The 144,179-nt window shown below is 42.0% G+C and overlaps 7 protein-coding genes across 8 annotated transcripts; 3 read left to right on the top strand and 4 right to left on the bottom strand.

Moving 5' to 3' along the window:
• Window positions 1-31,665: 31,665 nt before the first annotated feature.
• Window positions 31,666-54,864, top strand: LOC128736186 (cadherin-89D-like). Its single transcript, XM_053830670.1, has 9 exons — window positions 31,666-31,729; window positions 31,856-32,163; window positions 32,428-32,877; window positions 32,944-33,197; window positions 43,028-47,305; window positions 47,366-47,434; window positions 47,491-47,694; window positions 54,407-54,739; window positions 54,810-54,864. The coding sequence occupies exons 1-9, from the start codon at window positions 31,666-31,668 to the stop codon at window positions 54,862-54,864; spliced, it is 6,015 nt and encodes a 2,004-aa protein (XP_053686645.1).
• A 274-nt stretch (window positions 54,865-55,138) lies between these two features.
• On the bottom strand, window positions 55,139-56,216 carry LOC128740548 (glutathione S-transferase 1-like). Its single transcript, XM_053836099.1, has one exon. It carries the CDS (start codon window positions 55,821-55,823, stop codon window positions 55,197-55,199), a length of 627 nt encoding a protein of 208 aa, XP_053692074.1. The 5' UTR covers window positions 55,824-56,216; the 3' UTR covers window positions 55,139-55,196.
• A 10,212-nt stretch (window positions 56,217-66,428) lies between these two features.
• LOC128733414 (glutathione S-transferase 1) lies at window positions 66,429-69,334 on the bottom strand. 2 transcript variants are annotated; one of them, XM_053827110.1, is made up of 3 exons: window positions 69,253-69,334; window positions 69,039-69,180; window positions 66,429-66,992 (listed from the first exon to the last, which is right to left on the bottom strand). In XM_053827110.1, the coding sequence occupies exons 2-3, from the start codon at window positions 69,171-69,173 to the stop codon at window positions 66,498-66,500; spliced, it is 630 nt and encodes a 209-aa protein (XP_053683085.1). In that variant the 5' UTR covers window positions 69,174-69,180; window positions 69,253-69,334; the 3' UTR covers window positions 66,429-66,497. The 2 variants fall into 2 exon arrangements, with proteins under 2 accessions (XP_053683085.1, XP_053683000.1); XM_053827025.1 differs by lacking the exon at window positions 66,429-66,992 and adding an exon at window positions 67,770-68,320.
• A 10,451-nt stretch (window positions 69,335-79,785) lies between these two features.
• On the bottom strand, window positions 79,786-80,487 carry LOC128736147 (uncharacterized). Its single transcript, XM_053830630.1, has one exon. It carries the CDS (start codon window positions 80,485-80,487, stop codon window positions 79,786-79,788), a length of 702 nt encoding a protein of 233 aa, XP_053686605.1.
• Window positions 80,488-90,873: 10,386 nt separating this feature from the next.
• LOC128733115 (glutathione S-transferase D7) lies at window positions 90,874-92,231 on the top strand. The gene is made up of 4 exons (XM_053826732.1): window positions 90,874-91,073; window positions 91,636-91,777; window positions 91,843-92,094; window positions 92,169-92,231. The coding sequence occupies exons 1-4, from the start codon at window positions 90,874-90,876 to the stop codon at window positions 92,229-92,231; spliced, it is 657 nt and encodes a 218-aa protein (XP_053682707.1).
• Window positions 92,232-100,355: 8,124 nt separating this feature from the next.
• Window positions 100,356-119,236, bottom strand: LOC128736137 (uncharacterized). The gene is made up of 13 exons (XM_053830620.1): window positions 118,552-119,236; window positions 118,276-118,494; window positions 117,791-118,217; window positions 117,542-117,738; window positions 117,045-117,488; window positions 116,504-116,652; window positions 116,235-116,435; window positions 116,004-116,189; window positions 102,103-102,826; window positions 101,829-102,044; window positions 101,346-101,769; window positions 101,070-101,284; window positions 100,356-101,010 (listed from the first exon to the last, which is right to left on the bottom strand). The coding sequence occupies exons 1-13, from the start codon at window positions 119,234-119,236 to the stop codon at window positions 100,601-100,603; spliced, it is 4,497 nt and encodes a 1,498-aa protein (XP_053686595.1). The 3' UTR covers window positions 100,356-100,600.
• An 8,441-nt stretch (window positions 119,237-127,677) lies between these two features.
• On the top strand, window positions 127,678-128,760 carry LOC128736106 (myosin regulatory light chain, striated adductor muscle). The gene is made up of 3 exons (XM_053830590.1): window positions 127,678-127,857; window positions 128,366-128,502; window positions 128,568-128,760. Exons 1-3 carry the CDS (start codon window positions 127,687-127,689, stop codon window positions 128,758-128,760), a joined length of 501 nt encoding a protein of 166 aa, XP_053686565.1. The 5' UTR covers window positions 127,678-127,686.
• The last annotated feature ends 15,419 nt before the right edge of the window (window positions 128,761-144,179 follow it).

Below are 144,179 nucleotides of genomic sequence, written 5' to 3'. Positions count from 1 at the left end.
CATGTGCCAAGTTTTTCAGCAGAATTGATTTTTAGGCGCTCTTTTCACACAAATTGTTTTATTTCGTCACTAACTGGTGTAGTGATTAGCATTCACACTTCTCATGCCGAGCACACGGGTTCAAATACCAAACCTGCAGAAGTCGCGAATGACCCAAGCTGTGTGTGAAGTAACTATAAACTAACAAAAAATAGTGGTAAAATATAGTGTAAAAACTTCTCCAAAGAAACCACTCTTGATGACTTACACATTTTTTAAGCATTAGCAACTAATCATGTTTTTGTGATTTGATACCACTGTGTCTTGGAATCTTGGACTCTTAAAATCTTGGAAGCATGAACCTTTGAACTCTTGACCCCTGGAACTCTTTGAACCTTTCACCCTTGAAATCTTAGACCATATGACTCTAAGACTATTGGACTCTAAGACTCTTGAGCCGACGCTTCGACTCTGGACTTCTGGACTATTGAACTCTTATACTCTTGGAAACTTGGACTCTTGAACCCTTGACTCTTTGAACCTTCGAGCCTTAAAATCTTAGAATCTTGGACTATTGAGCTTTTGGACTGACTATAGGACTGTTTGAATCTTGGATTCTTTGACTCCAAAATCTTGGACTCTTGAACCCTTTGATCCTTAAAATCTTAGACCTACAGACTTTTAGATACTTAGACTGGCTCATGGACTCTTGGAAACTTAGACTATTCGACTTTAGATTCATGGAATCTTGGACTTCCAGACTTCCAAGGGTTTACTTTGGGACTTGAACCCTTAAACCTTGGTAAATGACCAAATAGTTAAAACAACATTAAAACTAAAATAAAAAAAACCTTGAACCTTTGATCGCTAAAATCTTAGACCTTTGGACTCTTATGTATTTCTCTTAGACTCTTGAACTCTTTGAATCCTTGAAATCTTAGACTCTTACACTCTTAGATCATTGGACTCGTAGACTTTTGGACTGTCAATTGGGCTAATTAATTCTTGGACTATTCGATTTTCGGAATCTTGAACTCTTGAGCTGTTTTACTCTTTGAACCTTTGACTCTTGAAATCTTAGACCCGTAGACTCTTAGATTATTGGACTCTTATACTTTTGGACTGACTATTGGACTATTAGGCTCTTGACTTGACTTGACTTAGACTTGACTAGACTCTAGACACTTGCACTATAGACTCTTTGACTCTTGTAATCTTGGACTATTGGGCTCTTAGACTGTTGGACTCTTGGAATCTTATTATATAAGATAGAAGATATACAGTAATATTCCGATTTTGTCAGCCCCATGCTGAATTTCGGCCTGACCAAATGAGGAAACTGACGAAATCGGGAAATTTCTTTTCGAACATATTTTTTTAATTCAAGACCTTGTAATTTCGAAGACTTTCACTAAAAATTAAATTTTAACCCTCAATTGATTAACCGATTGCTCAACGCATTCTAATCAACCGGGCACAGCACACTGGTTCAGAACATTTTGCGGGTGCATTAGAGTTTTGAGCGGGAAAACTTGGTTTTAGGTTCATGGAATCTTCTTAAAAGAGTTTCTTAAAATTAAAAGTTCTTTCGTTCAGCGAAATTCAAATTTTGATTAATCTCCCGAAAAGTACAATATTTTTCTTCAGTTTCAATATTGACTCTTTTTCATATATGAAAAATCGTTAGAATCAGTTTTTCTATTTTAGCTGTTTTTATAGTCGTTGTATGGCTTTTTAGTGTTTTACAAAATTGTACAAATAGTAAAAATACGCATCATTGCTGAATCCAGTATACCTCTATCCTTGCTTGTTTGGGAACTGTAGAACTTTTAATATAAAAATACCCTAATTTTGACCTCGAATTACTCACAACAAGGCATTATTTTATTCAAAAACTCTCCCCAGGAAATCAGAATAGCTTCAAGCAGACTGAAAAATTTTATAAATCATGTTTAAAAGTACAAAAGTTAAATAAAATTTTTAGGCTGACAAGATCGTGATAAAAAGCTGATAATATCGGGGGTTTTAATCGATGGCCCTTTTTGTAAATAGGGCTTTTGAGACCATTCAACAATTTCGTAGGTAGTTCCTACTCAGTTCATACCTTTGGTATAACCTGATGGACTGCACAATACAGCCGTTCGCTTCCGACTTTCGTAAGTTGGTGAATCCACAGCTTGACCATAATCTTTAATAGTTACCGTATCTCTGTCGACAACTCCATCTTATTCACCATTCAACAGTACATTGAAATGTTGTTTCTAACATCTGGCCACCTCCAATCTTTCGGTGGTCAGGTTCCCCCTCCCAGAAATTGAACGATGCGTTAGCAGAGCTTCCGTCTTGTTTCTCGTCTATTCTCAACACGCCGACTCGTTGTGAGTCGATGGACGACGAAAGAGAAACCATGCTCAAGCATAATCCGCCACAGCTCATTTCGTTTAACTGAATAGTACTCCGCCTTGAAGTATATACACAAATGGCGAGTCAGCAAGCTGGATTCTTGAAATATATCGAGGATCTTCTGCAGAGTGAACATTTGGTCCGTCATGGAGCATCCCTCTCGAAAACCGCACTGCAACGGCCTCGGTCATGAAACAGGTTACGTGAGAGAATTAAAAAAAGTACCGGCCATCAACTAGAACTTGAGGCTTTTTCCCCCAGTACCGGGGCGAAAGAGCTCTTCGCATCCGACCTGTGAGTTCGTGTCCCCAATGACTATCGTTTTATGTCATGTCCTGAACTCTCACCAAATATTCTTTCGAGAAGATCGCAGAACGCCGCTTCCATGTCATCAAGAATGTGCCATACAGCCGTCGACCAAGTGGGGTTAATTCACTGAAGATTTCTTGAGTGCCGATGTATTGAAAGTGCAACATTGCGTCAGAACGAGTTAAGGCCCAGACACAATGCATTACTACGTAAAAGGCCTTTAGACCTATGCCCCGCAGGGAGGGCAAATAAAAAAACAAAACGTACATTCATGCTAAGACAGCGCTTACCTAACAACACATTTAAACATTTTACGATAATTTCCAGCATTACCGAACTTTCCAATTGATTCCACCATTTAACGCTGATTGTTCATTGATTAATTTTTCTCCCAATTAGTGCGCGGGCCGCGGTACTTTACATATCGGCGGCGGCTTCTCTGGTCAGTCAGTTCCTATCCTAAGATGATGAAGATGATGATGACGACGACGCTGAAGTTGCTGATGATGTAAAACGCAAATTGCGGCGTGGTTTGTGGCCTCAGAAATCTTTTGGAAAACGAAGTGGAAAACAAAAGTGCGAATTATAATTTAAACAAATTTTGATCGATCGTGCTGTGCGCTCTGATGGAAACCGTCAGAGCTATTCAGTTTTTTTTTTCGACGAAACGCATGCTAAAGATTGATCCGTTTGTTTAGCCTGCTTTTTCCACCTAAGCCGTCTTGTTAGTAGCTATTGACCTGTGAGTCGTTAATTCTTCTGCATCTACTCACCTGTGCTGCTCCGGACGGACCCCGGACCGGGCAGCAACGGCGGCGGCAGCCCGCATCGATGATTTTTGTTTGGTTTCATTTTCATCACTATTTATCGGCCCCCCTTCTTCGCGGAGTGTGTGTGTTGTTGTTGATCGATCCTCTTGCGAGTGCGACCGAGCTCTCGTGAGGCACGCAAAGCGTGATGAATGAATGAATGAATGACAACACGGAACGGGCAGGGGAACTGGCCGACACACGCGACGGTCGGGTCGGTTTTTGGAAAAATTATTACCCAATGCACTTGAACAGCAATTCGGGCATGTTTGTTGTTTTCCGCAGCGCTGCTGCTGCGGCTGTGCGCGGTGCATCATGCAATTCGCTGCAATACGCGCTCCGGGTTGTGTTCATAGCCCAGTCACCTATAAATCGAGTTTGTTTATGTTATTGCTTGTTTTCGACGGGAACATAGAGCAACCACGGTCCACTGTTGCATATGGTTTTTTGAATAACACGGCCCCAACTCGACTTGATGGAATTTTCTACGGCAGGAAAATCGCGTTTCACGATTTTTTTTTTTGGATTGTTGAATCACATAAGCTGACAATTTCAATCGAAAGAAACAACGCCCAACATTCAAATCTGTTGTTGACTGTTATTAAGTTTTCTCGATAGTCCAAAACATTCACTTTTTTGGGTAAGCCAAAATCGATTTCGGCGGAAATCGATATGTTAGCTGGAAGAGCAGCACCAAACGGGATGTGACTTTCCGTTTTGTTTCGTAATTTCCCGCAGGGTCAACTGATTACTCAATCCGATCTTCACTGGAGGAAAATGCAAATCTTTCTATCGTTTGCTGGTGGGAATCCGCTTAATTTCTGTTCAGCAATTCGGCCCCCGCTGCAGAAAACTCATATCCTGTGGCTGCTTTATCGTATGGCTTTAGATTTAGATAGCTATAGTATAGCTTTAGGTCGTCAGCGTATGACAGTTTCGCGCATTTCAAAATGGAATTAACGTCGTTCATATACAGCAGGAATAAAAACGGTCCTAGGTAGCTTCCTTGCGGAGCACCAGAACAAACAGGAAATGGCGAAGAAATGTGATCACCAATTTTCACAGACATGCTACGACCACCTAGGTAAGATTGAAGCCAGAGTAGCAAATGTTCGTTCATGCCAAATCGATCAAATTTGGCAATTGCAATTTGATGATTCATTTTATCAAATGCTGCAGATAAGTCTGTGTATATCGCGTCCACTTGATGACCATCCTCAATTTGGCGTGTTACAAACGAAGTGAAGGAAGTCAAGTTGGTTGTTGTAGATCGTTTAGGCATAAATCCGTGCTGATCCGACGAGATGTAGTGTTTATATCAAGCTCCTGGAGAATAATCAACTCAAACAGTTTAGAAGTGGCACCTAATGCAGCTATATCCCAATAGTTCGAGACTACTCGTTTACAACCTTTTTTTTAAGACAGGAAAAACATATGGCTGTTTCCAGCAGTTTGGAAAAATACCTGTAGCCAAAGATAGGTTGAATACCGCTGCAAGCGGTGCCGCTAGCGTCTCCATACAGCGTTTTAGAGTGATTGACGGGATACCGCCAGGGCCATATCCCGTGGAGGATTTTAGTCTTTTTCCAGCTGACGTAACCATGTCAATGGAGATAACAAACTGCGACAAAGTCGGTGGAGTCGGCTTCGAACAGACGATTCGACCATTCGTAGAGGGTAATCCCGATTCTTTACGTTGCTCATTCCCGTAGCGCCAAAAACTTTTTGGGTTTGCCTTGAGACGGCGTTGCATACTGTTCTGATGGGCATTGTACAGGTGATCATTGAGTTGTTTATAGGTAGTATTTATTCCTACGTATCTTATTCTCGTGGCATCAGTGCGATACTTGCTGGGTCGTCTAAGGGCTGCACGTTTAATCGTTTTAAAGCGCTTGAGATCAGCGTTCGTCCAGGCTGGTTTAGGCGGTACGCGCTTAGACTTGACGGGCACAAACTGGTCGATAGCATATGCCAGTATGCTAGAAATGGTCGATGCAGCGAGACTAGCTGCTCGTAATTGCGGAGAACCTCCTCCCAATCAACGTGACCCAGAAAATCGTTCATACCGTTGAGATTGGTTTTATTAAACTCATATGAGAGGCTTTCGGAAGTATCCCGGAAACTGCGTTAGTACCTTTAATTGCGTTAGTAAAGGAGGATGATGCCTGCTGATCTTTACGAGTGGTACCAGAGCTTCTGTAACCGTACAGTCTACGCACAGCTCGTCACTAACGAAGCACAGATCAAGGGTGCGATGATTCTCGTTTACAATCCCATTCATCTGTTTAAGTCCAGCGGTGCTATATGTATCAAGCAGTTTTCGCGGGGATGGACGCCTATGGACGATCGAGAGGCGATCGAGAATAGAGAACCATGGGAACTACGCTGCCAAGAGATCGCGCTTAAATTAAAATCACCCAAAACAACAATTTTATCTCTAGGCTCCCTCTGGATCTCTAGGAAACCATTGTTGGCGAATACCAGTGCGGTTTTTGAGAGGGACGCTCCACGGTGGACCAAATGTTCACCTTGCGACAGATCCTCGATAAATTCCGGGAATTCAACTTACAGACTCATCATCTGCTTATAGACTTCAAGGCGGCGTACGATTCAGCTAAACGAAACGAGCTGTGGCAGATTATGCTTGAACATGGTTTTCCAACAAAACTGATTAGGCTGATACGTGCTACCCTTGATGGCTCAAAATCAAACGTCAGGATAGCGGGTGAGGCTTCGGACTCGTTTGTGACGTTAGATAGTTTGAAGCAAGGTGACGGACTATCGAACTTGCTGTTCAACATTGCATTGGAAGGTGCTATTCGCAGGACCGGCTAACAGAGAAGCGGTACCATCATCACGAAATCTCATATGCTCCTAGGGTTTGCAGACGACATCGATATCATCGGTGTTAACCATAGAGCTGTGGAAGAAGCGTACACGCATCTTAAGGAGAAAGCTGCGAGGATAAGGCTTATCATAAATTCTACCAAAACAAAGTATATGGTGGCTGGTAGAGAGCGTGGTAGCCCCTCGGGTGTTGGAACTGCGGTGGTGATAGATGGAGATACTTTTGAAGTGGTCGACGAATTTGTTTACCTTGGTACGTTAGTGACATGTGACAACGACGTGAGCCGTGAAGTAAAAAGGCGGATAGCGGCTGCCAACAGGGCCTTCTACGGATTACGTAGCCAGCTGAGGTCCGTAGCCTACAACTCCGTACAAAACTCGCGCTCTATAAGACGCTGATTCTCCCGGTGGTACTCTACGGCCACGAAGCGTGGACGTTGAAAGAGAGCGACCGACGAGCTCTTGGCGTTTTCAAGCGTAAGATCCTGCGATCAATTCTTGGCGGCATATTAGACGAAGGAGTGTAGCGCAGGCGCATGAATCATGAAATATACCAAGTGTACAAAGATGCGGATATTGTGAAGCGACTAAAATACGGCAGGCTACAGTGGGCTGGCCACGTAGCAAGGATGCCGGATGGGAGACCAGCGAAAACAATATTTAGCAGAGAACCCGACAGAGGCCGACGACTTCGAGGCAGACCCCGTACCCCTTGGATGAGCGCTGTTGACGAAGATGCTAGAACAGCGGGTGTTAGAGGCGACTGGAGAGTGGCAGCCCAAGACCGAGTAATGTGAAGACGGCTCCTGAATTCGGCATGGATTCGATAAGCGGATTGTCGCCGAAAAAGTAAAGTAAGTAAGTATCTCTAGGCTTTAATTGCGACACAACCCAATTGATAGCTTCAAGATGGTTGCCCATCAAGTTTTCGTCGTTGACTCGATCGGGAGGGATGTAAACTACGCAGAGAAGGAGTATTCCGTCAACAGTGGTAATCGCGACCCATAATTGTTCAACTGTTGGGAGGATTAACTGTGTAGGACTTGAATCCTGAGCCAACAGCTAACAAAACGCCACCTCCAGTACTTTTACAACTATTTGAACGCGACCGATCCTATCGGTAAATGGAGTAAGTCGTTAAACAGCTGGCTTGTCGTCGTATATTGATTCAACCAGGTTTCGATGAGGGCGTATACGTCATAACAGCAATCGCTGAAGGCTAACTGCTACTCAGCGAGAGAGCTGTTCATTCCTCCAACGTTTTGATAGTATACCAGATGCAGCAATACTTGTTACGGTTGATGTCCTGGGAATTGAGGATGCGTCAGAGCGATGGATACCGTTACTGATAGGATACTTGCCATGGAAGGTGGCTTGGAAGACCCCTTCACCAGCACTAGACTCAGGGCCGGGACGACTTGGACGGCAGGAACGAGTCAATTGCGATTCTGATTCGGTGTCTACGGCGGGCTCGACTGAGCTAGGCGGATCAGCGATTTCCAACTTGCCTCACCGGCAATTTAGGAAGCCCCACTCCCTGCACCTGCACCGGCAAAGCGCGCAGCAGGCGGAGGGAGTGGATTTCGGATGAAACTTGGAGGAAGATGGACGTGCGGAGAAAGGCGAAAGCCGGCATTGAGCGAGCGCGGACCAGATCGGCTAATACAGCTGCCCGTCAACGAAACGCCGAACTGGAGAGGGCTGTTAAACGTGCTTGTAGGCGGGACAAGAGAGCCTGGACTAACTCCCTAGCCGAACAAGGAGAAACCGCCGCGCCAATGGTGATACCCGTTTGTTGTTCGAAATTTCTCGCCGCCTTAGTGGTGCTAGGATGAATACAAAGATGCCGCTAAAGGACAGAGCTGGTCAGCTATTGACTGACCGTACAGAACAGCTTAAGCGATGGACTGAACATTTTGAAGAACTCTTCCGAGTTTCAAATGTCAGAGACCAACAAAACCAGCAGCGTACGACGCCTACAGTTCGTCGAATCAATCGCGTGAACTCGGAGGCGCCATCGCTGGATGAAATTGTAGCAGCCATCAAGAGCGCCAGGGATAGATCGTATTTCAGCCGATATGCTCAAAGCTGACCCATCTTTGTCAGCCCAGATGATGCATCAGCTTTTCAGCAATATTTGGGAAACCGCAACTTTTCCGGTGGACTGGATGCAGGGCATATAGGTCAAAGTCCCTAAGAAAGGAGACCTAACGGAATGCGGTAACTGGCGTGGCATCACGTTGCTCTGTATTACTCTCAAAGTACTCTGTAAGGTAATCCTCAACCGGATCCAGGAGAAGATCGACGCTACTCTCCGGTGGCAGCAAGCTGGATTCCGTGCTAGCCGATCATGTGTAGACCATATCACAACGCTCCGCATTATATTGGAGCAGATCAACGAATTCCAGGACTCTCTTCTGCTGGTGTTCGTTGACTTCGAAAAGGCGTTCGACCGACTCTATCACGAAAACATCTGGGGCGCACTTAGGCATAGAGGAGTTCCAGATAAGCTAGTCCATCGTACGGCTCAGTACGAGGCGTTCTCGTGAAAGGTTTTGCACGACGGCGTCTTGTCCGACCCCATAAGGGTTACTGCTGGCGTGAGACAGGGCTGCATTTTATCACCGCTTCTGTTTCTCATCGTTATGGATGAGATATTAGTTGGAGCAATTGACAGTAGACCAAATCGAGGATTGCCTTGGAATCCTCTAACGATGGAGCAGCTAAATTACCTCGACCTGGTCGACGACATTGTCTTGCTCGCACAACGCCGAAACGATATACAGAGCAAGTTAGACGACCTCTCCGAGAGCTCCTCGGCAGCAGGTCTCACAGTCAATGTAGCGAAAACTAAGTCAATGGTAGTGAACACTGACAATTCCACCAACTTCACAGTAGTGGGACAACAAGTTGAGCAGGTAGACGCCTTTCAATATCTTGATAGCCAAACAACACCCGATGGTGGTACCAAGACTGATATAGCCACACGGATCAGGAAGGCCAGGGGTGCCTTTGCAGGTCTGCGAAACATTTGGCGCTCAAACCAGATCACTCTACGTACGAAAACCCGAATCTTTTATTCAAACGTTAAATCCGTACTGCTGTATGCCTGCGAAACGTGGTGCGTCTCAGCGGAGACAACGCAAAAACTGCAGGTATTCATTAACCGGTGCCTGCGATACATCATTCGTGCCTGGTGGCCTGATAACTGGATATCTAATGAGGAACTCTATCGTCGGTGTCATCAACGGCCGATAGCCACAAAAATTCGTGAACGTAAGTGGAAGTGGACCGGACACACCTTGAGGAAAGGAGAGAACGAGGTTTGCAGAGAAGCACTCGACTGGAATCCACAAGTACAGCGTAGAAGAGGCAGACCCAGAGGCTCATGGTGACGGAGCTTAGCCAACGACATCCGGGCTGTAGACGATAACCTGTCCTGGCGACAGGTAAAAGCCATGGCGGGTAACCGTCAGCAGTGGAGTGGATCTCTGATTTCATCCCTTTGTTCCACCGGACCAGCGGACATGGACACATAAGTAAGTAAGTAAATTCCCTGCACCCGCCAGAAGGACCGGGACGACTGCTGGCCGCTGGCTGGAAAGGCTCGACTGCGGCGGGGAGGTCGGCGGCGTCCATAATTCCATCTACAGTGCGTCCCGATATCACGTTGGGCGATGAGACATGCGATTGTCTGAACTGAAGTCACGGTCGTTCTGATGGAATATCCGAAGTCCAGCAGTCGGAGTGTCGTCAGCAAAGTTTCGTTCAGTAAGTACCGCTGACGGATCATGCAAGTGCGTAGTACTGGAAACACGGTACGGGTCAGTGGATGAAAAGGTATTTACAGATGTGTACTTGCCGTGAAGAGAGTTTTGGAAGCCCCTTTCCCCACGCTCACACGTAGGACCGGGACGACTGATGAGCGCTGGCATCCATGATACCAACAACAGAGCGTCCCAGTGTCATGCTATTTGATGAAATAAGCGGTCGTCTGAAGATGACAGTTACGTCGGGTTGACAAAAGTCGGCTGGTGGGAACTTGGTGCAATCTAATATCGTCGGCGTGACGGAAACTATGGTCCGTCTACTGCAGGAGTCTGCGGTAGATCTGCAGTCGAAGGGAATCCTAAAGGGACTGGAGTTAGCGCCATTGGAGTGACAGACGATGAACCAGCACCGGAGTTATCGTAGGGTCCAGCTAATGGAGTAGCGGAAGGAGCGGGGGCGATAGGGGGCAGCCATACCGCTGAATTCGGTCGAGCATCGTCAAATTCCCTGTGACCAAGTATCAGGGTTCAAGGCCGCATTTTTGTACGTCAGAGGAATGCCTACTTTGAAGGAAATGAAGTTGAGCGATTGAAGGTCGGCCCCTTTTTTCACCAGTGAAACAACACGAATTGGATCCTGGTTTAGTAGACCATCTCGAACACGTCGCTCGACGAAACGTGAGAGATACACCCAGAATAACTTGGGTGGGGAGCTGACCGCAAGCTTTTCGGGGTTCTCAACGAGTCTGATACCAGTAGTCGGTTTATTCGGAGTTTCCAAGTCACCGCGACGACGTTTAGCGGGACGATCGCGAGCTGGTATTCGCATCGGGACTGCCGCATTGACCTTATCGGCGAGTTTGGCTACCTCGTTGTTGTTCCGCACGATTTCGTCTTTCAACTCCGAGATTCCGTTCATTTGCCCTTCTACGACGGACGATATCACGTTTCCCAAGGACGAAAAGGTGCTTTTAAAACGTACGAATTTCATCATCCTGACGCGCTTGTCACACATCCAGAACAAATTGCTATTTGACCGGACGAATTTCATAACATTAGCTTGTTAGAAAGTGAATCATTTAATTGCTGGATCAACTCCCTATTAACAGATCCGGTTCCTCTTTCGCCACCATCTTTGCTTACGTCCGGGCTCTGCCGACTGGCTGTTGGCTCTATTAGTGGAGAATTGCCGTAGGCGGGCAAAAAAGCAGCCTTTTTTACACATCCAAAATTAATTCACTTGCGCAAACGAGGAAGCCACTGACTGACTGCTGTGGGAGAGACCCCCGCGATTAGCGATTCAATTTCACATCTCAAGATTAGGTCAGTGGTTAAACGGCGTAAAATGAAAACGTTTTCAAGCAGAGTTAACACGAGAGACCCATTCATCGGTTTTAATTTTTTTTCTTCGATGCTATTAGGTAGTGGAAGAGGTTTTTTTCTGCTGCACTCAATTGATTTTTTCAATAGAATTAATAGTAACGGAAAAAAACCAATCCGCAGATGATAAACTCGCACGAAGGATCTTACCTAGTTTAAATCGATTTCGGCACTCGACAGCAACTGAAAGCTTCACTTTTCCCGATCAGTTACGGTCATTAATTCCCCAATTTCAGCGCTGCACAGTCATTAAGCTTCCGGGCGAGAGGAGAACGGCAAGCAACGTCACGGCAACTGTCTTTCGGCGGTAGTTTCCCAACACATGGTCGATCGGTTCTGACGCGGGCTTCTTCTCGAGATGTTCCGCATACAACTGTGCACTTTGCAACGCCTCCACAGTTTGAGCCTACTGGCATGGCACAGCCACAGTTCCTCCAAATCCAAACGGAGAGGCCGCACCCGCAACAAGATTGAATAGGAAAGCTCCTGATGCAATGCCTTTGCTGGTTGGTAACATTGGTAACGGCGCTTCCGCCCGATTATGCAACCGATCGATGTCGGCAGCGGCCAAGGCCTACTGGGTTTGTTTTGAAATTCGCTGGTTTGCTGTTTGCCTTTAATTTCCCATCGCGATGATGATCATCGTTCCGCAAGCTGCACCGGACCAGGTAATCAATTCGGGCTTTTTAATTCGCGATCGTTCAGTGAAAGGAAAATAGAAGCAATGGAAGAAATGTGTCACAGCTGCTACATGAACGGGGGAAGTGTTGTTGAGTAAACAAAAAAAACAGCGCTAAATTTTCTTCTGTTAGCTGCCAATACCCGCACCAGTCTGAGGCTTCGATTGTTAGGTATTCGAAACACTTACCATCAATAGGTAAGCAATTTGGGAAGTTCACTCGCACGCTTTTTGAACTTGAAATGAAAATCGTACAGTTTTACCCCCTATCCATAGCATCATATTAACACATTACTTTCGATAGTAGAAAAGTTGTTGAACTTGGTTTCAGCTCGCGCCATGGAAAGGAAACCTACAATTTACCTTGTGATACCGACGATTTAGCGGATGGTGGTAGGACGCGGCCCGGTGCGACGGCGGTGAGGTGGGAATCCTCTTCGGGGAAAGCGAAACTTTTTCCGCCTACCCTGTGTATGGCACTGACTGGTGCTTCGATTGATTGGGTCGGAGGGAAGCATGCGAGGGAACACCCAGAGAAGGTGGAAATGAAACAAAAAAAACAATAGCACTGAATTATGGATAAATATAACTGTTTGAGTTGAAAATTGCCCGTTAAAAAGGGTGATAAGAGAATGGTGGTGCGGTGGCAATTTCCCATGGTTCCAAGGGATTCCAAGCGTTTGGGTTGTGAATCGTTTTAAGTTGAAACAGTTTTTCTTCGAATCGTTCATTTAAATTGTTAATCACTACTCGTAATTACAGATACAGTGTGTAATTCTGGAACTTCTATGGCCAAAAATGATTTTTCTGAATGAATGAGAACTTACTGATCTTGTTTTATATCCTGATTTCCATCAGCGAGAATGGCAGACAGTACCTGCTGTATGCTGTCAACCTATTTTGACATTTTATGCAAGTGAAATTCATTCGAGTTTGACATTTCATGCAGGTCAAAAGCGGCTGAAAGCATATTGATACTGTCGGCCATTCCCGCTTATGAGCAGTTCCACGCCAAATCGTTCAAAAAAAGCTGAAATCTGAAATGACGAACCTCTTTGATTTCGATGAAACTTTACAAGTGTGTTTAATAGGAGGAAATATATACATTCCACAGGGTTTGGCGCCATTTTGATTCAAGGCTCATTTTTAAAAAGGGCTTATTTATTGTATCTCGAAAACTATCGATTTTACAAAAATTATGTCTAAGCAAAAATCGTAAAAAATTGATTTCTGAACATAAAAAAAACATTTTACTAAGTTTTCAAAAATTTGAAAATAAAACTTAAAATCAAGATATCAAAAAAATACCATTTTTGAAAATTTTTAAATTTATTTTGGAAAAATAGAAGTAATTTGCAACCTTTTAAAAGTAATTCTCTGATGGAGCAACTTTCATGGACGGACTTCGTAGAACAACGACCTTCATGATTTTTTTTCCAACTTGGTATTTTTCAAATAATATAATAATTTGTAATACTAAAAACAATTCTTTATGTCATTTACAACAAAATTGGTCATAATAATTATTTATCTAAACGCAGCCGTTTTCGAGATATTCGGAGAAAAAGTTGGATTTATTTTATTTTTTTTTATGTTAACCACGTCTTTTCCATATGTTACTCCAGTTGCCCCACTGTTTTTATAACATTTCTAACAACTACATTTAATTTCCTACAACTTGTCCGAAAACACCTGATTGATTCAACCTTTCGCTTTTGAGTTGTGGGTATTTTAAAAACTCTATTCGAAAAAACTGGACACACTGGTTAGTTACTCAGACTGTTACAGTTACAGTATACTTGGACTATCCGATTCTTCAAATTTTCTTTTTTTTCGATTTTTTGATTCTTTTTTTTTTTGACTTCTTGATTTTCCGATTTTGCGATGTCCACTTCTCGACCTTTATGATTTTCAACACTTCGACTCTGACTTTCCGATTTCTCAATATTTCAAAACTTAGATTTCTGACTTCTTAATTTTTAAATTTTCCAACTTTTCGCTTTTTCTGCACTTTTGACTTTCGACAATTTGACTTTCGACTATGCATATTTCCATTTTTCGTTCTTTCTATTTTTTAACTTTTCGATTATACGATTTTTCGAACCCTTCACTATTTTACCTTTGGACTATTTTACTTTTTGATATTTCAACTTTCCGTCTTTTGTACTTTTCGATTTTTTAACTTTCCTAATTTTCGACCTTCAACTTTTTTTACTTTTCGATTGTCTTAATACCTTCTATTTTTCAACTTTGCGACTTATGATTTAGCGACTGTACGAATTTTCCGCTTTTCGATCTTTGTATTTTTCGATTTTTAGATTTTCCGAATCCTCTATTGTTTGGCCTATCAACTACAGATACTACAGTGGACTCTCGGAAAAGTTAATCGATTGGGGATTGGGACAATTAACGTTTGCGTTTTCTCAGTAGTCCTAAAAATTATTACAAAATAATAAAGACAAAAGCGAAAATAGATTTGCGGTTATGGGATACTTATTGTAATACAGTAATGTTCCGATTTTGTCAGCCCCATGTTGAATTTTGGGCTGACAAAATGGGGAAACTGACAAAATCGGGAAATATTTTTTTCAAAATTCAAGACTTAAGACCTTGCAATATTGAAGACTTCTTCTAAAAATTAAATTTTAACCCTCAGTTGGTCAACCGAAAGCTCAATGAACCGGGCACAGCACACTGGTCCAGAACCTTTTTTGGTGCGCATTAGCTTTGAGCGGGTAAACTTGCTTTTAGGTTTATGGAACCTTTGAAAGAGTTTCTTAAAATTAAAATTTCTATCGTCCAGCGGAATTCAAATTTTGATTATTCCTCCTAAAAGTGCAATAAATAATTCATTTTTCTTCAGTTTCAATATAACACATTGATGTGTCCTGCAAAGTTTTACAGCATATTATTACAAGAAATTTTGCTGAAGACAGTAACCTTCTATCTCTTCAGCAAAGATAGAAAAATCCTATTTCTCATAAATGAAAAATCGTTAAAATCAGCTTTTCTATTTTAGCTGTTTTTGTAGTTGTATGACTTTTTCCTGTTTTACAAAGTTGTACAAATAATAAAAATACACAACATTGCTGAATATAGTACACCTCTATCTTTGCTTGTTTAGGAACTATAGAACTTTTACTAAAAAATACCCCAATTTTGACCACGAATTACTCACAAGATGACATAATTTTATTTAAAAAGTCTCCCCAGAGAATCGGAATGGTTTCAAGCAGGCTGAACTTTTATAAATCATGTCTAAAAGCACAAAAGTTGAACCAAATTTATAGGCTGACCAAATCGGGATAAAAAGCTAATAAAATCGGGGGTAGACCAAATCAGAACATCTATATCTATAAAAAAGGATTTCTGTCTGTCTGTTTGTCCCTATATTCCTTTTAGAATCGAAAACTACTGAACCGATCGGAGCGAAAATTTGCATGTAGGGGTTTTTGGTGCCAGGAAAGGTTCTTATGATGGTTAGAGACCCCTCCTCCCACTAAGAGGGGGGGCTCCCATACAAATGAAACACAAATTTCTGCATAACTCGAGAATTAACCAAGCAAATGGAACAAAATTTTACGTGTGGGTGTTTTTGGAGACAAGAATTTTTTCTATGGTGAATTAGGACCTCTCCCCACTTTAAGAGGGGGGGCTCCCATACAAATGAAATACAAATTTCCTCATAACTCGAAAACTAATTAATCAAATGGAACCATATTTGGCATGTAGGTGTTTTTGGAGGCATTAAATTTTTCTATGATGAATTGAGACCCCTTACCTTTTTAGGAGGGGGGCTCCCATATAAATGAAATGTAAATTTCCTTATACCTGGAAAACTAATCAAGGAAACGGAACCAAATTTAGCATGTGGGTGTTTTTGTAGGCATTTTTTTTCTATTGTGAATCTAGACCCCTCCCCTCTTTAGGAGGGGAATAATGACCTCTCTCTTTTAAGAGGGGAGGGGCTTCCATACACATGAAATACAAATTTCCTCATAACTCGAGAACTAATCAAGCAAATGGAACAAAATTTGACATGTGGGTGTTTTTGGAGACAAGAATTTTTCATATGGTGAATTGAAACCTCTCCCCACTTTAGGAGAGGGGCTCCCATACAAATAAAATACAAATTTCCTCATAACTCGAAAAGTAATCAAGCAAATGGAACCAAATTTGGCAGGTGGGGAGCTTTGGGGGCAGGAATTTTTTTAATGATGGGTTGAGACCCCTCACCCCTGTGGTAGAAGGATAAGGACTATCATACAAATAAAACAGAAATTTTTGCGTAACTCAAAAACTAATCGAACTCGAGAAATTTTAGGCTCTTTCATAAAACATTACTCAATAACAAGACCACCAAAAACTATCAATGGTAACATTAGATAATTCAGCGCGAGACGGCCACAGGCCGCGAGTGTTGCCGGCAACCTGTCATCGGATTCGCCGGCCACTGCGGGGAGACAGCCCCCTATAGAGATCACCTCTATCTAGGTTTATTTATTTTCCTAGATCTACTGACCTCTATTACTTTCCTTCAGTTGGGTCACCCCTGCGAAATGGTACTTTCTACCTAAGAGATTTTCCGTAAAATGGTACATCCCGCGAAAGGCTTTTCGCGAAATGGTATTCTACGAAACTCTATATTCCGCGTTATGGTCAACCGAGAATGGGTGTTCCGCAAAATGGTATTCGGCGAAATGGTTTGTAATGATGGCGAATATTTAAATGCTATCCGCTTTATTTTATCAGGCTAAACAACGGGGGGAGTTGTTTTCTACTTTACTGTGAGGAAAATTTGTATATTAAAACACCCATGAACTCCCCAGAAACTTGCAAAACTCAAGATTGTGACAAAGGTCATCCGAGATTCACGATTTATGTACAACACAGTTTAATTTGTGGCAATACGAAGTTTGTCGGGTCAGCTAGTTACTGTATATGTGTAAGTCGTAATCGAACTTACACATTAGTGCAAATTGTTGTTGTTTGTTGAGTTATATTTTTGTTACCTAACATTTCAACTTTTGAATTTTTCCATTGGTTAGATGTTTTGTCTTTCGACGTTAAGGCCATCAATGTTTTTAAATGTCTCGACTTTTCTATGTTTCATATTTTATTCTAGACCAACCTCGTGTTTTGTCTTGACTTTTAATGAGGCAAGGCAAATCAATAATTTTCATAAGGGCACTTAGAAGAAAGTAATAAAACAAAAGTGTTGACAGTGTCCAAACAGAGTGGGACAAGGTGTGAAGTGGAAAAAGCGGAAAATTAGGTAAGGGAGGGTAATTAAATATATTGAATTTCGAATCTCGTATGTATGTTCGAATCTCGGTCGAGACAGGTTACTAGAGTCAGTAGGTCGTAGCACCAGCGCCGCAGTTGCCCCGTACTCTAACAGCTAACTGCAACGCCTGTTGAATAAAAATAAGAAAAAGAAATCCCAGTTTGAAAGCGGAACGTTAGTAACCAAGGTTTTGTCGTGTCAGCGATTGTCCGACTTTTCGTGCTGTCCAGTTCTGCCTTTTATCGATTTGGCCACAAAATATTAAGGAATATTTACATGTTTAACCAATTGGGTAGTTGCAAAATCCTTTTTGATTTTAAAAGTAAAAAATTAGGTTATCTCTCGCTTTCTTTCTTCTACTCATAACCACGATTCATGTTAATTCGCAGGCAGCAGGCAGCTAGGCATTTATAATTGCACAGCACGGGCTTCCGGCTTCACACCGTCACAGCACGGTAATGATATGCGACCCCGGGGCTGGGGCCATGCAGCGACCTCGAGGCGCGACCAACCTTCAAAAGGAAGGCCGCTTCTGAGGCGAACGTTTCCAACGACAGCAGAAAATCGTTGCGAATAGAGGTTGGTTGCCTGTGTAGGTTTTTCCTTTGCCACGGTCGGGATCTGGGTCGGCAGGAAGAAATGTTGCCGCTTTTGCAACCAAGAATGAACGAGCGCTAAATTGAAATAGGTCAATGGGTAAATGATTTCAGAGGGATGTGATGGAATAATAATTATAGTAGTTGGTCTCTCTGGTCTCGCTAATGGGCTGGTTCTCGCACCAGCGAGCCTGACTGAAACTGAAAGTACCCACCCGTAATCAGTGAAGATAAATCTGCTCGGGGTTGATTTAGCTGAAACGTTAAATAACTATCACGAATTCAAGATCAACAAAATGTGATTTCTGGCAGGCTCTGCCTCCCATTAATATTTGTAAAATTACATGTTATTAATTGAGAGCGTTTTTATCTGCCCATTTTCCGGAGCAGTAGTCGTCTAAAAACCATAACTAATTGGATAATTTCTTGTCTTTGTTTATCTTCCGGACTGCTGACAGGGGGTATTTAATGTGCCCTAGCTTGGGTGCAACCAAAGCATGATATTGTCTTGAGGTTTGTTCCAATAAAAGTGAAAACTCCCCTTGTTTTAAGGCACGATTTATGGCTCTTCTCGACCTTAACCTGCCAGTGTTCAGCACATTTTGCGTGAGCGAAGTCGAGCCGCAGTAGGGTTTTCCACCTTCCATCCAAAAATAATTATTCCTAGCGAGAAAAGATTTCGGAGATAAACGTCATTTCACTAAACTAAACCCCAAGTAGATGGAGCGCGCGCACGCCAAGATGACTATCAGTCGTTCACCCACCGTTGGGGTCCCACCTCACGAGGACGGCAAACAATCGCCTCCGCCGCCGGTTTCCCATCATAAATCATAAATATTCACTACCAGAGAGGAGGCTTTTGCTTTCTTTTGTTTTTCTTCTGGCACTTTTCCAACCTCAAAGTGTTCGTTGTTTTCCCGTCCACCCACTACTGCTTCACTGTTATGATGTGCAAGTTCAAACCCTAGCGGATCTGGGCTTCGGCAGTATTTCTAATGCATGGGTGGGTCAAACAATGGTACATTAAGAAAATTTCTTAGCGAACTTCTCCTTTCGGTTCGGAAACGAAAATATACAACAGTGTTTGCCCGCTTAGTGTTTATACTTCTCTCTTAGTAGCTCAACATTCCACTGGCGATGGATAAAATCAGAAGAAAGTGGTTTGAGAAAGAAAACCAATTTTTAGATTTTGGATCACACCAGAATTGGACTGACTCCCGAAGTTTGAAACTGTAGTTCACAAACAAGCCATTAAAGCATTGATTCATTGAAATATGATTAATTGATTAATTTTAACGGTCACTTCTTATCTCTTTTGAAATCCAAAACATCATTTCCGTAAGCTGCAAACAGCAATTCAATTCACCAATTATAGTCGCAGCAGAGAGGTGCGCTAAATAGAAGCAGCTAAATTGCATTTAAAGCGTGACCCGAAAGATGGAAGCAGACGGCAACCTACGGGAAACGTACGCGAAAATGTATGGTCGTCGGAAAGTGGGAAAACCGGCTTGACTTGGCTGGCTGGTAGGCAGGTAAGGCGGAACTGGGTCGACCGCCCGCCCGGCCGGAGCGAGGGGTGCGAAAATGGCGATAATGGATGAGTTTTGAAGAGGTCCGGTGTAAACTAAATTGTAATTAATTTTCGCTTCGAGCGCTTCGAGAGGCGCTAAACAGGTGTGTGAATGGCTGGCTTTGGCCGTTCTTCTGCTTTCAGTGCCTCTCCGGCTGGAATTGATGCGATTTGTGCGGCTCTCGGATGCGCCGAGCCGCACGATGGGAAGTGGGTTTAATTAGTATTATCGATAATGATTTATGGTTTTCTATTTCATTGAAACTATTTTGGCGAATCAAAGTCATTATATTCACTTTGCTCCAGATTGTTTGCCCTAAAATTGATTATGTTTCACTGAATTCTACGAGAGTTGAATTTCCCAGACTGCAGTCACAATTACACTTCCGGAACCGATCTACCGTTTGTGTTTTCCATAAAGCAAATTACATCCCACTGGCTGGCTCCAAAAAGGCTAGTCGAAACTCCGCTCCACTCCATTCGAAATCTGACGTAACTTTAAAATTGCCGCTGCATTAGGCAAAGATTATTAAGCCCCCCCAGTGAAAACAGCAAACCGTCGCAACTCATTATGCAAAGAAGGTGCGGAAAACAATGTAGTTAATCAAAAACGCCTACTTTGCCTTTCCACCGCAGCGCAGCGCACCGGGAGGAAACAAATGATCGTTACAGTTGTAGTAGGAAGATAAGATCGCTTTCACTCGGCGGTGCAACAACCTTCGTCCGTCGCAGTCACCGCTTGTTGTCACCGTTTTTTAATTCACTGGAGCTGTCAAACGAGTAAACAACCGAAAACTTTTTTCTTTATTTATTGTTTTTTCCTCTCTCAAGTGTCAACACTACGGAGTGTATCCACCGTTAGTCGCACTCGCCCAAACCCAGTGACCCACAGTTAGCAGTTGCTTTTAAAAGTGATAAAACCTACTAGGTAGGTAGGTAGGTATGCACGAAAGGCGGTGCAAGAAAAATTGTTTCCGCGTAAAATGGGGAACCCTCCGTCGCGTCGGTCGTCGTTACACCCGCCAAAGGAGAGAACCAGTAACAACGGTAGCGGGAGCTGCCGGTCACCCTGGAGGTCGTGTGAGCTGCACCACAGTGCTGACGGTGGAGATGATTATCGTATGATGAACGATGTGACAACGAGTGAACCCGACGGAGTTTTCGGTGCTCGCTGGACGGTTCTGACGCGACACTACCCCTGGTTGGATTGTTTTTAGATGGTGACTTTTTCCGCACATAGTTCTACTAATCGTTTTGGGTTGTCAGAGAATGATGGAAAGAATACAGTAAAACATGGGCTCTAACAACGCACTTTGTTAGTATTAGTGCAACATACGTTATTCATTGGTTGCTGGGATCGTGTGCTCGTGTCATATATCAAAATTACTTGTTTACAATAAATCAGATAAGCCGATAATTTTGAAGTTCTCAATATCTAGTTGGTTTTGGTTGAAGTGAAATGCAAAGCAAACAAAGGTGCTACATTCCGTTATCGAAACTTGACCTTCTGTTTTTATACGACTTCGCAGCCAGCTGTTAGAGTGCAGGACAATTGCAGCGCCAGTTGCTACGATCCTATTGACTCTAACAGCCTCTCCCAGTCGGGATTCGAACTGCATCTGCAACCAGTGAAATGCATCGATACAAAAAAAATCGTTTTCCAGCAAGATTATGTTAGTATTCACACCAGATTAGATCTGGATCTAGAACTTGATTTTTTTGAAATGGACATTTCAAAGAACATTCTTGGGAACATAGATACGGCGACGAGAAGAAAGCGTTCTATGCGCAGCTGAAGGTTACGGAGGACAGCTGCTCGCCACGGGACATCAAGATCGTCATCGGGCATCTGGACGGCAGGGAAGCAATGTATAGACCGGTGATCGGACCCCACAGTCAGCACACCGACACGAACGATAATGGTTAACGAGGGCTGGTACCGAATGGCCGAAACACAAATGGCTAAATCACGAAAATTTTTATCTTCGTATTATAGTAATTTTTGTCGTGTTGATTTAGAATTGGGTTGATTATGTCATAGTTACTTTTTCTAATTTGAAGTAACATAATAGAAAACCTTTGCTTAGGGAGTAAAACCACAGCTTTTGTGACCAGGCAAAAGTACACTGTTAATTGCGCTTTTGAATGCCACGCAAAGTTCCAACTTTAACAGTTTTAGCAAGTCTACTTATCTGTTTCATTAACCAATTTTACTCTTTCGATCAAACATGATGTGATACAATGGGTAGTCTAACAAACTGTCCCAACAGGCTTAGAAATGACGAACAAGGCAATGTATTGTTGAGCATCCTATCCAAAAAGTAATTCAACCGGTTTTTGTTGTTTCTCTGCATCAGTTAACTCAAAATTCTAAAAATTTAAAATAAATAATTTGACAACCATGCATGAAGGCGAATATAAAACGCATTCAGCGCATACTGTTTTATCCCTAGTAGTGTTCTTTTATCTGTCAGCCCATGAGCATGACTACTGAACTGCTGACAGTGTTTGTCTTTCTCAGTTTTCTACTCTTCAAAACAATTCATTCATAAATTGCAGTGCAGAGTGGTTACTCGACTAACTGGTCAGTCAATTTTTCTTGCTGTTGACTGATATTTTAGATTTAAAAGTTTAGCTTTTTGAACTGCCTGCTTTTTAAAATCAATTGAAACCTGGCTTTGAAGCAACGTTTACCATCTGTCGTCGTCGGCAGATCAAAATGAATGAATGATTCGCATTTGATTTCATTCACTATTGTCGAGAATGAATGAATGTAGAGAACAATACCAACATGAACGCAAGTGATTCGCTCGAATCGTTGGTTTCAGCTTGGCAATTGGTTGAGTTCATTTTATCTGTACTAGAAGCAGTAAAGAATTTTGTATAAATTCAAGTGTATTGCATAAATTAAATATGAGATTATTGATTATTGCATGATTATTGATGCAGGGACCTGATAATGTTGCACAATGAAGAATAGCGTGCTGTCATAAGTATGCTTTTTCCAGCCATCATTTTGCAATTTTCATCCGTCCTGGTCAATAACGAAGTAGCAGGACACGGGCGGTATCCTATGCTTATGCTTATGCTAACTTTTTAACGAGATCCCATATCAAAAAATCCTTTTGGAATGACATTTCTAAAGGTGTAAGCCTCTCGAAAATGCTAAAAAATAAAATTCGATTTTTCCGATTTTCTATAGTAAGGTCCCCCTTAAACAACAAACTAGGAACAAGATCACTTAATATCCTGTCAGAAATGTTGAATATCTACGTTTTCTCCTGTTTTCGAATGCATCCTAGAGAACAGATCTGTCTCATCCAAAGCAGTTTCTTTGACCAATTTCAAGTTGAAATTATCTTTACAACAATCAAATTCACTTTAGCTGCTGTGATTCACTACAGTTGCTCTATCTCTCTTACCATCTTTGCAGTAAAAATAAGCACAAACGGTGCCAACGATATTCACCTTTCGCCAAATTGTGTGCACTTGCTGCGGAGTAATTTCCATGTGGCGCGGCACTTTCCCGAGTTCAGGGTGAAAGAAAACAGATCCCTCCTTGTAGGTACCTACAACGTTCGTGCACTCATTTTCTACACGCCCGCTGCCCGTGTTTTGCATTCAACTTCCTTGCTCTTTCGCACTCTCTATTTCGCCAGCAACCTGCCGGCCGCCTATGACTAATCATTCGCCGCACTGCAAGTGAGTAATTATGCTTGCCGAGCTCCAACCTTTCAAACTTAACTCACAGTACTTAAAATGTGAAGCACTTGCTTCTTGCCTACTTATACCGTGGAAAACCAGACCCGTAGCAAGGGACCTGCCGGAATTGCACCTAACGACAACCAGTTAGCGGTCCGGAATGGCATAAATTGCCGTTTTCCGTATACAACCCCGAGCCAACCATCAATTTCGGCGGTTGGTAAAACCATGCGCCCATCGCACATCAGTTCGTAAATATTAAAACTCATAAACCACCACGTGGCCTGACGCTACTGCCCCTGTTGCTGCTGTTGTTATTGCTAGTGGCGTGACGGCGAGGGGGAAAGTCAACAACCATCCATGCTAGTAACCAAAACTGCTAAAATTTATCGCTGGGAAAATTTATCAGACACAATACGGCAAAGCTGAATAACAAACGACGACGAAAGGCGCTGGCTACTTAATATACCCGACTATGTCTCGTTTGTTGCGTCCCCTTCGAACCAGATGGGATACTCTTCCTCGGATTTCACCCTTCCTTCACCGCCAAGTACCGGCGGCGACTGTAGCCAACTTAAAGCGGACCGATGATAAATGAAAATTCGAGCTGTCGGTTTATCTATACAGCGGCGGCAGCACCACGTTGAGCACAAAGCTCTTGAAACGAGCCGGGTAAAGATTGCATCTTAATTTTTCCTAGATTGATCATCAATCAGATCTGTGCGGATGCGGACCGGTGGACAGCAGGACGGTGTGTCTGCCGCGCCGCGGTCGTTCTTTCGCGCTCGTGACGACACTCAGTGAATGTCATTGACCGCAGGCGGCGGCAGACAGCGAGAATTTTCCGCCACTCGCCCGCGGTTTAGAGTATGGTGGGTAAAACAATAGACCAATTGCCCGGCGGACGCGACTGTGAACTTTTCCTCTCGAAACTACTCTGGTCCGGATTATCGTGATTCCTCCGAGTGGCACAGGTCTGCTTCCGATGTGATTATAATTTTCTCCTGTGTTATTGATAAAAAAACGGATGGATTTGCTAGCGTGAAAACGATGCATCTTCAAGCAGGACGCTGTATTGAAGGCTTGCGTTGCCGTCGTCGTTCATCATCGATGGACGACCGACGAGGGTGAACATCATTCCGTAGCAGCAAATATGTGTCTCGTTGTTTGTTTATTCTTTGATTTGAGTGCTTATTTTTACGTTACGTTTCCGTAAACAAATAGTGACCCGGTGTCACTTATAGTAACAGTCTTGCTATCGTTGTGATTAAATTAATTTGTCGATTGCGTTTGCATGTTATAACTTCGATTTTAATCTAGAGTTCTTAGTTGTGGTATCGATTTATCAGCTTCTGGACTTTTTCATTTCTCGACTTTTCCTTTTTCTGTCCGCAGTTTCCTTAATCTGTTCCTTTTTTCCGTTTTCCTTTCTTCCTGTTCGTTTCCCGTTCTTCCTGTTCCGTTTGTTGCCCTTTTCCTCTGTTCTGTTTTTGTCTCACTTCTGAGTTTTTTTTTGTTTTTCAGGCCCGTTTCTGCTCTTTTTATGTCACGTGTTTTGTTATTTTCTGTTCTGTTTGGACTTATTTTGGTTCTAGTTTTCGCTTTTTTTCTCTTTTTAATTCCATTTTTCGTTCGTTCATCGTTCGGCTGTTCCGTTCTCTCTCTTATTATTGCAGACTTTTCGTTTTTTCTGTCCCGTTCTGTACTTGTTTTCTGTTTCATTTGTTTCGTTTAATTTTTTCGTCGCATTTTGTTTTCTGTCCCAATTTTTTTCGCTCTATTTCGCTCGCTCACGTTTTTCTATTCTCCTGTTTCCGTATTTTCTTCTTCTTTTTTGACGTCTTGTTTTTCTTTATTTAGCGTTTTGTTTTTCTATTTGTCTCATTTTTCATCATTTCTCTTCCATCCTTCAACAATTTCTGTTCTTTCTTTTTTTATACCAATTTTGCATTTTTTTTCCTCGCGTTTTTCTTCCTTTTTCAACTCATTTCTACTTCTGTCTCATTTTTTACTTCTTTTTCCAGAGAGCAACAGGGGCCTCTCTAGTTTTTTTGTTGATTTCTGTCCCGTTTTAACTGTTTCCTTTTTTTTTGTTTCCGGTTTTCGTCTTTTTTTTCTTTTCAATTCCGCTTTTCATTGATTTGTCATTTATTGTTTGCGTTGGGTCCGTTCCGTTCTTTCTCTGATGATGTTCTACTTTTTTCCTTTTCTCTTGCGTTCTGTTTTTCTTTTCTGTTTTATTCGTTTTGTTTTTCGAATTCAGTTTTTCTCATCATTTTTTTTCTGTCCAAGTTTTCTTCTTTTGCTGTTCTAATATCTTCATTCTTCTTCTGCCGTACTATATGTTTTCCTTTCTTCCCTCTCTATACCGTTTTTTCTTTTTTTTTTGTCCCGTTTTTTTCTTTTTCTCTCCCGTTTTCAGTCCCATTCTGTCCCATTTCTAAACGACTATTTATTTACAATGGTGATCACGAAAAGTTGAGCTGAAATGTAATCGCTGACGCGTTGTTTTGTTGGATCATATAATCTACCTAGATGACCCTGGTCTGTACCTTCCCCTACTAACATAAATCATATCCCGTGATACTTGTGGAGATGCAGTAGTACCAGCGGTCTCTAGCAACAACAAGTATCGAACTAATATTCCTTCCTGTTCCCATGTAGTACAGCCTTTTGGTCGTGGCCGGCGTCGTTATTGATCACCCAGCTAGCATTTTCATATGTATAAAAAAGCATTACGTACAGATATACATGCTGAATAAATCGTATTTCATGCGCAAAATTGGCATATCCGTACTGTTTTGGAGGCGATATACGTGATTACGAATAATTTTGAGCGTTACGACTATATAAGTATTTATATACGATAATATCCGATTAAGCGCGAGTCGCTCCATACTACTCTACGATTTTGTGCTGAAAATCGTATGTATGTCAGTCAATATAATTATATACGACAGAAAATCAACTTGATCCCACTTTATCCAGCTTTAGTTACGATTTCGAGTTTGTTAGGAGATATTTACGATAGTTTTCGTACATTGATATACACGTTGGTGCTAGCTGGGCAATTTTCAAAGTATTGAATCAGTAGAAGCTGCACAACGCGAATGTCATGCTACTCCCAAGCAGGGACGTACTATAAAAAGTACTAGTGGTGACCAAAATCTGAAGACATTTGACATTATTTCTTGCGACCAGTCATGCGATAGATTTCTAGTACAAACACACCGAGAAGAAATACCAGAAAAACGAAAACATCGCTTGTTCGTCGTGTCGTACACACTTCCGAGCGGCAGAGACTCGCTCCAACATTTTAGCACCATGCATGACAAAAGGTGTAGTGGTTTTTGGTATTCTCGTTTGCTGCTTCATTCGTATGCCACCAGCTTTTCCCCCAAATAATGCGGATTCAAAGAAGAACGTTCCCAAAATTGAAAACAAACTCTACTGCATCATTCTGCACAAGATCTTTAAAGTAGTGATCAACCACAAAACCGTGCAAAAATTTAACAATTTTCATTACATAAATTTCAAGAGAAAAATGCATCAATAATTACACCTTATTCTAAGTCGCTTGCCCATACTATTCCAGCTAGAACTGTAAGCAAAAAGCGGCGAATGCCTGTTACTTTTATACTGTGACATTTTTTTCGACTGGTCACAGTGAAATAAGAATGTTTGCTTATTATCATGTACGTATTCCAGCTAGTTTACTCGATACAGAAACAATACGAAGCGACGGTATTGGTTCAGGTTATGATATGGCACTGCATACAGGCAAATGTAGAGAAAAAATGTAACCATTTCGGTCCCTGCTCCCAAGCACCACCATTCAATTGGTTCTTTGTGCAATCTTACTGGTTCGGCCAATCACGGAGTGCAACTACGGGCAGTCTAGCTAAGCTAAGCTTAGCTTTTGACTTTGTGGTTTTTTGTCTTTTTGACCATTTAATTTTGCTTTTCGATTTTTTAACTGGGACTTTTTGATATTTTGAATTTTTGATTTCGGGTTTTTTTACTTATCGATTTTTCGACTTATCTGTTTATTAATTTTTGGACTTTTAGACTTTTCGCGTTATGGATTTTCGACTATTCAACTTTTCATTTTTCTTACTTTTTGACTGTTCAACTTGTCCATTTTTCGTCTTTTTGGCTGTTTAATTTTGCAGTTTGTCGATATTTTGACTTTTCAATTTTTCCTCTTTTTGCCTTTTAGACTATTCGGCTTTTTGCCTCTGCCATTTTGCAATTGTCCATAATTGTTCTTTTGTCGCAGTTTTTGACTTATCGACATTACGAATTTTTCGGCTTTGCTAATTTACCGCTTCTTCGTTTTTCGACTTATTGACTTTTGACATTCAATTTTTTGACTCGACTTTTTGGCTTTTTGATTTTTGAAATTTTCGACTTTTTTCGGATTCTCGATTCCACGTACTCTCGACATTTTGATTTTATAGTTTTTAGCTCTTTTCGACTTTTTGTTTTTATTTTACTTTATAATATATAGCATTTAGGTCTTAATGACTTTTTGACTTTTTAACTTTTCACCATTTTGAATTTTTATCTTTTCGACTTTAAGACTCGATTGACCGATTTTCGACTTTTCTATGTTTCGACTATTCCAATATTCGACTTTTCGTCTTTTTGGTTTTTCGATTTTACATTCTTTCGATATTTTGACTTATCAGTTCTTCCTTCTTCCGACTTTTCGTCATTTTAACTATTCGGCTTTGCAACTTTGCAATCGTTTGGAATTTCCTCTTTTAGACCAACCTCGTGTTTTTAGTCATGACCTTGAAATGCGGTCAAGCATATAATTAATATTTTTTCAAATGGTGGTTCTACAATTTGCGAAGGGACGGTAGGGGAAAGTAATGAATTTTTTTTGGAATGAAGGGGAAAGAGTGGAAAGGTGAGCGGGGACCTCGCTGAGAATCGCGACTAACACGCTGACAGGCGTCACGGAGCGTCACGCGCAGCACCTTTTAAGTCGCAAGGGCCTGCATAGTATCGTCATCCTGACAGTAAAAACAAATAAGATTAAAACTTCTCGGTCGATGGATTCTACAGTAGACGGAGGAAGAGGCACAATTTGTGTCTGAAAATAACCCAACCAGATACGTCGCTACCTTGCTAAGTGGGTTGTGCAGTCTCCTTTTGTCCAGCGCCTCTGCGGTTAAAAGGTACACGGGTACCAGCGAATCACATGCTCTGGCGGGTGTTGTGGGTTCGAATCCAGTTATAATCTCAGATTATAGCTTGGTTCGACCTATGCACCTTCCAGCATTGGACAAAAGGTAGGAATCACAACGACTGCTTGTTAAGCGTAGCTGCCAATAGCCCCCCCCCCCCTCACCTTTCCGCTCTTTCCTTTCCATTCCAACAAACCACCGTTTCAAAAAATATTTCCTCTTTTGTTCTTTTGTAGCAATTTTTCTCCTTTCGCCTTTTCAACATTTCGAATTATCAATTTTCTGCTTATTTCTGCTTATTAATTTTTTGACTTTTAGAATTTTCGACTATTCGACTTTTCTTTTATCTAATTTTTTGACCATCAACTTTTCGATTTTTCTACTTTTCCACTTTTCGACTTAATGACTTTTTCTTTTTGATATTTAATTTTTCGACTCGCCGACTTTTTGACATTGCTTTTTTGACTTATCGACTCATGGATTTTCGATTATTCGACTTTTCAGTTTTCTGACTTCGATTTTTCGAGTGTTTCACTACTGAACTTTTCGACTTTTTGGCTTTTCGATTTTACAACTTTTCGGCATGACTTTTCAATTTTTCCTATTTTTGACTTTTTGTCTTTTATCTTTTTGACTATTCGACTTTTTCACTTTGTAATCGTTCGGAATTGCAACATTTCTTCTTTTATAGCAATTTTTTTTCGATTAAACGACTTTTCTACATTACGACGTTCCGAGTTGTAAATTTTCCGGATTTTCGACTTTTTGACATCTTGATTTTTTGACTTTTTACCTTTTTGACTTTGTTTTTTATTGCTTTTTGACTTTTTGCCTCTCTGACTATTTGGTTTTTTTGGCTTATTGTCTTTTTGACTTATCGATCTATTAATTTTACAGACTTTTGACATTTCGACTATTCGGTTTTTCGACTTTCCGGTTTTTTCGACTCCTTGAGTTTCCGTTTCTAGACTATACGAGCTTTGGACTGTTCGATTTTCGAATTTTTGAGTTTTCGAATTTCCAACTTTTCGATTCTATTCTGCGTTTCAACTTTTCTCTTTTCCTCCTTGAGACTATTTGGCTTTTCAACTTTAAACTTTTCGATTTTTCCAGTTTCTGACTTTTCGATTTTCCGGCTTTACTTTTGTGTTTTTTCGGCTTGTTGACTTTTTAATTTGTCAACTTTTTGGATTTATCGTCCTATTCGATCTTTGGCTTTTCGGCTTTCCAACGTTAGGTGCGACCTTTTGATTTTTTAACTTCTTGCATTTGTATGTTACGATTATTAGAATTTCGGCTTTCAAATTTTTTGATGTTTCATTGATTGGCCTGTTTCTCGACTTAACTTTTCGGTTTGTCGACTTTTTAAATTTTCGATCTTGTGAATTTCCGGCTGTTGTTCGACTTATCGATTTTAGAACTTTTCGACTCTCCCCTACGTATTCCCTGCGACTGTTCGACATTTTGACTTTTCGGCTCCAACGGCACTTAGAATTTTAGATTTTTGAGCTCTCGATTTTAGAACTTTTCATTTTTTGACTGCTCCTCTTTTTAAGGTTTTTTTAGGCGAACCAACCACCGGTCGAAAGCCGCATTAAAAAGTAAATAAATAAAATTTTTAAGGTATGGAGTGCAGGGCTTGAAAAAGGATCGCAAGTTGAATGTGACTGCGCGAAAGCGCACGCTTTCCGCATTCAAGTTGCGCTTTTGAACGATCATTTGACTGTTTTTTGAATCCAATCAATCGCCGCTTGCGCTGCTGCCGTCTTATAATTCATGCGGGCTCTCAGGAAAAACCAACCGTCGATCTCCCGCTTTGCGCGTTCAGTCGAAGAATCTTAACTGCAAACTGACTGGAAGTATAAGATGACGTATTTTTTCGTTTCTCTTTTTGTCTCCAAATCGGCTGCTCAGAGTAATATTTTGTCACTTTTTGACTTTTTATCTGCTCAATTTTTTAGCTTTTTATCCGTCGTTTCGAGTTTTCGAATTATTGCTTATTGGATTTATCGAATTCTTGGCTTTTCAGTTTTGCGAATTTCGGACGTTTCGGCAGTTTAATTTTTTGAACTTTAGGACTTGGCGACTTTTTGGATTTTCGATAGCTGGAATGTCGACTTCCTACCATTCGAATTTTCCAGTTTTTTTAAAGATTCGCTGATTAACTTTTTAGTATTCTACACTCCGATTTTATCTCAGACTTCTCGATTCTTTGGCTTTCTGCGTGTCACATAAACATTTACAATTAAGCAATTTTTACCATAAGAGTTTCGTCAAATCTCTTCACTTCCTTGTTTAACAAGCATATCATCGATATGTCTGTTTAAAAGGGATAGTTAATATTCAAATATGAATTTGTGTAGGTAAAATTGTTGCAATGTTTGATGACATTTAATTTGCCTCTCTTTTACGACTTTTCAATCTTACCGCTTTTCCAGTGTGCAATTCTAACAGCTAACCAAATACCCACCTCTTTGTGAAAATTAAAGTTGAATTATTGTTATAACAATCACTGGTAAATGGTAATGCTAGAAAAGTTTAAGTCAGTTCAAATAAAAACCCTATTTGATACATATTAGTCTGTAAATGGCAAGTCGACAAGAGGACATAACATAAAATCATACTTAACTACACTAATTGGGATATACATAAATTTTCGATTTATTTTAATGGTCTAAATAGAAGTCATGACAATCACGTTGATCTTTCTCTAGATTAGAATTCCATTTCAGCATCAATAATCATTCCATAACGATTAGTCGTCACAAATACATTCGAACGCAATCATCGTAAATCAACGTCTCTGATAGCTAATTCCAACGCTAGATTGCTCCACATTCCTCTAGAATTCTAGCCCGTTCTATTACCCTATTACAAACCAAGCAATAGACCAATGTGTTGAGTGACTTGATAAATGGTTTAGGCTTAATTAATATTAATTCTTCCCATCACGCGGCACAGTCAATCGTTTCCCGCTCTCCGGTCGCCCCGCCCGGCCCGTTGGGTTTCCAACTGAATCTGCGGGACGGGCGCATTAAGACATTTCGATTAGCTACGCTTCACTTCACGTGCAGCATGACACAGCAGCACAGAGCTTTACCTGATCCTGACAATACAGGCGAAATAAAAAAAAGCCGGCATGATAAAAAACCATGATGAATGGTTCGAGTTTCTCTACCGGCAGCAAATGAGCAGCTCAATCGGTTGGTTCAATTGATCGCTTCAATTTACATATTGAAAACGAAATCCACTTGTTAGTAATTCCGGCTCAACCCCAGCCAGTGGTGTCTAATCTATATCTTTAATTTTCCTTTCGCTTTCGCTTTCAGCCTGTAAACTATACTCCAAGAGCAATCTGCGCACGAAATCGGACGGCGTTCAGTTCCTTCGGCTGAAGGAGGACTTTCCGGTGGGCGGTGAAATCGTTTCACTTTACGCCTACCCTCGAAATTCGATACTGATCGCTCGGACAGAGAACTCCAGCGATTCGGAGTACTTCCGGCTGAAGGAAGTCAACAGCACCGTAGTCAGCGTCATTCTGAACCGCAGCCTGGACGATCTGGTCGACAGCGACAACCCGCAAAGCATACTGAAGTTCAGCGTTTTCTGCAGCGGGACAGCGATCAAGCAGGACAATGTAAGCTCTATTCAATGATTCAACTACTACTTGTCGTTCACTGATTTATGATCCCCTTGACTTCCTTCCTTGGGCGGCCATCGCTGCCACCGCACCCCAACAGCCGCCTGTTCATTTCTGAATTAATCTAATTTTATTTCCCTATTCACGCTCACCAAACCGGCTCGAATGTGACTGATGAAAACCGACACCGTAAATACTGAACACCGCCAAACGACGGACCAACCGACCGACCAACCGCGGCGACCGTTGGCGGCGAAGCAGCAGTCCTCGTTTTTCACCATCACTGTTTACATAGAAGACATCAACGATAATGATCCCGAATTTATCAATCTACCGTACGCGATAACGCTGGACGAATCAACGCCAATTGAGACGGTGGTGTTTAATAGAATTAAGGCAATTGATCGTGATAAGCCAAACACGCCGAATTCCGACATCGAGTACGCGATCGCACCGAAGCAGCTAAAGAGCGGCGACTTTCCGTTTCGGCTCGAGAGCTCCAAGCGGCCGAAGTTGATCTTGCAGCGGCCGCTGGATTTCGACTCCGGGCAGCGCTCGCTCAGTGTGCTGGTGATCGCGAACGATCGTGGGAATCCACCGCGCTCCGCAAACGCCACCATTCGCGTAACGATTCGCGATGTCGACGATCTGGGGCCGATGTTTACGCGGCCGGTTTATCACACCACGCTGAAGGAATCCTTCCCGATGACGGTAAGTGATCAGTCCGGTTCCGGTGGGAATTGAAAAATTGATTTTGTATTGATTTTTTTTGTTTAGGGTAAACCGATTCATCAACCGATCTACTTCGATCCTCCGATCGCAGCGTTCGATCAGGACTCGCTAAATGCGACGCTGATCTACAACATCGTCGATGGCAACGAACATAAACTATTCTGGATGGCACCGGAAACCGGTGTCATTTTCCTACAGGAGGAGATCGATCTGGAAGCGGAAAGCTTGCCGGATAACACGATAGTGTTACAAATTGAAGCCAGGCAGAAGAATAACCCGTCGAAAATGGCCCTCGCCAGGTAAGCTTCGATTCTGTAATCTGTAATATTACCTACAGTCAGTCCACAATCATGGGTCACACACAATTGTGGGTCATTTTAGCTTTAGCTACTAAACCCATGATTGTGGACTGATTGTGATTCTAATTATTCTCTTCCGTCTTATTTCGAAGTAATGAATGATCCCTTAAATTATAATACTTAGAGCGTAATGTGCTCGAATTAAATTAAATTAAATTAAAAAAAAAACAAAAACTTCAATTGAATTTATTATAATACATATAATGAAAAAGAATGTCAATAACGAATGCAATTTAAATTTTTACACGTAACATAATTCGACCTTTAACCGTTATCACCTCATTCGGAAGTATTTGGAGTTCTGTGAATAGAGAGTCGTCTTTCGGAGCGGAGATTCTTTTTATCACAGTAAACTATACTAGATATTGCTGAACGTTATAAATATTTCTTCACACTAGGCTGCCCAGATATAAACTAAAGGGTGGGACACCCGACCTTTCGGAACGCTTGGACTGAAAAAATGGAATAATTTTCAGAATTTGAACAAATTTCAACTTGATGTTTTACTCCAAACCGGACATGGACACGATATTAGAGACACAGTTTTACTTGCAATTCCACTTATTATTCTCTCACTAGTTTGACCTCTTTTCGTTCAGTATTTTTCCCTTTTGTCAACCGTTTTATGATTTTTACTCTCACTTTCCTCCCTTTATCTCTCGTTTTCCTTTTTTTTTTTGTCCCGTGTTTCCTGTTTCGTTGTGTCGTTATTTTTCTTTTCCTGTCCCATTTTTTCTTATTTTCAGTTTTGTTTTTCTTTCCAGTTTTCAGTCCTTTTTCTTCTCTTTTTCCCTTTTATTCATGTCTAGTTTTCGTATTTTTCTAGTTCTTTTCATCTCTTTTTTCGTTTTTAACCTTCGTCTGTTCCGTTTTTTCTCTTTGTGATATCCCGTGATTTTCTCGTCTTTTCTGTTATGTCCATTTTGTTTTTGAGTCTTTTTTTTCTTCCCTCTCCAATTTTCATATTATATTTCCCGTTTTTTGTTTTACCTTTTAGCCCGTTTTCTCTGCTTTTATTTTCTTTTTTTTTCGATTTTTTGTAACATCTTTCTTCTTTTATATCCCGTTTCACCTATTTTTCCCGTTTTTCTCATTTCCTCTATCGGTTTTGTTTCATCTCTCGCTGCATTTCCCTTTGGTTTCTATTGTTTTCTGTTCCGTATTTCCTTACTTGCCTCATTTTCCATGTTTTTCTTTCTCGTTTTTCCTTTTTTCTGCCCGCTGCTTACCCATTCTCTGTTCCTTTTCTCTTTTTTTCTTGTTCCGTTTTTTGCCCTTTCCGAAAGTCCTAATTTTTCTTCGTTATTAGACTCATTTTCCTTTATTTTCTATCTCGTTTTTGTTTTTTATTTCGGTTCCGTTTCGTGTTTATTCTTCATTCGGTTCTGATCTTCGTCACTTATCACTTTTTATCTTTTTTTCATCCCGTTTTTCAACTCCATCTCCTCCGTTCTTCCTTTTATTGTGACACTCTTACACTCTTTTTTTGTTTTTCTTTTTCGTTTTATCTTCGATTTCCATCTTTTTCTCCATTTTTTTCATTTCGATTATCCGGGATTTTAGACTCGATTATCCGGGAGAAAAAAAATACATTTTTTTAATAATTTATTTTAAACAAAAATGTCATATTTTTCACGTTAGATAATGATTCTAGCATGACACCTACTGATTCACCACCCCAGATGTATAAAATTCCTTTCCTGTATATTTTCGTCAGGGAGTAATGCAGATAATGGTATTAATTTAATTTTTAAATTGTTTCGTGGTATGATTCATAATTCATCATCATCATCATCATCATCAGCATCATCATCATCATCCAAATAATCATCCTCGACAAAATCATCATCATCAAACTCATCATCATGATCATGATCATCAAGATCATCATCATCAAAATCATCATCACCATAATCAACATCATCATCAGCAAAATCATGCAGCCGCGAATCAGGGTGGATCTTGCCGTATCAAGAATTCCTCTCTATTGTGCTCGGTCCTGGGCTACTCGTCCCCAATTCGTTGCGCGTCTCGATACGCGCAAGTCGGCTTCAACCTGATCGAACCGTCTGGCACGTTGGGCCCCTTTATTCCTAGTGTCGGTGGGGTTCTTGAAGAGAACGGATTTCACTGCACAGTTACAACGTGGCCGGCCCCCCGTAGTCTCCCAACTTTCGCCAGGTGTACGATGGAAATCTTTCCAACCAGTGCCTGTAGCTCGTGATTCATACGCCTCCGCCACTCTTCGTTTTCCGTTTGTACTCCGCCAAAAATAGTCCGCTACGCTTTTCGGTCAAATATGGCTTGGACATACGTGTCCTCCGTAAGCAAAGTTACTGTCTCAAGTCCGTAGAGGACTACCGGTCCGATTAGCGTTTTGTACATCGTCAGCTTTGTGCGGCGGCGCGTGCTCCCAGATCTAAGCGTCCTGCGGAGGGAAAAGTCGGCTCGATTTCCAGCTTGAACGCGTCGTTGGATCTCCTTACTCGTACTATTGTCGGTGGTGACCAGAGATCCCAAACATACGAACTCATCAACCACTTTCAGCTCATCATCAATAGTCACTGTCCGTGGGAGGCAAACGTTGCTTTCTCTGGAGCCTTTTCCTACCATATATTTGGTGTTCGACGCATTGATTTGTAACCCTATCCTCCTAGCCTCCGTTTGTAGTCTGGCTTGGATGCCTCCGCCGTCCCAAGGTTTCTAGGAATGATGTCGAGGTCGTCTGCGAAGGCTACGAGTTGGCTGCTCTTGCTGAAAATCGTTCCTTTCGTTTCGATGCCCGCTGTCCGGATCACACCTTCAATAGCGATATTCAATAACATACAGGACAGTCCATCTCATTGCCGCAACCCTCTGCGTGATTCGAAAGGACTCGAGAGTGTCCCCGAAACGCGCACGTAGCACATCACTCGCTCCAGAGTAGCTTTGATCAGCCGCGTCAGTTTGTTCGGAGAACCGTACTCGTGCATTATCTTCCATAGCTGTTCTCGTTCAATTGTATCATATGCTGCCCTGAAATCCACGAAAGTACGATGCGTGGGCACGTTTTACTCCCGACATTTTCCGAATGAAAATTTAATCCATTGTAGCACGGGCCCCATAAAGCCCGCCTGATACTGCCCTATGAATTCTCTTGCTATTGGGGATAGACGACGCAACAAAATCTGGGAGAGCACCTTGTAGGCGGTGTTGACCAACGTGATGCCGCGGTAATTACAGCCATCTAGCCGGTCGCCTTTTTTATAGATGGGACCGACTACACTTTCCAATCACCAGCATAATCAATATCATTATTGTCAAAATCATCATCACCACCATCACGATCACCATCATCATCAGTGAAAAAAAAATCAAAGAAAGGAATTTTCTAACTTTAGGGTAAATTATCCAATAGAAAACATTTATGATACCTAAAAGTAAAAGAATTTGGCATACAAAAAAATGTACCAAAAATAAATTTCTTCAGTGAAAAATATCGTAAGAAAAGAATTTTCTAACTTTGGGGGAGATTATTCAACACTAGCAATAGTTTTATGACACCTACAAGTCAAAAAACATGACACTCAAAAACAAATTTAGTACAGCAGGATTTCGAATTTCATTTGGCAACAAAAGCGCGTCGCCGATTTGTTACTTTTTATCAAAATACTTTTAATCCACGATTGCAACCATTAGATGATTAAAAAGTGTGCCAAGAGCCATCCATCCGGTGCAAATATGTTTTTGGCAACGTACGGTAAGACGCGTAGGTCTACGGCAATAAAAAGATTGTTCAAAACCTTCAAAACATTCTATAACTGCAAACTTTTTTTCATGAACACACTGAGGGCATCATTTTTTTCGTCATTTAAAGCTTGTCTGCGAAAACTGACCGATATTTAAGCATATTTTTGGAAGTGAAATATTAATATACTTTTCTTATGTTGTTATTAAGACAGCTAAAACCATTGTTGGTCCACTTTGTCAAAAATTAATATGTAAAAATTGATATAAATTGTCTTACCTTCGCAAATTATCCATCCAATGCATTCAAGAGTATCTTTTTCTGCTTACCGGTCGAGTGGTTTGTTAAAATTCCAAAATTAGGCATCAGGAGACCACCAACCAAAAAACACCATTATATCTTCTCAACTTTCACAAATTTTTATCACTAAGCTCAGGACTGAATGAAACAAGCATAACCTACACCTGTTGCATTTATCTACTCAGCGGAGCTTTTGAAAATGGCTCCTCGACACTTCTGTGCGCCGCACTAGCAAACGAAATTTCCAATAGGAAATCTTACCACCCTAGCAATATGATTTTCTCACTTCACGCTTTCAATGATTTTTATTTTACCAATTTCACACTTCTGGCTAAACCGCTAACGGTGCTTGCAAAATTTCACTCATACACTGATAGCAAAAGACTTCCATTTACCATCCATAATTTTACTTCCATTTCACACTGGCCGACGGGAAATGCACGCGCAAACTGAGACATTTACGGTTATAACGGTTTATTGAGACATCGCACTCAATGATATTTTGATTTTCTTCACTGTGGAGTTGAACCAGTATGCTCGTTATTTTTTCCAATCTTCAAATCGGTTAATATGTATTTGTAGTCTGCACAGAGCGAACAAACCAACCGATCTGATGTTCACTAACACTTATGAAAGATATGCGGTTTCCATTTTTGTGAAGAAGCGCTACGCCACCGATAAAATGGCTACCGCAATTCACACGATTTATTTCATTGAAGAAAACTATACTTCAATGGGACTCTATATTACAACTGCACCCAATGCAATCCAATTACCTACATATGGATAAGAAAACTGGAATCCGTGTTAACCGAGATTTTAATAATATTCATTCACACAGCACATAATTTCGAGAAAAACTGTTTGCGAACGTATTTTTTCTCTGTTCTGAATAGTTTCCTGCACGTGTTACACAACATAAACCTGCTTAATATACAAGTAAAACGGTTGATATAGTTTATTCTAAATAAACTTTCCCTAATGTGTAAAATAATTTACAACCAACGCGCGAATAAACTCTCATTCTTACGAGATATCAGATTTAATAACGTTCGCCCACTAAACAACGCCCGACGCCGACGATTCGCGAGTAACTGGTGTTTGTTCATGTTATTCGCGATCGGGATCGGGATCGCTAAAAGTGATGTCCGGTAATCGCTCGTTTAATCGAGTAATCGATTAGAGCATGGAATAATCGAATAACTTGTAATCGAATATTGCCGACACGAGTAATTCATTAATCGAATAGTTCAAATGGGATAAAAAATGCGAATAATTCCCATTAATCGTTCATAATCGCACGATTAATCGAATTATTAAACGAAATATTCGAATATTTATAATCGAATACAACTAGCACGAATACTGAACTAATCGATTAGTTCATACAACGCTAACCGATTAATCGGTAATCGAATTGAAAATTTCGGACATCACTAGCCTTGCCGCCTCTGTAATCTATAGTCTCTGTAGTAGTAACTGGTGGGCCTCCATGTTTTCGATGCCGACATCCGACATGTGCCGTTAGACTAAACGAGATCATATAATCGCTACGCTTCATACAGGTCAGTTCTTCAGCTATCAATGGGATCCACGCACAACCACCACAACCGTGCGTGAGCCTGCAGTGGTATTCATTAATGAGATGGCTATTGTAATTGAAGACAGTAAGTGATGCCAGCTTTTGCTGAAGAAAAATCCGTAGTATTACCATCTGTGTTTTAATCACAGAGTGAAGAGTTATAAATTATGAAGCTTTATCAAAATTTATATTAAAGTTTTGATTCAAATGGACGTTTGACCGACATTTGTTCTTCATATGAAGTGTTTTTCAGTTTTGTTAAAAAGTGACAGGCATTGACATTGATTGCATTTGAAACAAATTAATACTTTTTTGAATCGAATCAGAACGCATAATCATGACTTTCGTCATTCGCCTTTAGCCTTTATTTTTCAGAATTCTTTCATTTTTCGTCGTATGTTTATTTTCTATTTTGTCTTTAATTTTTCATTTTTTTCTACTTTGTATTAGTGTACTCCGACAACTTTTCCGCCATTATTGTCATCTTCTTGTCGTTTTTTGTTTGTTTTAATGTGATAATAGTCACTCTAAGAGCTTGGATCATTCATGGTTTCTGTGGGACTGGAATTTGAGCTCGAGTTATCGGCGTCAGAGATGTGAATGCTAACCACTACACACCGTGTTGACCCTCGTTTTTTTGTTGTCTTTAAACGTTTGTTGGTCGTTTTTCGTTATTTTCAACATCTGGTATTCTATCATCGTCTTTTTGTCTCTTTTCTGTGATTTGTTTGTCATTTTTTATTGCTTTTTGTGGCATTTTTGGTTTGATGGTATCGTCATTAGCGTTTTTTTTGGCATAGCCTGTCTCTGTTTTGCTGACTTTTGTTTCTTTAATACCTTTAGCCAAAGGCTACATCTATTGACAGTCTTTTCGTCGTTTTGTATGGCTTTTTTGGCTTTTTTTTTTGGCGTCTTTCAACTATATTTTTGTCGTCTTTCACTTTTCGCCTACCTGTCTTCACTTCTTTTCTCCGTATTCGTCATCTCATTGTGATTTCTCTATTATATTTTTATCGTCTTTTCATGATCTTTTGGCCATCTTTTTATGGTATTTTCGTTTTACGACATTTTGCCGCATTTTCTTCATTTTCGTTGTCATCTATCATCTTTCATCCTGTTTGATGCCAAGACAACAAAATTATTGTATGTTGCTTGTCTTTTCGTTGTTCTTTCGGTGTCTTTTGACGTAGGACTACGTCTTTGTTTACTATACTGGAACTGGGTAGCACTTTGTAAAAACGAAAATAGAAGTGTAACGTTTGAATGAAAGATTTCAAATGCTAATAACTACTAAACTATTGAACGAAATTCAACAATTTATATGTCGTTGGAAAGATAAAACGATCAGCAATTGTATGGAGGAGGCGAGAGAGTAATTTTAAGGACGGGGGGCTCCTATACAAATGAAACACAAATTTCCTCAAAACTCGAGAACTAATCAAGCAAATGGAACCAAATTCGGCATGTGGGGGTTTCAGAAGGCAAGAATTTTTTCAGAATGCCTGTAACTAAAGGAGAGCTACAGAATTAATAAAAATCGGAGCTGGTAGAAGCCCAAGCTTCGGCGATACTCTAGCTGTCGAAGCGAATGTGTAACGTTTCGTGCGCTTAGATCTTCCGAAGTCTGGGATGTCCGGGATCTGGAGGAGTACCAGGCGGACCCAAGTACCGTCCAATTAGCTTCGAGGTTCGATGTTGGTGTAACAAACTAGTTATCGTAGATTCGAATCTCGGCTGGGTGATGTTGCTAGAGTCAGTAGGATCGTTACACTAGCCTGGTGACTGTTATATACTCTAATAATTAGCCGCGATGTCAAAGAAGGGTAATGTCTAAAGACGGTTAAACCCAAGGCTTTCCTTTGGTTTTGCTGGTGAACCCAAAAGGAAGAGATCCTCTTCAAGCTGCGAAAGGAGCTATCGATCAGGAGATCACGAGAGATGAAGCGAACGTAAAAGTGCTCTCCTAAGAAACCGCTCGAGTGCAGAATTCGGATACGTTGGTAAGGACATGTGAAACTGGAGACGAGAAACAACCGGCCTCCAGCTTGCTAGCGGAACGAGATAGTTAGCGATCTTCGCGTCAGTTGTCACATACTCAGAAGACACTTCCAGAGAACTAAAGCTGTAACAGTCCGAGGAGAGCATAGCGTGGTGGTTTAAGCGACAAAATGTTATAAGAGCGGTGGCCAGAAGATAACGCCAACCTTTACGGTGACGCCACAGAACAGAAGTGGAAGTTAAAATCCAAACACGATCCATGCTCGAGCGAGTGATCGAAAAAGATTCCACTTGCAACTTTTTGGTCGTCACATTGATGACGGTGCCCTGAAAAGCTAAAAACTACCGAGGCGGGGTGGGATATCAGCATTTGAGACTCAAGCAGCACGTTTCCCACAATCGCCTAGACTAGAAGATTTGTACCGGAGGTCGGGACCAGGGACCGAAACGGTTACACTTTTTCTACACATTTACCAGCATGCAATGCCATGTCAGACTCTTAACCAATACCATCGCTCTGTACGGTTTCTGTATCGGCAGTGTCTATCTCTTGTAAGTGTCGAGACTAGCCCGAATACGCCTACTTGATAATAAGCAAACATTTGCGTACGTGAGCTGACCATTCATCAAAATGTCGTGTAGAAATGACATGCATTTGCCGCTTTTGGCTTATAGGTGAGTTGGGATCCCGTAAAAAAATTTACATTAAATTTGGCAGTAGAAACAATGCCTCTACAGCAGTTATTATTGTGAACATTGAAACTTATGGTAAATTGATTGTAAAAGTGCATCAAATTCAAATTTTATTCATATTTTTGTTTCTTGTTTCATGCTACAGAATTGGCCATATTTCATCATAAATTTGCTGCCTTTTTCATTTATATCTTGTTTTTTCGCCTAAAAACAATTACCATAAAAGTACGATAACTTTTACTGAAAATGAAAATTTTTGTTCGCGACAAACTAAATTTTTTATTGTTAAGATACTTAACAACCCGTCATTTTTATGGTAGAATCTGTTATCTTTTCGGACGATAAAATTTATTGTTTTTACTGCATTTTGTATCCTACTGTTACCATAATTTTTATCTTCGTGTTATGGTAATTTTATCTGGGGTAACAAGTCGTAATACTGGTTTAACGTCCCTGGTCGGAACTCTTTTCACCGGCCGAACGTACAACACAGAACAGACGGACTACTTAGTGCCAGTAGTCCCTCGACTAAAGGCTAAAAAGGCGCCCTTTTCGGACGAAATCTCAAACGTGGTCCTGAAGGCGATGATTTAAGAATTTGTTCATGAAGAACATGTTCAAGATGGTTTTGCAGAAATGGCTGGAAGAATGTAGCTTCCCGGACAGGTGAAAAGATTCAGAAGTTAGTGTTTACTGAAGCCAGGAAAACATCCGGCGATTCAAGCATCATTTTAATTTTAGTCTGCTGAAAATAAGTAGAGAACTCTTGGAGAAAATTACCCTTAGTAGGCTCACGATATAAGCGAAGCATGGGTATAAACGATTTCAAGACTTGCCCCTTCTGTATCGACAGACTACGCAGCCGGAAGATAGGACAATTACGGAGCTAGTGCAACGATTCTACTGACTCTAGCGGCACACCCCAGCCGATATTAAAACATACGACTCCTTAGGTGAGCATTGAACTTCAAAACTAATTGGACAACTGGACTGACGATGTACCTGGGAGGTCAATACCGTCTGTTGAACATGCAATTCGGATTTCGGAATGCTATTCGGTTGGGCGAGCCGAGAAGTCGTTCAAATAGAAGCGAATAAAAGAGCGTTTTTGGGGCCATTATGACGATCATCGTTAGAAACAATGCCAGATGGGAGGTGATCGGTGAACTCTTGCATAGAATGCAAGTCCCGGGATATCTTTACTGGATTCTGAGGAGTTACCTTTACTCCCGGGTGCTTGCCTACGAATCCGTCGTGGGACGGAAAACGCAGTCCACAGTAACGCACGAGATCACCGCTACCACCAAGAAACAGTGTTAAGGCAACTCTTCTTTTCACTAATATGCGACTTATTTTTCCATCATTTTTTAACTCTTCTTTAAAAGACAGCATAAGTTAATTAGTCTCAAAGTTTCATCAAGTTCAAATTTCCTAGCTAAATTCTTATCTTCTATTTTTTACGCATTTCAGAGTCGAGTTGGAGATCATCGACCTGAACGACAACCTGCCGGAGTTCGAAGTCGATCTGTACAACATTTCGATCATCGAAAACCTACCGAAGGGTTTCAGCATCCTGCAGGTGAATGCGATCGACCGCGATCAAGGTGAGAATGCCGAATTCTACTACTATCTGGCCAGCGAGGAACCGAAGGGTGCCTTCGTGATCGATCCCATGTCCGGCTGGATTGTGGTGAACGACGAGAGCTTCCTGGACAAGGAAACCCGGGGTTCGCTGCACATGCGGGTGAATGCCATGGAACGGGCGGAACATGTCGATCGGGGTCGTAACTACGGGAAGGTGCAGGTAGAGATTACGCTGCTGGATACGAACGATAATACACCGGAATTCGAGCAGGGAACTTTGTATGAGTTTAAAACCAACTGTAGTTCGGGTGTGGGGACCAAAATTGGTGCGATCAAAGCGATTGATCCGGATGATCTGGGTAATGGTCGAGTGCAGTATCACATCAAAAATGTACGGCCGAATCTGGCGATTCCGTTCAAGGTCGATCCCGATACGGGTGATATCAAGGTTTCCGAACCCCTTACCTACGGTAAGGTTGCTTTCTTTGTGGAAGCTCGCGATCAGCCGCAAAATCCTTCGGAATCGAGGTTCAATGTTGCGCTAGTAACTATCGATATCGTTTGTCAATCGATTGAGGAAATTGAATTTATTGGAGCTCCTTACGAGTTTTGGGTGGGTGCTGATGCACCGATCGGTTCTTCGGTGGGTCAAATTCGTACGACGTTTGATATGAACGCAGATGAGGAGATATTTTTTGATCTTCTGCACTCCTATCCCGAAGGAGTACCGTTCGCGATCGAAGAACGGTCCGGTATCGTCACAGTTATCGAGTCTCTCGATAAGTTTGAGCGACGTTGTTACGAGTTTGAAACGGTCGTATCGTATCTTCCGAATGCGGAAGGTAAAGTCGCTGATCAGCTGACGCCAGAGGCGTACAACAATCTCGAAAAGATCATCGTCACCAACGTTACCATTCACGTGATCAAGCACAACTTTATGTTACTGCGAGGTACCAACTCGACCCCGATTGAGTTTAAAATTAAGGAAAACAAAGCGAATGCCATCATTGGTCAGCTGAAATTCCAAGACTTCCAGGAGCAATGTGACGCTGAGGAAAAAGGTCTTCCTCCACTGATTTCGGTGCGAGGCGAGCGCAACAGAAACGACCGTCAGGTATTTACCTTGAATACCAAAAACCGAACACGCTACGGTCGAAGATTCATTCGTGAAACCAAACCGGACTTTGTTCATCTGTATCCACTGGTAAGCTTCGATGCTCTGTACACGACCACCAATAGCACCCGAAAAACGCGTAACTCTCGCCACTCGAGGATCCCCACCAGTGGCGTTCAGTACTCCCTGATCAACAGCTACGATATGGCCGACCAGATCCGGCTTACCAACGACGGTAAACTGATGACCGTCAAAGGTCTCGATCGGGAAAAGCAAGACACCATCAAGGTCACCATCATTGCGGAGTACTTCTACAAGCACCGTACCTTCGCCGGTATCTATCAGGTGGTGATTCTGGTGGAGGATGAAAACGATAATCCACCACGGTTCAACCTGCCCTACTACCTGGGTGTGATCGCGGAAAACTCCCCCATCGGTACGGAAATCGTTCTGAACAATCCAATCATCATCACCGATCCGGACGTCGGTAGCAACTCCGAGTACGAACTAGTCCTTTCCGGTGAATCAAATTCCTTCGCCGCTCAGTTCTCGAACGCTACACTTTCCAACTACAACAAAACCGTTGCTCACATCTTCAAGAACCTACAAATCGCAAATATCGATTCTGCGAGCAGCAGTAGTAGTGAACTGTTCAACCGAAGGTTGGACTTCCGCGCGAAGCCATACGAACTGAGCAACGGATCAACGCCGCATTTCAACATCCTCTTTATGGGCCCAAATAAACTGGATCGCGAAGAGATCGACAGTTTAAGTCTGAAGATGTTGGCCACCGATAACGACAGCCTCACGTCGGAGGTCGAACTGAGGATTCTGATTCTGGACGTGAACGACAACCCACCGATCTTCGATAAGGTTGCAATCTTCCGCAAAAGTCGATGCGAAATGGTGGAGAACTCCAGCGATCTGGAACTGTTCTATCTGGACGAACTGGAGTCGGAGATTCTTCCGCAGTTCACGGGGGAAGCGGAACGCGAGGCGGCTCGGGTAAACTACGGAGTGGAAAGTTTGTTTGAGATGGTCCAATCGGCACCGTACGTTGGAATGCCTCGGTTGTTTGACGCTGCACTAGTCGCTGGGAACCGATCGAGCGAGACAAGGCGGAAAATGTATATACCGAAGAGCCGACGGCGTTCAGGAGTTCGAAATACCCGCGCCGTAGGTCGGAAGTCGGCACTGAGATTTGCTTTGCCCGAAAATGTGGAGGTTGGTAAGGTGATTTTGAAACTGACCGCCAGCGATGATGACTTCGATAAGAATTCTAAGGTTTTCTATGAAATTGTGAATCAAGAGGAAGTGCTGCCAACGCAGAATAGGAGTAGCTACTTCAAGATCGATCGCAATTCGGGTGAGCTAAAGGCAGTTAAGCGACTACCGCCGGAGAGCGAAATTCGGTTGAACGTTTCGGCGAAGGATGTCGGCGGGTTGGCCGATGTTATTGGTTTGGAGTTTAAAATATACGACGTCAATGACAATGCACCGGTGTTCGAGAAGCAGTGGTACACATTCAAAGTGGACGAGGGAAATTATCCGATCACGGGGTCGAGGATCGGACAAGTGCGAGCAACGGATGAAGATCTTGGTATGAATGGAAATGTTTCCTACCTGTTGCTGGCGGAAGATGACATGAAGATTCCCTTTTCGATTTCTCCCTACGACGGAATGATTCGGGTTTCCGGTGAGATCGATAGGGAAACTGTGTCTTCCTATCAGTTCAAAGTACTCGCATCGGACAACAATTTCGATCTGAAACTATCGGCCATGGTAGACGTGGAAGTAATAGTTCAGGACAAAAACGACAACAGTCCGGAGTTTACAGCCTACGACGACCTACAGTATGATCGCAACAGCATCAAACGACTTCCGGTGTACGTTTCCTACATCAACGTCAACTCGAAACCCGGTACATTCGTCAAACAGGTTCAAGCCAGAGATAGTGACTACAAGGAAAACGGCAACGGCTTGGTGATCTTCTCCCTATCCGGTCAAAATGATCTGCTTCACTTCAACATCGATCCGAAGGATGGTGTGATTGTGACGGCATCAAAATTCACTCCTCCGCCCCAAAGGAAGAGCTATCAGCACGTTAACATTACGGTGGTGGCTTCCGATTTCGGTACACCTCCCCGATCGAGTGTTGCACTGTTGATTGTCAACCTTCAAGGCGATCCAGAACGCTCGGGTCACCTAGAAGACAAAATTCCCCTGTTTCCGTACAAATACTACGAACTGGAGCTACGGGAAAACGATCACGCCCCGAAGATTGTTCTGAACGTCACGTTGAACAAAAAGTACACCGGTGAAGCCTTCCGTTGGCAGATTCTGAACGAAGATTACGGCGAGAAGTTCAAAATCGACGAGAAAAATGGCTCGCTGTGGATGCTGGAACCACTGGATCGCGAGGATCAGGATTCGTACGAAATCAAAATTAAGGTGGAAAGGTTAAAGGTTCGCGAGAGCCGCAACATTCCGAGTGTGTTGTACGCGTTGGAAAATCCTATCAGGCGCAAGACGCAAAAGCTCTTCGACAACGAAGTGGAAATTCTGATCAAGGTTATGGACGTTAACGATAATGCACCGGTTTTTAAGGAAAATGACGGTCCGATCATTGCGGTGGTTCCTGATCGTGCCAACTACGGCTATCCGGTGCTGAAGGTAGAAGCTTACGATGCCGACATTGGTAGCAATGGGGAAATTCGGTATTCATTGCTAAACGAACCGGCCCGGCTGTTCGATATCGACGCTATGAGTGGACAGATACGTCTGCTGAGCTCGCTGATGGCATTCCAGGATCGGGTATTTGGATTCGACGTCAAGGCAACGGACCGAACGGGGGCAGACGATGGCAAATCGACGATTGCGAACGTTTTCGTGTATGTACTGAACGCCCATCAGGAAGTTTGTATGATACTGTCCGGTGCGCCGGTTGAGGTCGAGAAGCAAATGGGAATGATCATTGCCAGCTTAAGTATGGCTACCGGGTATGACGTCCGGATACGAGCGTTGGAAAGTAACGACAAAGTGGAGGACGCGTAAGTTGAAACACCAATTGGAATAATCAATGGGTAATTTTTTCCGTATTTTATTTTCAGTACGAATCTGTATCTATATGCCATAGATCGAGGGTCCAACTCGTTGGTGGACATGTCCGAGTTGCAGAGGTAATACCGGTTATTTCCACAGACAAGTAAATGAACTGACAGTGCAATTCCCGTAGGTCCCTCGCCGCCCTTGACATGTCAAACTTGAAGCCAAATTTGCCCATCATCGAGCTGACAGATCTGGCGACGAATGCGCTGGAACCGCACTCGTACGATGCGGGTATGAAGGGCATCGAACTGGCCACCGTTGTCATCGGCGGGCTAATATTTGCGGGCGGAACGGCTACAGCTTTGTGCATAGCCTGCGCTCGCTATCGGCGGTGAGTATGGAAGGGCGCTCAATCTTTTTGTTCCATAAGGCATGCTTATACACTTGAATTGACCTAAGTCAGAGTAGCGTGTAGCATTTGTGTTCATTCAGAATTCATCGGCAATGTCATTTGACAGTTTCGTTGCTAACCTAGCAGGCTGTGGAAAGATTAGTCCACAGAACAGAAGTGGAAGTTCAAATCAGATGCTAACGAATCTAGCGGCAGAGAAAACACACGAACGCTCACGAAAGCAATGATCCCTTTCTTTGCAAAAACGTTTCAAAAGAAAGACAAAATCGAAAAAGATCTTGTTACTCCATTCTGATCGTCGCGTTGCTCGAACTTCCAGTCCTATTTTGTGATTAATCGCTACGGAATAATGCACGCTTAGTTTGTAGAAGAAAAATCTCTAAATTATTAGAATTAATTATTAGACGTATCTTTACTAATACAGTTGTTTTCTTTCTTCTCATTCTCATTCTGGTATACAGGCATTTATATCGTTATTGATCACATTTTATGATACATAAAAACTTCACCTTCTGCATGCTAAGTCAATACATAGTAGTAGAAACTAGAAAACAATAACATTATAGTGTTATTAGTAAAATAGAAAAACCATAATTTGGATAATTTCGGCGAACTAACTAACAATTTGGCTGACTGTTAAATCATTCTGGCCATCGTTCTTCTTCGATCATCATATAAACAGCGTCATACAACAGAAGCTTTCTAACAGATAAAGAGATTTAAACATCGAATGAAATTAATCATTAAGGTTCGTATTAGAGTAATTTATTCACCAAAAAGACACCGCACTAGCTGTAAAATGAAACTAAAAACTTCCTTTTTCATTGTTTTTATCAATGGGCAAAAAGAATTAGAAGCTGCTGGTTTGGAATATGGAAGTGCAGGAAATCGATTGGTGATGGTTTCATCCTGCGCAGACTTCGGGAAGTGGTTCATTTTGCCCTATTATCCCCAAAAATCTTGATAAAAACTAATTAAAAAGTATAAAAACTTATTTGCCGTTGAAATGAACTCAAATAGCTTCCGTTGTCGTTGTCGTTCCTAACGTTGTCAAAACATCAGAAGAAACAATCCTCATTCATTCCATACTGTGCGGAATGCAAGAATAGTCCATTTTGCCCAATTCACACCTAAATACATGTTAAAACCTACACTCAAAAAAATCGACACGTCGCATCCACGTGAAAATTCATGTAAACTTCTGTACAGCAACTTACGTGAACTTCATGTACTAGTTAATGGGAAAATTGATAAAATTTACCGGGATCGCACGTAAACTGGTTAGTATGAGTGCGAGTTACCAATAATTGACGTGAAAATTACATGAAAAGTGTGATGGATGAGAATTACGTATGTTTTCACGTAAACTTGACGTGCTGACTTTTGAGTGTAATTAAAAGCATTAAAACTAGTTCAAAGACAGGGGAATGAACTCGAACAGCACCAGTATATTTGAAAGACATCAGAAAAGTTGAATGTCATCGATTTAGTACCGTGATGAAGGCACAATCGGTCCGTTTTGCCTGATTCTCTCCTAGATCTACAAAAACACGTGTATTTTCAATTGCGTAAAACATTCGTGATTTTTCTACGACGGTGTCTTTAGAGAAGTTTATCAATAAAATACAGCGCATCTTTTTAAATAATTTGGGCGATCTTATATTCATCTGTCAGGGTGATACAAACTTTTGTTTTTTTAATTTGTCCACAAAAAAAACTTTTTTCTTCAGAAAAATTGTAGGACACACTAAAATGAGCAACGTTTCTGAATACAGTAACTATATACCTTTTACTAGTTGCGAGATATAATGATTTGCTTAAAAAGTACACTTAAAAATCAATTCTGCACAATAACTTTGCATCCAATTTATTTATTGCTTTCAACTGTTCTCCAAAGATATTCAGTGTGATAAAATAAACATTTTTTCTGAAGACTGTTTTTGCATTTGAGTTAGTTTTAATCGCTTTAATTAGGTTATCTATATATATGAGGGTGGATTGGGCAGACTTCGGCGCAGGATGAAACTATCACCAATCGATTTCTTGCACTTTTATACATAACCAGCTTTTGTAATATTCCAAACCAGCGGCTCTAATTCTTGGGATTACGAGCTCGTTTTTGCCCATTGCAATGTTTTTAAAATGATATCTACTCGAACAGTGCCCAGTTACTAGGCCAGTGTATGTACAAAGATACATTGAGATACTATTGAGCTCTATGAACTTTTTGGTGGTTGCTGCATTTGGAGTTATAAATCTTTTGGATTGGTTACATCCTCTGACTGCCATCCAATTGGCAGTCACTTTTTGTTCTTCCCAGCGTCTAAGTTCCATTTTTATAGTGCAATTTGATATTCCGCAAAAAGGCCTCGGACCAATAAATTCAATTGTGAGTTAGAGCCCTCCTTTGCTAAGTCGTCTGCTATTTCATTGCCTTCAATACCGCAGTGTCCTGGAACCCAATACAGATTGACTTGGGCTTAAACGTCTTTCTATGACTTGACCCTTCTTTATCGACTGACCTCGCAACCGGCTGTTAGAGTACAGAACAATTACGCGGCTAGTGCAACGACCCTATTCTATTTCGCAAGCATCGCCAAGCCGAGATCAATGTTGCAAACCGAGCGAGAAGTCAACCATGTCTACTCTCACGCGAGAGAGTATGAGAAGCAAGCATTCAACGCTTACGCCACTCACGCAAGGGTAAAACAAACAGCCGCCGTTGCTGTGTGCAGACATTCTGTTACCTACACACTCGTGAAAGCACACCCTCAAATCGTATTTCTGCATAGCCCACTCGCGAGTCAAATAACAGCGCGGGCGGAAGGAAGGAAGGAACGCAGCGCACATCCACCGAGTGCGAGGTCTGCCCCGAAGTCTACGACCTCTTCCGGGTTGTCTGCTCAAAATAGTTTTGGTTACTCTTCCATCCTATAGGCTCGTCGATCAGCTTCTTTCCATGATTCATGTCCATTAAGGGCCACTAGGAGGATTTGTATTCTGCAGAGCGCCTGTTTTTTTTTGCGAATTGCAAATTACGGGACTTCAGTTAACTACGTAATCCATAGAAAGCTTGATTCGCACCAGCTGCAATTCATAGTTTTACTTCGGTAAGTCCCAATCTCACCACGTCTCATTTAAAACTCCTTAAGGCCTGTTTTACTGCTCTATGGTTGATTCGTGATAATTTTGGTTCGTGATAATTCTTCCATTGCTTTCCACGTTTGCTCTTCGTATTGCAGTTTCCAAGGCAATGTTGAATAACAATTTAGACAGTATATCCCCTTGCTTCAGGCCATCCAACGTCACAAAAGTGACTGAGGTTTCACCCGCTATTCTGACACATTATTTTGACCCATCCAGGATCGCACGAATCAGCTTTACTAGTTTCAAAACCATGTTCTAGCATTATCTGCCACAGCTCATTACGTTTGATTGAGTCGTGCGTCGTTTTAAAGACCACAAACAGATGATGAGTCTGCAAGTTATACTACCTGACGCAGGGTAAATATGTGTTCCGCCGTGGAGCGACCCTCACAAAAACAAGCATGATACTCGCCAACAAAGGACTTCGTTCAGTCCCAGATGTTGAAACGTAGCGTCCTCTTCCTTACTTGCCTTCGCCGCGTTCGACAACCTTGCGCGAATGCTACACACGACAAGATAGTGGTCAGAGTCGGTATTTGGTCCCCGGAAGGACCGTATGTGCATCGATGACATCCGAAAAGTGTCGACCATCAATCATGGAGTGTTTCCGAATATGCAGCCATGGAAAGTAGGTGCTACAGATGGTCATTCCTCTGGCCAAAGCAAAATTTATGTGTCCTAGACCGTCATCATTGGTCCACAGATGAAAGTTATATCTGGTCATGACAGTACGGAAGAATTCCTTCCTTCCGGTATACGCAATTACATCTTCGATGATGATTCTCACTTCATATTTTGGGCACCACTTCCATAGGTCCTCTAGAGCTTGTCGCATAACTCGTCGTTAACATCATCGGATTTATCATTTACCAGAACGTAGACGTTAATTAGGCTGTAGTTAAAGAATTTGCCCTTAATTCTTAACACACATAAACGGTCCTCTACGGGCCTTCCCCGCAACAGGATAACTCGTTGCTTAAGCGTTCCCAACACTATGAAACCGACTCCATATTCTGCCTTTCTTCCGCCACTGTCGTAGATGTGATACATGAAAGAAGTGGCCTGCACGGAGCCCCCTTCCTCCAGAATTAGGCCGCTGAACTTCTTGAATAGCAGCTATCTGTACTCCGAGTCGATGTAGCTTGTGGGGCGAACAAGCCAGCTGTGGGTTATAGGTTACCCTGCTATGCAAGAATCCTCTCGTCGCGTCGGTGGGGAGTTTACTTATGGTTATTATCTACAATTATTGCTACGAGCAGCACCATATTAAAGTGTAAACATAAACTCTCTCTCTTCGTTCTCTCTCAATCGGTTTGTCTGGGCATTAGTGAAGTAGATTTGGCTTCTTTCCATTTCGGACAATCGGGCATTCAGGAAGTGTAAGTAGTTCTAACCCCAAGTAGCAGTCTATGGTAATAGGCACCACACCAGTTCGTGCCGGTTCATGGAAAGTTCGGACATTGCAGGTATCATGTTTCCAATCGCTATACATTAATCGTTTCCTTCATCTTTACCGTGTTCTATACTAAAGGATCAGTTCCGTATTTCCACTTTCGTTGTTAATTGTAAATGAGAGTTTCGGTATACTACCTTTCCGGGGTCGCGATACCTACATGCCGCTGATGGGTCTACCATCTCAGGTATAGCTTACGGAATATAGCGTTACATAGTCAGACCGCCCGCTCTAAGACAGACGCTGTTTAAGCCGCTCTTTGCCAGGAGAATGGGCGTTCAATTTTATAACTCTTAGTTGAGCTGCTCCAGTACGTACCTGAAGTATTTCCAGGTACGGCCATCAATAGGCATTGTTTGACTTAGATCTGCGAGGAGGCTAAATTTTGATGCAAATAATATGTGCATAAAACTTCACAGTAAGATAGTGTGCCACAGTGGTTCGCCTAAAACTACAGTTTTAAGTTTTAGTTAAGTTTAGAAGCCTAAAACCACACAATAACATGTCTTCCAACTCCGTTGCACAATTGTCATTTGGAGCATTTCCAGATATGATCATGTCGAGACACTGGTGGCCTGACCTATGTTGGACGCTTTCTCCTACCTCAGTTGTTTTTCCCATTTCATATCCTCTTAAACAGAATTATGCTGGACATTTTTTTCGTGTTTTTACGTGACTATTGTAGGGAACGTACGAAGTTAGAAGAATTAAGGTAAAATAAATCTAATGAAACTAAATCTTTTGTTTCAGTGTAACTGAAATTGCTTTGCATATGTTGCGAGAATTTGTCAGACGAACGGTAAGAGACAAGGAGAGCAATCTTGAATCGCTCAATATGAGACTTACGTATACTACTGACACATGGCATGATAAAGCTTGCTCTAAAAACAAAGAGGCAGTTTTTGGACGAACGTAGACGTTTACGGACGTTGTTGTTCCGTGTTCCGGAGGGCTCGGTCGGAGGCAACCGAGACAGACACTACAACTATTTCTACGATAATTTTTAAATTTACGCGACTTTTAAACAAACTACAAAATTAACGCAAATTTCGGCAGTTTGCATATTGTTTACAATACATGAAAGAGCATTTTCAATGTATTAAGACACTCGACCGCCGGGTCAGATTCTGTCTGGTTGGGTGATCTCCACGTGTACCGATGGTAGAGGTTATGCTGGAAGAAGGTACGTATGGCCATGTTCTTGGAGGCGGCGAAGCCGACAAGTCTTAGGCCGTTGTCGCTCGTTTGCGGGTGGGCGCTGAATCGTCCAATCACCGGTTTGAATTCCTCCTCCTGACCAACCTGAGCATTACAGTCCCCGATGATAAATTTGACGTCATGTCAAATTGAGCACTACTGAGTATAAAACAAATTTACAGCGTGTTTACAAATCATTTCAAAAATTTGTGGAGTTTAGGGTAACCAACGTATTTTGGACCCCCTCAGCAGCTGTACATAATTTGGACACTTACACTAAAATCAAATGGATGTGTCCAAATTAGGTACAGCTGCTAATGGGGACCAAAATCGGTTGGTTACCCTACGTAGCGATGTAAATAAGAGCAAATTTTAAACCAACACTAACATTAATTTGACTGCCAGATTATTGAGCCAAAATTCGACTTTATTACTTGACCCTTAACTTTATTTACATGATTTATATTTACATCTTTCTATAAAATTCATCAGGTTGTTCACTCATTAGTTCATTTAATTCGTACTCAGCACTGCACTGCTGAGCAGCACCGGTTCGAGGAAACAAAACCCCTACTTGCTTATGGCGTTATAAAACGAACGAACAACCTCTTGCAAGAGAGATTCAATTAAAATGACTTGCATAAAACGGAATTGAAAATTGTACAGAAGCTTGCGTGAAACATGTAGCTGGGCAGAATCGTAGATTAACCTTTACGTTATTTGATAAATAGCGAAACTTGATCCGTTGGAATGTGTGTTATGAATAAGTAGATTTTGTTACATCGTTTCTTACGAGCAGCGCAATTTCCGCTACTCTTTGAATGGAAAGCGCCCTACTCATCTCACCTAAATCAAACCGACTTAGATAAAAATCAATCCGACCCGTTTTTCTAGCCTAATCCCGCTGCCGAATATTAGCGGTGGCAGTCGACCTCAGGACGTACGAGCAACGGGAATGCGAAACACCGCCTCAACCCTGGCAGTCGCTAACGACATGAACACCGGCGGCGGTATGGGAAACATCAACAGCAGCAACAACAACAACAACAACGGAAGCAGCCTCGGCGGTAGCATCACCCGACCGATTGCCCGAGTCGACATTCAGCCGGTTATCACTCGGGCGGATCTGAAAAGTTCCATCTTCCATCCGAGTTTCCACCGGCAGTTCGTGACGAACATCAGCACCGAATCGACGGCCGCGCCGCCGGTCAACGATGAAAATAACAGGTTTCTTGCAACTCAACCTGTACGAAAAGTAAACCCTAATTAATCACACATTTTCCGTTATTTTTTTTAGTGATAGCTACGAGGATTCGCTGAAGGACTCGCTAACGTCCAACACGAGCCTCTGACAAGAGGAGTACGCTCCCCCGTTCCGCCGGGGGAGCCACCATCGGTGCCACCCCCGACACAGCCAGTTGTACAGATTAGCCGATAGGAGGAACCAAAAATTTTAACCCGCTGACGCGCAAGCCAATTTTTTTAAAAGTATTATTTGTTATCTAATGTTTTAAGTCCACTGAAGCGGTCAGAGAGCGTGCGTGAGGGTGTGTGAGTGTGCGTTTGCGAGTATACGAATTCGAAGTGCAATCGATGAAACCAGTGACAAAGATAAGCTGTAAATAAAAACCGTATTTTTAATTTAAACTTTTAATGACAAACAACAGCGATTACACTCTACTAGCTAGCTAAAAGTGCCGAATGCCTTGGCCCCTTCTTCGTTGATTTCGGCACCTGGGGCGACATTGTTCATGTGTTTATACCACTCACTTACGTTTTGATAACGCTCCAAATCAAATCCGAGTGCGTTCATGGTAGCAATCGTGGCCAGCATGCTGAGGTCAACAATCGTCATGTTTTGGCCCGTTACGTAAGATTGCCCTTCGAGAAACAGATCCAGCATCCGAACGGCATGCTCCAGGGCGCCCATCTTCTTGAGATCGCCTTCCAGCCCTCCGAAAACCTGCTCATGGTAATACTCGGAAAATCGATGATACAGGATGCACGCATCGAAAAACATTCGCTCGTTAACCTTCGCCCGTTTGGCCGGATCCTTAGGGTACAAATTGTCGTTCTGGCCGTACTGATCCACCAAATAAATTTGAATCGCTCTGCTCTCCCACAGGACCAGGCTCTTGTCCTTTAACGTTGGAATGCTGTACTGCGGACTGACCCGTTCGTAGTCTGGCCTGCGCGGTTCATCTTTCGTGACGTTCAACTCCATCAACTCCAACTCGACACCGACGGCCAGTGCGGTCATCTGAACGGCCCGTGAGGGTGCCGACTCCCGGAGATAGTAGAGCTTCGGCATTGTGCGAGGGTGTAAACGCGAATTTCTGTTTTATTGTATTAACTCGTACGAGAAAAAAACTTGCTGCGCGATAGTCATCCACGAATGAACTGAACGTGCGATTAGCTTAGTCTAGTCGACTCTCGACTCTGCCTGCCTGCATACTGTCGATGCCGATGGTTGAAGGTTATTCTTGATGCTCGACGCTCCAGCCAATCGGTACACTGCTGCTGTGGTAGAGCCGGATACTTTCGGTCTACATTCTCAGCACCATAAAACATGCAAATTTATGCGTTGGGTACGCGTTTTGAAGGTTCTAGTTGTGCAACCGCTCCGTCGTACTAAGTTCTAGTAAGCACGCAAATGGAGATGTTGGTCCAAAAATGGAAACACTCCCTCTGGGTGATTTGCGCTACATTTGGTGGCTTCGAATGCGTAATGAAACGAAGTGACTGCAAAAAGTCGGGCGAGTTTGAACAAGAGAAAAAAACAACAACGACGCTCAAATGATTTTCATATTTCGCGATTCAAGTTTGTCCAGATGTGTTTGTTCTGTAATGAAGCAGTTGAATTTGTTGTTTTTTGGTTTGCTGCGAAGTGTTTTGCTTCTCGGCTGGTTTTGGTTTTGGTCGAACTGCAACTGTCGTGTGGAAGGCGGTTATCTCGCTTGAATTGTACCGCTACGTGCCGCGGCTCCAGCATGGTGAGTGTGTTTGTACGACAGAGTTAGATAAAAATCCTGTTTACTAGGGGAGATTTGCAAGCCGCATTCGGAGGCTTGCAAAGTGATAAGCATCCAACTGATTTCAGTCATGTGCAACGACTGTGATGTTTGGTAACTTTGAGACTCTGCTAAAACACAATTGAATTGTGTTAATTGCTCAGATACACGACCATGTTGAGGAGACGAAGTAAACTGAAATTTTCATGTAATTTTTTGAATTTAACAAGAACTACAATGGGTTTGTAAGAATCTGCGAAGTAATATAAAAAAATCAGAATACTTTGAATGCTTCTTAAGGGAAATCAACATGAGGGAATAACCAGAAGAAAAATTCTATTCCCATTAACGCTTAAAAATACATAATTTTATCTGCTCAATTATTCCTAGTTCCAAATCAATTACCATACTCGTACAAAGCACAGTCGCTGAGCACAGTGGCGCTAGTGTCGTCATATTAAGCGGGTACATTTATAGCAATTCTGTACATGTGTTTATAGCAAACTATTTCGAAATGCACCGTGATTGCACCAGATTGTGACGACGTATGACTACGTTTATGTGATTACAACCCGGAGATTGCACAAATATTGTCCACAAACAGTGATTCAACCAGTCATGTAAAGATACTTTTGTTTCCCCGCCCAGACCCGTAACGTAATTTATACAGTTACATGGGCCCATCTGTTAACTGTGATTTGGTATACATATTTCCATTTCAGAAAAAACAGTGAAGACAAGACTTGACGCATGGTTTACGTAGCACTATCATTAGTTTCGGTGGCCAAATTATAATGGCGGCGGCTAAAGGTTCACCAATCCACACACGTCCGCACGGTGCTCCCCCAGACCGTTATTATAAAAAAAAATGCTCCATGAAAGCGAACCTCACCAGTCGATTCGTGAGGTTGTACTGCATCTCTGGTAAAATTTTCGATATCCTCCTACGGTGGAAATTTTAGTTACGCCCTCTTAAGTGCCGTAAGTACTAAAAACAATGTAAAAACGAGGAAACACTCATTGCAAACCACGTGTTAAACCATCAGTTTACAAAAAAATCTGTAGAAAAAATGCAATACACATTTCAGATACACCATTACATAATCTTTACAGCTACTGGTAAGTCTAGTTTGAAAGTTTAAAGGGCGTAAGTGCATTTTATTGAATATCTAATATGTTAGACGTATAAATTTGACTACTATTAATGTTAGTTAGTTCCGTATAGAAAAGAACAATAAAATTTGTCAAATTTCACCTTCTGGTTAGCACGTATACTAGTTATAGTCATATTCTACTAATTGAATTGTTCCAGTAAGAGGCCTATTTCAATTATATTTCACCTTGGTAGTCAAATCAAAACGTTATATTAATCATCCAGTTTAGTTTAGTATAGGAGATTAGCCCAAAATTAAACGCGATCTGAAGGAAACACCTCGTTTGTAGTAAACACCGCATTAAAACTGCTGTAAACAAACGCCGCTGTCAAGCAAGTGAACTTTTATGATTTCTGTGTAATTTGTGCTATTAATCATAAAATTGATCCAGCAATCAGGTAAGAGAATTTCATTTTCGAGTGTCTTCTGATTTCTGACATGGCTATGGTTCACCCACAAATCAGCCCGATCTTTATTTACTTTTCCTACTACTTTGAAAACCGCGTTCACAATGCCAAGTGATCGAGGAGCAGCAGAAGGTATACGAACAGTGCTTTCCTATACTAAAACAAAATACCAACACTTATTGCGTGTTTGTTCTGAAGAAATCCGCACTCAGCCAGACGTGCCTTGCTATGGTTTTGAATATTTATTGAATTGTTTAATTGAACAATTCAATTTATAGGATATGGTGATACTTGTCAACACTGGCACTAGTACACCTACTACAAGGGGAAATTTGATAAATTGTATTGTTCTTTTCTATACGGAACTAACTAACATTAATAGTAGTCGAATTTATACGTTTAACATATTAGATATTCAATAAAATGCACTTACGCCCTTTAAACTTTCAAATTAGGCCTACCAGCAGCTGTAAAGATCATGTAATGGTGTATCTGAAATGTGTAGAGCACTTTCTATAGATTTTTTCGTGAACTGATGGTTTAACACGTGGTTTGCAATGAGTGTTTCCTCGTTTTTACATTGTTTTTAGTACTTACGGCACTTAAAAGGGCGTATCTCAAATTTCCACCGTAGGGGGAAATTTCACCAGAGATGCAGTACAACCTCACGAATCGACTGGTGAGGTCCGATTTCATGGAGCTTTTCTTTTGATAATAACGGTCTGGGGAAGCACCGTGGTCCGAGGTCCCAATTAGGCATAAGCATAAGCATAGGATACCACCCGTGTGCTGCTACTCCGTTATTGGCCAGAACCGATGAAAATTGCAAAATGATGGCTGGAAAAAGCATACTTGGGACAGCACGTCATTCCTCATTGTGCAACCTTATCAGGTTCCTGCATGCTGATCAATAGCGACGCCTACCACGTTCAAATGCGGGTCCTGGTGAGATGGGAAGGAATGTTAGTCCAATACTTATTGCTACTAAAGACCAGGGAATCCTCTGCATCTTCAAAACTATTTCTGGAAAAAAATTGTTGTTAGTAGATGGGGGGAGCTAGATGGATAATGTAAGTATGTAAGCACTAGTTATATGAGACTAACCTGGTTCGAAAATTTTCTTGTAAAGTCAGTAATTACGAAAATTAAGATATAAAAAATACCTTTTTAACAAATTTAATATAATGCCAATGGTGCTCAAATACAACCATAATTTAATTTATTATATTGAAATAATATCGAAAAATACTATGCATATGCGAGATTTACGGCTCGAAAACTACGTGACAACTTATTATACCTGAAAATAAAAATCAGGGATAATGAAACAAGCCAATATAGTTCCTAAGTTGATTAGCATTTCCTCTTCCCAACGCTAATATTCAGAGATACCCGAGCAGCAGCGAAGAGCAAAATAATATAAAAACAATATCAAACTGTGTTATAATGTTATATTCTATTATTGAATAGATATGGAGATACATTGATAAGACATTTTGTAATTGAGTAGATATTTAAAACAGTAGTTGCAAGATGAGTTTAATAACTGATTTAGTTATCATATCTTATTATGACGTTAAAATGACATTCGATATGTTTCATAAAAAAAATTTTATTGATTAAATAGATTATAGATTATAAATATTTTATAAAATGATTTTTCGATATTTCATATGCTACTGCATTTGTTATTCAATACCTTAATAATACTAAAATATGTTATTCCAAACTCTGAATACAATCATGTTATTGCTTTGTTATTCAAATAACACAAGTAGTTATTCTTTTGACCTTAAAGGAGCAACATTTTGATATTATTTTTTGTTATTTTACCAACTATGTCAGCCAAAACAAGACCATATTTTGATATGTGTTATTCGATTTCTGTAACATATTTTGATATTATTTTGCTCTTCGCTCCTGCTCGGGTATAGCGCCCTACACGCTTACGTCCGAGGTCCCAATTAAGAATGTCAAAACTATGACTAACTACTAATATTTATCAGTAAGAAATAATGTCATTGAGTATCAGTTAAGTTTCGCTCTTATCCATATTTACTGATACCTATTATTTATTCTTACAATTACTAATACGTCGTACGCAGGAAAGCCCTCGATCGCTGGTCACACACCATCGACGATCTTAGGGTGTGCCTTCATCAGCCTCTTTCCTGAAATGACTAGTTCGACCATCAGCAGCAAGCCAGCTCTCAGAAGGATCAGCTCAAACAATTTTACGCTGATCGTGGATTTCGGATGTGCGTGCAGGCACTAAATTTCCTTATCAATAACAATTACCGTTTATTACCTAAGGGTATGAAATGGGGAAGGCAACCAGGAAGAAGCGCCCAACATAGCTCTAGTCATCCCAAACCCCTACCTAGCGCCTCCACGTAGCCATACCTGGAAATAATTCAATTTGTATAATTGAGTAGCCAAGCTAGGAGGTGCGGGGTCGTGCGATTTTCAGTTCCCAACCTTACAAAAGTAGTTTTAGGCAACCATTAAACCACACGACTTTATTTTCAAGTATTATATGATTTAAACTAATATTTTTGGCAAACTAATATTTTCAGCGAGCGAAGTAAGACGCTATATCCTTGGGTAGCTTCGTCAGTTAGTGCTCTGCAGGTTTGAGTTCCCTTGGGTTGTGTTGTATTTAGTTTGAAATTGGCGAAGTTTTGGGATCAGACTATCATATGCAGTATTGAAGTTGCCGCACTCACGCTGTAGATTGACAGTTTTTTCCTCGCCGAGCACTTTTATGTGGAATACCTCTGCCGTTAGCCTCGTCTCCTGGTCGTCGATGCGTGTTATTACTCGGGTGTTATCGAAGCGGAAAAGGTGTCCTTCCTGGATGGAGTGTACGGCAAAGTGTACATAGGACAAACGAGAAGGAAACTGGAAGTAAGGATAACGGAGCACAAAAATGATACCAAGAAGAAAGACGCTAGAACTGGATTAGCCCAACATTATCGGACACACCTTGAGGAAAGGAGCGAATAAGATCTGCATGGAAGCACTCGACTAGTGTCCGCAAGGGCAGCGTAGAAGAAGCAGACCAGGACTCATCCCTTTGTTCTGCCGGACCGACGGGCATGTATACATAAGAAAAGTATTTCGCGAAAAACCTTACGCGGAATGTACCATTTCACGGAAAACCTTTTAGTAAAAACTACCATTTCGCAGGGGTCTTGCTGTCGCTCGTTCGGACCTAACTGAAGGAAAGTAATAGAGGTCAGTAGACCTAGGAAAACAAATAAGCCTAGACAGAAGTGATTTCTGCGGGGGCTGCCCCCGCAGTGGTCTGCACTTTCGATGGCAGGGCGCCGGCAACACTCGCGGCCTGCGGCCGTCTAGCCCTCCATCATCTAGTGTTACTGGTCTTAATATTTTTTGAAACGATGGTTCTACAATTGATGCAGGGACGGTAGGGGAAAGTAATGAAATTTTTGTTAGGGATGGAGGGAAAAGAGCGGAAAGGTGAGGGGGGGGTTCTTGGTAACTACGCTTAACAAGTAGTCGTTGTGACTCCTACCTTTTGTCCAATGCTGGAAGGTGCATGGGTCGAACCAGCTATAATCTGAGATTATAACCGAATTTGAACCCACAACACCCGCCAGGGCATGCGGCTCGCTGGGTCCCATGTACCTTTGAACCACAGAGGCGCTGGAAAAAATATCTATTTATATAAGAGGCTTATGTCTGTACCGAAAACCAGGTGTCTGACAGGACGTCATAAGAGGTTATCGGTAACTAACGCTTTCGTAGCAATGGGTTGTATTCTCACCTCACCGGTCGACTGCTGGACTGCTGGATTGCTCAACTGGTTGACTAGACTGCTCGACTGGACTGGTCGATTAGATTGCTCGACTGGACTGCTTAACTGTGCTGCTCGACTGAACTGTTCGATTCGACTGCTCGATTTAACTGCTTGATTGGACAGATCGATTCGACTGCTTGACTGAACAGCTCGAGTGGACTACTCGACTGCTTGACACATTTGCTTGACTTACTACTCGACCCGACTGCTCGACTTAACTGCACGATTGAGCTGCTCGACTGGACTGTTTGATTCGACTGCTCGACTCAACTGTTCGATTCGATGCTCGATTCAACTGCTTGATTCCACTGCTCGACTAGACTACGCGACTCGACTGCTCGAATGAACTGCTTAACTTAACTACTCGATTGGACTATCCATTTTTCCTACCCTGAAAGTGAAATTACTTTCCAATCGTATAAAAACAAGCAAAACAATGATATACTGGATTAAACTGAACTAAAGAATATGTAAACGTCCCTTCTTTAAAACGGCATTGAATACAAATGGTTATGTTAACAAACAAATGTGTAAGAGCTGTCAAAAGCGCGACGCGCAGAAGTGTTGCAAGTAACCCCGGTATTGCAAGTATCCCCGGATGACGGTACGCAAAAATTTCTGTTTTATTTGTATGAGAATCCTTATCCCCTTACCACAGGGATGAGGGGACTAAAACCATCATAAAAAAAATCCTGCGTCCAAAACCCCCACATGCCAAATTGGGTTCCAGTTGCTTGATTAGATCTAGAGTTATGAGGAAATTTGTATTTCATTTGAATAGGAACCCCCCCCCCCTCCTAAAGTGGGGAGGGGTCCTAATTCACCATATAAAAAATTCTTGCCTCCAAAAACTTTCACATGCCAAATGTGGATCCATTTGCTTGATTAGTACTCGAGTTATGCAGAAATTTGTATTTCATTTGCATGGGAGCCCCCCCTTTTAGTGTGGGAGGGGTCTCTAACCATCATAAGAACCTTCCCTGGCCCCAAAAACTCCTACATGCAAGTTTTCACGCCGATCGGTTCAGTAGTTTTCGATTCTATAAAGAACATACGGACAGACAGACAGAAATCCATTTTTATAGGTATAGATTTTCATATAGTTCATATAGGCAAAAAGCTACAATCAAAATTTGCGGAATTACTCATCTTTCTAAAACATTAAAATGAATTTAAATTGTTATAATTTGCTATTCTTTCGCTACAATGTCATGATAGCTAAAATTACTGATATTAGCCGACAGTTATCAGTAACGCGCGGGAAATTACTGATAGTTATCAGTAAGGGTTTATAATGACAGTCTCCCATCCCTAAACCCAAAGAAACTATTTTGATTAAACAATACCTAATATTTACCAATTGATTAAAAATTTGTAAAGGAAATTCACTACTGCAAATCATTTCCAAAGTTTTTGTCACTCTCCCCCCTTGCAAATTGGCTTGAAAAATCGGGGGGCAAAAAATAATTTGTAGGATATGAGTTGGTTTTCACGTTTAAACTTTAAGTAAAAATGCCTAAAATGCATTTTTTTGCTCGATTGAAAAATTCTGTTTTTTTTTCGCCCCCCCCCCCCACTTCAGGGGCCCAACACCGGAGGGACAAAAACTTTTTTAAATATTTGTAATGGCCTTATTAGATTCCCAAACATATTTCCAATCAATTGAAACGAAAATAAATTGTAATTGCCCACGTGCAAAAACTGTTTTCTCAGATTTATCAGATGAATTTTCGTACATGAAAGGTACGTTTGTTGTAATGTGTTGATTCGAAAATTACAATGTAATCGGTAATAAATTTTTTGTCCAATTTTAGTTTTATCATTGTCAATTATTAGGAGTCAAAAATTAGGAGTTGATGCGTAAAAGAAGGAAATGAGTCAGAAAATCGCTATCTAATTTGGGAATGGCTCCCTATTTTCGCTTTCGCTAAGACCCCCGCGCTTCGCTTCCAGTCCTACGTCAAAAATAATTCAGCGCTTCACATGTTTATAGCATGCTTTCAGAACGCTATAAAATTGAAATAGAATGTTGAAACTTGCATGAAATCATTTGGATAACAGTTTGCATGCAATAATATTGAATTTGAATCTGATGGAGATTGTTTCTGCAGACCAACAGTTTCAGAAGGTACATTTTTCGGAAGATGACTGTCGTGTCTCGCGTGTAATACTTCCCGGTGCTTCAAACGGACGAATAACAAAAAAATCGAGAGATGTTTTTCTACATTTTTTTACGTAAGTCCTTCATTGATTAATTTGAATGAAAATTCAGATCATTTGCCAAAGAGCGCCAACTTGTTAGATAAAAATGGAGCAGGGGAAAACTGTACAGAACGCACCAGTGGAGTGGAATGACGCATGCCATTAACCCTTCAGAGGTTTACACCATTTTTAGCACCGAAAAATTCTCTAAAATGGCCGTAACTTTTTTATCGTTTGATATTTTTTCATCAAATTCGGATTTTTTTTTTGTAAATTTTCTTGTGCAAAGAAATTGAAGAGCTCCTACTCGCTCGGTCCCGATGGTCCCGAGTAGCTCTCATTCGGTTTTTTACCAAAACGTTTGAACAACAGAAGTTTTCAACGCTGTGGAAACAACCCTATATGCTATATAGTATGTACCACTTTGTCTAGTCTCTTACTTTAGCTGCAACAAATTCAGACTAGCTCAGGCTGATTACAATGCTTATTCTTATTCTTTCAAAACTTCCTCATGCTGCCACGTTCGCCGTTGCACTTTTGTTTGCCGTTGATATGGAATTTCGGTGGAAGTGCACCGTTGATGACTTCAATAATTTGATGACCTTTGATCCGCCCAATCAGAAAAAGCTGGGTCCCATTTTTCCTCTTTCTTTTTTGATATGAATTACGTGCAATAAAAATTGCATTTGCTATGCATTTGCATTAACCCTCTCTGTCCCATGGTAGCACAGGTGCTCCATGACTTCCAATACTAAAATTGGTCGATAAAATTTTTAAGGCATTCAAATATGGATATTTTGATTTCATAACGTAGCAAAAACATTGTTTTACAAGCTGAATAGTTTTGTTTCGCGAATTGCTTATTAATAGCTTTTTCACATCTAATCTAATCTAATCTAATCTCACACTAACGCAGCCAATTCTGGAAGGCATCCTGGAAAATGACGATTACTTGAATCAATCATTTTTCTTGTCAACGGCCAGGCCAACTGCGCAGCATGTACAGCAGAGAGAATTCCAAGGAATCAAGTGGAACTAGAAAAAATACCTAATTCCATCAAACTCCTTGAAATCAAGGGAAGGAAGAAAGCGTGGACCTCCCGTACCAAACGCTTCCCATATACATAGATAATGATTTATTTACAGTCGTTGGGAGTATCTTTGCTAATAAAGATTAAGTGATACTCCGGACCCTCAGGGATGAACTAATGGCATTTAGACCAGAAGCCAGGCTGCAATTGGCCAAGGATATAGCGCCTTATTTCGCTCTCTGAAAATAGATTAGTTTACCAAAAAATTAGTATAAATCATATAATAATTGAAATTAAAGTCGTGTGGTTTAATGGTTGCCTAAAACTACATTTGTAAGGTTAGGAACTGAAAACCGCACGACCCCGCACCTCCTAGCTTGGCTACTCAATTATACAAATTGAAGTATTTCCAGGTATGGCCACGTGGAAGCGCTAGGTAGGGGCTTGGGATGGCTAGAGCTATGTTGGGCGCTTCTTCCTAGTTGCCTTCCCCATTTCATACCCATTATTAATAGCTTTTTCACATGATCAAAAACTATAAACCACCAAAACTCCCCTGGGACAGAGAGGGTTAAAGTAGTTTTCATTCAAAGTTATTCAGAGTAAAGGAGAGATCTTGGGGTTTAGTTTTATTACAATGGAGGAATGGGAATTTTTTTTCGTTTTCTTCCATTTCTCTACAATTTTCCTACATGCAGTGTGGGATGCACGAAACGGTTCTTAAGTTACAATATCACTATCATATATTATTGGAAAAACGAAACGTCAGCTTTTTTCCCATAACATCGTATGCAACAAGAATCATAAAGTAAAATTATCTTCCGGTATGATTAACTATAGTCTGGCGCAGCAGCAGCACTTCCCTCGATAAAAGCGATTAGTTTATAAATTGTTCGTTGATCAATTTCTGCGGCAGCCCGCAAAAAGCCCACGCCACAGATACCGTAACATTTTGCTGCAAGCAAGCACAGTCTAACGCTCACGTGAAACGATTTCAGACGAGAGTTTATGGGCAAAGGAAGACTGGCTGGCTAAGCGACATAAAACATGTTTCTTCTCTTGCACCCTCGAGCAAATGCTGTACATGTTCATAAACATAAAATCGCTGCTGAGAAGCTACTAGACCTGGCCGGACCCGCTCGCTACCTCCAGCGATGAACGAACTTTGCTTTACAACTTCCACCTCCGTTGTTGCTATATAAAATCAAACCCACCATGAAAACTGCAAATTGCGTCGTGTCGGAACTTTCTTTCACAGCAAAGTACACTTCCCTTTCAATTTGTGCTTAATGTTTATTACCTCGAGACTCGTCACTCAGGAGATTCGCGTAGCAAAAACGATGAACGACTTCCTCCTTTAGGAGAAAAATTTAGCCTTAAACTCATCGGCTCCGGCCTGGTTCACGTCGTAACCGGGGGCATTCTTCTTGCACCGGTCCAACCACGCCTGGACGTTCGGATATTTGGAGAAATCGAATCCGGCGACCTCGTAGGTGGCGATCGTTGCCGCAAAGCTAAGATCCGCGATGGTCAGCTCATCACCGGCCGCATACTGTTGGCCCTCGAGGAACGTGTTCAGAAATCCAACGGCTTCGTCCATCTTTTTCAGATTTTCCGGATTGGCCGGCTGCTTGGCGAAGATCTGCGGGTACCAGTAGTCGGCGAAACGCTGATACAGCGTTCCCATGTCGAAGTACAGCCGCTGGTTGACGACGGCACGCTTCTGCGGGTCCTTCGGGTACAGTTTATCGTCCTTACCGTACTTCTCGACCAGATAGCCTAGAATGGCACGCGATTCCCACAGCGAGAAATCGCCATCCACCAGTGTTGGAATCGTGTGCTGGGGGTTAAGCTGTCAAGTTCGAAGGGAAGGGGAATTATAGATTCAATGTTGTTAGTTGTTAGTGAATCATGAGAAGAGTGTGCTGGTCGTGACTCGGTTGGCCTTGATAATGGTGATAATTAAAATGCACATTTTTCTATTTGTCTAGTTTATTGCTCTCGCTCGCGCTCGCTGGTGAGATAAAATAATTGTTGCATGATAGCATTTTGTTATTTGATTTTGTCGAAAAAAGGTCGTGCAGCTTCGGCCCAGCTGCGGTTGATATCGGCTCCTGGAGCAATCTTTTGAATTTGTTCGTACCAATTTTGCACGTTTTTGTAAGTTGAAAAATCATAACCAGCCACCTCGAAGGTGGTTAACGAGGCTAAAACGCTAAGATCAGCTAGTGTAAGGCAATCTCCACCGGCAACAAACTTTTGATTGTCGAGGAAAATATTCAAGAACTCCAATGCTTCTCCAATTTTCTTGAAATTTTCCGCATTAGCCGGAGCACCCTCGAAAATTTGCGGATAATAATAGTCTCCAAAGCGTTGATAAAGTGTCCCCATGTCGAAGTACAACCGCTGGTTGACGACTGCACGCTTTTGGGGATCCTTCGGATAGAGTTTGTCGTCCTTGCCGTACGCGTCCACCAGATAGATCATAATTGGCCGGGACTCCCACAAAGAGAAGCCCTTATCCACCAGCGTTGGTACGCAGTGCTGTGGATTTAACTTGAAACAAATGGCAAACAAACGCTTTTATACAGATAACAACCAAAAACTTTATTCGAGGTATAACACCATGCATTATCACAAGTTTAGTTTAAAACCAAAGGATCTGGAGACAGAAAAACGCCCCGCCTACTTTTCAAAGTACTTTGCAAAATGCTCGATTCCGGCCTGGTTGATTTCAGTGCCGGGAGCTTCTTTGCGCAGTCTTTCGTACCAACTGGCCACGCTAGCGTACTTGCTCAAATCGACTTTAGCGACTTCGTAGGTGGAAATCGTAGCCAGGATGCTTAAATCGGCAATGGTCAGCGAATCACCAGCCACGTATTTGCTCTTCTCGAGGAACTTATCTAGAAACTCCAAGCCATCCAACATTTTCTTTTCCTTTTCCTGGTCAGCCGGTTTTTTGGCGAAGACCTGCGGGTAGACGTAATCGGCAAATCGCTGGTATAGAGTACCCTGATCGAAGTACAGCCGCTGGTTAATCAAGGCCCGTTTCTGTGGATCCTTCGGATACAGGGAATCATCTTTGCCGTACTTCTCCACCAGGTAGCCCATGATGGCACGGGATTCCCACAGTGGAAAACCATTGTCCACTATCGTCGGGATGCAGTGCTGTGGGTTGATCTACGGGGGAGGAAAGGGATCGCACCATAATGGGAGCACAGCAACGTTAGAAGTCGGTTTCTAATTCAATCTGCAGTGCAAGGAACGCCACAAAACATAAAAGTTACACCAAACATATAAAAAAAAAGTGCAACGACTGCCCGAGTGGGATGCAATCTCGAGCATAAATCAAATACCAGCGTTAGTTTTCTGATTCCGGTTTTCCTTCCTATTCAAATGTACGAATCAGCCCACGCCACTCAACGCCTACTGACCTGTCCAACAACCAACCACCAATCGTCAATTCTAGTAGGCAGTGCGCCCCCAAACACACCTCCAAACGGAATTCCTCATCCTCACATTCACGCTAATACAGTCACAAGTTCCCCTTCACCAACAACGTTCCCATCAGGTTCGATTATTCGCATTGGAATGCAACTATCGCTCACTCAATTCGGAACCAGTTCAGTACAAGCAATCAACATGATACCGCGCCGGCAAGCAGCCGCGAGTTGTGCGCGGAGTCTGTTCATGACTTGCAAGTTATTTTTTCATCACGACAAACACTGACAATACATAAAAGAGAGATAAACGGAAAAAATGGCGTTTCTACCGGTTTGCGGATAGGCGTTGGCTGGTAGGTAATGAAAATTTTAAACCATGCCACACTTGGTCACGAGCATGCAACAGTAAAAACGACGGAAATCGGATTTACAGACTAGAAAAACGAAACTCTTACCTTAAGGAAGCTCGGTTTTAGGTGCTCGCCGGCCATCAGATCGGTAAGCTTGAGATTCAGTTCGACGCCAACGGCGGCGGCGGCCATCTGAACGGCCCGGCATGGCGCAGATCCTGGCAGATAGTAGAAATCCATTTTGTTTCTGGTTGAACAAAAGAAAAAATGAAACTTTCAGTTAATCCAATCGAAACACAATCGAAACTGTTACACTAACTTTTTTTTTAGATTTTATTCAAACGATTGAAAATTAGCACTAAAGAGCACCACAACGAAAGCTAGAAAAAGGCACTTTGAATTCGACTTCAACCAGCGAAGTACACGACTGAACTGACGCCAACTGGAAGCGACCCCAGCGAGATATAGACCAGTCACAAAGCGAAACCAAGACGAGATAATTGGAGATGATGGAAGCAAGCGGAGCCTGCCTTCTACTACTACCACTGGTACTACTACTACTACTACTACTACATAAGTGCACTGCAGCAGACAAAACCCCAACCGCGCTAAACGTTCTCTTTTGGGGGGCCGTTTGAAATACCTACGTGTGTGCAAGAAGCATGCAACTTTACTTTAGGCGTTTATAGCTGTATTGAGGCGTCACCCGGACCGGCCGGCAACTCCGTTGTGTTTCACACCGGTCGATCGATGGCGATGCACACAACTTACCAAACCAGAAACCCATACAGGGGATAAAAATACGCGTTTTAATTCATTCGAGCAGTTGTATAACTCCAGGGTTGTAGCTTTGGTCGCGTAACATTCAGGTTTCAATGGACGTTCAAAAATTCTACTGAATCAGCAAAATAGTCTGTTAGTCGTGATTTAATTATGAATTTAACTAGGTATTTAGACCTTTTGTCGCATACATCTTAAGAAATTTTGATTTTTTTTTGTTAGATTATAGTCACTTTAACCAGCTTGTGGAGACTTAATTTCAATCTACTTAAGTTAGATTTTTTTACTCGCTACTCAAACCAAAACTAATTCGGTTATTTTTCATCGATTGAGGATTACAAATCTGGCTTTAGTTTTTAAATGGTAGCATAAGCGTTACTAGGCTTCGTGAAAAGCAATACGCAGCAATTCGATGATGTTTATTGCCTGAAGTCTCTCTACTGCGCGATTGTACGTAGTATTTTGGAGTACGAAGCGATAGTGTGGGCACCTTACCATGCTGTCCAGATCAACCGGATTGAACGAATCCAGCGTCACTTCATCCGGTATGCCTTGCGAACGCTGCCCTGGGATGATTCAATTCATTTGCCTCCGTACGAACATCGATGCGCTCTTATACCAATGTGATATATACAGGTGTGGCAATGTTGGTTAAGTGGTGTTAGTGCAATGAAGAAATTTCATCATGGTGTGGGTGGAATCGTAAATCGACCAATCACGATGAAGCGTGACGTCAAACTCCAAAAACATACCCCATTGTTCGACGACGGTTTGTTTTTGTAGTTTGACGTCGTTTTCTGATTTTTCGCTACTAATACCATCAAATGTCTTCATCTGCCACACCTTTTTAAACCTCATTGCTCTTATACGTCTGCCCACGCTGGCAAACAGGAGAAGTTTGCTGCAACGTTTATTTGTCTTCGATCTTCTTGGAAACAATATTGACTGTCCGGAGCTGCTGGAGCGGCTTCAAATCAACGTACCACCTAGACTTACCCGTCGATCAGATTTCTTTCGGCTTCCAATGCATCGCACTCTATTTGGCCAGAACAATCCTATTGATGTGTGTTGTCGTGAATTCAATGTAGTGTCTGAGTCTTATGATTTTAATATTAGTAGAATGACTTAAATTTAGAATTAGGTTTATATTAGGAACTGTCTGTGCGATACTATCGAAGACTAGTAATAATAAATAAATAATAAATAAATAAATAATCAATACTTCTGCATGGCACATAAGCCTATTTAATAACTAAATCCAGAAATAACCAACTTTTGAATTGCTTATATCGATTTGTATTGTAATATCTAACTTTGTTCAGACAGTAGAAAAATTTTGCGAGGCATATTTTCAAGGAATTGTTTAATATTGTTTAGGTCAATTCTGGCTTTAGTTTTCAAAAGGACGCATAATTAACCCTTTTCCATGCATTATGCGACCTTCTGAAAACTAAAGCCAGAATTAAGCTAATTTTTTGTCATTGACCAGCCTATAATAAGCACTAACGGCACACAAAGATTCATTCTCATTGGGTCTTCTAGGCCCCTGAGAAACTGCAGTGGGTAGAAAGCAATCTTGAGTGGGAAAATTGTGGAAAAGTGGGTTTTACGCTTATGGAACCTTTGGAAGAGTTTCTTGAAAGTAAATCTTTAATCGTCTGGTGGAATTCAAATTTTGATTAATCCACCTAAAAGCAAAATAAACAATTTGTTCAGTTTTAATATAACACATTGATGTGTGCTGCAAACCATGCCAAAATCGAGACCCTTTTTCGATATGAAAAAATTGAATCTAAGTGCGTTAAAAATTGTCAATTGACGATTGCAACCATTTTATGTTCAAAAAGTCCACCAAGCAGTCGCTCTTCAGCTGCGAACAGCACGAGACGTATATCTGCGCGTTCGTAGTGGCGAATATTATACGGCAACGTTTACCCGTTCATACCGCCTAATTTTATTCGTGAAAGTCAGTTATCTCCACTTCGTCGATAGTGAGAATTATGAAACATTTTCATCTGGCTTTCAATAACCAGAAGAAGGAATAAACATATAGTGTATACATCAGTGGCTTCCTCAGTAGCAGCGTACTCAAGTAAGCACCTATTGTCTGCATAGAAACCGAACGAAGCAGTAACAAAGGTCGTGCGAGACACACAGCGAGGATCGCGCCACCCTGGACACCAAAATTTGATGAGGCGCCGCGGCAGCCTGGAAACTAAATATTTGTGAAGTATTCAATTACTATACACTTTTTTTTTTAATTTAGTTCTTTTTTTACTTTTATTATTATTATTTTTTATAAATTGTTTTTTTTAACACTGCTGATTGACCCCCCCATTGCATACGAGTTCATTACAGTATTCGGCGGAAGAGCTTATTGCTCCCGCTCAAAATGAACGACTCTAATGTTGATTTGATCAACGATGTTGACTCAAACGGTGAGGAAATGGAAGAGGAGTTCCGAGGATTCCCGACTTCCGGCACCTACTGCACCGCCATCGCAACCCCCTATAAACCAGAGGAAGAAAGCTTACCCAGATGGCTCAAAAGGACCGTTTGTTGTCTACTTCCGGCCCATAAGTAAACCATTGAACATTAGGGTATGAAATGGGGAAGGCAACTAGGAAGAAGCGCCCAACATAGCTCTAGCCATCCCAAGCCCCTACCTAGCGCCTCCACGTGGCCATACCTGTAAATACTTCAATTTGTATAATTGAGTAGCCAAGCTAGGAGGTGCGGGGTCGTGCGGTTTTCAGTTCCTAACCTTACAAATGTAGTTTTAGGCAACCATTAAACCACACGACTTTAATTTCAAGTATTATATGATTTATACTAATTTTTTGGTAAACTAATCTATTTTCAGAGAGCGAAATAAGGCGCTATATCCTTGGCCAATTGCAGCCTGGCTTCTGGTCTAAATGCCATTAGTTCATCCCTGAGGGTCCGGAGTATCACTTAACCCTTATTAGCAAAGATACTCCCAACGACTGTAAATAAATCATTATCTATGTATATGGGAAGCGTTTGGTACGGGAGGTCCACGCTTTCTTCCTTCCCTTGATTTCAAGGAGTTTGATGGAATTAGGTATTTTTTCTAGTTCCACTTGATTCCTTGGAATTCTCTCTGCGGTACATGCTGCGCAGTTGGCCTGGCCGTTGACAAGAAAAATGATTGATTCAAGTAATCGTCATTTTCCAGGATGCCTTCCAGAATTGGCTGCGTTAGTGTGAGATTAGATTAGATTAGATAAGTAAACCATTGAACATTATTCAAATCGGCAAGGACCTGGCAAAACATTTTTCGGACGTAACCGACATTACGAAGGTGAGACCGAATAAATTGCGAGTTGTCGTGAGGAGCTTGAAGCAAGCAAACGAGATTGCTAGCTCTGAGTTCTTTACGAGAGAGTATCGCGTGTACATACCTGCCAAGGATGTAGAAGTTGATGGTGTAGTCACCGAAGGGAATCTCACTGTCGAAGATCTTCTGCGTTGTGGAGTGGGCTGTTTCAAGAACCCTATAATGCCGAAGGAAAAGATACTGGACTGCAATCGAAGAAGGGAAGAAGAAATTCTTTCCATCGGAATCCTTTCGTGTGACTTTCGCTGGATCTGCTCTACCGAACTACATTCTCTTGGATAGGGTTCGTCTACCTGTACGCTTGTATGTACCGCGGGTCATGAACTGCCAGAATTGCAAGCAGTTGGGTCATACAGCCGCCTTCTGTTGCAACAAGGCACGCTGCATCAAATGCGGCGGAAATCATGGAGAGAGCACCTGCAGTGAAGAGACCGTAAAGTGTCTTTACTGTGGGGAATTTCTTCATGATCTTCTGGCATGTCCCACGTACAAGCAACACGGGGAAAAATTAAAGCGCTCTCTTAAAGAACGCTCATAGCGATCTTTTGCAGAGATGCTAAAGACAGCTACGCCACCTATGCCAGGAAATTTCTTTAACCTTTTGCCATCTGATGAGGGTACATCTGATGATCCCGTGGCAGGACCCTCTTGTACCTTGCAAGATAGATCTAGAAAGAGAAGAAAGAGCAACTCACCTAGTCCTTCTCGCAAGGGACGCAAGATACCTCCTGACGGGACAACATATAGCACAAAACCACAAAAAGGAAGCGGTTTACAAAATCCGAAGCAGGTACCTCCTGGTTTGCAAAATTTTAAATCAAATCAGGAATACCCACCGCTTCCTAGAGCACCAAGAACCGCAAGTGCACCTCATTCTCGGCTAGAGAATAACGCAGGATTCTTGAAATTCTCGGATATCGTGGACTGGATACTAATAACTTTCAATATCTCGGATCCTCTTAAGTCTTCTGCTTACTTTTCTCCCTACAGTAAAAACATTTTTGCAACAACTAGCAACACAATGGCCCCTTCTTGCTGGTATCATATCCTTCGATGGCTAATACATCGAGAAAAAATGGGAATTCAATAATGGTGTTACAATGGAACTGCAGAAGTATCATCCCCAAGTCTGATCTTTTTAAGCAATTAATTAACATATATAATTGTGACGCGTTTGCGCTTTGCGAAACTTTTCTCACTTCAGATAACGAGCTCTATTTTCAAGATTTTAATATAATTCGTCGGGATCGAGGATCACATGGCGGGGGAGTACTTTTAGGGATCAAAAAGTGCTATTCCTTCTTCCGAATCGACCTCCCCTCCTTGCCAAACATTGTATAATTCGCAGACCAATCGCCCCAACGATTTCCACGTAACAATGCCACCCCAATGAAGACACATTTATTCTGACCCGCACCCACGAACGTAGTAACTAGAACGCTGAACAGCGTTTACCTACTGGACCCTGACCATCGCTAATAGTAGAAAACAATAACGAGCTTTGAAACCTTGAAACCTATCCTTGTCCTCCAGCTTTGGAATATAAGTAATTAAGCCATACTAATCCCAGTAAATCGGGTGTAACGATCGTACCCTCTAACATAGTATATAAGCAGTGTTGAACATGTTATAAAAACTAGACATAAAAAAGTTGGCTCCTTAAAGCTACCGTATACGAGCCTGTACAAATAAATGACATGATAAAAAAAAAGTCCACCAAGCGCTATCTGTCCGGTAAATAAATAAGTTATAAATAAGTTTTCGGCAACCTGCGGCAAGACGTAGTCCTTCGGCAATAAATATATTAGTATTGGAAACATTCTACACCTTTTTACCTTTGTTATACTATAACAAAGGTTTAGGAATTGGTCGAAAAACACGAAATTGATCCGAGGCCCGGAGGACCGAGCCACATATACCAATCGACAGGGTTCGACGAACTGAGCAATGTCTGTGTGTGTGTATGTGTGTATGTATGTGCGGGGCGCAACTTTTCTATCGCCTGTTTCTCGGAGATGGCTGAACCGATTACGCTATTACTTTTGTTTGAAAGGTATTATTGCCTACTATATCACTATTGAATTGTTTCGAGGTCCGACATTTCGTTTAAGAGTTATAAGTAAAAAAGTGAAAATTACGTGACACGATTTTCTCCGGAACCAAATGACCGATTTCAACGATCTTAGTATCGAATGAAAGCTCTTGTTAACGCTAAATTTTTCGGATAAATTTTATTGAAAACAAACAAGTAGTTTAAAAGTTATACTTAAAAAACCTGTTTTGACAAGGTAATAATTATCGCCTGTTTCTTAGAAATCACTAAACCGATTTAGGCGTTATTAGTCTCATTTGAAAGGTAACATAACCTAGTAGGTCACTATTGATTTGTTTTTTGATTGGACGTTTAATTTAAAAGTTATGAGCAATTGAATACAACACATTACAATTTACAATAATTTATAACGATTTCATCTAAGATGATTTATCTAGTTTGAATTATTTTGGCATTAAATTAGAGATTTTAATGCTGCAAATATATCTGCAAAATTTCAGAATAAACGGTTTTGCCGATCAAAAGATATTAACCCTCCAACACTCGCGCCAACTTTTGTAATACGGTTACTCGCGCGTACAATGGCCCAAAGCCAAAAAGACATGCGCACTAGAATTTTGACTGGGAAAACTTGGTTTTAGGTTTATGGAACCTTCGGAAGAATTTCTTAAAATTCAAAGTTCTATCGTCTGGTGTAATTTAAATTTTGATTAATCCCCCTAAAAGTGAAATAAAATTATTATATTTCTTCAGTTTCAATATAACACATTGATGTGTTCGGCGAAGTTTTAGAACATATTATTACAAGAAATTTTGTTGAATACAGTAACCTTCTATCTATTCAGCGACAATAGAAAAATCTTATTCACTGTATATGAATTTGTAAAATCAGTTTTTTCTATTTGAGCTCTTTTTTTAATTGTTGTATGACTTTTTCATGTATTACAAAATTGTATAAATAGTAAAAATACACAACTTTGATGAATATAGTATACCTCTGTTTGTTTGTTTAGGTACTGTAGAACTTTGATTTAAAAAAATGCCTTAATTTTGACCCCGAATGACTCGACTACCAACAGATACATTTTAAACATTTTATATTTGCTGATAGTTTTGCTGCATACAGACACCATTTTTCCATATGAAAAAACGAGAGAAAATTCCATGGCCAATCGCGGTACACCTCACATGCTGATTGCCTCGTTTCTGTGATGGCAGTTTATGCTGATCTACTTTCCCAACAATTTAAACTGTTATTGCATTGAATAATTATGACATTTTGCTCATAATAAGTTTATTGAAGAATATGATTATGAAGAATGAAATTATTCAAGAAAACTCTATTGATGTGAATCAAATAGAATGGCATTACAGGAAATTATGCATAGTTCAAAAACCTATGAACTAGACCTTTACTAGGCAATTTCCTCTCACAACTTACTTTTATTTGCACTTACTCAGATTAATAACAACTTACTTATCCTTACTCAGAAATTTCATAAAAAAGGATCCATCAAAATTTAAAAGTGTTCCTATTTTGTTCAAATTTTGTAAACTTATTCAATTTTCAAAAACTTTATGTAAACCAACGCAATGCAACGTTAACCAATAGATGAATTATGTTCCGAAGACGTGTCGATTTCTATCTCAAATAGCAAGTAAGACTGTATAACAAAGGTTCCTTTCACCACTAGGTGGATTAAATCCGGTTTTTTCAGTTGTGCACTATGGTCAAAAGGTTTAGGAGTGTACATTATTTTGTCACTAAACCAATGCATTTGGAGCTGTTAAAATTTTAATTTCCTTCCGTTGGCAATCAACGATTAGACAAAAAAACGTAACCATAGTGAGTAGAAGTCAAAATATGTTTTTATGTTCAATGTGTTAAAGTTTTATATCGTTATTAAAATAAATACACTATTGCAGTTACCTTTGAAAAAGGCCAAAACAAAGGCCGAAACGTCAGGCAGTATAAAAAAGCTGTTTTTAATATAAAACTGACTGGAAAGCCGAAAATCCGCAATAGAATTAGTTCAAAAATTTACCATCATGTAACCATCCACAGCATTAACAGCATCGCGTCCCAGTTAAATAAATTTACCGCTACAGCCCTGGGGAACCGTCGCCTCACAACCCATACATTCTCATTTCGAGCAATTATGCCGCCCAAGCGCCAACTTTTTCTTTTGTGCGAGTACACCGCCCAAACACACTTGTTTCCTATGATTGTCTTATAGCCGGCAAAACAAGTGACCGGCAAGGCAAATGCATTAGAGCAACCTCTGTCTCCACTTGGTTTTTCTTCGTACCTAAATGATAAATAAAAATTTCTGTATTTTTAACTGGTAAACATCAGTTCATCCACATCATGCTGCTGCAAAGGAACCTACCAAGCGAAAGGTCGAGAAAATATTGTTTGGTTTGTGATAAACCATCTCTGTGGCAACCGCTAACGTTCGCGCGCAAGTGTTAGTAAGTGCCTATGTCGGTCAAATGCTCGCCTATTTCATGCAGGCAGGCAGGCATTGACCGAGGTCGAACATGAATCCGAACCGTGTCACTGCCGGATTAGTAGACCGTGAAATCGGCTTCTGGCCCTTTCTACCGCAGGCAGGCAGCCTTAGTTAACACCAACACACTCACACACACGCACACACCAACGATTGCGATTGCGTATAGTCGTTTATAAATGACTAACTGTAAGGCGGCTAAAAACTACTCGCGGCGTGACACCAACAAATGCTCGAAGAAGCAGATTTGAGACAAATTGAAAGGCAGGGCTGACTGACTGATGACGGTAGATTTCGAGAAAGTTGAAAGTCATGCCGAATTTCCGTTTTTCTTCTGTCGTAAAATTATAACTCTGTCATGCGCGCAGTACCTATGATTCGATGACGACTAGCTACTTCCTACTGTGGCAGCTCACAGCTCGGTAGCTTGGTGCTGTGATGGCTCATTTGGGGGGGACTGCGATGGAATGGCGAAACATTGGGAAATAGTTTTACTTCTTTATTTGCCTTATGCCTTATGTTTTTGTAGGAGATTTTATGATTCATTCATATGAGTTCATTCATAGTTAACAGACATCCATGCAGGAACAAATTTTTCGGAAATTCTTGGATAACATTTTAAATTAAAGTTACCTAAAGTACTGCATTTTTCAAAATATAGGTATATAGAGTTTATTTCTAATTCCCGTCATAGTAAGTAAAGCCATTCTTATTTTCATTATTTGTTGGATGGATTTAATTAATACTCCAACAGTTCTTGTGCTGATTTGACTAAAACACACTCACCTTCCGATCCGTGAACTTTGAAATCACTGAAAAGCGATTATTAAAGCATATTATTGAAATTACGCAACTGACTTTATTTTTTTAAATTCGTCGTACCGTTTTAAAATCCGTCCATCAAAGTTTTTCATCGTCCGAACTAAAAATCACAACAATGTTTACGAAGCTAACGCGCATGTATTTGTGTAGGACGGCATGACAAATGTTATCCTGCAAAATTTCTAACGGTCAGGCAATTTTTCCTGGCTGTAGAATAACGACAATGCCTTGCGTGAGTTATTTTCATTTATGAATGACGGAAATTAAAACGATTAGTCAACATTTTCTTCTTTGTCGCACTAAAAAACGTAGGAAATTTGGCTGGTAGGACTTTTTTAATGATAAAAAGTATTTAAATAGATCTCAGCTCACTTTGATTGATCGCGTATGATAGACAGCAAACTAAAATATTAGGGAATGACTAGTTTTGCATTGTGTGTCATAAAAATGCTGATATTTTTAATAATTTGTGTTGGATAGGACGGGAATAGGCAATTACTACGAAGCAGCAACATACCCTAGTTAGGATTTCCTCTTTATAATTATTTCGTTTGCTAGAATAAGAACAATCATACATAGCCAAATGTCATTACTCATGAACTGCATCGCGACGTAGATTCTAAGAACTGACACAAACTGGTCAACACAAATATGTAAGCACTGACGTGATATGTATGTGATGTGTCAATAAGTATATTATCCAGCAATAAATTTCCTTTCCTCTTCGTATAGAAATGAAATTACCGGCGCCACCCAGGCAAATTACCACCACCACCCGCGTTCTGTCGCATAGAAGCGCTTATTTATTGTGCATTTACATTTCCTTCGAAGTCGATTCGATGTCTGCTGCACGCTAGCCACGCACTGGTTATTCACCTGTGCAGTGTGCACCAGCCAAGCCACCAAGCCGGCTCGGTTTGACAGAAACCCCATGGAAAAATCGTCAAATTTTCGCAGCGACGCCCAAACAGCATTATGCTCTGATACACGCATAAACGTTGCAGAAATTACAAAAATTTAGATTTTTTCCGACTTATTTCCGGCACATTCAAAAATCAACATTGATAAAAAAATTTCAATTGTAGTTTGCTATATAGGTATTATGAAAAACTTGCTACTGGTCAGTCTATTTTTTTTAAAGTGGAACAACTGAAATTATAACATAATGAGGGTGTAACAGAAAGGAAGTCGAATTCGTATTTCCAATGACAAAACACTTTTAACTCTGATAAAAAGAATGCAATTTATTGTACAACTATATTTAACTTACATTTACCGAATAGAACCTTTCCTCCACTTCACTTTAAAATCACTTCAATAATTGCTTCATTGCAGATTGGGCTCGATGGCGGCCTTCAGTTCGGTGGCCTGTTTCACTGCTTCATTGAGCCGCTGAAATTTATCGATGGCCAGCTGCACGAACTCGGCCGCCCGCTTTACCCGGTCGGCCGTTACCTGTTCGCCGAGGGCACTGACCACTTCCTGGGCCGTTTCTGCGATCGCTTGAGCACGGCCCGATCGGAACGATAGCGTACAGAAGGAGGGAGTAAAGAAGCACAGCGTCGCCGTAAGGAGAGTTCCGAGTGCGACGGCACCGGCCGATCCAAGCACCAGCGATACCAGCTGACCGATGAAGGATGCCACCGAGCGGGCGGACGGAATGAGCGAACGGAACGAGCCGAACAGTGTCGTTCGCTCGGCCGGAGCTAGGGCCGTTGGTGCAGGAATTAGGTAACCTTCGAATCCTTTGGACGGAATGGCTGCGTAGGCGGTCGGTTCGAAGGATGATGACGATAACGGTCCGTACGCTGGATTGTTTCCAATCGGATAGTTATGACCGGAGTACGAATGGACGTACTGCTGAACGGCATCCTGAGGAACGAATTTATGATAGATGGTCGGATCGTATGCTGGATTCTCCAGTAGTGGCCGCTCGCTGGTATGGGAAACTGTAGGTTTTTCCTGAGGCTCTGCGCAAACTGTGAGCACCTGCCACAGGAGCAGGGATAAGATCACTTTAAGGTGCATCGTGACGTGCTGATTACTGTGCTGTTTTCAAATGACTAAACTCGCCTTGCTTCCAAAGGATGTCTTTTATAGTTTAAACATGCAAAAGCTGCAAGTGCAAGGACGAACATTCCTTTCTCTTCGAGAAAGGATGAGATTCTGCTTTGGTTCTAGAAAAAATTTACAACATTTTTCAATTAGAGATACAGTGTCTCTAATGGGATTTGAGCAGATTGCAACAAGAATGCGTTTTACCGGTACGAAACCTTTAGTTATCTACTTAGATGTCTACATTGCATCCCAGCTAGAGACGACAGGTAACGAAATTCCTTTCCTCTGTTTTTGGTTGTTTATTATGCTTATCTTCTGCCAGGGAAGCCAAGGGTCAGGTGTCGTGGAAAGATAACGCTGTGTTTCCTTTCTGCAGTTAGAGGATTAGAAGATTAAAGACGCAAATAACGAAGAAGCAAGCGACTAAATGCCTACCTGCGTGTGTGTGTTCAAAACTATCAGTAAGGAGATCACTGCAAGGCAATACCGGACATCAATCATTGATTTTTTGAGATTCTAGCTCAATATCTGTAAGCGTAGATTTTGGTTTTGACGAACTGTTGTGATTAAACTGTGAAGGTTTGGGGGAAAGCTCGGAAAAGATTATTGTAATCTTTTTTCAAAAATTGTTCAAGAAATTTATACAACATTTTCTGAAGAAGGTCGCGATCGCGTCTATTTTGCATCTTATCCGGAATCATCAACTGATATTGGCGCCAACCACCTTCATACTCCGAATGTTTTGCAGGCTTTAAAAAATTTAGATGCCTCAAAAGGTCCTGGACCAAACGGGATCCCCTCAGTTTTCATGAAAAATCTTGCAATGGAATTCACTGCTGCTTTGTTTTGGCTTTAGAACTTATCACTGAAATCCGGAATCTTCCCAAAAATATGGAAAAGCTCATTTCTAGCGCCTATCTTTAAATCGGACTAATGCAACTACTTTCATCTGGCAACAAATATGCCCTTTAAATCTTCAAATAGATGCATTTTTATTCTTTTCAGAGGATTTTGTTATCTACCGTTCCATATTATATAGCTTTATCTACGTATTTGTGTAAATTCTGCTGTTTGAGGAAAATGTTCAAGTTAAACGATAAACATACGAAAATACTTTGATCCGTCAACGAATGTGCATTAAAGTACTAAGTATGCATTCCGAAACTTCGCTTTAGCTAATAATAATCTAATCTTACACTAACGCAACCAATTCTTAAAAGCATCCTGGAAAACGATTACATGAAACAATCATTTTTCTCGCCAACGGACAGGCCAACTGCGCAGCATGTACCGTAGAGAGAATTCCAAAGAATCAAGGGGAACTAGAAATAATACCTAATAAGCATAAGCACAAGCATAGGATACCGCCCGTGTGCTGCTACTCCGTTATTGACCAGGACCGATGAAAATTGCAAAATGATGGCTGGAAAAAGCATGCTTGGGGACAACACACTGTTCCTCATTGTGCAACCTTATCAGGTCCCTGCATGCTGATCAATACCGACGCCGCCGGTCACGTCCGAATGCGGGTCTTGGTGGAATGGGAAGGAATGTTAGTCCACTACTTGTTGCTACTAAAGACCAGGAAATCCTCGGAATCTTACAAGCATTTCGGGAATGGAATTGTTGTTGTTAGTAGAAGGGGGTTAGTTAGATAAAGATCCAATTTAATTAAAATTTAATTTGTCGAAAGCTACGCGCGGTTTCGATGTGGAATATACGAAACGATGCTCGTTATGTAAACATCGTTTATTTGAAACTAACCTGAATATTGTAAAGTTTTCTTGTAGTCAGTAATTACGAAAATTAAGATCACAAATACACCTTTTTGTAAATTTAATAAAATTAATAAATTTAATATATTGTAATGGTACTACATAAACAACCGTGATTTGTTAATTTATATCGAAAAATACTATGCACATTCAAAATTCACAGTGGTTTGAAATCCACCTGAAAATAAAAATGAGGCACAATAAAACGAGCCAATACAGTCCCCAAGTTGATAAGCATTTCCCCTTACCAAAGCTAAAATGCAGAGATATAGCGTCCTACATGCTTACGGAACTAGAAAAAAACCTAATTCCATTAAACTACTTGAAATCAAAGGAAAGGAAGAAAGCGTGGACCTCCCGTACCAAACGCTTCCTATATAGATAATGATTTACTTACAAGCGTTGGGAGTATCTTTGCTAATAACGGTTAAATGATACTTCGGACCCTCGGGGATGAACTAATGACATTTAGACCAAAAGTCTGGCTGCATTTGTCCAAGGATATATCGCCTTATTTCGCTCTCTGAAAGGAGATTAGTCTGCCAAAAATACTAGTTTAAATAATATAACACTTGAAAATAAAGTCGTGTGGTTCAATGGTTGCCTAAAACTATGGTTGTAAGATTGGGAACAGAAAACCAAACAACCCCATTCCTCCTAGCATGGCTACTCAATTATACAAATTGAATTATTTCCAGGTATGGTCACGTGGAGGCGCTAGGTAGGGGCTTGGGATGGCTAGAACTATGTTGGGCGCTTTTTCCTAGTTGCCTTCCCGAATTCATACCCCATTTTGGAACATCGAGTTATCAATGAAAAATAATTCATTCAAATTAAAAACAGAATTACAGACACGCAACACGGTTTCTTCGAAGGACGCTCGACTACGACAAATTTACTGGAATTAATAGACTACTCATTGAATGCAATGGATAATGGAAACTTGAGACCAGCTGGGATTGTTTTTGTGCACCGAACTCAACTGTCACTGTCATTGAATAACACAGGGAGTATTTATTTTCAATTAAATTTCAAACCCCTCGCAAACCCGAGCATGCTGACTCATTTTAAATGGTACTATTTGAATTTGAACGCAACAAAAATAAGAAGAAGAAAAAGACGAAAACAATCAATCTGTCACTGAGCTGGCTTCTCTCTCTCTCCACGTAACGGGTGGCAACTAAAATTTTGGATTTTTTTTCTCAAACTGTCAAAAAAAGACAACGTTGCACGAAGAAGATCTGATTTCTGGAAATGAAAGATACATTATCCATTGTTGAAAAAAAATTAAGGTACATTTGAAAACGGTCCGGAAGCGGCTGTTCGGCGAAGCTTTCGTTTGACGTCGAAACAGGAGCGTTGTACGGCCGTCATGTCAACTTTGCGAATGCATCTCTTGATTCTACCAATCAACTGTTTGCAATTCGTGGCTCTCCAGTTATTTTTGTACACCAACGAATTCGAAATCCCGAAGAGATCTTCGATTGGGCGCACTGAGACAGATTTTTCGGGTCGTGGTTTATGGGTAAAAATGGGATCGAATGGGTATTCAGGAACGATTGTGTTTTAATGTTTTAGTAAAAACGGGATCAAAATTTTCTTCAAACATTCGTCTGGTACACATCTTAATTGAAGAGAGAGATAACACACCATACTTTCATTTCTATCTGAGCTCGTTTGTTGTTCAGGGTGGCACCTTGATATGAAAACCAAATTCCCTGATTTTTTCCGGTTTTTCCCGGTGTTTAATAAAATTCTAGGTTTCATATTGCGATATAATTTTAACTGGAAATGCGTTTCGATCATTGATATTTGAATTGTTTATCAATCTACGAGGTATTGAGAAAAATTTCCCCATCTACTCTATTTCCCTAGGCGAATTCTTCAATCACTTTCTCTTATTCTGCCGACCAGCAAATTACACTCCTCCCATGAGTTCCCCACCTGTTCTTTTTCCCGCGCAAGTTTATTCGCAAACTCAGGCGCAAGCGGAGTTTAAGTGCCCATTGCGGGTAGCTCTCGAACCCGCCGCACAGAGGGACGGTTTCAAAAATAGTGAGACATAAGTAATAGCATCGAAACCTTAAGATATAGCATAATAGTTGCTTCAGAAAAGTTTCTTCATTCCAAAAGCACTTTCTAGTGGTGAAAAAATATTCGGACATTGGGGTGTCCCTAATCAGATACAAAAAATATTTGCTCTATTTTAAGTCAGAAATGATTACTACCTACAGAAAAGTTGTAGCTTAACTATTTTCGAGAATCTTTATTGAATACTGCAGATTTCTATCTCTTACATGAAAGAAGTTATGGAGCCAAACACTAAGGGACACCCTTTAAAACAGTTGTTTCAATCTAGCTCTTTAATAACGCTTCGTATGCTTTTCAAAGTATGTTCTAAGAAATTATTAATCACATTAAATTGCACATTTTCGTTGAAGACAACAGAGCAGTATCTGTTTCCCTTTAGCAGCTATCACTGGTTTTTTAATCTGTCAGCCACGCGGAAATGTTCGTATGTTTAATTTTTGTTCTTCGAGTCACAAGCCATGCAAAAAAGCAGTTTAATTAAGCTAATATTTAATTTTGCTCTACCACTAGTGGCTGTTCTACTTTCTGACCAACGCGGCTTATTTCACTTTGCATGGATTGATCGGGATTTACTCTTCCGGGTCCAAGATAGAGCCAAAAATTCGTAACGTGGAAGGAAGGTCGCTACACCCGCATTTCGGTTACAACTTGTTACAACAGTATGGCAAGTTTGTGTACTGCCGTGAGTCTGTGGAATTTCTCCAACATTTTTCTCGAAAACCGAATTTTGCTGCGGTGCCACTGGCATTTACTTCGATGTTCTGCGAATTGTGTCACATGCCGCAAAATATCCGTCCTGTAACTTCAATGTCATTCGATTCGACTTGACTAACGCCAAACGAAACGCGCAAAGTGAGTGCAAACTAAATTTGTTACATCACTTCACTTGCCTCGCAGAATAAGACCCTTTGCAAAACACTGAGCTAATTATCGATAACCCAATCTATCGCTTGTGTGCCGTACTTCTTTATCTATTTCTAAGTGTTCTTGACTACTCAATGAATCGATCATTAGGGTTGTTTGAAAAATTCCCTGATTTTGGTAAAAAATCCCTGATTATTCCAGGTTTTTCCAGGTAATTTCGAATTCCCTGACAATTCCAGGTTTTCCAGGTTTTTCCAGGTAGTTGCCACCCTGTGTTGAGTATAGGGGCCGCGAAAAAATTCCAAAATTGTTGTTGCCACCCGTTAGATAATTATGAGGCCTACAAATGGAAGACACTCCAAGATGGTCAAACTGAAAGGAAAAATGTTCTTCTAACAAAAACTTTTCCATTGAAGTTTTTGGAGCGTCTTAGTAGAATACGAAATCTGAAATTAAAAACAAGAAGAAAACTTTTTCCATATTAAATCCTACAAATAGGTTTTCGTAAAGGGCAAAGCATTCAAACGGCAGCGGTTCGCGTTTTCGATGATATAGCAAAAACGATTGACAGGAAAGGTTCAGTCATATTGCTACTACAGTAATGACCCGATTTTGTCACCCCCATGATGAATTTAGGGGTGACAAAAACGGGACAGTGACAAAATCGGGTATTTTTTCAATTTTGATTTTTTTGCAGATAACTTAGAACGAACTACATATATTTCATTCTGATCACTTTTAGGACCTTTCGCACTTCCTTCTACCTCTCTGTGGACATTTGTCACCTGTGCTGTGAGGTCCCACAGGTATGAAAATACGCGTTTATTAATTGCGCCGAAATGGTTGATTATACTGGTTGACTATGTTCAGAGAAATGTCACAGCGTAAAAAGCTCTTTCTTATGGTATGAACGATTCTCTGATTAACCCCCCTAAAAGTAAGATAGAAAATTTATTTTTCAAGCAGTAAGAGGTAGAGCAAAACAATGTTCTACAAAATTTTTGAGAAGATTATTATAAAGAACTTTGCCAAAGAAAGTGACCTTTTAGCTATTATAGTTGTGGAGATAAGAAACAACTTTTGTGGAAACTCCACGAAAATCAACACAGTTCTTTTCACAGTGTTTTAACACATTTGACATGTTTGAAAATGATTTTCAAACTAAGCTTTTGATAAATCAAAAGCGTGACAAAATCGGGTAAAAAACGTGACAAAATCGGGGGTGACAAAATCGGGTCAAAAACGTGACAAAATCGGGGGTGACAAAATCGGGGAGTGACAAAATCGGGGAGTGACAAAATCGGGTTACCACTGTACTGGATTTTTCTAAAGCCTTCGACACCATCCATCGTCTTAAACTTTGTTCGAAGCTGGAAACTCAGTTTAACTTTGCCGTTTCTGCTGTTAACCTAGTAGAGTCGTATCTGAAGGAACGAGCCCAAACCGTGTTCTGTGGAGATCAGCAATCCGAAGTGGGGTTTTCAACATCTGGAGTTCCCCAAGGCTCAGTACTCGGACCTCTGCTTTTTTGTTGTTATGTCAACGATTTACCCTCCATATTAAGATGTTGCTCAATACAGATGTATGCGGATGGCGTTCAGCTGTATATCCGCCGCCTTGGTCCCTGTTCTCATGAATTGATTAGGATGGTGAACGAAGATCTAGCGAGAATAATGGAATGGTCTCAACGTAACCAGTTGTTCGTCAACCAATCGAAGAGTACAGCAATGTTTCTGAAGAGTCGCCGTAGAAACACAGATCAGACCAACTTTTTGCCTTCTGTCACTATGGACGGGCAAACTATTGAGTGGACAGAGTGTGCGAAGAATCTTGGATTCATTTTCCAGACGGATCTAAAATGGGACAGGCTAGTAAATCAGCAATGCGGGAAAATCTACGCAAGCCTTCGAACGCTCTACGGTTCTGCTTCTGCTGCTCCAACCAGCACACGCCTGAAATTGTTCAAAGCGTTGATTTCACCCCACTTCACATTTGGCGAACTACTGCACGTTAAACCAAGTGCGGGCTCCATAGACAGGCTAAAAGTCGCGCTGAACTCATGTGTACGTTTTGTTTACGGGTTGAACCGCTTCGCGCATGTAACTCAACTGCAGGAAAACCTGATCGGATGCCCACTTGAAAATTTCTACGCGCACCGCTCATGTGTGTTCCTACGCAAGCTGATCAGAACGCAATCTCCGCCAGTACTCTTTGAGAAATTGTTGCCATCCCAAGGGCGTCGGCTACAGAACCTGATAGTTCCTCCCAACAACTCGACTAGCTACTCAAGCTCACTGTTCGTTAGAGGTGTGATAAACTATAACGCAATACCCCCGATTGTTAAACGATCAACTTCTGAAACAGTTTTTAAGAGGGGCTGCCTCGATTATTGGAATCGCAATTAATGTTAGTAGTTAAGTTTTTTTGTTAGAGTTAAGTTTTTGATGTACAATACTAAGACATCCGCAGGTAGCAAATTTGAAAAAGGTTTACCTTTACGCTACTGGGTAATAAATAAATACTAGAATACTACAAAGCAATTTTACAGTTTTTTATAGGGACTTAAGATTACGTAACCTACGTGTAGGTATACAAAGTTGGTGGCAAACAAATTTACTGTAGGTAGTTTTAATTTTATATGTTTGGCTAATGTCTTGTGGAAGAGGTTAAAATCTAAGAAAATTAAGGAAAAAATCTGTAGATATTCCACTAGTATTATTCTGGTAGTATGTGAATAATGTTAATCCGGAATCTGACAACGAAGAGAGAGAGAGAGAGAGAGAGAGAGAGAGAGAGAGAGAGAGAGAGAGAGAGAGAGAGAGAGAGAGAGAGACGTTTCAATTAATTAGAAGTTGTTTCGTGTGAGCGTGTCTGTGTGTATGCGTTTTGGTAAAAGCAAAGCAAAGCCTAGGTGCTACATTCCGTTATCGAAACATGACCTTCTGTTTTTATACGACAGACTTCGCAGCCAGCTGTTAGATTACAGGGCAATTGCAGGGCCAGTTGCTACGATCCTATTGACTCTAACAGCCTCTCCCAGCCGAGATTCGAACATACGATGCCTGGCTTATTAGGCCAGCGTCATACCTCGAAGCCAATTGGGAGGCATGCGTTTTGGTAGATATTTGAAAAGCCTAGAGTACAAGGTATCCAGGTATCCGTTTATTACTTTTGCGTCGTCGATGGTTAGCGTATGGTTGTCGTTGAAGATATGCTCAGCTAAAATGGTGTATTAGACTCTTCTCGGCATCCAGTACGTGTTTCCAGATTCCTTCTAGTCTAACTGATGTAAACCTTTTCGCAATGTGGGCAACTGATTTTATAGATTTTTCTATGTTGTTCAATCGGGTCTTAGGTTGATCCTAACTTACCTTTGAGCTGGTTATTTCGGCTGGTGTAGACGAGGTCGATTCCAAATTTCTTCATTTTTCGACGGAGAGGGTGTGTTATGTTTTCGTCATATTCTACTGCCATTCTCTTTAGTTCTGGTGTTATTGATGTAGGTGCTGTGAGTGAGTTTTTGTATTCGTCCCTTTTTTCTTAGAAATAATGTTCTGGGTAGTCTATTTTTCCGTTCCGCTATCCGTTCAGTTTTGCAATTTGTAGTTATGTATAATTGTTATGTATAAATGTTAGTTATGTATAATCGCAATTATTATTTTGTTATATGAGTTAACCATGCCCTTCCAAAAGAGTTTCTAACTCACTGGAAGTGCACTCCTTTGTCACACAGAAAGGAAAGTATTGTGCCTGTGGGAAAAGAGGCTAAGTAGCCTCACTCCCAGCTGTTGGGAGTGGGTTAGATGAGCTAGGTATAACGCGTTTTGTGGTGGTAGGTTTCGGGTAAAATTCAAATTCTGCACTTTCTAGCGAGGAAGTTTTTCATTTGCCGTTCATGGCTGCTAGAATGGTTTCCAGCTCTCCATTTTTGATTATGCTAAAAGCGTCGTCGACGTATCGCCACCATCTTTTTGGGAGTACCGGATTTTGTTCCAGCTTACTTTCAAGGTTAGCCATGAACAGCTCACATAGGAACGGTGATAGGGGATTGCCCATCGGTGCACCCTTTAACTGTTTGTAGTAATTTTCTCTTAACGTGAAGTAATTCTCCGCCATACACAGTCAGTCTTTCAAGAGGCTTATCGATTCTTTCTCAGGGATGCTTGGAAATAAGACCGTAACATCGAAAGAGACCATTATGTCGTCTTGTGCTGGGTCTCTTGATGTTTTAGGTGCTCGACGAATTCTCGTCTGTTGCTAACAGAACGGCTCAGGAATTTTACTGGCATTCCTTGGAACTTCCTGGTTTGTCGCTTTATCCTATGGGCTTAAACGTCTTTTTAAGACTTGACCCTTCTTTCAACAGACTTCGCAGTTAACTGTTGGAGTACAGAACAATTACGGGGCTTGTGTAACAATCCTACCGACTCTGTGGTCGAGATTCAAACATACGACGACTAACTTCTTAGACCAGCATAGTACCTCGAATCTAACTGAGTGGTCTAGTTAGTTGCCTAATTGGTTCATATGGCTTTTCTTCTTTTATACTGATTGGATCCAACAGGCTTGTCCAGTGCAGGACGGTAATTTTAAGTTATTACCCAATAAAAACATATGCAGAATTAGAATGGCTCTTTAGAATTGCCGGATGATTGCACTGGCATGCGACTAAACACAGCCAGCAGGTCAAAAAATACGTAGACGTAAATCGACAATCCTATTATAGTTCCACTGCCCCGGTGCGTAGCGTCACCCACACACAAGCTAACCTCTGAAACGGGAAAGGAAAAATCTTTTCTTTTCCAACTTTTATACCTATAATACATTGTTGATAAGTTTGCTTCACCTCACCAAAACTCCCGCTCCATCATACCATCCATGCTGACGGGGTAAATCAAAACACAACCCCCTCCCTCCAACCACCACATTGTAATCAGCTGAAGCAATTCAGTCAGTCTGCTGCATCCTGACATTCTTCTGCACGCGAACAATCCTGTGGTGCAGTCCCGCGGGGGGAGGAAGCATGGCGGTGCGGATCGACTTAAAATCAAACCAAACCACGCTACCACGCTTTTACCGGTGGCGGACGGTGCGGTGGTGGTGGGTGCTGGGTGATGCCTAGGCAACAGGACCAAACAAAAATGTTGACGAGGACGACAGCCAACCAGTAGTGGCGCGCCGCGCCGTGTCGATAGTATCGGCAGCCACCGAAAAACAACAAAACTTCAAACCCCTGACCCCGACACTATTCCAACTGAATGAAACTACTATTCCATCAAGAGAATTACCTGGAGTTGGAATGTGGAATGGGGTGGAGGGCAAACACCGGACAATCGGAAAAAGTTACTTAGCTCGCGTTCCATTATTTTGGTCTTTGTTCGATTCCGTGCTCCGTTCATGTAGGTGGTGGTTCAGTATCAGTCGGGACGAGTACCTGGAATGTTGCTCCGCGTTTGACCAATCGCTTAGTGTTTACGTTTACGCGAAACGAAAAACAACGCATCAAACTGGGGAACTGCATCGAAAGTGTAGCTGTAATTCAGTCCAAATTCTCCAAGTGAGTGGGTTACTAAGCCGTCAGGATTCTGTTTTAATCGTTGATTCATTTCCACATAGAGCGGGACAGATGACACCGGTGCTATACTATTTACCCCCATCGCCGCCGTGCCGTTCGGTTCTGCTGCTGGCCAAGCTGATCGGCATGGAACTGGAACTGAAGACGTTGAATGTCCTTGAAGGGGAACAGTTGCGACCGGACTTCGTGGAGCTGAATCCCCAGCACACCGTACCAACCTTGGACGATCACGGATTGGTGCTGTGGGAAAGGTTAGGTTCCTTAATTTTAAAGTCATAAATCTAGCGTGGATATCGATTTTCACGCACACTGCAATCCAGTCGAAATGCATTGCTGCACTTTATGGTAGTGCAATATCGGAAGAAATCGTATGGGAAATTCCCATCTATTAAGTACACGCAATAAATGACGCTTATGAACAGGTGTTTCGGTTTCCTGACAGTCCGAGAAAATTCGGGATGTGTTAAATCAATGCCACACTGAAAAGGTTTGAATCATTAATGTTCGGTTAGCGTGTGCTGTAATAGTACGCTATTGTCGAAGCATCACGCCATGGTATGGTGGGCTGCAGTGAATTATTTTTGACATTTGCCGGCGTTAGTTCAATCGTCCTCGTGCAACCCAAAGCACGTGTAACGAAAGTGAAACCGAATTAGTGGCTAATCCAATGTGTCTACACGCGTTCCTTTCAGTGCTGGTCGAACAGCAACACGCATATGAACATTCCGATATTCACGTGACACAAGTTTACACATACGAGTAGTCCACACCCTCTGACTCTCTTCTCATTCCATGTTTCCTCCCTCCATGAAGCCGCGTGATTCTGTCCTACCTGGTGTCAGCGTACGGCAAGGACGAGTCCCTGTACCCGAAAGACTTCCGGTCGCGTGCCATCGTCGATCAGCGGTTACATTTTGATCTCGGGACACTTTACCAGCGCGTGGTAGATTATTACGTGAGTGTAACACCGTGAGTCTTTGACGGGTAGGTAATTAATTGGAAGTGTGTCATTCATTACAGTTCCCCACCATTATGGTGGGTGCCCATTTGGACCAAACGAAGAAAGCCAGGCTGGCAGAGGGCCTCGGTTGGCTGGATGCGATGCTCAAGCAGTACCAGTGGGCAGCGGCGAACCATTTCACGATAGCCGATATTGCACTGTGCGTCTCCGTTTCACAGATCGAAGCCTTCGGGTTCGATTTGCTGCCCTACGCGAGGGTACGTGCGTGGCTGACCAAATGCAAGGATGAACTGGAGCCGTATGGTTATAAGGTATGGACTGCTAATGGGGTGTTTTCGATGTTGCAAAGAGTTCCTCATTACCTTTTGTTGGTTTATTTTCTCAGGAAATAAATCAAACTGGAGCAGATACATTGGCCGGCCTTTTCCGATCGAAACTAAAGCAGTAGATGGCGTGAGCTGCAGGTATCAATTATATAGAGCTGGACGCATAGTGTCGGTGACTGCAGTCCTGAGGACGGTAGTCAGTTTGACTTGATGATACAGGAAACAGTAACAGTTGCAAAGAAAAAATCCAATTCATGGGTTGAATAAAAATTTCAGTTCGTTTTCGGACTCCATGCTACATAATATAGAAAGAAAATTTCACTAAAAAAAATTTTGGAATTACTCTAAGGTAAAGAAAATGTATTGTTTATTGAAAAACTGAATTCATTATGCATTTAGCTAGCTTTAATTGAGGGCGAACCAGAGAACTCACCCCAATCTATTATAAGTTCGTCGAAAAAACACTTTTACTATGATAAACCTAGATTCACTATAACGGAGATAACCGGAATGTATGACCAAAACGCCTAAATGTACCTCTAACGCTATGTAACTCTATGCGATACAACTACGACAATGACGTTTGGCTTTGATGCAATCTGACACTATGAGTGTTTATGTGTTATTTGTTTGAGTTTCACTTACATTTATATACGAATTTACCACTCTCAACTGAGGCGCTGGGGTTTTAAACAGTGTTATAATCTGACATTTGTACATCGTTGTATCACAATCACGTATCGGGATTGATTAATCTGTACAAAACTTTGGGAAATTGAGTGCGGAGTCGGAATGAGCAATTATATCAAATTTGTTTGAAATCGGAAGTGGTCGATTACAACGGATATGATCACTTGAGAGGGAATAGCCCCTATATAACCTTGAAAATTGAATTTTGTAAAAACCCAAGATAAAATATTTTAAGACCTTTTGTAAATTAATTGTTTTGAACAATACTAACATCCTGTGAAGAAAAATAGTAGGTCTCTGACAGGACGTCATAAGAGGCTTATGGGTAACTAAAAACTTTCGTAGCAATGAGTTGTATTCTCAGTCACCTCAATGGTCTGCTGGACTGCTCGATTGCTCAACTGGTTGACTAGACTGCTTGACTGGACTGGTCGATTAGACTGCTCGATTTGATTGCTCGACTGGACTGCTTAACTGATCTGCTCGACTGAACTGTTCGATTCGTCTGCTCGACTCAACTGCTTGATTGGACAGATCGACTTGACTGCTTGACTGAACAGCTCGATAAAACTGCTCGAGTGGACTACTCGACTTAACTACTCGACTCGACTGCTTGACACATTTGCTAGACTTACTACTTGATCCGACTGCTCGACTAAACTACACGATTGAACCACTCGACTGGACTGTTCGATTCGACTGCTAGACTGGACAGCATGATTCATCTGCTCGACTAGACTGCTCGACTCAACTGTTCGATTCGACGCTCAACTCAACTGCTCGATTCCACTGCCCGACTGGACTACTGTTTATGTTTATTTTACAAAATGCATCTGACAGTTGCGTCTTAATGAATAATCCCTAACTAATATCTAAACAGAACATTCAGTAAACGATCACGAAAAACATTATTTGGCACATTAAAGTCAAACATTTCAAAAACTTCATAAAAGCGATTACATATAGGTATAGGTTCATGATCTCCAAATAAATGATTCCGCGGCTCCAGGTACAAGAAGTTTTGTTGGCGTAGCGGTCGTTCCGGAGCGTATATGTTCAGCTGTTCTAACAACGCCGGGCAGTCGATGTGATTCGTTAAAAGTTTAGCAGCAAACACGGCTTGTGCGATGTGCGATTCGTCGTCTAAGGTCCAGCGGCTGTAGACCGAGAAGTCGGCAGCGGTTCTCGTACGATGGCAAATTGAGCGGATCACGCCATGGGAGATGTCGGAGAGCATAACGGATGAATTTTTTCTGCACCACCAAATGGGCACCAAATAACCGAATTAGTTTCGAGGATTGATCTCACAAGCGAGCAGTACAGCGATTTCAAGCAGAGTGGGTCACGAAACTCGTCTGCAATCTTGAAGATGAACCCCAGCTGTCGGTTGGCTCTCGAGATAATGTTGCCATAGTGGGTCTTGAACGTAAGTTCATTGTCCAACAGAACTCCTAAATCTTTTATACACTGTACGCGGAGAAGGTAGTGGTTGAAAATGTTGTGGTTGTATTCAATGGGCGATCGTTTTCTATGAAATAAGATTGCGTTGCACTTCTCTATGCTCAGTATTAAGCGGTTAGTAGCACAACAGTTCACAAACGTATTTAAAAACTCCTGCAGTTTTATACAGTCGTTCAGGCACGTAACAACTTAAAAAACTTTTGTATCGTCAGCATAAAAGAGTCGGCAATCATGTGGGAGTAAGCATGAGACATTCTTTATGAAAATCGAGAAGAGTAGCGGGCCGAGGTTACTGCCTTGCGGAACTCCCGATCTTATTTTGACACACAAGCTTCTGTTAGTCAAGTAAGATCTAAACCAGCCTACCGGGTCAGCAGATACACCTAGTCGCTCCATTTTGCGAAGCAATATTCTATGATCTACTCGATCGAATGCAGCTTTCAAGTCCAGGTAAATAGCATCAGTTTGAAAGCTAGAATCCAAGCTTTGCAAGCACCGGGAAATAAACTGCATCAGATTCGTGATTACCGATCTTTTCGGGAAAAATCCGTGCTGGTCAACATCAATATAGTATTTACAGCAGGCAAACAAAGCGACATTCACGATAATTTCAAATAATTTTGAGCAAGCGCACATAGACGTGATCCCGCGATATTTAGTAACGTCGCGCTTGTCACCCTTTTTATGTATAGGAAACAGATAGGAAAACTCAACTGTTCGACTCGACTGCTCGAATAAACTGCTTGACTCAACTACTCGATTGGACTATTCGAATCGGCTGCTTGACTCAACTACTCAACCCGATTGCTCGATTCAACTGCTCGACTAGATTACTCGATTTGATTGCTCGACTCAACTGCTTGACTCCTGTTTATTCGACAGCTCGACTTAACTGCTCGAATAAACTGTTCGACTGGGTACTATGCCCCCTTAACGAAAACTGAGCATAACAATTTGCTTCATGAATGATTAGAAATAAACTAAGAACATTGACCATTGCGAAACAATTTCAAATTCTTGGCGATTTTAATGAAGATGTAGATAATCACACATTGCATCACACATCACATACCTGACAGTAAAAAGCAGGAACATTGAAACTTATAAAGCATTTCTTGAAGCAATTGGTCCCAAAGTTGATAAGCATTTCCTCTTACCAACGCAAATATACAGAGATATAGCGCCCTACACGCTCACTGTTGAATGAAACTGTTGACTGTGTATAAATTCGATGGTTGCTAAAATGCTAACCATTCGCTCCGCGCACTTCTGATCTACAAACTGTGAAGTCTAGATCACCTATCTTATCTTGGACCGCTCCTCCAATTTACACGGGAAAATGTCAACCGATTCCAACACTTTCTCTTCGTGCCGGCAACACACCGGTGTCATTAACACACATTACAAATTCCATGCAAATCTTCTGGTATGCTATAAATATCAGGATGCAACATCCTCCCCCTGCATAAAATAAACAATTTAATATATGGTATTATTAAAAGTCAATTCTAGATTTACACTATTTAGATTGCAGGTGCAGTCTTCAAATTATTCTTGTTTGTTACATTGAAATTCGTTAACTCTCATACATAGCTTACTTGATCCTCTCACCGGTTCAACTTTAATACGACTTCACCATGGGCTATTTCCGGTTCAATCTTAATATACGTTGGCAATGGCTCTCTCACCGGCTTAACTTTAATACTCAACAGCCCGGATGTCCTTTGCCTATGCAGCGTCGCCATGAGTCTCTTAATTTACCTCTTCTACGCTGCACTTGCGGATTGCAATTGAGTGCTTCTTTGAAGATCTCGTTCGCCTCTTTCTTCAAGGTGTGTGCGATCCACTTCCACTGTCGTTCTCGAATTTCTGTTGCTATCGACCGATCGATCTTTAACCTCCCAGTTGGCCACGATGTGTGATGGTGGTCTAATAAGCCAGTCGTCATATGTTCGAATCCCGACTGGAAGAGGCTGTTAAAGTCAATAGGATCGTAGCAACTGGCCCTGCAATTGTCCTGCACTCTTACAGCTGGCTGCGAAGTCTGTCGTATAAAAACAGAAGGTCAAGTTTCGATAACGGAATGTAGCACCTAGGCTTTGCTTTGCTTTATCGATCGATGATGACGTCAACGATGGAGTTCCTTGTTGGATATCCAGTTGTCAGGCCGCCAGGATGGTAAATGGTTGAATAATGCGCTCCAGAACCGCGCGGTTTATTTTATACATGCAGCTATAAAATAGATACCACGGAGGTCCACAGCCACTTATTCAGCATCTCCTCTCCCTACCTCCTAGTGGTACCATCCGGGATACGTTCTTTAGTGGAAATCGGACAACCGGTGGAAACTAGGATCGTATGCGGACAGGGAAGGAGGCACTCATGCGAATGCTGAGTGTAAATTCTACGCCTGCAAATGACGGATCTAGGTAGGAACAGGTTCGAATGAATCTATAAATACTAGAAACCAGAGGAGAGGGTTCAAAGCCCCAAAAGAAGGATGGTTTTTATAGCTGTTATCCATGGCTATAATGTAAAATGTGAATGAATAAAATCCCTAATCCAAGGTGTCATGCGACCCGTGCCGAGGGATGAATGGCGGGGGGGGGGGGGGATGGGGAGTCTACAAATACTCAGCCGGAAACGGAGCCTGTGAAGTACCAGGGTGCGCTCCACAGTAATCTGCCCTTACCGCATCATGAGGGGCTCTGATGTGGCGGATTTTTCTTTCCCCTCAACTCGTGGGATTCGTATGGAAAACCCGTTCGCGAGAGGAGGCATTCAGCGCTCTCTACCAAGGGTGGAGAAGGATGCAACTAGGAGCGGTAGTGTGGGTGGCAAGGGTAACGGTATGCCTACCACGCCGAACACAGCGATGAACGGCCCAGCGCTAATCAGTGCGCTGGAGGAGAATAGAGACGCAGTACCTAAAGTGGTATGAGCGTCACAGCCGCTCGATATAATAATCGAGTTCACTTCAGGTCTCAGGTGTCTTCAGGTGATTTCTCCAAAGACCTGAAGCAGTGCTTGCTCATGCTTCGGAGAACCTTGAATGCAGCGACCAAAACGCACAACAATCTCGTGGCGCGTGCAGGAGAGACGAAAAAGGTGACCGTGACGGCGTCGAAGGTAGTACAGACGAACGCCTGCCCATTGACTGAATGTCGCAACGCGGCCCAGGAGGCCACGAAAAGCGCTACCAGCAGCGGTAAGGCATCCGCCAAGCGCCCGAGACAGTCCCCGGGGGATAGCACCCCTGGTGGACCGAAAAAACGCCTGATCGGTAAAAGCCCTCAGGCTAGCGGGTTGGCAGAGCTAACCGATGAACCAGCGGGAAGCTCCGAAACGAGTGGCCCGTAGACCGAGGTTAAGACCAAGAGGAAAGGCAGAGGAGGCGAAGAAGGGCGACGCTCTTATCCTGAAAACGGACGGGTCGAAATACTCGGAGGTTTTAAAGGCCATGAGAGGAGACGCCGTACTCAGGGAACCTAGGCGCGGACGTGCGGAGCATCCGCCGCTCACGCACGGGCGATATGATCCTTGAGTTAAGGAAGGACGCCACCAAGAAAAGTTTCGCATATAAGTCCATAGGGAAAGGAGTCCTCGGGGACGGAGTGCAGGTACGTGCTCTCACACCAGAAGTGACTCTCCAGCTTAAGAACCTGAATGAGATCACCGAAGTGCGCAAGGTCGTACAAGCTCTCAAAGAGCAAAGTGGAGTGGTGATGGCAACCGAGGCGGTTCGCCTTCGGAAGGGTCCGGCCAGGACCCAGGTAGCAACCATACGACTTCCGCTGGCGGGCGGAAACGAATCCCCGAAAGCTGCTAGGCTAAAAGTGGGGTGGTCGGTATGCCCACTGATCGTGCTCAAGCAGTCGGAAGCTTGTTTCCGGTTCGGAACGTCCAAGTGCCGGTGTCGCTGTACAGGATTCTGGAAAATTATTTCCAGAATCGTGTGCTATGCTACAACACGGAGGAGGGTCAGAAGTGCGTTCCAATCATCGCAGGGGTTTCGCAAGGTTCCATACTGGGCCCGGTGTTGTGGAACGTCATGTATGCTGAGGTGTTGAAGCTAAAGTTCCCGGTAGGGGTTGAGATTGTCAGCTTTGCGGACGACATCATCTTGGAACTCTACGGTGAATCTATCAGAGAGGTTGAGTTAACGGCTGCCCACTCTAAAAGCATTGTCGAAGATTGGATGCGCTCCAGGAAACTAAAGCTAGCGCATCATAAAACGGAGGTTATCGTGGTGATCACACGCAAGTCGGTGCAGCAAGCAAATATCATCGTCGGGGACTGCAATATTACGTCAACGCGGTCCTTAAAGCTCCTGGGAGTCATGGTCGACGACAAGCTCAAGTTCGGGAGCCACGTCGATTATGCCTGCAAGAAGGCTTCCACAGCTATTTCGGCATTGTCTCGTATGATGTCTAATAGCTCTGCGGTATATGGCAGCAAGCGAAGGCTATTAGCCAACGTGGTCCAGTTCATACTTAGGTATGGCGGACCGGTGTGGTCATCGGCGTTAGGAACCAAAAGCTACCTAGGTAAGCTGGAAAGTACCCATCGTCTTACGTGTGGCGAGTGCGTAACGCACAGTTTCACATGACGCAATCTGCGTCTTAGCGGGTTTGGACGTAGAGAGCTTCAACCAACGTGGAACTGGAGGCATACGGAGTACCACAAGCTCGGCCTCGATAACCACATGGCAGTGGGCATGGTCTGATTCCACAAAGCGCCGGTGGTCACACCGACTTACTTCGGAAGTCTCCGGGTGGGTCGACAGGCACCACGGTGAAGTCAACTTCCACCTGACACAGATTCTGTCAGGGCATGGTTGTTTTAGACAGTATTTGCACAAGTACGGGCATGCGGAATCCCCCGCGTGTCCCGAATGCGCGAATGTAGAAGAAACTGTAGAACATGTTTTCTTTATATGCCCTCGTTTCGTGGGCGCGAGAAGCAACATGCAGGCAGCACACTACTCCGGATAACTTAGGCCAAAGGATGTGTTCTAGCTCGAACGTCTGGGCAGCGGTCAATGCGGCTGCACAGGCATCGGTTAATAAATACCTGTAGTTTTTGGTTGTCTCCGCTGTGACGCACGTAGAGTGATATGGTTTCAGCGGCAAATGTTTCGCCAAGGCACGCTTGGCCTTTCTGATCTGTGTGGCTACCATAGACCTTCATCTTTGCTACATTGACTATGAGACCTGCTGCCTAGAAACTCTGGGAAAGTTCATCTAACGTGGTTTGCATATCGATTCGGCGTTGTGCGAGTAAGACATTGAAGTCGTTTGTATCGCGGTCATCTAGCTGAAGAAAGGAAGGAAGGAAGGACGCTGCCTGCGGCCGTTTCGATCCGAATCATCTACTATGTGTTTAAAGCATGTTGCTTGAAGACAAAGAACCACTTTCGGCCCTAAGCATTATTTAAGTCTTTGCTTGAAGTTAAAGAAAACTTTTTTACGGTTGAACTATTAATTTTATTCACGACAAACGCGTATTTCGCCTACGACTTGCAGGCTTCGTTAGTGTCTGTTTTCCAATTATTTAAGTCAAAAGTGAGAAGTGAGGAGTGCACAGTTAGAAGTGACTAATGAGAAATGAGTAGTGAGAAGTGATGAACGAGAAATGAGGGGTGAAAAGTGGGTACTGAGAAGTACAAAGTGAGAAATGAGAAGTGTGGAGTGGGTTGTGAGAAATGATTAGTATAGGCAAGAAGAAATAAATACTTCAATTCCGCTTGGTCTCACATTCGACCTCGGGCCCGCGTTCATATTGCCTTTAATTCACAATACCTCACATCCCTCATGCCTGCCGTCTGTATGCCTCACGTGAACAAATATAATTGAGCATACATCTATAGTTTTATGACAACAAATTATTAACATCGCTGAAACAATTGCTGGTATTGGTGATATCTGAGGACCTTAATAATCTTATTCATAGAAGTCAAGTAAGTTTTAGTGTAATTCGCATCAAAGCTGGTTGTAATGTGGTGGTTCGTCTACGGCGGGTTTTCGTCTAGTTTCCTCACAAAAGACAAAATGTGAGGAAACTAGACGAAAACCCGCCGTAGATGAATCCATCCAGCAGCCTAGTTTGAGAGCAAATTAAATTAAGTTGTTGGTGGATGTCGTTTTGTTAGGGAAAGAGGCTTGAACAATCAAAGAAGGATTATAACTCTAAGAGAGAGTCATACAAGAAAATGTTTAATGACTTCAAATAGTGTTAATAACCGTTCTTAGACCGATGGTTTTAATTTGGAATGTTTCCAGTTTTTTACCGTCAAATCAGTATTTACATAATCTTAACCAACGAAGGTGAAAAACGTTTTTTACGGTGCAATGTTCTCCAGAATCCAGTCCACGTACAGCGGCACCCGTATGTAGGTCTTCGGGATGGTTTGCGCAATCGTGCAGTTGCTCGGATTCATCATCGCTATACCGTACATAACCGCCCGGACAGCGTTACCTTGCGGAACCATCGAAACCAGCGGAGCGCCCATATGCGGGGTGCACACAAAGTTCGGACCCTGAGCCAGTGCGCAGAACATCTTGTCCGTCACCCACGGCGTGTAGCCGTAGTCTTCGAAGCGCTCTTCGCATTCCTCAACTTCGCTGAACTCGGAACGGGTTTTGAACAGTTCCTGTTTGGAGGTGGTTTCCAACGTCGCTAGGATGAAATCGTGCGGCAGATTGTTGCGCAAGGCTTCCCGAACCGGCAGGCAGATTGGACGAATGTTATCTATAACAGATGAAAATAGTAGCTGATTTGTCTTAATCTGGAAGATGTTAGAAACTAACCGGTAAATGGAACTTTCTGCTCCATTCGAACCAAAGCAAAGTCATTGCCTCTAAAAGGTTTATTGTGCAGTGGGTGGATCGTGAACGGAAGAACTGCTTTCACGTCAAGTGGAGGGGCCGCACATTCCTCTACACTGTTGCGGGTTTTAGGGTCGGTGTAGATGTCACAGTCCTTCGGTTGGTTCAGCGTGTGCTCTCCCAGCCGGACAAAATCTCTGGGGATTTTTTAAAATTTAAAATCAAATAGAATTATTGCGACTAAAGTATTCAACGTACAGATCCGTGCGTTCCTTTGCTTTCAAGCAACCGGCAGATGTCAGCACGTAACGATTGTTGATCAAAGACCCAATGCAGTAGGGATTTTTGTCCGGAGTGGCTTTACTCGAGAGTACAAGCGCAATCCAGGGAAATTCGAAGACCTTCGCACGAACGGCGGTTGTGGTTGGGTCGCTTCTCTTGGCCACACCACACTCTTGCGGAAGCAGTATGGCATTTCGATGGATCGGTATCCGTTCGACTTGACCCGGATCGCAGCATACGGCCCGACGGATGCCACGCAGTTGGCAAACCGTCTGTCGTAGTTGATCCGCGATTTCCTTCGACAGCAGAGGAGACCGTAAAGCGTCCAGAATGTTTCGACATTGTTGAACCGGAACGCAGTATCCGTTCGCCTGACCGGGTGTTGAGCACGGAATGGTTTCTAGGCGGGAATTCATTTGGTGAAACATTAGTTTGATGAAGCGGTACTCAGAGACTTACTTTCGATTCCATATTCTTCACTGAAATCAATGTTCGTTATTTTCGCAATCCAATCCAGATACGAACCAGTTTTGGTAAAGGCTGTATACGTTGTCGTCAAACACAGACTGGACCCGTCTCTGGAACGGGTGAAAGAGATTATTCCTCCCAAGTACCAAGCGTCACCGCGTTCGAACACAATACCGCCGCCGCTGTCGCCGTTGCAAGCAGAAGTACCTAAACGAAAATTCCTCCTTATATCCACATTCTACTACAAACATAAACCAACGATTACCATTAGTATATCCTGCGCAGAAGACGTTGTCCGTTAGCACCCGTCCGTACAGTTCCGGCTCACGTCGCTGACATTCCTTTTTATCAACAACTGGCAGCTTTGCCAGCTTCAGCTTCGTCGACGGAATGTCATTTTCGGTAAATCCCCAACCAACCACAGCACCAAGCTTGCCAGGCTCGATGTCAGTTTTCTTACTCAAACAAATAGGCAAAATAAAATCGGTAAACTCTACCGGAGCTTCCAACTCCAGCAACGCTATATCATCCTTAAGATCGGGTATCGAAAATCCTGAATGTCGATGAATTTTTTCCACCTTGTACACCTTGCCCTCCGGGGAACCAACCGCATTCACTCCCAGCTGGACCGAAATCGTGGGTAGTTTGTTGGGATTGTCATCGAGAGTGCAGTGTGCTGCTGTCACCACAAATCTCTCGCTGATCAACGTTCCACCGCAAACGTACTGCGGTTGACCATCGCCGGTATGAAGTCTTATCGCCGCATGCCACGGCCAGTCGCTGATCTTTGCATCGGCACCGTTGACTATCAACAGAGTGTTGGCATGTTTCGGTATTCCGCACTGAAATTGGGCATTTTGAAACACCTCAGCCCCCAGCACGCTACCAGCGGCCGTCACAAATAAAAACAACCAATTTGGAAGCATTCTTCTAAACACTGGTTCACAAACTAAAGACACACACTTTTCAGCAAAAGGAAAAAAGTGCGGCTACCTTCGCGTAGCTCCGCTCGAAAACTAATCCCGACTTTGTTGGTTGCGCATCAGCAACAGCAGCTATCCTCGCGCGTCGATAGATCAGCGCAGCGACCAGAACAAAAAACGGTTTTAACGCTGCAGGCTGACCGAACCGGCTGGACAGGAATTTGTTTTGATCTCATCGCTTCGTTGGTCCCACTCTGTTGCTGTCTTAGTTGTTATTGTGTTGTGGCTTCAGTGTCGTCACGTGACCGGTTTAGTCCGGCTGAAGTCCTCCCCGAAGGGGAATTCCCGTGGTAAATTTGCCGCACTCGCTGAGGCTGCCGAAGAATGGCACTGAGCGCGGTCTATGATCGCGAATTTTATCTCGTTTGATGTATCAATAACACCGCACAGTTTACAGTGCAAATAAAAAATGTGTTGAATCAGAGTTTGTAAATAAAACTAGTCAGCATAATCAATATTTCTTCTCTTCTGTACTGGACTTGAAGAAGAAATTAGTGCAACTAATCTGAGGTAAAAATGACTCCAAATCAGTGGTTGTTGGAGTTTGTTCATCATCTGCCAATCATTAAAGTTTTAACAGTCAGGACTGTGTCACAAAATACTAATCTTTTCACGAAGTCGAAAATAAACCTGCGGAAATTCAGCTATTACGGCGTCAACATATTTATGTTGATAAGCTCCGCCTCTCGTGATATTTGAGCTTCAAATTTCATTTACGCCAATACAAAGAAAGAGAACTGATACATTCGACGAATAACTTCGATATCGACTTTTCCTTCTAGGAAATATTCATCTCAACCTGTATTTTGCATAAAATTAAAAACACTAAATATATACGTGTGGAAAAAGATTCCCCGAAATTGGATGCTGTTGACCAAACTCGTGTTTTTAGTCTTTGACCTTGAAATGCGGTCAGGCATTAATATTAATATTTTTTGAAACGATGGTTTTTACAATGTTGTGGGTTCAAATCCGGTTATAATCTCTGATTATAGCTTGGTTCGACCCACGCGCCTTCCAGCATTGGACAAAAGATAGGAGCCACAACGACAACTTGTTAAGCTTTCCCAAAAAATTTTCATTACTTTCCCCTACCGTCCAGCCATCAATTGTAAAAACCATCGTTTCAAAAATTATTAATAGATGCTGTTCATAAATTCCTCAATTTGCAATGATTTGAAGTGGCCAGTTCTTAACCAGATGAAAAAAGTTCCGGTTCTTTCGGTGAACCACATACTACAAATTGCCGATTTTGCATTTCTAATTTATATTGGTTCAGTTTTGGGTTGAATAAAAAAGTACATTTCTAGAATAATACCTACTAATTATCGGCGTGGTAAGCCCAGTAGCCAATTCGAGGCGTAAATTGCTCGTTTCTAATGAATTATTCATTTTGATCAATTATAGAATCGATAAAAACAAGTCCGTAATTACAACGTACAGTTCTCACTCATTCACCACTTTCAGGGCAGTTCCGGAACATCTAATAGTGCCACTCAATGGCCAATAATTTGATGCACAAGCTGCCGACATCCTATTACTAATTTATACTGGATATAATTGAATTGAATGAAATCTGCATTTCTAGCTAGATAAATACTTAAATGCTGAGTGCAATTACCTATAATGAAGAATAAATCAAGGTTTTGGCTGTCATCGATGTCATAAATATGAATTTGGTAAACGAGCCAATTTAGCATGTAAACTTGCTTTTAATTACTAAACTTCGAATCGGTCGATGGATGATGCAGTTACCCGTTTCTACGAAGAACTCTTTTATTATTTTTCCGATAAGTTTTCTACGTACGATTTAGAAGAAGCAAATAAGAAATTTTCGTAAAAACCTGCCGTAGAGGAACGTGATCTGAAATCCGACACGGAATCTAGAATGGAACAGCCATTAGAAGTACCCAAACGGGTCGCGAAAACATGAAATGCGTGAAAAAAGCCTCAATTCAACACTTTATTCGCAATAAATATTCGAGCTTTCACGATTTAATTTCACTATTATTTTAATTTTATTCACGACCGACACGTATTTCGTCTACGAATCGCAGACTTCATCTACGTCTGCTTTTGAACTAGTTCGACTTAGCTAACTGCCATTACTGCCATTGGAAAAAGTATTAATTTACCAAATTATCCACCAGATTGGCTCGCGCAGTTACGGATTCTCACTGTCCGACAGATCTTGCCGAAATATCGGGAGTGCAACGTGCCCACGCATCACAACTTTATTGATTTCAAAGCAGCATACGATACAATCGATCGAAACCAGCTATGAAAGATAATTCACGATCATGGTTTTTCTGGATAAATAGACGCGACGGATCATAGTAACATTGGATCGAGTGATGTGTGTCGTGAGACCAAATGACGGCTTATCCTGCTGTTCAACATCGCTCTTGAGGGAGTGATCTAACGAGCGGGTTTCGAAACGAGAGGTACGACTTTCACCAAGGGTAACCAACTCCCAGGCTTTGCAGAAGACTTCGATTGATGTCATAGCTAGGAACTTGACGGTGACGGCGGAGGCAATCTACAGGCATCTACACTATGAATATTGTGTGTGTATGTATGTATGGGGGTAGCCACCATCACCTCAAGGGTTTCCCATTGTATGCAAGTAGAATTACTGCAGAATCGAGTTTATCTACCTAGCAACGTTCATGTCAATGCTGTTCGTGAAGGACCAAAAGGGGTTGGGTGGATCTGTAAGCAATGTCGCTTATATGATTCCACGGGAATATAAGACACTCCTTCCAGCATAGACTTCCAGTTTCTAGATACATAACTTCGCCGTGAAAACTTGACTTGTGTGATGATTTGTGTGCTAGAAGGGCGCGTCAAAATCCTCTCCGACCTTATATGACTTGGGCTGGTTACCACATCCCGCATCCAGTCTTCGATTCATTCGATACCCTGATGCTCCTTCCCCTTTACGATAATGATGGTATATGGCAATGTAATAAAATATGTGTTATATGAATATACATTATATGAAGATATATAGACAAAAACAGAACAATCTCACCAGCAGTCCTTCGAATGGAATAGAGTTGCATCATTTGAATTTACATGAGTGCTTAATCCATGAGCATTATTTAAACATTCTTCGACCCGAGTTTTAACTGTACAGGAGGAGGTGCTTGCTCCATGAGCTAAAACGAAACAAATCATTAAAATAACTTATGTTAAGCTTACCTACTAACAAGGTCGTGTGGCTCAGCCATCATCCAAACCCGGAGTTTTGAGATTAGGCAGCCGGGAACCACCCATTATCGCACCTCCAAACTTGGCTACTCAATAGAGCATTACCGGGTAAGGCCACGTGGAGGCGCTAGGTAGGGGCTTGGGATGGGTGGAGCAATGCAGGACGCTTCCTCATTTGCCTTCCCCATTTCATACCCGAAAGCGGAGTCTATGAATATTGGGCTAAAAATAAATGCGTCGAAGATCAAATACATGAAAGGAAGAGGCTGAAAAGAAACTAGAAGTGATTTCGTGTATTTCGGATCGTTTGTAACCGCGGACAACACTAGTAAAGAGATCCAGCGGCGCATTCAAGCTGGAAATCGGGCCTACTTTGCCCTTCGCATAACGCCGTACGAATCTGGCATTAGACCTGATATTAGGCCGGTAGTTCTTTATAGATTGGAAGTTGTGACGTTGGTCACGGAGGACGTACGCACCTGTGCCGTGTTCGACCGAAAGGTGCTGCGGACGATATTTGACGGAGTACAAACTGAAAACGGAGAGTGGCGGAGGCGTATGAATCACGAGCTACAGGCACTGTTTAGAGAGATTCCCATCGTACATCTGGCGAAAGTCGGTAGGCTACGGTGGGGCGGACACGTCGTAAGGATGCTGACTACAGTGCGACGAAAACAGTTCTTTTCAGCAACCCCATCAGCACCAGAAACAGAGGGGCTCAACGTGCTAGATGGCACAACCAGATCGAAAGTGATTTGCGACTTCACAGACTGGGAAATTGGCGACGAGTAGGAAATGGGAAATTTAATACGACCAAATTATAAATGGAATAGACTACGGAAGTCTGCAGATACTGTAGCGTTTATCGACAGCTAAATCCACCTCCTTTGTCTAAAGTGTAGGTTCTTAAGGGGACATAAACGACTAAAAATTTTGAAAAACTCATTACTTTTTTATTTCAGATTTTGATTCTACAGTCTTTTCCGTTTATTTTGATACTAATTTTGTAATGATCCGACCACGGGAAGTGGCCGAAAAACGATCATACACATAACCATTCCAGTGCGGCGTGGAACAGCCTCGACGGAATGAAACGCCGCTCCTGAAAAGCCACGATTTACAAACTTTATGTACCTTTTTCTCAGAAACTACACAACGTATGGAACAAACTTTTTTTTTGTTTGGTTGGTAAGAGCTTGGCAGACTTTTATAACTTTTGAGTTTTGTAAACGAAATATACCTTGAGAAAAACGAAAAAGAAAAAGAAAAGATGGCTAAAAAATAAAATTTTGTCTTCTTTTTCTTTTCCCTCAAGCTGTATTTCATTTACACAACTCAAAAGTTATAAAAGCCTTTGCCGAGCTCTTACCAACAAAACAAAAAAAGTTTGTTCCAATACATTGTGTAGTTTTTGAGAAAAAGGTACATAAAGTTTGTAAATCGTGGTTTTTCAGGAGCGGCATTTCATTCCGTCGAGGTTGTTCCACGCCGCACTGAAATCCTTGTGTATGCTCAGTGAAAGTTGCCATGATCAGCACGGTATACCCCAGGAAATTTCTTTGAGTACCATTTCTGTTCATTCTGTTCATCAGCGATTTTTGCGGTTATTTATTGTCAAGATATATGGGCTTTGCCCGTCATCTAATATAGGAGACAAATATAAAATATAATACCAAATACAAAATAATATAAAATGCAGAGGTTTAGTGTACATGTAATTGACCTCTCAGAAATAGCCTAAGTTTTTCCTTAATAGTATCAGTCGACATATTTAAATTTAGTACATTTCTAAAATTGTTCATTAGCTGCATAAAGCGATAGGCTGGTTCATTGCGCGCGTAGTTAGCTCGACGGTGTTCTAGAGTGAATGGCCTTGGTCTCCTCAGAACTACTGTACTCTGGTTAGCAGTTATCCTGGATTTCAAATAATCGCTGTCGTATCGTCCTCTCTGCAAATTGAGAAAAAAGCTAACGTCCACAATCTGGTACCTATTTTCCAGAGTATCCATAACCAGCAGACAGCACAAATCTTTATATTCCGGAAGATTTCCTCTCCATCCCAAATTTCTCACGGCAAATTTAACGAATTTTTTCTGTGCCGCTTCCAATTTGTTCATGTATGTTGCATACATTGGCCTCCACACCACACTTGCGAATTCTAATTTTGATCGCACCAGGCTCACATATATAGATTTGATTGTATACGGGTCATCCAGTTCTGTTGCGAAACGTCTTACTACAGCAAATAGTGCAAGACACTCGGAAACCAGCGTATTCACGCGATCGTTGAAAGTCAACCCTGCGTCTAGATTGACTCCTAAGTCCTTAATCCTGCTCACTCGTTTGATGCTTTTTCCATCCAAGCTGTAGTCGAATATTAACGAATTTGAGCAGCGTGTAAACGTTATGGTAGCACATTTTTCGTTGTTGATTTGCAACTTGCTTACTTACTTACTTACTTACTTAATTGGCCTAACGTCTTATGACAAGGCCTGCGCAGTATAATTTCTCCATCTGTTTCGGTCCATGGCAACTGATCTCCAGTTCCGCGGGCACCCAGTGCTCGCCAGATCTCGCTCCACCTGGTCTTGCCACCTCGCTCGCTGTGCCCCTCTTCGTCTTGTTCCTACCGGATTTGATGCGAAAACCATTTTTGCAGGATAGTTGTCCGGCATTCTAGCAACATGTCCTGCCCAACGTATCCGTCCAGCTTTAACCACTTTCTGAATACTTGGTTCGCCGTAGAGACGCGCGAGCTCGTGGTTCATTCTTCGCCTCCATACACCGTTCTCTTGCACTCCGCCAAAGATGGTTCTTAGCACCCGCCGTTCGAAAACTCCGAGTGCTCGTAGGTCCTCTTCTAGCAATGTCCACGTTTCGTGCCCGTAGAGGACAACCGGTCTAATTAGCGTTTTGTACAGTGTGCACTTTGTACGGGGGCTCAGATTGTTCGACCGCAAGTGTTTGTGGAGTCCGTAGTAGGCCCGACTTCCGCTGATAATACGCCTTTTAATCTCACGGCTGGTATTGTTGTCCTCTGTTGCCAGCGAGCCAAGGTATACGAACTCGTCGACTACCTCGAACTCATTCCCGTCGATTACCACGGTGCTGCCCAAGCGAGCCCTGTCGCGCTCGGTCCCGCCCGCCAGCATATACTTCGTTTTAGACGTATTTATCTGCAATCCAATCTTCTCTGCTTCGCGTTTCAGTCTGGTGTACTGATCTTCCACCGCCTCAAATGTTCTGCCGACAGCATCCACGTCGTCAGCAAAGCAGATAAATTGACTGGATTTATTGAAAATCGTGCCCCGCATTTCGATCGCCGCTCGCCTTATAACACCTTCAAGCGCAATGTTGAATAGCAGGCAGGAAAGACCATCTCCTTGTCGAAGTCCCCTGCGAGATTCGAATGGGTCCGACAATCCACCCGAGATTCTCACACAGCACTGGATCCCATCCATCGTAGCCATGATAAGTCTAGTAAGCTTACCCGGAAAGCCGTTTTCGTCCAAAATTTTCCATAGCTCTTGTCGGTTTACGCTATCATATGCGGCTTTGAAATCGATGAACAGGTGGTGCGTGGGGACTCGGAATTCGCGGCACTTCTGGAGGATCTGCCGCAGGGTGAAGATTTGGTCTGTTGTAGACCGACCCTCCATGAAGCCGGCCTGGTAACTTCCCACAAATCTATTGGCTATTGGCGATAGTCGATGAAATAGGACTTGGGACAGCACTTTGTAGGCGGCATTCAGGATAGTGATGGCTCGGTAGTTCTCACAATCCAGCTTGTCACCTTTCTTGTAGATAGGGCAGATAACCCCGTCTTTCCACTCCTCCGGTAGTCGTTCCGTATCCCAAATCTTGACAATCAATTGATGCAGACAGCCGGCCAGCTTGTCCGGGCCCATTTTAATAAGTTCCGCTCCAATGCCATCCTTTCCCGCTGCTTTGTTGTTCTTCAGCCGCTGGATGGCTTCTTTAACTTCCCTTATCGATGGGGGTGGCACATCTTCGTCGCTTGCTGCACCAATGTGGTCACTTCCTCCGCTATCATGGTCTTCCGCCTGCACGCCATTCAGGTGTTCATCGTAGTGCTGCTTCCACCTTTCGATCACCGCACGGTCATCAGTCAAGATACCTCCATCTTTATCTCTGCACATTTCGGCCCGCGGCACGAAGCCTTTGCGAGATCCGTTGAGTTTCTGATAGAACTTCCGTGTGTCGTGAAAGCGGTACAGCTGTTCGAGTTCTTCGCACTCCTTCTCCTCTTGGTGGCGCTTCTTTTCCTTGAAGAGTCGGGTTTGCTGCCTCCGCTTCTGTTTGTATCGCTCCACATTCTGACGGGTGGCTCTACGCAGCATTTGTACCCGCGCTGCGTTCTTCTCATCCAATATCTGCTGGCATTCCTCGTCAAACCATTCGTTACGTCGATTCGGTGCCACACTACCTAGGACGTTCTCCGCTACGCTGTTAATGGCTGTTTTCACGGCATTCCAACAGTCTTCAAGAGGGGCTTCATCCAGCTCTCCCTCTTCCGGCAGCGCGGTTTCGAGAGATAACGCGTAGTTTTCGGCGACCTCTGGTTGCTTCAGTCGCGCTAGGTTATACCGTGGCGGGCGGCGGTATCGTATGTTGTTCACAACAGATAGTTTTTGACGTATCTTTACCATCACTAGGTAGTGATCCGAATCAATGTTAGCGCCCGGATAGGTTCTGACGTCGATAATGTCTGAAAAGTGCCGACCATCTATCAGAACGTGGTCGATTTGTGATTCTGTCTGGTTGGGTGATCTCCAGGTGTACCGATGGTAGAGGTTATGCTGGAAGAAGGTACTACGTATGGCCATGTTCTTGGAGGCGGCGAAGTCGACAAGTCTTAGGCCGTTTTCGTTCGTTTGCGGGTGAGCGCTGAATCGTCCAATCACCGGTTTGAATTCCTCCTCCTGACCAACCTGAGCATTACAGTCCCCGATGATAATTTTGACATCATGTCTTGGGCAGCGGTCGTATTCACGCTCCAACTGCGCGTAGAATTCGTCTTTGTCATCATCGGTACTTCCGAGGTGAGGGCTGTGCACGTTAATTATGCTTATATTGAAGAATCGGCCCTTGATTCTTAATCTGCACATTCGGGGGTTGATCGGCCACCACCCGATCACCCGCTTCTGCATCTCGCCCATCACTATAAAAGCTGTGCCCAGCTCGTGTGTATTGCCGCAGCTCTGGTAGATGGTATGACCATCTCTATACGTACGTACCATCGTTCCTTTCCAGCATACCTCCTGCAGCGCTACGATGTCGAACTTGCGGCTCTTCACTTCTTTAGACAGCACGTGGGTACTTCCGAGGAAATTTAGAGACCGACAGTTCCATGTTCCTAATTTCCAATCGTTAGTCCGTTTTCGTCGCCTGGGTCTTTGCCGATTGTTCCGATTAGAGTTATTATTATTACTTGCGGAGTCCATTGCTTTGGTTTTTTTAGTGGTTCAGGCTTGCAAAGCCCGCAACCAACCCCACAGTATCGCCGGAGGGCCAACGTAGCTCGAAGGAGCCCTCCCCCCCTGTCAGCATACGACCTTGGTTTCCACCGGGGTTGGTTACCCGATCTCCACCCGAGGTTGCTCGTATCCCGGCTGGTACCACGAGGAGGTTGGGGTAGGAGTTGCTAGGTAAGAGGCTGTGAACCACTGTGGGGTCTATTTTATGCCCAGTGCACAAGGCACCGATGGTACGCATTACCTAGCCATTTACCAGCCTGATTTGCAACTTGCATGCTGAACAGAAACGCCCAAAAGTTTGCACATCTCTTTGAAGCTTTAAGCAATCTTCTTGCTTTCTCACTGGATAAAAGAGCTTCACATCATCAGCGTAAATTAATACGAGGGCATTGTCAATTGCGGTAGGCAGTTCATTCATCAGTAGGATGAACAGGAGTGGTCCCAAATCACTGCCTTGCGGAACTCCTGATGTTACATCGTAAAGTTATGAGTTTGCACCATCTACAGTAACGTATTGCTTTCTTCCGGTCAAGTATCCATGACTCCATGTTATCAAGGAGCCACCAATACCGGCACGCAACACCTCTAGAATTCCAACAACGTCGAAGGCTTTCGTCATATCTGTGTACACACAATCAACTTGATACCCCATTTTCATCCATTCTATAACACGCGTTGTGAACTCACACAAGTTTGTTACCACTGACCGGCACTTGAAGAATCCATGCTGTGCTGACGATATCCAATTTTCAACTACTGAATATAACTTGTTATAAACTAGCGCTTCAAACAGCTTCGGGATTGCGGATAATATAGCTACTACTCTATAATTTTCTGCTTTTATTTATTTTAGACCCCTTTTTATGAATTGGTTTTAGCCGTGAAATTTTCCACGAGTTAGGAAAGTATCCAATCCCTAGAGAAGCATTGAAAATTCTGGTCAACGGGTTAGCCAACGAATCACAGCAGGTCTTTAATAGCTTGTTTGGGATTTCATCCGGCCCAGGTGCATTAGTTGCATCAAGTGCATACAAGTCACGCGCGATTTCCTCTTCGGAGAACGTTATAGATTCCATCGTCGGATTTTCCTGGTTGGGACAACTCTCATTACTACTCTCTGCCGGGTATATTGACCTGAAAAAGTTGGCAAAAATTTGTGCTGCGGTCAGTGGGCTCGATGAAGTTGTCCCTGCATGGCGTTATGCACTTTAAACGGAAATACTTTATTGGCAAATACCAGTGCGGTTTTTGAGAGGAACGCTCCACGACAGACCAAATTCCGAGAATTCAACTTGCAGACTCACCATTCCTTTATAGACTTCAAGGCGGCGTACGATTTAGTTAAACGAAATGAGCTGTGGCGGATTATGCTTGAAAACGATTTTCCATCAAAACTGACTACGTTGATAGGTGCTACCCTCGACCGATGAATCAAAATCAAGCGTCAGAATATCGGGCGAGACATCGAACGGGTTTGTGACGTTGGATGGTTTGAAGCAAGGTCACGTACTATCAAATTGGCTACTCAACAATGCCTTGGAAGATGCTATTCGACGGGCAGTCGTGTAGAGAAGCGGTACCGTCATCACGAAAACTCACATGTTCCTAGGGTTCGCGGATGGCATCGATGTCATCGATGTTAACCGTAGAGCTGTGAAAGAGGTGTATTGCCGCTAGTCGCATAACAGTTCCATTTATATAGGAAACTCCATAGAAAACGGGACTGGGATTCTCGAGCAGCGGCAGCGTACACGTATCTTAAGGAAGAAGCTGCAATGATAGGGCTTGCCATAAACTCTGTCAAAACGAAGTATCTGGTGGCTACTAATTCTTCCGGTGGTACTCTATGGCCACGTTGGAAGAGAGCGACTGAGCAGCTTTCGGCGTTTTTTAACGTAATATCCTAGGTCCGATTCGTGGCGGCATATTAGAGGAAAAAGTGGTGCAAGCGCATGAATGACGAAATATACCAAGTATTCAAAGATACTGTAGGATACTGTAAAGCGAGTAACACACGGCAGGCAGTGGGCTGGTCACGTAGCAATGATGCCGGATGACAGCCTAGGGAAAAAAATATTCAACGGAGAGCCCGATTGAGGCCGTCAACTTCGAGGCAGACCCCGTACACGTTGGATGAGCGCCGTTGACGAGGATTTCAGAACAGCGGGTGTTAGGAGCGACTGGAGAGTGGCAGCACAAGACCGAGAAACGTGAAGATGACACCCAAATTCGGCCCACATTCGACAAGCGGATTGTCACCGTAAAAGTAAGTAAGCACTTCAAACGGACATCAACAAGCTTTTGAAATTATATGGGCTATTATGAATGTAGTATTGCAGCACCGTAAATACAAACTTTAATAAGCCCCTTTTAGTGCTTTCTACCGTCCCCTGCTCACCACTTTTGTCAACTTTCCTATGTTTAATCCTTTAATGTCAAGGAACTTGTGGACCCAGTTTGGAGAACGGTCGAGGCGTTCTGGAGTTTTGTCGCCCCCCCCGTTTTTAGGAACCAATGCTCCTTTTGTAATCGTGGCCATAAGCAATGTCAACCCTTCATTGCTGATTCATTTATGTCAAGGAATATGTTTGCCAAGTTTGGTGGAGAACGATTAAGGCCTCCAAACCTCCAGATAGTCGTCGTGTTTTTGAAAGAGCTGAGAAAGGGTCCATTCACCGGGATCACCGCTGAATTTCAGTAACACCCGAAGCTACTTGCTTAGCCGCCAACTGGGCCGTAATTTATTCTACCACACTGACCGACAGACTGATCCTAGCCTCACTGACTGACTCATTGACTTATACAACTGGTATTGCTGAAGGTCTTATTCCAGAAACTGTTATTCCTGGATACGGATAAGACATCGTATTTGCAAGGATACGCCATATTTGACTGAGTATACAAGGGAGCACAACTTGACGGTGGCCCATCCCAGAACCACAACCTTTCTAGTGTACCGCAAGCGAGCAATTCCGGACCATTGCTTTTCACTATGTTCATCAACGACGGTTGCCTCTTAATACCCGGAGGTTGCAGAGCCTGTACAGTTAATTTTCTTACGGGTGAAGTACGCTGAAGATTGCAACGATTGCAAACAGTTACAATGAATGATAAACTTGTTTGCTCATAGGTGTTTTGTAAATCGTAGTGACCAGCGTGAAAAATTATGCTTCACTCGTAAAAAGCATCCATTGCATTGGTAGTAGAAGATTGAGGACGATCCGTACTGTTTGAGAGCACTCTACTTCTCACTTGTCCGATCAATACTCGAAACAACAGCCGTGTGAGGGACCCAGAAGAAATTTATCGGCGACGCTCTGAGGTTTCTACCTTTTAATAACCCAAGCGACTCGCGACCTTGACATGCACACAAATTGGGCCCACCACGTCGCAAGGATGCCGGACGACTGTGTAGTAAAATCTATTATTTTTAAGACTACCACCGGCACCATGAATAGAGGGGGGCCGAACATTCTAGATGACTCACCAGGTTGAAGCCGACTTGCGTGTTTGATACGCGTGAGGTATGTATTTGCTAAATCAAAACCAAAATGCAATGATTCATGTTTCATTTTGAAAATATTGGGAAAATGACATTCTGTAAACTTTAAGAATATGTATACAATGAACATTTATGTAAAATTAAAGCGTAAACGCAAGACTCAGCAGTAAGTAATTAATTTTTCCTGACCGCAAGAGCGATGCAACTATTTTGTTTTTATTTTTTTGAAATAAGTGCCGACGTAATTCGATTGAACAACGATAATCGCAAACTGTTATTGCTCGCACGGCTTGACAGCTGGGCTGACCGGCCAAGCGCGGACACTGCCTTCAACTTTCGGTTGAATCAGATAACGCAGCCAATTAAAATTGTTCATCATTTCGCTTTAATGGTCACGACAAAAAGTAAAGCAAACACCGTCCGGCTTTATTATCACATTAATTATTCATTCACGTAAACAAATTTTGTGAACCACAAAAATCCCCGGTCCTTAAAAAAACAGGGAAAGCAACAAAAAATTGAAAATAAAAATCACCCAACATTCAGAACAATCAACAAAGTTTCGCATTCAAGAGCACTTTACCAGCGCAGCATTCAAGTTCCAACCGGCGGAGCCGCAATCTCTCGACGAAACCCTCCAGAGGATGACCGACCCCCCGCGCATAGAGTTTCTTCAGGCGTCCTCGCTCAATCGAACCGGTATGCGCTCGACGCTAACACTCGTTTAACCGGTTCGGCAGAAAAATCCCAGCGCTTCCGTGGTGGTGCACGAAAGCATAGCATTAAATATTTTTATTTTTATATTTCACACGCTATTGATCATCCTGGTGGATCAGTTCTAGCGAAGGCTTCGTACGGTGTGGATCGATCTGTTTCGTTATTTTCATTTGGTTTTGTTGGTACTGTCGATTGTTGTGATGAAGCTTTCAATAGCGTCGGTCGTCTTGGTCCTGGTGGCACTGTGGCAAGCCAACTCGGCCGCACCCGCCGGCAACGAGATCGAGGCACCGCTAAATCCGGCCAAGTTGGCCCTCCTGCCGAAGGAGTGCGGTGTTTCGAAGCTGGGAAAAATCACCGCGAAAAGCACGAAAGGGTTGACGTTCGAGCATCCCTGGATGGCCCTGGTGCGGTACAACCAAACGCGCCGACCGGCCACCTGTTTGGGGACGCTGATCAATCGGCGTTACGTTCTATCGGTTACCGGATGCATGCGGAAGACCAAACGTGATCCGTAGGTTTTGATGAGGTTCAAGTTATTTGGGTTTTTGGGTATTTCTAATGAATCAATTTTTATTTTGTAGGGATTACATTCGATTGGGTGAACATGCGGAAGCGACGGATGAAGATTGTAATGTTTCAAAGGATCGGAAAACAGGGTATGAGGTGAAGGACTGTGCCGGACCTGTTTTGGATATCGGAATCGAGTCTATCGTTAGTCATCCGGACTTTGATGAACCAATGTACACCAACGATCTGGCTCTGCTGCGAATGGTGCGAGAAGTGGACTATACTGATTCCATTCGGCCGATTTGTTTGCCCACGACAGTGGAATTGAGGTCCAATATACCGCAGTTTATGGTTATGCCCGCTTGGGAGCTGGATCAGAATGCTCGGAACCACTACGTGGGTGATTTGCAGAAGTATTATGTGGAGAACACCGATTTGGACACCTGCCAGCGACGATTCGAGCAAGTCGGATTCGCACCGGATTTCGAGGATGATAGGTTCTGCGCCCAACAGCTCGGTCCGAACTACGCGTGCGGTCGTGTCGCGGGAGCACCCATTGGAACCGAGATGGATATCGACGGAACCCAAAGGTTTGTCGAGTTTGCTATGTTTAAGTTCTCGCCGTTGAATTGTACGCTTCGTGAAACCGTACCGCTGATTGCGATGCGGATTACCAAATATATGAAATGGATTACGGATAATCTGGAAGCTTAGGTTGTAAGGTTTTTGAGATAGAAATAAAATTTTATTTTGAGGCGTCTGGGCTTTAATTATCCGTTCGTACTTTTTATTATGCTTAAGTCTGATGGTAAGATATTGTCCAGGATCCAGTCGAGATACCGTCCGAGGTTCATGGCTAGCCCGGGAACCGACTCTCGGACGGTGCAATTAAGGGGAGCAAACTTCCAGAGGCCGAACTGAACGAACCGTTCACCATCCATGTCCACGTAAGCACCGATCGGAGCTCCGGCGATGCGTTGGCAGTTGTACTCAGGACCAAGCTGTTGGGGACACATTCGATCCTCGGTGAGGGAAGGTGCGAAGCCAACCGCTTCCAGCCGCCGCTGGCAAGTGTCGATGTCGATATTTTTCTGCGGATACCGACGCAGCTCACCCTGGTATTGGTTCTTTTTCATTAGATCCATATCCCAGGCAGTGATCAGCAGGTCGTCCGGGATGTGAGTCCGATGTGGTGAGTTCAACGGTAGGCAAATTGGACGAATATGATCTGCAATTGAAGTGTGGTTTTAACTTGTTCTGATGGGTTAAATCGGTTCCTACCTGAGTACTGAACGTCAGTAGCCATGCGAACGATCGCAAGGTCATTCGTGTACATTGGCACGTCAAACTGTGGATGACGGATGATCGATTCGATTTTAACGTCGACCACACGGTCGGAACACAAACGCCGACCCTGGTCATCGAAGCTACAGTCTATGTCGGTGGACTCGGTGTGTTCTCCCAATCGAACGTGGTCCCTGAAAATATTATCTTAAATTTGATACTCAACTAATTGTGACAAGTTCTTACACTTTAACGGATTTCAATTTGCTCATGCATCCGGACACGGACAGCACGTAGCGCGTATTCAGAAGGGTTCCGAAACAGAACGGAATCACTCCATTCTTCTTCATCTGAAATCGAACCATTGCCATCCATGGAAACTCGAAAACGGACGTACTTTGGCCTCGGTTAGGCGGAAAGGTTCGCACTCTTGAACGTCCGCAATCGCTCGGCAGTAGCAGAGCGTTTGGCTTCAGCGGAACGGGCTCAATCTGATCCTTCCGGCAGCAGACAGCCCGTGGGATACCGGCGATACGGCAGACCGACCGGTTGATGTAGTAAACGTCCTCCTGAGCAATCAGAGGTGCTCGAATCATGTTAAAAATGTTAATGCACTGTTGCAACGGAACGCATGTCCCTTCTGCTCCGTCCGCGGACGTGCAAGGAATGTTTCCTACGAAATAGAAGTTTTACTATCCAGTTCACTGGTTTAAACCATTCGAAAAACTTACTTTCTTCGTTGAATTTCCCGCGGAAATCAATGTTGGTAGTCTGTTCAATCCAATCCCAATAGGCAGTAACATTGGTAAAGGCCGTGTACGAATCCGCCAGGCAGAGATCCGAACCACTTCCACGAACCTTCGTAAACGAAACTATTCCTGCCAGGTACCAGGCGTCTCCACGTTGCATCATCAAACCTCCACCGCTGTCTCCATTGCACGGGGCAGAACCTAAAAATAAACGATATCCACTTTATTCCACAAACAAATGCAAATCAAACAACTCACCATTAGCAAATCCAGCACAGAACAGTTCCTTCTGCAGAGCCACACCAAAAATGGAGGGATCACTCTTCAGGCACTCCGATTCGGCTACCACCGGGAGCTTCAACTTCTTCAGCGTGGGCGACGGTTTGTCGTCGTCAGCCACACCCCACCCAACGACCGCCCCGACATCCGTCCGCAGATTCGGTTCCGCGTTCAAGCAAGCCGGCAGAACATACCCACTGTACGTGACCGGTTCCGACAGCTCCAACAGTGCAATATCGTGCAGCAAACTATCCCTCGAGTAACCGGTTATGTGAATTCGGGCGACCGATCGAATCTGCCGTGTATCCGCTTCCGGATTTTGCAAGTTAAAAACCCCCGCCCAAACGGATACGTCTTTTGCACTCCGCAGCAACTGGTGACGATTCTCGCTCAGCACGCAGTGCGCCGCCGTTAGGACAAACTTTTGACTAATCAACGTCCCGCCGCAGGCGTACTTCTCGCTACCATCCTTCTGTGTCAACCAAAGCGCCACATGCCACGGCCAGTGGCCGTGAAGAGCCGTCTCACCTTTAATTATCAGAAATTGTGTTCTCGCCCGAGGGATCCCGCACTGGAACAAATCATCCGCCGCCGCTATATGCTGGAACTGAAACACTGTCACCACCGCCGCCGCCGCCGCGATCAAGCTGAGCAGCATCTTCATCTTTTGTCTGCACGATCCCGAATCGCAGCATCGACTGACATCAATTTGATTCCGTTTTTTGTTTTCGGCTCCATCTTTCGCGGACTCGGATTTCCCGCAACGCACCGCCCCGCCCCGCAAACAAGCTAACAAAACAAACGGTTGCTTGGAAACCGGTTTGGCCAGCAGACGAGGTGATCACAGCGCGTTCGTCTCCTCGCCGTCGTTATCAGAGGTGAACCTGAATGCCGGGTTTTCGTTCCGGAAAGGTTGCGACCATGACTCATTTCGGTGGAAAATCAAAACAAACACATGCTGCTCCTGAATTTCATCGGTGTCAGGCGGTGGTTTTAATAAATCGCGATTAAATAGCTTAGCGTAAATTTTAGTTCACGAAAAAAGCGTGTCCAAATGTGTCCGTTGACGTCAGCTTGCCAGGAAGTTCGGATCGAAACAGCTGTTTCACCAACTGTGAGTGGTGTGCCTATACCTTCGCCACTGCACACGTGCTGGGACAGCAAGGAACCTGGACAGCACAGCAGCGAGCGAACGTTGTCTCTCATTAAGATTCCCAGCACGATTGATGGTGAATTTTGGTCGCCAGTCAGTGTGCGCCCCCAATCTGCCGACAGGCGATGCTATTGAGGGTGGAGATGAACGATAGCGCGGAGGATGATGGAAATTCTTACATTCTTTTCACTGGAGGTGAAACGTTTTGCGCGGTCGATTCACTGCAATAGGGTTGGGTATCTAATTTGTGGTAAGGAATTTTTTTTGCTGGTTTTGATCCCGGAATGTTGCGAAATTTTGTACGCAATCATTGTTTATGAACTTATGTACAAAAACAATGTTTAAAAAATTAGAGGGTACAAAAATTTCCTAAAAATTGCAAAGGAAATTATCCAAGTCCTCACAATATCCAGCTTGACGTAGACTAGATTGGTAAAAGCGACAAACAAAATTTCGAATTTCGCTGGTTGGGCCCTCAATACTAAGACTTCGTATTAATTGGGCCTTCGCTAGATGGGCCCAACTGAAAACAAGCTGAATGTCCAAATCGCTTGTCAAATCAGAATTGACAATCAGATGAACAAATATGTATCATCGTGTGGTTTACCATATATCACAATAGATAAAAATAATGGTCGCAGTGGTCAAATCTTCCGACAAAAAAAAATCGTGTGGTTTGCGTTATCCTGTAATGGCAACTAGTGTTGAGCACCGCTTATTAAGTTTATTCGCCATTGGCGCCTTTTTATTGGCGACGGTTCAAATCAAAATTTCCGCTAGTCTGTGTTCATCTATCAGCGTTTCGCGATCAATATATAAACAACAGTAAACAGTAGTTCGTATGCTTAGTATCACTAGTTATGGGAGCACGACTAATCTTGACCCATGCAACAAATTTCATCTTCCATTTTCCTGGTGTTTATGCACCGTTTCAAGATAGATCTACAAAGTAAATTGAGCGCAGCACGACGTGGACGTTCGCGGTAGTAGACAAAAACTTTAAACCATAGAGTCGCAACCGCTTCCCAACCCTCGAGACCGAATAGCTAGTGCGCAGTATTTATAGCGGGAATCTGTCGCCAAACCCCAAAAACCGACCGCTATCAAGCGCCCCGCTGACCCCGCAGCTTGCATAGAAGTATGTTCGCAACTGTGTGAATTTAGAATCTTAGATCTTGTATTTACCAATCTCCCGGAATGCTTTGACAAAATCGCGCCATCTTCTCCGTTGTTGCATGTCGATTGTCACCACGCAATATTTATTTTACTACTTGACGAGGTGGACGCACCGATTTCGGACGACCGGAGTGAACAAATCAAATTCGACTGCTCTGCGTGTGACTACGACATACTGAATTCAATTTGAATTTTTGCAGACGTGGATTGGAGTAATCATCTTTCTACTATTCGTTCAGTTGATCAGATGGTTTTAGATTTTTATGATTCGATTGTAGACGTTGTAGCTCGACACGTACCCAAAAAAAGACAAAGATTAACCTCTAATTTCAAGCAGCCGTGGTGGACTCCTGAACTTCGAAACCTGCGTATTAACCTTCGTAAAATGCGGAACCAACACTTCCAAACTAAAAACGAATGTGATAGAATTAAGCTTCGTGAACGTGAGGCAGAGTACAAATCCGTTCTTTCTGCAACGCACGAAAATTACCTGCAAAGGATTCAGTCAGCTATCAAACAGGATCCTTTGCGTTTCTGGGATTTCATTAAGAAACGGAAAGTCGGTAATAATGTTCCTTCGTCCGTCAGTCTCGACAAAACAACTTCTCACTCCAACTCGGAAGCATTTGTCAATTTGTTTGCCTCATTTTTTGAGAGTGTATATAGTAAATCATCACCTGTCCTGCGACAAAACTGCTTCGCTCACATACCGTTCCTAAATATCAATCTGCCGCTTGTACAGTTTTCTGCAGTCGAAGTTCAGAACGCCCTGGAAGATCTCGACTCAACGAAAGGACCCGGAACAGACGACTTGCTTATAATTTTTCTGAAAAACTGTGCCGTGTCGCTTGCGTCACCGATTGCCGCCGTTTTTAACCGCTCGCTCCAGGAAAGGAAATTCCCAGACACATGGAAAATAGGATCCTTAGTTCTAATTCACAAGTCGGGATGTCACAATTCGGTTGCCAACTATCGGGGTATATCCATCCTTTGCTGCCTTAGTAAAGTATTTGAAAAACTGATTCATAGAACTTTGTACGGAGCAGTGGTACCGACCATCTCGAACAGTCAGCACGGCTTTATGAAACATCGCTCTACAACTAATCGAATCTAATGTGCTATGTAACAGCGATATCACATGAGATCGAACTTAAGCGACAAGTGGACTCGATTTATTTTGATTTTGCCAAAGCCTTTGGTACTGTCCCACATACTCTCGTCATCGACAAATTGAACCACATGGGATCTCCATCATGGTTCACTGAATGGCTAGGCTCATACTTGTCTGACCGCAGAGCCTTCGTTAAAGTGAATTCTGTGCACTCCAAAATATTCTGCATGTCATCTGGGGTACCCCAAGGCGGCGTGCTTGGCCCTCTCATCTTTATAATCTATATAAACGACTTGCTGGAACTACTTTCATCATCAAAACTTCCTGTTGCCGATGATCTAAAAAATCTTCGTGTGATAGCCACTCCTGTCGACAACGTCGCATTACAAGCTGTGGGTTATAACAGAATTCGAACCCAACTTTTCCCCGGGCCCTGCGGATCGTAGATATTGGTGAACCTTTGAACCACAGCGGGCTGAATATGGAAAAATACTCACTTTTCAAATGCGTTTTTTTGCAGAACATGAGAAGTGTGGAAAAATGTTATTGCATGAATTTTGTAGATCCAGGTACGTACTTTTAAACCATTAATTCCGTTTTCGAAAATATGTGCCAACGGAAGTGTGAGATGCCGTGGAAAACTATAATATTTTGAATCGAAAACCTCTATATCTTCCTTCAGACAATAGATAGCAACTATCTAGAAGTTTTAAAAAATGGATCATTTTACGCTCTAAAAGTCATGCGAACATAGTTTCCAAATTGGGTTTCAAATGAAAAAGTTAGAGCAAAAAAACTGTTTTTAAGATTCACCCTGACTTAATCTAGAAAATTCGTTGTATATCGATACACAGATGAGATACAATTTTGGTTTCTTTAGCAGAGTTTCTGCAAAATAAATTATTTACAACTTTGTAGTAGAAAGTATTGCTCTATATCGCAAGACTAAAAAGTTAAAAAATTTATAAGGAGTAAATATGAACCACCCTAATGATTAATTATACCAAAAGATAGGTCTTTTTTTCTAAGCAAAATCTTCTGAATACATGAAATATGTAGAGCAAATGGTTTTCGAGATATTGATTTTTGTCTGGATTTTTTGCTTTTTCGACCATAGTGCAGGGGTGAGGGGTCTCAAAATATCATTAAAAATATTCCTGCCTCCAAAACCCCTCACATGCCAAATTTGGTTCCATTTGCTTGATTATTTCTCAAGTTATGAGGAAATTTGTATTTCATTTGTATGGGAGCCCTCCCTCCTAAAACGGGAGGGATCCTAATTCATCATAGAAAAAATTCTTGTCTCCAAAAACACCCACATGTCAAATTTGGTTCCACTTGCTTGATTAGTTCTCAAGTTATTAGGAAATTTGTATTTCATTTGCATAGGAGCCCCCCTCCTAAAGTGAGAAGGGGTCTCAATTTACCATAGAAAAAATTCTTGTCTCCAAGAACACCCACATGTAAAATTTTGTTCCATTTGCTTGATTAGTTCTCGAGTTTTGCAGAAAGTTGTGTTTCATTTGTATGGGAGCCCCCCCTCTTAGTGGGGAGAGGGGTCTCTAACCATCATAAAAGCCTTCCCTGGCTCCAAAAACCCCTATATGCAAATTTTCACGCTGATCGGTTCAGTAGTTTTCGATTCTATAAGGAACATACGGACAGACATACAGAAATCCATTTTTATAGGTATAGATTTTTTAATTAACGCGGTTTTTTTTAAATCATTTTTCGAATTAACGCAGTTTTTTTAAACGTTTTTTTTTTACACGGCACGTATCCCCCGTGCCCCGTGACTTGAGTGTATATGACAAGAAAATTTACTGACACTGACAATTTCATGAGAAACTGTATATATGTACACTCAAGTCGCTTTTTACGCAAAGGATACGTCCCGCGTAAATCAAAACCGCGTGAATTCCGAAATTCGCGTAAAAAACCGCGTTAATTCCAAAATTCGTGTAAAAAAACCAAAATTTCGCGTAAAAAAACTTTGTGGATTTCAACACTACGCGAAAAAATAGACGTTTTGAGCACATCCGCGTAAATTCCGAAATTCGCGTAAAAATTACGCGACTAACAAACCGCGTAAAAATACCACAATAGATCAAAATAGTGGTCGCAGTGGTCAAATCTTCCGACAAAAAAAACCGCGTAAAAAGCGACTTCAGTGTATTTTTGAATTAGGACAATCAGGAAAACCGAGTTTTTAGTTATAACTCAAGATCAACAAAAATGATATCATGAAAATTTTATCATTAGAAGATTAGAAATTGATAAACAAGATAAAAATATTTCAAAACAAAAAATTATGTGACAGAACGTAATGTTGGAGTTTCCACTATCATTTAATTTAAGATTGAACTTAAAAGTGGAAATGAATTCTACTCTGATCTCTCATCATCCTAGAAAATGACGATTACTTGAATCAATCATTTTTCTTGTCAACGGCTAGCATGTATCGCAGAGAAAATTCCAAAGATTCAAGTGGAACCAGAACTAATACCTAATTCCATTAAGGAAGCAGAAGAAGGCGTGGACCTCCCGTATCAAACGCTTCCCATATAGATAATGATTTATTTACAGTCGTTGGAAGAATCTTTACTAATAAAGCTTAAGTGATACTCCGGACCTTCGGGGATGAACTAATAGCGGTTGGACTTACAAATGGAAATACATTGTGTTTATATTGAGCCTGCAACTAGACATGAAATTGAAACTATTTTAAGGGGGGGACCCTACTCTGGAAGACCGAAAAATAATAGATTTTCGTAAAAAAAATTCAGATAGAAGCAAGATTTATAGTTAAGTGTTCGGGTATTTTGGTTATTGGTTAAGGTATATTTGAAGATATATTTTGTATTTTTTGGATACCAGAATAGTTATTATTATGCTGGTGACAGGTGTGAATGCTCTCTAGAAAGTAGTTCTTTACTGGCGGTACGTGCCGGGAACCAACGGAGTATCGTAGGACGGATTCCAAGGATGATTTTGAAACTTTCGGTCAATACCTAAATTGCTACGTAGCGGTTTTAGAAAATTCGTAAAATTACCAAAATGGCGGCAATATTTACAAAATAAAGGTGTTTTTTTAACCCATTATGACCCGGGTATACCTAAATTTGGACCAAATGAAGTGAAACTCTGTAATCTATTATATTATGGCTCGAATGTGTCGGGAAACGCAAAATCGTCATTTGAAATGCTTTCAAGGCCAAAATATCGCAGGTTAAATATTTTATAGGCTCAGTTTCAAACAAACAAATTACAAAGTTTTTTACAGATTTCTTATCGAATTTTGTGATAGACTTTACATATAAATACTAATTTACAAGTCAGGTAATGTTTCGTCACTAAATGCAGACTTTTTCATGCGTTTTGGAGACAAAAATTTTTTCGCCATTTTTTCAACTTTTTTTCCGCCATTTGTCACAACTTTGCACTGTTGAAAATACAGATGAAATGACAAAAACTGACAAATTATATCACACACACATCAGAATGATGTCTTATCTCTCTTGTAGTGATATATTAACAATGCTAACTATTGAAATTCAGCAGTAAACAGGTTTTCAAGACGAGGTATGATATATCATACGCTGGGTCATAATGGGTTAACAAAAATCGCCAATCAAGAGCTCATAAAAAATTGAAAAATTGAGATATCAAAAAAGATTACGTAACAATTTAGATAATTCATTTTCACATGCTGACAAAAGATTTCAGCCAAATCGGTCCACTAGATTCTGATATACACGTACCGCCAGCTAAAGAAACATGGTTTCGGGGAAAACGCGTTCAAAGTTTCGTACAGCAATGGACTTCCCTTGAGGTGACTTCACAATATTTGTCATAAGTTTTCAACGAGATCAGGTATCAAAAAATCCTTTTGGCATGACATTTCTGAAGGTATAAGCGGCTCGAAAATAGAAAAAAAAATCGATTTTTCGACTTTCCAGAGTAGGGTCCCCCCTTAACGCAATGTATCTACTCATCGCAAAAATATTGATCGATTTAATTACAAACTGCGGACTCTTGGGTTACAGGAATCATTTCGTTTTGCATTAAATTATACATTAAATTTTAAAATTTTTACAAGGTAAAAAGACCCCTGGGCACGCACGTGATTACGGGTACCCTAAATTTTCGAAATGTTTGATTTGTAATTATTGTAAAAACTTCTTGCATCTTTATCGAAAGTGGTAGAGTGAGATTCGATACCAAGTGTAATATGGTGCTACATTCCGCATTCGGAACTTCACCTTCTGTTTTGTATTTGACAGATTTCGCAGCCAACTGTTAGTGTACAGTATCATTTGTGGACCTAGTGCTGCGATACTATTGACTCTTACAACCTCTTCCAGCCGAGATTCAAACACACAACGACTGGTATGTTAGACTTGTTGGCCTTACAAGTCAGTCGTTGAGTCTTTTCCAAACTGCTAAACAAAAAAATGTTTCGATACGTTTACTAGTTTCCAAAAAAGGTACATTAAGTTTCAAAACTGTGTTTTTACGGGACTGGCGTTTTATTACGTCGAGTTTGTTCTCCGCCGTGCTGCAATACTTATGGGTAAGATTGTTTTTCATTCACTTCCCTTCGTCGGATCATTATAAAATTGGTGTTAAAAATTAGCACTAATGTTTGTAGAATCTTAATCGGATCGTTCATATCCCCTTAACGGATCGACATTAAATGTGTATTCCCGAATACGTGTCACTAGGATAACCTCTAACTGTTATTAATAGTTTTCCAATTTAACAAATGTATTGATAACGTTTTAGGCTATAACAAAAACATCCCATCAAAATGATTGAGAGGTTCCTCGCGTCCATAGAAATGACGAGCACCATACCAACGGCATACCTGACAAATTTGAAAGTAAAAAAATGTACTGGTGGAAAAGTTTCATGCGAGCGCGACTGCACATTGCACACAAGTTTTCATACAACTTGCCAGTCTTATTGATGAAATTTTTTTGTATACTCCAGCTCTCCACTACTCGAGTCATTATAGGCTCACTATCTAAATACCTCATGGAGTAAGTTGGGGAATGACATTAGCTTGGGCTCGTTTATGACAGGAGTGAGTGGAAAGCAAAGAGTGAAACTCTATACTACCGTCCGCCACTCGCATAATACTCATTTAGACGGGAAACTCTATAGAAAATGGGACTGTTATGCGAGCAGTGGCAGTATAACGATATTGTAAAAAGAACATCTTGATTGTTTGTAAAATTTAAAAAGCTTACATTTGGATTAAAGCCTCTGGGCAATTTTATGCATTTTGTTGAAACAATTAGCTGTAGCTTGTGTTGTAGATACAAATGCGTAGTTTAAAAAATGTTACGTTTCATGTTGGTTTTTAACTAAAACGGTACTTAAATCAACACGAATTCGCTAAGATTGTACCAATCGAATTCCAAACCAATTTTCAAAACCAAATAAGGCGACTAACCCTATTCCATGCGGATGCACAGGTGTGCACGGTGCTGCCTGCGAACCACAGACCGGGTGCTCCATTAGAGAATCAATCTCTCGCAAAAACTATATAAGCGCACTTTCCCAAGGCGTATTCTTCAGTTTGTGACATTTTCCGCCCAAAAGAAAATCAATCTTCTAAAAGTTTCGCCTTCCCACAAAAAAAAAACCAAGGGGGTTACCGGACGGTGCGATGGACTTCCTGAAGGACCTAAACCAACCGAAGGTGTACGAGCTGAAGAAAGCCTTCTGTTTGTTCGATCTGGACGGTGACGGCATCATCAGTGAGCAGGACTTGCGGAATACCTTCCTGACGCTGGGGCTGGACAAATCCGATGGCGAGATTATGAAAATGTTCGATGGTGTAAGTTGACCGTGTTTGTAAATGTGTTTCAGTGTCGAATTACTATTCACTGCATCCGGTGATGCGCTAAATCGTAATTCAATTATGATTAGCCTGACCGAACACGGAACCTACTATGAGAAATTCATCGAATATTTATGCTGTGATTTGCTTGGTACCGAGCGAGCAAGCAAGCACGCACAATGTTGTTCGATTCATTGATTGGATTTGTAAAGGCCGTTGTCCGCCACCTGGTGACCAGAACGGGACTTTGCTTGTAATTAAACGGGATAAGCGCCATTCATTGCGCCATGGTGGCGCAAGTGGAAAGGAAACTGAATAATTTGATATGTACAACCGGTTAATCGGGACCATGAATGCATAATGAAAATTGCGTTCTATTGCGTTCCGCATCCCAGGGATTGCAGATGTACGACAGAGAGTCTAGAAATATTGAAATTTGCCAGTAAAATTTCCATACATTTATTTATTAGGACTAAACCTAGTGGTATATTTACTTCATCCACAGGTTGTGCAACCGCTCAATCTGGACGTTTTTCTGCTGCTCATTCTGCAGAGGGCGAACGGCCTAGCACCGATGGACGTTATGGTGAACGCTTTCCGCCAGTGGGACAAAACCAACACTGGCTTCATCGATAAGGAAAAGTAAGTTCATAAATAGATTCATATCGCGTAAAAGTAATTAAAACAGGAAACAAATCTCTGTACAGGTTTATGTTCGACATCATGAGCTACGGTGACCGATTTACACCGGACGAAGCCGAACAGGCCCTGGAAGATGCGGCCGTGACCCGTGGACCACAGGTCAACCGGGATGGCCAGCTGGTGGAGAAGTTCGACTATGTTGACTTTGCAGAGAATATTTCCGGCTTCCAGAAGACAGAGCACAAAGTTGAAAATTGACTTGGCACCGGTCCAAGCGGGTCAAGCGCTAGTCCCGTCCGTCCGTCCGTAGGCAAGTGAGAAAATAGAACCGTTCTGATTGTAGTATCCATACACCTCGTTTCATCGGATAGTTGGCAAATAAATTTGTAATCGGAAGTGCAGCGATGAAGTTTTCTGCCCAGGAAAATGTTGTCGCTTCTGTTTGACACAAAGCACTGGAAAAACCGCCTCTTCTGCATCGAATTTGGTACGATTCTCTTTGAAGAAGTTTCTGCTAAGAGAGCCAAAGTTTTATCAACTTCAGCTGCTTTAAGGGTTGTGAAACTTAAACCATTAGGTTCGAAACAGATGCACGACTGCTACTTATCCACTTGCTCTAAGGATCCGCTTTTCTACCAGATTTTAGCTACTGTCGTAAGATGCACAAAAATAGATGTCACAGCTGGAGGGAATAAGGTGTAAAATTTGCACTCAGCAAAAAGAGTAATTTAACGATGAGAGAAGAAAATTATCGTAAAAGTAATCTAGGCATGCACCTACACACCTCTTCCGTTTCAAACGAACGGAACAAAAGCGACAGTGCAAACATCGCTATTTCCGACGGTATTTTTTCTAGCATTCTGAAAATCATTGTCGCCTTAAACACTTCAATCATTGTCACCGCAGACACAATGGGTGGGTGGCAACTTTGTTCCATTTTTGCTCTCGCCGGTCTATGCCGTGTTCAACTATCTATGCTGCCATGAGTGGCTTCTTTTTGCTCGAGAATGTGCAGCAAGTTTGGATGTTCGCTCCTTGAAGCGGCTATGACAACCGTATGCTATTTAGATAGCATCGCTTCATACACACACTTTTTTCGAAAGTTTCCTTTTTTACGATTCACCGCGAAGAAAAATCACAATAATCTTGTTTCTTACTACCAAGCGAACCCTCGAAACTAAGTATCGCCGTTGTTCGCTGCTGCTGGTGGTGGATTTGCTATTGTCCTGATTCCCTCTGACTTGGCATGTAGGGCCAACAACAAAAAAGCAAAAAAACCAAACGAAAAGGTTCTGTGTGTGCGGTGACATTAAAAAGGGACGCTTTGTTTCTGGAAAAATTGTCGCTTTATGCGCAACTGATGCTATTTTATCTTTGTTGTGCTATAATAAAGGTATAAAATCGTTAACTAAGCGATCTCCATTGTGTAGTTTTTAGTTGGAACGATTATTTGAGTACGAATGTTGAAATAACGTAAAGATTAGGATCGAAAAAGTGGGACATATTGCTTAGTTTGTAGCTTTTCAGCGTGTGGGTAAACATTAATGAAATTTTGTCTGAAGCTAGCTATGAGCATAATAGACCTCGTGTTTTTGTATTGATTTTTATAATGAGGTCAGGCATTAAATTATTTTTTCAAATCGGAAATATTTACAATACACCGAGCGTAATGAAATAAAGAAAGGTGTGTATAGTATCCAAACAGATTGGCACAAGACGTAAAGGGGGAAGAGCGGAAAATTAGGTATGAGAGTGTCATTGCAACAACGCTCAAATAAGCATGTCTACCGTTCCTCTTTACCCAAGCTGGAGGATCCGCTGAGCGAACCAAGCTATAATGTGAGCCAATTATATGTAATTCAACTTCTTCCAGACCACAGTGGTGACCGGCCGAGAGCCATAAATACGATAGCCATACGGACGGTTGCCATACGTACGAATGCCATATAGACGAATGCCATAATGTATGTTTGCCATAATGGACGGGAGTCATACAGACGGATGCCATAATGTATGTTTGTCATAATAGACGGATGCCATAATGTACATTTGCCATAATCCAAGTGTAGTTCTGGGCATCCATACCAAAAATATGAATTATGGCAAACGTACATTATGGCTCCCATCCATTATGGCAGACATACATTATGGCATTCGTGTATGCCTCCCGTCTATTATGGCAATCGTCTATATGACAATCGTACGTATGGCAACCGTCCGTATGGCAAACGTATATATGGCTGATGGGGTGTCGTCTTCAGCACTTTTGTTCGTATAAATATCCCCCTTAATCTAAAACTGTTAAAAGTTAGTCATCGCTTACTATAATGAAAATAAAAAAATAACTTTTTTTGTGTTAGGAAATATAGACATAGTTTCTTAGGCAAAGTTGTGAATATTGTAAAAACAAGCAACTTTGCTGAAGAAATAAAATTTCTATCTTTATCGAATGCTGAACGGTAGCGCATATTCTTTAAAACTTCTTTAAAAATTCGTTTTTAATACTTAGCTTTTCTCAGTTGCATTTTACAAGAATACAATGTTCTAGGCAATTATCGAAGCTCTCAAAATACACGTTTTTGCAGTAGACCGCAAAACTCTTGGACCATTACTTACTGAGTTATCGCATATTCAAGCTTTAAATTTGCATAGCTTTACGAATCCATGGGGTAAAATGGGGCAAGCGGATTTATGAAATCAACATAAGCTAAGTATGAAAAACTAATTTTTAAAGAATTTCCTAGGAAAATGCTCTATAGCTCTGCACTCGACAGTGATAGAAATGTCATTTCTTTAGTAAAGTTGTTTGCCTTTATATTTTCTATAACTTTACCGGAGAAACCATGCGTCTATCTACTAACACAAAAAAATGACGTGTATCGAGCCTTTAGCGAGCACGAAACACATAAAACGTATGCTTGCCGTACTCTCATTTGGGTTGTTGGGGACAAGCGGAACCCGTACAAGTTTATAGTACTCGATTTAAGCTTTAAGATGAAGCGCTGATTTCATAAATCCGCTTGCCCCATTTTACCCCATGGGCTCGTGAAGCTTTGGAAATTTAACGTTTAAACATACGATAACTCAGCAAGTAAAGGTCCAAGAGTTTTGCGGTCTTCTGCAAAAACGTGTATTTTGAGAGCTTCGATAATTGCCTAAAACATTATATTCTTGTAAAATGCAACTAACAAAAGCTAAGTATGAAAAACCAATTTTTAAACAAGTTTTAAAGAATATGCCCTATAGTTCAGCACTCGAGAAAGATAGAAATTTTACTTCTTCAGCAAAGTTGCTTGTTTTTACAATATTTACAACTTTGCTGAAGAAACTATGTCTATATTTCCTAACACAAGTTATTTTTTTATTTTCAATATAGTAAGCGATGACTAACTTTCGACAGTTTTAGATTAAGGGGGTTATTCATACGAACAAAAATGCTGAAGACCATACCTTTTGAACCACTGTACAGGCCCTATGGTCGCAGATATTGGTGAACCTTTAAACTATTAATGCTGTCCGCTGTGGTTCAAAGGTTCACCAATATCTGCGATCAACAGGGCCATTTAAATTCCCAATTATGCAAATTATGCCAAAGCCACGGTATGTGATATCCTGAAAAGATTTGGTGGAGAACGTCTAACGTCGTGTATTATTTTGAACTTTGTAACAAACGTAAAGCCTTGGGTTATTAACGTACGGGTTATTAAAGATTTGACCCTTCTTTATCGACAGACTGCGCAGTCGGTTATTAGAGTACAGAACAATTGACTGAAGAACAATTGCGAGGCTAGTATAACGATCCTACTGACCCTAGCAGCATCGGCCAGTTGCGATTCGAACACACGACGACTAACTTTTTAGACCAGTATTGTACCTTTAAGCTAACTTGGCGATCGTCTTTGTAGAATACCTGAAAAGATAAGAAAGAAAACAAAAATTATTTCTATCCTTTTATTTCACTACAGTATCAATAACTTAGACTATTGGGAGAACAGTTCGAATTTTTTACGCATTGTTTTCATAAATAAGTCGATAACTTATGCCCAAATCCAAAATTTCATGAAATTCTGAGACCCTTCGGCATTTTGTATGACAATTTTGAAAAATGCCCCGAAGTGAGTGTTCAAATAGTTTTCGATGCGGTCAGAGCAGCACGTTGCAGCGCTTTTTACTGTGGAACTTATAGGTCTTGAAAATTTTTGAAATCAGCCATGAAATAATTTTGTACATTTGATAAACTTACACCTTTGGGCACTTTTGTGCAACGCCAAATTACTAGTTCGACAAAATCGCTCAAGTCTTATTTGTTTAATTAACAGTAAAGGGCTGACTGGATTGTGCTCACTAGTTAGATCTTTGAACGCTGCTGGAATCTAGACGATATCGATGATTACCGACATGACGACGCATCGAACTGTTCAAACGGTTTATTGCGACGGTAGCACAACGTGTCACTGCCGAAATGGTGTATTCAACTGACACATATGTCCTCTTCTCAAAAGCAAAGCAAAGCCTAGGTGTTACATTCCGTTATCGAAATTTGACCTTCTGTTTTTATACGACAGACTTCGCAGCCAGCTGTTAGAGTACAAGACAATCGATGGGCCAGGGCTACGATCCTAATGACTCTAACAGCCTCTCTCAGTCGAGACTCGAACATAGGACAACTGGCTTATTAGGCTAGCATCATATTTCGAGGCCAACTGGGAGGCACTCCTCTTGTCACAAGATGAAACAGGGTTTATAAAAACTTTCTAATGAAAAAGTATAGAACAGATCTCCAACTAGCACGCTTTAAAACAATTTTTATTGACGATTTTACCCATTTTTATATTGATTTGGGGATAAAACCCAACTCTGTATCTCCCAAGTTAACGAAATCCTGAAGATGGACTCCCCGTAGCTGATCATCCAAAAGGTACAAAAGTTTGTCCAAATTACCAGTACTTGCATTATTCAAGTCCTTAGCAATTTCGAAATTCGTTTTAAATCGACACCATTAAGAACACCACAACACCAGCTAGCTTCGAGGTACGATGCTGGTCTAACAAGCCAGTCGTCGTATGTTCGAATCTCGGCTAGGCGGTCAGTAGGATTGTTGCACTGGCCCCGTAATTTTCCTGTACTCTAACAGCCGGCTGCGAAGTCTGTCGATAAAGAAGGGTAATGTCTAAAGACGGTATAAACCCATGGCTTTGCTTTTAAGAACACCATTTACTGGTAGGTGTACATGGCGAAAAATAGCAGTTTTTCAGAATGCAATGCAGCTAGTAAAATCTGTTTAAAAACGGAACAATAAATCCATATACATCAATAGCTTAAACCTGAACAACTATGTGTATACATGATCTGATACTTGATTCACACTGAATAAAGCCATCTTTTCAACAATGATCGTACAAAACCATTTTATTTATCAACGGTCGTATCGAGCAACTTCATTCGTCTATGGTCTTACCGATCGATAACTTTTCAGTAAACTAGCTATAGCTATACTAACCATAGCTATAGGTCGTATGGAACAATACAGTTCATTCAATAATAATCGCACTGAATCATTTTACTTATACATGGTCGTACCAAACCATTTAATTCATCTATGGTCGTATCGAACCATATACATTGTTCAACGATGGAAGACCTAGTACTTCACTAAAATGAATTTTTTTTCTATTGCATTTTTCGGAGACTTATACCTTCAGAAATGTTGTGCCAAATGGATTTTTTGATATCTGATCCCGTTGAAAAGTTACAGTAACACCTGAATTAATCCACCAAGTGGTGTGACCTAGTATTTCTACTACAATTATTTTTCAATTTCCAAAGAATATCTATAATTATGTCGACTATATTTTAAAGTATAATTTATTAAAATCATGGGCGTTAGAAGAAAATTTGTTTTACATTTTCAAGCTTGAAATTTTAAAGCTAAGATAATTTACGTGGCTGGTTGTACGATCCTCGTCGTCGTCGTCATCAGCAGTTTCACCGAAAAAATCAACTAATTTACGATATAAAAGTACACAGCGACTAACTCAAGAGCTATTTTAAGCTCCACTCATCGATCTTGGGTTACTCGTCGGCTCGTCGTCCATTTACCAGGTGTCTCTGAAGTCGCAGCTTTGTTTTATTTAAGTATAAAAAATTTCGCTTTATACCTGGACGAGCTATCTCGCACGTTGAGTCCCTCTGTTCTGGGTAACGGTGGGGTTGTTGTATAGAAATGTTTTCGTTATGACGTGTCCGGTTCACTGTAGTTTACCGCAAAAGCGTTGGGGTTAAAGGTCTTTCTTCTTTACCGACAGACTTCGCCGCCGACTGTTAGAGCACAGGACAATTACGAGGCCAGTGTAACGTCCCTACTGACTATCTAGCAAGCACCACCCAACCGACTCGAACATCCATAACTTACCGATTTTCGCCAAATATACATGGGTAATCTCCCCAAATAGTGTATGTTGCCCTTGATTCATGCACCTCCGCTACTCTTCGCTTTCAGCTTGTACTCCGTCAAATGTCGTCCGCAAAGGCGCGTATGTCCTTCATGAGCATTGCCAAATCCATAAAAACTGTCGGCTTGATTGTATCGGTTTGCGAAGGGAAACGTAGGCTCAATGTCCTGCTTAAATATGCCGCTGGATCTCCTTATTTGTGCCAATGTTCAAGGCTACCAGCGATCCCAAATACACGAACTCATCTACCACTTCTGGTTTGTCGCCGTCCGCGAAAAAGACACATTCATCTAGTTCGAGCCTCTGTCATCCATGTCTTCGATGTGTTTATTTTAAGTCAACTACTCCTAACCACCTCTTTCAGTTTAGCGCAGATGATCTCCGCCGTTTATTAAAGTTTCTGACTTTAATATCATAACGGGTGGCAACTAAAATTTTGGAGTTTTCAAAAAAAAAAATGATTATGATTAAACGAATTATGTCCAACTAATTAGTTGGAGTAAGGTAATTTTATATTTATTGTAAGAACAAAAAGTAAAATGTCTAAAGCTACTTAAGACCGCTACGTACCAATTCAGGTATTGAGTTTTTTGAGAGAAAGTTTCAAAATCATTGTAATCCGTTCTACGATACTCTGTTGGTTCCCGAAACGGGGACAGCATCCACGCGTCCAGCTGCTAATGGCATTATAATCAATATTTTTGTATCTAAAACATACAAAATACATATTCAGATATACCTAAAACAATAACCAAAATACTTTAACACTTAATGTTGATCCCAACATAAAAAAATTCACGAAAATTTATTATTTTTCGACCTTCCAGAGTGAGGTTTCCCCTAATTCATCTATGGTCGTACCGAACCATATACTTTTATATTCCATCTGACTTATCGGTCTAGATGAACTTGCCCCAACAATCTGTAATAAATTTATTCTCATCAACCGCTTAAATTTATTTAGTGGTTCGCCAAATTGGAAATGTTCCTCAATACAGCTAAAAATCCTGACACACGATATAAATGGTTCGTTGCGGTCAAATTCGGTACGGCGAAACAGGTTAGTCAGCAACGATGACGATCTCAAAGTCCTTTGAGATGCGCGGAAACTCATAAGTGACAGTATATTCGGTGAGTCAATTTCGCCGTTTAACGGTTTGGCCACGAACAAAGCCTGTTGTACCTTATGTCGACATTCTAAATTCTAATATATCTAATCCAAGCAAACTGCAGTGGTCAGGATTTGGAGGTAAATAGTTTGGTTCACGCAAAGTCAGATTACGTAGCCAGTTGTATAAACTTTCTCACTGACCTCATTCAATTCAAAGGTTCCTGTTACGGAAAAGTGTTATTACCCTAATAAATCTTAGCTATTAGCACTCACTCTCGCATTGTAACTCAATACACCGATCTGACTCTCGCACTCAATACACACTCCAATCCACCCGAAACATATCACACATGATAATAAAGTTAGTTAAGTAAAGACCACTAAACGAAGCACTAGTTCCCTTCGATAGCAGTCCGAACATCAATCAAAAATTCGGTGTAACTTGCCAGTCAAGTATCTTCCCGAAATCTACAGTTCCCATAGAGCTGGTGCGGAGTCCGAACTATACATGTGTTTTCGAGGATCGGATGGACTAATGCGCAATAGAATAGATCCTACTAACTCTATAGCAGCACCTTCCAGCTAAGATTCGAACATACGACGACTGACTTGTTAGCTATAAATCCAAGCTGGCGCGTAGCTTCTAAAATTATCTGTGCACGATAACGATCAAACGCCATTGTCGAGTGAAATGTGACACCAAGATCGTTAACGTAATCGGCCCTTTTTAATGTCTGGCCGTCAATACTGTAGTCATATACGATCTGCGATTAGATACGGTGGAATGTCATAATCTTACATTTAGTAATGCTGATGGTCATTAAATAATGATCGTATTAAATCATTTAACTCATCTATGATCGTACCAAATCATATACTTCAAGTAACAATGAACGTATCGAATCATTTTACTTATAACTGGTCGTGTCAAACCATTTAATTCATTCAACAATGATTCTACCGTATTATGTAATTCATCTATGGTCGTACCGAACCATTTACTTCATTCCATAATGAACGTACCGAAATCTTCGCTCACATACGGTCGATATCTTATTTTTATCACACAAACCAGCTTAACATGTGGATATATGGATGAAACACTTCAAGTTCACTCATTCAAGCTCAAGTTCTTTTCCTTTCCGGCATAACAAATCGTCATGAAAGCAACAAGAAAAATGGAAATGGTGCAAAAACTCCAAAACTCCAAAAACAGCATACAAGGAAAATCATCCTATGTTACGAAGTTCTTCACATTCTTGGATTACCATACGGTTACCAGTTCCAACCTGGTTCCACCTTGAAACAGAAGGTCTTTCTGAAAACTATAAAATATAAGTTTAAACTTTTATGCCAGTAAAACTGTTCAATCTCACTTTACTTACTCACATCAAAACTGAAATGAGTAAATATAAAACAAAGATTGCCTTTACCATAAGGTGAATTGAATCTGTTGGTTTTTATCTTCAGTTGGATGACTATTGCACGCTTGCAGCAGGATGATGGTTGAAAACGCGCCCCACATGTAATGAAACTTTGCATAATATACCCACAACATTTCGAAGCCCTCCAGCGAGCACAGACAGGGAAATGCAGTCGGTAAAGGATGCTCGCTTCCAGTCAATCAAAGTTGTCATGTCATGTGTACGTACCAAGAGCTCGAGCAAATATACTTGTCGAAAGCATTTTTTGGGAATTTTGTTTCCCTTTTTGCACCGCAATATGTTACGGTTTGTTTGGAAATATTATTGGAATTAAAGTAAAATTGATTAAAATAAAGCTGTACAAAAATGGCAGCTACCAATCACATTCCGAGGGGGGGGCATGCTTCATTTGCGATAGTTACGCAACCCAAGGATCCCAGCCAAAAAATAAAATATCAAAAAAGAGGAAATCACGAAACCCATTCATCCGCGGACAAAAGCACATAAATAAAACCGATATTTTTTAATCGAGCTGCCGCTGCTGTTTACGTTTCGGGCATGGCGCGTGCAGTCGGTGCCGTTTGTTCCACGGGGAATAAAAAATAGAGTGCAGCACTTTCGGATCATTAAACGCAAGGATGACTGCCTCAGTATGCAATTGCAATGTATAGCAGGGCAGTTGGCAGATGCCGGTTTGTCTACAGATGTTCAGTCATGAATTATATATGTACTTCCTTCCAAGCGTACGTAGCCTTTTGCCAATCCCATCTGTCGGCAGGGGAAAAAAGCATGTCAGACTCAGCGCAAATTCGTCAAAATGATCAACTGGAGCAAAAGTCGGCCCGAAGCGTGAGAAGGGTACTTTGTGAAAACTCGCAGAGTTTTCGTTCCGCACAGCCAAATTTGTAACTCGATAGATAGTTTTTTTTTCACTCGTCCGGAGAGTTTCCACGGAGTTCGTGGAAATTAAGCTGTGCCGTGATCAGCAGCCGTAGAGTTGAGTAGCTCTACCGCTGCTGCAATTGTGCCAGAAACACGCGTCTAAAGTTTCGCGATTTCAGTGAACGCGCCCGCAAAGTTTTTTCTCGTACTTCACCGGAGCATCGCTTTGAAGTTGAATTGTTTGTACTGCGACTGTGTTGCAGCGTGGTTCGGCTAAGATTGTTAGAAAATGTGAGAATAAAGAGGGAAAAAGCTTTTTGCAAGCATATCTATTGTAGTTGTTGTTCTCCGACAAGACAAACTTGTAATTTTATAATGGATTTCTAATACAAGGAGAAATGAATGCTTGATAAGTTTCAAGAAATTATATTAACTTTAAAGGTTCAAGAGCCAATTTATAACAAAATACGACTGCTCCTTGAACTGTGATAAGCTCCCAGCGAATCGCAAACAAGCTAGACCTATGCGAATGAAAGTTAGCCCACCCGTGGGTGTAACTTTTCCAATAACAATCAAATAAATCCGGAATCGCTCTAAATCCTAATCAACTTGTGACGAGATTCCGATGACGATTCCGATAGCTAACTGGACAGTCTGTAATGGACTTGTTTGCCATTGCATACCCAGCGGCACATTATTTAACAATCCTAGCCGCCCCCGTTTGAACCCACCCCACATTTAGATCATGGTCAGACGAGGATCCCGCCCCGTGGCAGACGCATCGAATTGCCCCCGCTGGCTTTTGAACGAAGGAAAATGCATCGCCTTCCGTTCGCCACAGTAGTCCAGTGGAGTAAACTAAGCGTGTGCAGGAATCCGGGGTGGCGTCGCCATGCCACAACCAGTAACGAACAACGACGAAGCGACCAAGTCACAGCATCCGACAGCACAACACATCCTGCTGGCTGGCGGCGGTCCTGCCAGCAGCCCCGTCGTCAGTCTGCTCTCGACTGTTGGACCGCACGGTTGACGACGGGTTTACGGTCCTGCTGTCACCTACCGCTAACGCAGCGTGGTGCATCGTGGTGAATCGGCGAAAGTGTGGCAGTTACCAGCAGGATGTAAGGATACTTTGCATGTTTCGTCCCATGACGGGCGGAAACGGATTCGGAAATGTCGCTCGCATCCTACACCCTTGCCGGCACACGGTGATATTGTTTCGCGTTGGTTGGGTTAGGTCGAGTCGATACTGTATTTCGACTCGATTGGGAACAAATAAACGAACAAATCACACGAACGGTGATTTCATCTGAATAGAACCGAACCGGTGCGTATAGAAATTCGGAACAGGGGAAAAGGATACAGCGGAAACTGGGAAATTCGAGGTATTGTTTGTGTTACGCGTGCCAACATCCGGGGACGGACATTCGGACAAAATGTCCTCCGAAGTGAATGTTTACGGCTTAGTGTGCTGCGGTTTTGGCTTTTGTGTTACGGCAAAATACTGCTAATTGAATGGAACTGCCGGTTATGGGTAAACGGCCGAGTGCTTTTGCTGATGGTATCCGGTTGGGCACTCCAACGAGGACGGAAAAGCGGAAAAGGAAATACCAAAGTCGCATGGAATAGTTTGCCGAATTGTGCTGGAAAATAGTTTTGAAATCCACTGATAGTTTCAGTAGCAAGAAATGCAGAAATGTTTCTATCATTTGTTACGAGTTTCAACTGTGTCAGACTAATGTGTTTATTTTTATTATTTTATTCTGCGTTGTGTTCACACCAACAATGTTGATCCGACTTTTGTCCGGGTTGAGCTGCATTAGTAGTTAAATGTGCTTCAATTGGGAAATATTATTAAGTTAGAAGAGATATATTTTGTCTGACGGTGAATTACTCAGTGAAAACAAAGCCGATCGTAATCGGATGTGAGTACTAAGCATTCTGAAACACTGCATACTAGGGAAAGATCCAGAATAATCGCATTTCCAACAATAGAAAGTAATTTGATTTTATTTAAAACTTGGGCAGTTTCCTTTTCGGAAAGGTTTAGTCCCGCATTAATTTTCATTTCATGCTTAGGACGTCTCCTTTTGAGTTGGAACAGCACCAAAAATCGGAATTTTTGTCCATTTTTGCCTTTAGTCATTTTTCTAAATTCATAACTTCTGAACCTCGGAACTGATTTTAACCATTTGGTATCATATTCACTGTTTTTATGGTCCCCGGAATAACGACTCAATTTTTAAGTTGGTCGAAAAACACGGCGTTGATCCAAGGCCCGTAAGGCCGAGTCACATAAACCAATCGATACGGTTAGACGAACTGAGCAACGTCTGTGTGTGCATGTGTGTGACGCTTGACTGAAGTCGTCTGTTGCTCGGAAATGACGGAATCGATTTGTTCACTATTAGGCATATTTGACGGGTGTTATCCCTTTGTAGATCAGCATTGAATTTTTTCGCGGTCCAACGTTTCGTTTAAAAGTTATAAGCAAAAAGAACGTGACCCGATTTTCGCTGGAATCACAGAACCGATGTCAACAAATTTAGCATCAAATAAAGGCTCTTGCCACTACAAATAGCAGTGAATGCATGTCAGTTCTGTACGGCATTTTGTGACTGAGAAAATGTTTGAGTGTATAGTACAGAGTTATGGTATTGGCTAGGAGTCTGACATGGCATTGCATGCTGGTAAATGTATAAAAAAATCAGAATGGTACCGCGTAGCTGGCGTAGAACTACGTTAGGCAGGTTTTTGCGAAGAAACCTTGACTTGTCTTTCACACCATATTGACATATGTGTCCCGTAAAATAGCGTTAAGTAAATAATAGTGCTAAATAATTGTATCGTATTTTGTGTATGTATTTTGTGTAATTTGTGATGCCAGAAACAAATATTTTTACCAGTGCCAGAATCGGAGTACAGCCTGAATCCGTTAATTGGATCACGACTGCACATCAGCTGATTCGCTAATTGGGCCGACTGACTGTTGTTTGAAATTTTTAAACTCAAAAGTTTAGAATTGGTGTAGAATTTTGACATTCAAGTTGAAGCATGTCCCAACTAACGACCACCCAATTAACTACAGTTTGAGAAATCCAAATTTTTGCAAGACGATAGTTTTTCCGATCGTTTTATTCATTTTAATGATTGAAGGCTACTTAGTAAGTTGAAGTTGTTTGTAAAATGTTTTGTACCGTACTGTCTTATATCGAGTTGACAGTCAAATAAACATTAACATCACTACGGGTCCGTCCTGCCTTGTCTTGTCCATCATTTTCGAAAGAAATTAATGCTTAACTATTGAATAGTAAAAGATGCAGGCAATTAACTGACGCAAAGCAGCACTTGAAACATTCAAAACTATTCTCGGATAAAAGAGTCGCTGATTTTCCTCACTTTGAGAATTGCTGCGTTATTTCACATGTACAAATATCCCTTCAGCCGTGTTTCTTTGTAAGACAACAGTTCCGAAAATTTTTTGCAATATCCATTCGCGACTGCGAAAGCTTAAGAGATTTTTAATCCTGTTCGCACTTACACGAAAACCCATTGTCAAAATTTGCGGGAAAACAAAAACAAAAATATTTCTTTCTTGGATACAATCTATCAAAAGGAAAGGATTGTTGCTCACTTTTCTGTGACGTTTCACCTTCAGGACATCAATTTGGACTAGATTCAATGTTTAAAAATAAACTAGATTGAAAGGAAGGGCAGGTTTTATGCTTTAACAAAATTGTTTACTTTCAGGACATCAAAATGGACTAGGTTTGTCGCAGTTCTAAGAAATCTTGTTAGGACGAGAAGACTATCACTCTTTCTAGCATTCTTCCTAGGCACAGATATCAAATTAGTATAAGTCCAAACGTCGTAAAGAATCTTCGAGTTCTTGAGACGAGGGGGTTTTGTTGCTTTTTTTCTAAACATCAAGCAATCGAAATCACAGTAAACAGATGGTGTATTTAACTGCCGTCCCTGCGTGTGGAGCAAGGCGATCACAAAGAAAATGTATGAGATAATTTGACCTTGAAACTGTTTGGTAATTTTTACTAATTAGTGATTTAAAAAAAATGTCACAATAGAAATCACAAAATTGCTACATTTATGAGTCGATCGCTATCTAAACCATGAAAATCCATTCATAATTGGTAGAGCTATTAGCGTTCAAAATCTTTCATTCTTTCGTGACGCTGGGTTGAATCCAAATTTTGGATTGACACCCTGCAGTAAGACGTAGTTCTACGTCAAAAATGTAACCGTCTCGATCACTGTGACTGTGTCAGGTGGGAATTAACCTCACCATGCCCCTCCTGTCAACCCATATTGAGATATTCGGGATCGATCTGTAATTCCACCTGCCCTTTTCCACATTGTCCCATTCCTCCGGCCATCTGGAAAACGAAGCAATTGTGGTTCTCTTACGTATTCCCCTGACGCCTTTTTGTTTGTAGTACTCGCTGTCTTCAGCTACTGTAATGCTGATAGGGATCATATTACCGGATATGACGTTAACTGTAAGGAAATACTCGATGCTTGGTACACTAATGATAATGCACATCACGTGGCACGGTGTCAGCCTCCAATCCACTAAAAACCTCACGGGCTGTTGGCCACGAACCCTCCCGGAACTACCGCAAGGTATTACTTCGTAAGGAAGCTGCGTCATCGCACTGCTCCGTATACCTTTCGAGACTTGTACCATATCTAGAAATGGCGACCAACATGACTTCCATCTTTTCTCGGTGTACCTACCGATGCAAGGATGGCGACCATTTTGACTTCCATCTCTTCACGGTCACCCACGCGGGGCTTCTCATTAAGCTCAGTACTGCTCTGTTGTGCACAGCTGCCCCATAATCTGCGCCAAAACGCTGCTGACAGTATTCTAAAGACCAAACTCGTGTTATTAGTCTTTGACCTTGAAATGCGATCAGGTATTAATATTTTTTGAAACGCTGGTTCTACAACCGATGGAGGGAAGGTAGGGGACAGTAATGAATTTTTTTTTGGGGTGGATGGAAAAGAGCAGGAGGGTGAGGGGGGCGGGTTATTGGTAGCTACGTTTGACAAGTAGTCGTTGTGTGACTCCTACCGTTTGTCTAATGCTGGAAGGTGCATAGATCGAACCAAGCTATAATCTGAGATTATAATCGGATTTGAACCCGCAATACCCGCCTGGGCATGTGGCTCGCTGGTACCCGTGTACTAGAGTGACTATATATAGAGTGGCGACAATGTCAAAATTGGAATGATAATTATCTGTCAGTGTCATTTCAATCGAGCAGACGACCCATCCAACGCGTATGCACAAAAGAGAAAGAAAATACGCATTGCATACTTTTGGGATGACATGCCGCCACTGTACCGTGTACCTATGAACAGCAGGGGCGCTGGACGTCCATCTTAGATTATAGCTCCATGGTCGAAAACCACATGCTCCGCATACGAAAACGGCATGCTCCGGTGTCCGGTGTTTCTTCTACTTCTACGAATTCTGGATACAGGTGTGATTTCCGCTCGCTGCACTGCTTTGCGGTTATTGACTAGCAGCACGTCCATTTTGTGATGTGCTATCTGCAGCCAATGTTGCGACTCGAGCGAGAAGTCAACCATGTCTACTCACACGCGAAAGAGTATGAGAAACATAGCATTCAACGCTTACACCGCACACGTAGGCGTAGAAGAAACAGCCGCCGGTGCTGTGTGCAGACGTTCTGCTACCCACACACTCGCGCACGCACGGGCTGGAGTAAAAATCTCTGCGAGTAATCGGTTTCAGCGTTTGGCGACCGTAGCTGTTAGCTAAAC

The sequence above is a fragment of the Sabethes cyaneus genome, chromosome 1, assembly GCF_943734655.1.
Source record: "Sabethes cyaneus chromosome 1, idSabCyanKW18_F2, whole genome shotgun sequence".
In the NCBI taxonomy this organism is placed as follows: domain Eukaryota; kingdom Metazoa; phylum Arthropoda; class Insecta; order Diptera; family Culicidae; genus Sabethes; species Sabethes cyaneus.
Note: the sequence above shows the minus strand (reverse complement) of the source record. Positions and strands in the feature narration are given on the sequence as shown.

What these genes read in the sequence shown, in the direction of transcription:
- LOC128733115 (XM_053826732.1), top strand. Translation starts at nt 90,874, where the DNA reads ATGACACCGGTGCTATACTATTTACCCCCATCGCCGCCGTGCCGTTCG. An exon ending in AGCGCGTGGTAGATTATTAC is followed by an intron (nt 91,778 to 91,842) that starts GTGAGTGTAACA and finishes CATTCATTACAG; the next exon opens with TTCCCCACCATTATGGTGGG. An exon ending in TGGAGCCGTATGGTTATAAG is followed by an intron (nt 92,095 to 92,168) that starts GTATGGACTGCT and finishes TTATTTTCTCAG; the next exon opens with GAAATAAATCAAACTGGAGC.
- LOC128736147 (XM_053830630.1), bottom strand. Translation starts at nt 80,487, where the DNA reads ATGCACCTTAAAGTGATCTTATCCCTGCTCCTGTGGCAGGTGCTCACA.
- LOC128733414 (XM_053827110.1), bottom strand. Translation starts at nt 69,173, where the DNA reads ATGGATTTCTACTATCTGCCAGGATCTGCGCCATGCCGGGCCGTTCAG. An exon ending in TAAAACCGAGCTTCCTTAAG is followed by an intron (nt 66,993 to 69,038) that starts GTAAGAGTTTCG and finishes CGAACTTGACAG; the next exon opens with CTTAACCCCCAGCACACGAT.
- LOC128736137 (XM_053830620.1), bottom strand. Translation starts at nt 119,236, where the DNA reads ATGAAGATGCTGCTCAGCTTGATCGCGGCGGCGGCGGCGGTGGTGACA. An exon ending in ATTCGCAGCAGAGCCAGATC is followed by an intron (nt 116,436 to 116,503) that starts GTTGGTGTACAT and finishes TATCCAAAACAG; the next exon opens with GTCCGGCACAGTCCTTCACC. An exon ending in CGGCGGGTGCGGCCGAGTTG is followed by an intron (nt 102,827 to 116,003) that starts GCTTGCCACAGT and finishes ACGCGAAGGTAG; the next exon opens with CCGCACTTTTTTCCTTTTGC.
- LOC128740548 (XM_053836099.1), bottom strand. Translation starts at nt 55,823, where the DNA reads ATGCCGAAGCTCTACTATCTCCGGGAGTCGGCACCCTCACGGGCCGTT.
- LOC128736186 (XM_053830670.1), top strand. Translation starts at nt 31,666, where the DNA reads ATGATAAAAAACCATGATGAATGGTTCGAGTTTCTCTACCGGCAGCAA. An exon ending in GCAAATGAGCAGCTCAATCG is followed by an intron (nt 31,730 to 31,855) that starts GTTGGTTCAATT and finishes TTTCGCTTTCAG; the next exon opens with CCTGTAAACTATACTCCAAG. An exon ending in TCGAAAATGGCCCTCGCCAG is followed by an intron (nt 33,198 to 43,027) that starts GTAAGCTTCGAT and finishes TACGCATTTCAG; the next exon opens with AGTCGAGTTGGAGATCATCG.
- LOC128736106 (XM_053830590.1), top strand. Translation starts at nt 127,687, where the DNA reads ATGGACTTCCTGAAGGACCTAAACCAACCGAAGGTGTACGAGCTGAAG. An exon ending in TTATGAAAATGTTCGATGGT is followed by an intron (nt 127,858 to 128,365) that starts GTAAGTTGACCG and finishes CTTCATCCACAG; the next exon opens with GTTGTGCAACCGCTCAATCT. An exon ending in GGCTTCATCGATAAGGAAAA is followed by an intron (nt 128,503 to 128,567) that starts GTAAGTTCATAA and finishes ATCTCTGTACAG; the next exon opens with GTTTATGTTCGACATCATGA.